This window comes from Trachurus japonicus, chromosome 13, assembly GCF_045865225.1.
Source record: "Trachurus japonicus isolate A0001 chromosome 13, Traja_1.0".
NCBI classification, from domain to species: domain Eukaryota; kingdom Metazoa; phylum Chordata; class Actinopteri; order Carangiformes; family Carangidae; genus Trachurus; species Trachurus japonicus.
In genome coordinates, this window is record NC_140919.1 from 2,233,779 (window position 1) to 2,377,957 (window position 144,179).

At 42.8% G+C, this 144,179-nt stretch overlaps 1 protein-coding gene and 1 pseudogene across 1 annotated transcript; both read right to left on the reverse strand.

Moving 5' to 3' along the window:
• Positions 1 to 10,497: 10,497 nt before the first annotated feature.
• On the reverse strand, positions 10,498 to 40,849 carry LOC146975246 (protein phosphatase 1D-like). The gene is made up of 7 exons (XM_085794680.1): positions 40,774 to 40,849; positions 25,027 to 25,539; positions 21,316 to 21,544; positions 17,974 to 18,098; positions 12,984 to 13,165; positions 11,770 to 11,994; positions 10,498 to 10,923 (listed from the first exon to the last, which is right to left on the reverse strand). The coding sequence occupies exons 1-7, from the start codon at positions 40,847 to 40,849 to the stop codon at positions 10,516 to 10,518; spliced, it is 1,758 nt and encodes a 585-aa protein (XP_085650806.1). The 3' UTR covers positions 10,498 to 10,515.
• A 7,670-nt stretch (positions 40,850 to 48,519) lies between these two features.
• On the reverse strand, positions 48,520 to 76,082 carry LOC146975247 (uncharacterized; annotated as a pseudogene).
• Positions 76,083 to 144,179: the final 68,097 nt, after the last annotated feature.

Consider the following 144,179-nt stretch of genomic DNA (forward strand, 5'->3'; position numbering starts at 1 on the left):
CGCTCATTATCTACTCACCCTCATGTTGACTAAGGGCTGGAAGAAGTTTCAGATTCCTCCGTGGCTTCTCTGAGTTACAGGGGGTCTCGGCATAGCAGTGCATGTCCATATAACGGTTGCAAAGGGACACCGGAGCTCTTCGTAAAAAAACACACACAAAAAAACATCCAAATACCTCCATGATGCTCGTATGTAATGTCCGTCTTGTGCTGAAGCCCCAAATTGTGTAATTGTCCCGAAAAAAATTAAATAAGTCTATATTTTAAGCTTGTTTGTAGCGGAAGCTTCTTGAAGCTCCTCTTCCTGGTCCGTCCAAATCTCGCGTGATTTGCGCCGGCGTCAGTATGCGTCAGTGCGGTTACTGCGAATCACGCGAGATTTGGACGGACCAGGAAGAGGAGCTTCGAGAAGCTTCCGCTACAAACAAGCTTAAAATATAGACTTATTTAATTTTTTTCGGGACAATTACGCAATTTGGGGCTTCAGCACAAGACAGACATTACATACGAGCATGGAAACTTCTTCCAGCCCTTAGTCCACATGAGGGTGAGTAGATAATGAGCGAAATATCATTCTAGGGTGAACTATCCCTTTAAAGCAGAAGTAAGCGATCCGGTCGTTTTCGCTAATGCTGCGTTCCAGGCAGGCTTTTGAAACCGTAAATTACAGCTTCAAGTCACGACTTACGACTTTGTAGCGTTCCAGGCAACCCACTCGTGTTTCTCCGACCTGTTTTACCTGTGAAAGTCACTATAACGGCCACTCGTAACTTCTGACCCGTGAACTCGTACCAGATTGAACTGGTACGACTTCACGGTCGGAAAAACACGAGTTACGGGTTGCCTTGAACGCACCATAACTTCTTGTCAGCCGATGGAGTTAGCAGCCCCCACCCTCGTCATGGATCTATTGGTCCTCGTCCCTACGTCACCACATTCAGGCGCATCCCTTGGCTGCACACACAGCCCTGCATGCCGTTCTCTCTCCTCATTGGATAAAAACTGTAGGATACGATAAATGTTTTCTCCTGGGCTCAGAGCAGAGCAGAGTGACTGACAGACCCGTGTTTCAGACCAAACACTCTATAGAAGTGATTGCTGTCGGAAGATAGAACTATTTAAGACTTATGTTAACACAAAAATATCGCTTACTTCTGCTTTAACCTGGCCACACTCAAGACCAAATACATCTGCATGCAATGCTGTGTGCCAGTGTGCCCTGGATGCTTTGCCACCTTTCATAAAACCTAGGTTTGATGAACTGAGCATATTATTGAGGTGAGGAAGACGTGTTTGGAGATGAAGAGACAAATATTTCAGTTCTTGTTGCCGAAAACACATTAATTCTAGTATAATGGCATGGTAATACCAGTCCTGCATCCTTAAACAACTATGGTAACTAATAATAATGTTCTTCTTGTTGGGGATGTTTTGAAACAAAGAATTGGCTTAGGTGTAAGCTTCAGAGTTGTGAGAGTCGTTTGTTCTCTTATTCAGGCCTATACACAATAGGCCTATTTATGTGTAAAAATATGTAAAAATGTTTTGCAAAGCATACAATTAAATTATAGTTAATGAATTAACCATAAATCACAATTTTGATTAATCTTTACATTAAATTCATAGTTTTATGTGAGTGCAGGCGCATGTAGTCCACTGGAGTGGACATGTCTGTAACTCTCTGAAAAAAATCATGTTTGAAAAGTTTTTTTTTTTTTTCATGCCCTAAGAAGGATAAAAATCTTGACTGAGGCTAACATAATTCATGCATCAGAGGGATAATAATCTGACATAAAACCTGAAAAACTTTTATTCCATAAATGTGCAGCTGATATGCGATGCAGAGTGTGTGTTGCTACATGTTTCTACACGCTCGGTGGACGTACACTTCATCCAGTCGGCACCGGTTTGGATGGAGCTGTGACAGACGGCTGGTGCTTCTGTAACAATACAACCTGCCTATACAACTTCATGTGTTGGTACAACCATGCTCCTCTACAGCTGAGGCTGTGAAGAGCCTCCTCCTCTTGTGGCTGCTGTAGCTCTGGAGTTGTGTGTATTTTTTTTTCCATGTTATGGAACTATTCTGACTTTACTTATTAAATAGTTATTTTTTTTAATATATTTTTTCCTTTATTTGATAGTACACAGTAGGGCTGTCAATGAATGGCAGAAATGAGGTTAGAATATTAAAGCAGATATCAGTGGCACGGCCGTTTCGGCTAATGCTGTGTTCAAGGCAGGCTTTTGAAACCGTAAGTTACAGCTTCAAGTCACAACTACGACTTGGTAGCGTTCCAGGTAACCCGTAGCTCGTGTTTTTACCGTCCTGTTGTCTGTGAAAGTTCCCTATAACGGCCACTCGTAACTTCCGACCCGTGAACTCGTACCAGATCGAACTGGTATGACTTCACAGGAAGGAAAAACACAAAGTACGAGTTTCCTTGAACGCACCATGAGTTAGCAGCCCCCGCCCTTGTCAGGCATCAATTGGTCCTCGTGCTACGTCACCACATTCACGCGCATCCCTTGGCTGCACACACAGCCCTTCATGCCGTTCTCTCCCCTCATTGGATAACACTTGTATCCCACAAGGAAAATTTTCTCCTCGGGTTACAGCAGAGCAGAGTGACGGAGAGACTCGTGTTTAGGCTGAAATACTTCATGTAAGTGATTGCTGACGGAAAATAGGACTATTTAGGACTTATATTAACAAAAACATTCCACTGATATCTGCTTTAAGATATTCGAATAAAATTCGAATTTCTATTTTTTCATATTTTCTCCAAAAATCAATACAAAGAGATGGACTTTTATAGGTCGCCTGTATTTATTATTATCAGCGCATGTCAAACACGTTTTGAACAGCTTACATTACACAAAACAAACGGCTACACAATGCAAATCAGCAACGACATATTAATAGGCCTACGTGAAAAAAGACCGCGTTTTACTCGGCCTTTATCAATTCATGTCAAACAAGTTTTGTGATGACGTGAGCAAACAGCTCGCTCAGGAAACGGGATAAGAGCCGGCATGTTTTATTCCCACATCCCAGTAATGATCCTGATAACGCGGATCAAGTTCAGTCGTGATGAAGCAGAGGATCATCATCATCATCAGGTCTCAGTGAACGGCACGATTTTTTTTTAACGTGCGATTAACGCTGAGAAGCTGCTTCTCTCCAGACGTGACCACACAGACAGGTGTGTGTGTGTGTGTGTGTGTGTGTGTGTGTGAGTTACTACGGTTACCGCGGCGCTCCCGTCCCCCGGATATTTCTGCAGCTGGATTGACATGATCCGGTCTGAGACATGAGACTCGCATTTGTAGGAGGAAGTTGTAGTTGCTGTTGTTGTGGTTGTGGTGCGCGTGAAGATAATTTAAAAATAAATTATTAATATTTGAACATCATATTTTCATATTTGAATTTCATTTTAATCACTATAATTCTAATATACATTTGAATTTCAAATATTCATTGACAGTCCTAGTACACAGTAGAGACAGACAGGAAAGGGGGAGGCAGAGAGAGGGGGAATGACATGCAGGAAACGACTGCCCGACGCGGGATTCGAACCGGGGCCGATGCTTACGATCAAATCTGAGTTTCCCGCACCGTTCATGAATCTGGAGTAGAGTTTCAGTAGCGTGAGTTTGTGCAAATCTACACAGATTTACTAACGTTTCAGGAATGAGACCCACTCTTCTTCTTTCCTGGTGCATTGTGGGATATCTGGGCTGGTCAGCTCCACCTGTTGTGTCTTCATCTTCTTTGCTGTGACGTGTGTTTGTGCAGCTTGAGAGTCAGAGAGTGAAAGTGTGTGTCTCACACTGCAGTGACATCACATGGAGAAAAGACATGATGAAGTGTTTCCTCCTGGTCTCCTCCTGCTCTGTATCATCACTAGATAAAGACTCCAGCTCCTTCTTCTCTGTGCTCAGTGTTCATCCAGACATACCAGCCTCCATGTGAACACAGTGATAAAACAGTGTGTGTGTGAGAGCCATGTAATGTCCATGTGTGCATGCTGACAGAGAAGGTGCTGCTCTGACCCCCCTCCTCCTTTCAGGGTGCAGCCTGCTGGAGTCCCATGGTTGACACCAGGTCTGAGGAAGTGTAAGTCTGTTTTTACTTTGATTCATGGAAACAAAGCAGCACATTCAACCATCTTCACACTGTCACATCACTGACCTCATGAGTCTTCATCAAACTGTCAATAACTGATCACATGATCAATAACTGCAGCTGTGTCTTGTTCTCTCCATCAGATTCCTGTCCACTCACAATCGACACAAACACAGTGAACACAAAGATCAAACTGTCTGACAACAACAGGAAGGCAACATGGGTGAAGGAGGAGGATCAGTCATATCCTGATCATCCAGACAGATTTGACCGGTGGCGTCAGCTGCTGTGTTCAACTGGTCTGACTGGTCGCTGCTACTGGGAGGTCGAGTGGAGAGGAACCGTTTATATATCAGTGAGTTACAGAGGAATCAGAAGGAAAGGAGACAGTAGAGACTGTTTGTTTGGACTGAACGATCAGTCCTGGAGTCTGAGCTGCTATGATGATGGTGGTTACTGGGTCAGGCACAATAACAGACTGACACATATCACCTCCTCCTCCTCCTCCTCCTCCTCCTCCTCCTCCTCCTCCTCCTCCTCTGTCTCTAACAGAGTAGCAGTGTATGTGGACTGTCCTGCTGGCTCTCTGTCCTTCTACAGAGTCTCCTCTGACTCACTGATCCACCTCTACACCTTCAACACCACCTTCACTCAACCTCTCTATCCTGGGTTTAGACTGGACTGGTCCAGTTCTGGTTCCTGGTTGAGTCTGTGTTGAGTGCATCAGAGTCTCCTCCTGTCACAGAAACCTTCTCACTGTTGAACAGACAGTTCAGTCTCTACATGTCTGTCTCTGTCTCTGTCTCTCACTCACGTTTTCACATTCATGGATTAGATCAGTTGATTTTTTAAACTCTTCTCAGTGATTCTTGTAAACTTCTTCCTCTTCCTTTAAAGATGGAAGCGTCGATTATGGATTATGGAAACAAACATACTATAAGAGACTTTAATTTATCCCACTTGTGGGAAATGTACTTGTTACGGCAGCAATAAACAACAAGCAAGAGTAAAGAGAATATAAATACTATGTTTACTCTTGTGGGCTACTAAAAATCATTGTATTGTATGTATTGACCTCTATTTGCTTAGAAGTGTAAAACAGTCCACTTCTGTCTTATCTTGCTTAGAGGAAACCTCAGGACACAGTAACGGAATAAAAATGTAAAGATAACACAACACTTATTGATTCAATAGTGTACGTATATTATTAAAAAAAGAGCATATCAATAAAAAACCTCTCATGTAACTTGTGGGTCTTTTTCTTGTGTATACTTTACAGTTTTTCCATACGTTTTTCTTTATTATATGCTATAGCGTGCTGTGTCCTCTATGTCTTTGCAATCATCAATAAAGCTGACTTTAATAACATAGCCTATAGATTAGAGCATTACAACACTACATACACCTAAAACTGAGGTAAAAACAAGAACAAGATGAAAAATACAAATATATTTAAGAAGTACAGAACAATGAGATGCTGAAGAATCCCTGAGGTTTTATGTGACGTCCTCAGTTTATGCCATTAAGAGTGTATAGTTAATCAATTCAAAACAAAACAAACAGGCATTAAAAACCAGAAACTATATTCTTTAGTTGAACTTTAACTTTAATCCAGAGAACTTTTTATTTAAATATGTTTATTTCCAGGTAAGTGTTTTTCACATTTGCACTGTACACATGCACTTGCCTGCTGTTAGTACAGCCATCTGAACCAGGTCTGACATTATTCAACAGACTCAACATGAATATCCTCAACAACAGTATAGAAAAACTAATCATACAGGGATTCCAGAAAAGTAAAGTAAGAGACTGGATTTGCAGAGAGAACACGTCACACATGAGCATCGTCGTTGCTCCAACACTGTCAATCAGTCAAGTACAACATTGTTTTGTGTGTGTTTTTTTTTTTAACCAATTTGTATAATGCTACAAATTCCTATTAGAAATTGCACTTGGCTCAATGAAAATACATCATCGTGTAACAAGGTTTTACAAAGATTAAGACGTGTTGTAATCGGTGTCATGGTCATTATTCTCCTGGTGTGACTCACACACGTGTCCATCATGTAACAAATACACATCAGAGGTAAAAGAGGGCACTGCCACGTCCTGGAAAAACAAAAACTACTCAGACTAATAATATTAATAATAATAATAATAATAATAAGGATTCCCTTCTTTTTTGTCTAAAAATAAAAAACGAATAATCCTGAAACTCTCTGGGTTGTTTGTTTTCCACTCTGATCATCATCTCATCCAATTCTGACAAAATCATTTTCAAACATTTCCCCCTTAATAGTGCAAAAATCTTCTCTTACAAAGTCCATGCAGAGTGTTGTTTCCTCACAAATGAGCCTTGTGCATCCATCAGTAACTACACGGCTGCAGCTGCAGCGTGGAGGGAGGGGGGGGGGGGGGCAATGGCTTGTTTTAAGGAGAATGATCCAGAAACCTCTCAGCCAATCAGAACCCACCGCTGGTTGTCAGAATAACAATAAAGTTCTGCAGGATAGACACAGTCGGCAAGCACGGACACGTCACTTCCGGTTAGGGCCGCGGGGGAAAACAAACCGTGTCCCCCATACACACTCATGCAAAAACGCGGCATTTTAAACCTTTGTCAAAGGCTTTTTCGCCGTCCTGTCTTAGTTTTAATCACATGTATATGCTGCTCGTGATGAGTTTCTAGAGCTATATTTTAAAAATATAGCTCTAGAAACTCATCACGAGCTTTAGAAACTCATCACGATCTGGGTCGATTGTTGTCCGTACATTTAAAAATATTAGGTATTTCACAGTCAGTCATATTTGTCTTCCCCCACGGCTCTGACGCTCTCTTAGTCGCCGCCGGCCGGCTCTAGACACTCGTAGACACTGCCTGAGTTATTGTGTATTATTTTGCACCGCAAATAAATTCAAAAACCACAACCTGAACTTTTATATCGGAACTTCGCTCATCTTCTCCAAACGTGTAACGCTCTGACCGGAAGTGAAGGTTGCCGACCCTGCTGACTCGGTGTAGGCTATGGCTGTGAAAACTTTATATTTTAAGATGTACGGACAGCAATCGACCCAGATCCTGATGAGTTTTCTAATATATAGCTCTTTGTCAGCATATACATGTGATTAAAACTAAGACAGGACGGCAAACAAGCGTTTGACAAAGGTTTAAAATGCCGCCTTTTTGCATGAGTGTGTATGGGGAAAACGGTTTGTTTTCCCCCACGGCCCTAACCGGAAGTGACGTTTCCTTGCTTGCCGACTGTGTCTATTGAGCGGTGGTGGTGAGGCCGTCCTGTCTGGTCGGGACCAACACGTGTGTGATGGAGCGTTTCCTCTTATTGCCGTTGTGTACATGTGTGGTCGACAGACAGACCTGCAGTGTTCATAAGACGGACGTAACACCATCATAACCATGATTTATACAACAAGTAGCTCCGACCAAGCAATCTGATTGGTCAATAAGACATTTAGAACGTGCTCAAATCAGCATTACAGCACGGCTGACTCATCACTGAAAATATTACTTCGCCATGTCATGTTGTTTACACATCTCCATGGCAACATGGATTTTTTTCCCCTTTTATTTTAAAAAACGTCATTTATTACTCGTGAAAATAAATCACAAACTACATTGACCTCCTGTAGGTTGTTCCTGACAGCTGCCAAAATCACATTTATAGAACAATTATGTTATTTTATTTTTTGTTAATGTATTGTAAACTTCCCCGTTACAGCCGAGAGGATTGTCTCCCTCCCATGTGTGTAACGTTACAAAGTCGGAGAGACACGAGTTGTGATCGCGGTGAATATGTTTTTTTAAAATATGGCCTGGAGCTGAATATTTCATTAGATAAAACGGAGGTGATTACCTGTATGTTTCTCTCTCTCCCTCTCTCTCTTGCTTGCGCCTTTTGGTCTTTTAAATAATCTGGAGTAATCGTTTGTCTTTCTCTATCAGCTGTGTCGGCGACACGGCGCTATAACTTAATTTACATGCAGAGTTTGCGGTTGTAGAAGCTACATCTGTGAAAGGAAAAAAAACGGCATCTTTGTTATAACTTGTGCGAGTTTGTGCGGTGTTGATTTAGTTCTGGAAAGTCCTAGACCGCGTTAAAACATGAACGTCAGCTCAGAGTTCACTCATCTGGGACTAGAAAATCATTTCTGTTGCTAGGTCGTTACTAAGGTTCGGACTATTTGCTGTAGAGGTGAACTAGGTTCCATTACACATAGGAGTCTACTGACGTGACTGATTGTGTTTCAGTTATTAGTCAGACCCCATTTGTTTCCATGGAAACGGGAAGCACACTCGCAAAAAACTTTAAATTTTGAGAGAAAAACGTCCATCAACATGAATATTTATTTAATTATACGCTTTATTTTGTTGGTAATTGTTGTATAATCGCAATATTACCCAAGAGGGTGTGCTTTAACGTCATTTGAGCACTTCGGTGATGCTTGCGCCTCGGTCCTGACTGCATTACCGTCGTGCTCAAATGACGTTGCTTAAGTCATAAACATCAATGAATACTTCAGTGTTTCCTCCAGGATTTTTTTTTAAAAGAATGACGGCGAGGGTGGTCTGATCGGACGTGGAAGCGCAGAGAAGCGGGGGCATTTTCATTTCGGCATCCAATCCTCCGCGGCCGCCTCGCGCTGTGCAGCGATCGTTTCGGCGTTTGGTCTGTTTTGTGCACGAGCCGCGAGCGATCGTGTCAGTCTTGGCAGGAAGTCACCACAAAGAAACACGAGAGAATCCAGTCAATTTTCAAAATAAAACACCGGGAATGACAAACACGTGAGGCCAATGTGTGTACGTTTGTAGCCTATTTGTGTTTGTTAATCGAAACAGAGCGCGAGAGATGAACACACACACACACACAGAGCTGAGGGGCGAAGCGCTTGTCCCCCGGCCGCCACAGAGTCGTTCATTAATGGTAAACGCTGGATGCACTGGTTGATAAGTTTCGTTTTTAATGACGAGGAAATAAAGAACTCAGCTGTGATTGAAAAGCATGAGTCGAAAGTTGTAACTGGGGGGTGCAAAGTACCTAATGGTAACTGGTTGTGGAAACCCTGCTTTACATTGTTTTAACATAAAAAAAATAAAAAAAATCATCATTCTGAAGGTGTGGCGGCTTTTATTTTGCGCCACGATCAATTACATGTAGAGGAAACCCTGCTTCTGTCAGCTGTCGTTTAGTGTCGTTCTGTAAGTTGTGTCACTTTTGATGCAAAGTTGACTTTGTTTGAGATGTTTTTGTTCTGACAACTTGACACATTTTTTGGCAATTAGTTATGTCGTCTTTATGTCAAGTTCTCATAACAAGGACATCTCACACAATGTCAACTTGGCATTAAAAGTGACATAACTTACTGAATGACACTAAACGACAGCTGTCATCAGTATTCATTGATGTTTATGACAGGTGTCATGTCGTGGTTATGACGGTGTTATGTCAGTCTTATCAACACGTATTCAAGTAAAGTGTTACAAAAAAAACAAAAAAGAATCATAAACATGAACTGTGAAACAAGCGGACGTTCAGTAAACGCAACGTTCAGACAGAAACACACAGATGTAAGATGATGAACGCAGGAGTGGAGTTTTCCCTTCAGATGCTTTGTGCAGTTCAAACTTTTAAAAACCAACGTCCTTGATTGGAAACGTGACGGGGGCAGATGTGATCTGTCAGACAGAGGGAACAGAAACATGCTACCCACACTTATTACATATATGTATCTATAAATATACACAGTATAGTAGCTTACTGGTTTGTGACTGTAGCAGCACCTTCATATTCAAGACAAATCTCCAGTGATTAAATATGATGAGAATAACAATAATAATAAAAATACAGAAATATGCTTAAACACAGGGTGTGCACACAACGGTATCTGGGAAGAGTGAGGAGATGAAAGCTGTGGTGGAGCTCATCTAAAAGACTTGAATTATTACACAGTAAAATAATATATAAAAAATATATATTTTAGTTTTAAGTGAACAGGTTGACTTACTTCTCAACACGCAGCTATAAAATGCATAATATTTACGCCAGCATCATCATCATCATTATGTACTTCTTTACAACTGTTAACCAGAAAGAGGCGGAGTTGGTCGGTCTTCAGAAAATGAACACTCTTCCAAAACAAACAAACAGAAGTTTTTTTTTTTAAGTTGAACAAACTTTACTGGTGCTGACGAACGTAGACGAGTCTCTCCGGTGGCTCCAGTTGTGAGGAGAACTGCAAACATACGGAGCAGGAATCGGGAACGCCACTGGAGATGAGGATGAGAGTGGGAGGCAGCAGGCGGATCTGTGTGTGTGTGTGTGTGTGTGTGTGTGTGTGTGTAGTTGTGTGTAGTGTGTGTGTGTGTGTGTCTCAGTACACACACACTGTGGTCTTGTTGTGCTGCTGCAGAATGGGCGACACGTTGCTGGACTCCTTCTGTTTCTTCTCTGCGTTGTGTTGGACCAGCGGCGGCCTGTCGGCAGTCCTGCGCCGGGCTTTCTTCGCCGAATGGCCCGATGGCGATGACGACGACGGTGACGGTGACGATGGCGACGATGATGGTGACGATGGTGATGATGATCCATCAATAGTTCTTTTGCCTGCGGGCGTCCGGCTGCCGGCTGTCCTGTCAGACGGACTGGGACTCAGCGGAGTCGGAGCGAACGGGTCGGACCGGCTCATGTGGTACAGGCTGCTGCTCCCTGATAGGCCGTCCCGCCGCTCCAGAGTGGGGAGGAGCTCGCACACGGACGACGGGGAATCTTCCTCTGGAGGCCGCTGCAGGAGGACACACGGTGATTAACTTCACTTATAACACACATATACACACAATTCACCTTTTAAGTTTTACAGTGAAGGAAACCACAACCCGGTCTGGGTCGGTTTCGTCTGAGAACTGGAGTGAGCTGCTCAGAGCTACGCTACGGAGGCTCATTATGGGATTTCTTGGTTTCCCTCATCAAACTCATCAAATACACAATCCAACAACTCCACAACGCTCTGGTGGACAAATTGTGAGCTGCACATTCACCACGCTATGAGATAATAACACAACGTTACCACACAGAGTTGTTTTAGAGGGAAATACAGAGACTGTTGATGAAAAACTGCGGTTTTGATGCTCTCATGCACTTTGTAATATAAAGCACGTTTAACTGCTGTTACAGCACTTTATTGTACCTCCTTGTCTCTGTGTTTTGTTTTTATCTGTGGAGTTTTCGTTTTGTTGTTTGTTTTATCTCTGTCCTCTGGTCTTCTGTGTTTGGTGTCTTTGCAATGAAGTCTTTTGTGTGACCTTCCAGGGGACAGTGGATGAAAAGAAGCAACAACTAACTCCGGTGCATTTATATCCACGCTGATGTTATTAATGTGCAATGTCCTTTTTAAATAAACAAACAAATAATAAAATCAGTTTGACATGATTAAGGTTTCGGGAATGAAAAATCAATAGTAAAGCGAGTGCAAGAGAATGTGGGACCTTTGCCTCTAGTTTTCTTCTCCACCTCCCACCAGCTCAACGTTCACGTTTCAAGAACAGACGGGTTGGAAACATAGACACTGAAGAGTAATCCTAAGAAAAGAGAGGAGGAGTCAGTGAGTGCATCCTCGTCTCCGTGGCCTCACCTGAAGCAGAGGAGTGTCGGCGCGGGACAGCGAGGTGGGGGGGCACTGGGACACCTTGGCCAGGTCCAGCAGCACCTCCTCGTGGTGCAGCGTGTCCTGAGGCGTCCCGGGCTCCTGCAGCGCGATGACGATGGCGCTGGTGTTGTCGGCGCGCAGCATCCTCTGGCGCCAGCGCAGCAGAGCGTGGCTGACCAGCTGCCGGGCGCTCGACACGCCGCACGGCGCCTGAAATGGGCATTTGAAGAAATCTTTTTGATCGATCAACGGGAAAATTAACGATCAATTATCTATTAATCGTTAATATTAATTGTCATATTCATAATTAAAAACAAAATGTGTGCGGCTATGGCGTGTGCCAGTAATCCAGGGCAGTCCCCGTTAAGGAAGAAGGTCAGACAACAACGTACACGGATGTCTGTGTGCTTGTGCTTCACCTGTAGGAACAGTGCCGGTGCCGGCATTTACAGTAAAAAAATCGTTGCACTGCCTGGCTCGACTGCAGCTGAGCTGTCAGAGCAGCTCTGCTGTCCCTCTCTCTTCAGCTTTGTGTTTGGCTGCACTTGTACGAAAGAAATCGCAAGCACTTTCAAAATGTGAAAGCGTGTGTTTTATTGTTTTTTCTGTTGCCAACACACGGCGGAGCGGCGCTCTGATCACAGGAGCACAGAAAAGAGAAACAAACTATGCAGGATATTTACCTGAAGTTTCATTTTAACCGTCGTTAAACAGCGTTGGACTAATTGTGATGTTAGATAAATGACATGTAGCTTGTAACTTACAGAGAGAGTGGAGGCTCCTTCCACACTGCTGCTGGAAACCAAACCTGGTGATCAGAGCGGGCGGAGCCGCGGGGTCACAGCTCTCGTCTCTGTTGCACCGAGTCCGCGACACAAGCGCCCCGTCGTATTTAATGAATTATTTCACTCTTAAACCGTTTAATAATAATAATAATAATAATAGGCCTGTATAATAATAATTATATAGAGTTTATTGGTTGTTATGAAAAAATAAAACCAGGGTTTATTTCTCCATGACAACTTCTGCCCTCTACATGATCCCTTATAATAAATCGATAAAAAATTTCCGTGATCGATAAAATTCTTAACGATCAATAATCAATCATCGAGTAATCATGCCCATCCCTACACAGGGCTGTTACCACACTGGTGGCCAGAGTCAGTCCACAGCCGGAGACTGAAACGAGTGGCGCTCACCATCAGCTCATCGTTGTTCTGACACATGGAGATGGCCTCCTGGGGCGGCACCATGTTCCACAGGCCGTCGCTGCCCAGGATGATGTAGCGGTGCTTCCTGGGGTCAAGGGTCACCACGCTGGTGTCCGGCTCCGGGGAAACCACAAACTCTCCGCTGTAGAAGTCGTAGCTCCACAGGTCACCTGGTGCAGAGAAGAGAAAACACTTTCAATTTACTTAAAGAATCATAGGGCAGGAATGGATCGAATGGATCAATGGAATGGAGACATGAAGAGGGTAACCGCGGCAGAGCGATTGATACAGTAACAGAGTGGCGACACTCCCTGTTCAATCGCTCTGAACCATGGTGGATCCAAATTACTGTTACTGCCAGCAAACGACCCAGCACAACTGAAATTTTAAAAATGAAATCATGAATATGTCCGGTGTTTATTGGTTTTCATGGGACCGCGGACTCTGACAGATGCGGTCCGACACCCGGACCCGGCGCGTTAATTCTCAGTACCGGCCTGTAGGAGCCCATACAGATCCATGCATAGGAGCTCAGAGGAACAGACAAGCAGCCCCCTGCTGCAGCACAGTTAAGAGGTAAGTGTGTGTGTGTATGTGTGTGTGTGTGTGTCTGTGAGAGAGAGAGAGAGAGAGAGAGAGAGACAACCGACAGTAAAATACCCCCCCCCTCCCTCCTTGAGAGCAGATAGGAAAGATTGTAAAGAGTAAAGTAAACAGTGAAGAGTCTGTGCGCGCTCCCGTGCCGGTGGCTTCGCTGGTTGCTGTAGTTACGCGCAGCGGCCGTCGCGTCACTGGCCGTTCTCATTAATCCTGCCCTATGATCCTTTAAAAATAAAATTCAGTCCAAACACAAACAACATTTTCCTTCTCTGGTCAAAATAATAACTTGCTTCAGAGTTTTATTGTTTTATATTTACTGTTGGGACGTCACAGAGATTCCCATGATGATTAAGGTGAGACACTACAGGGGAATAGGGTAAAAATTTAAACCAAGAGATTTCACCATGAAACTTCCCAAGTTTATCCCTTTAACAAACATCTCCTGATGCACTGGGAGGCATCATCAGTGTTGTTTCCTGGGGTCATAGGGTGTTTCGGGTCTTGCAACAGACACCCTCACCCAGGCGACCCAGCCGGGGGTGATCAGGCCCCGACTTGCGTCCCAGTAGCAGCCCACGGATCAGCCCTCTTAATCCAAAGCCAACTTGTGGCTATCTCTGCGGCTTCACTAGCCGATTGAATGGCCCTCTTCTTGGCTGCCCCTGTAACGCCCAGTCGACCAATGATTTTGCAGAGTGAGCGTCCTGCAAAGCCTCTGCAGCCAACTTCTACGGGCTCGTAGAATGTCCTCCAACCGCACGCCTCCACCAGTTCCTGGTACTTCTCGCGTTTCCTCTCATTCGGCTTCCTCGATCCGCTCTTCCCAGGGCTCGGTTAGTTCCAGCATGATCAGGTGTTTTGAAGCCTCAGATGTTATTATCATGTCTGGTCGGAGGGACGTTGGTGTGATGTGCTGGGGGAACCTCAGCTGTTTTCCCAGGTCAACCTGCAGCTGCAAATTGGGGGCTGTGTGGAGGAGGCCTGTTGTTGTCTGTGGTTGTGCCCGAGGTCTCTCTCCAGCCTTCACGAAGGGGACTGTCTTAGGAGCGTGATGGTGTCTGCTGGTACTGATGGCTCTGGCTATAGGCAAGGCAAGGCAATTTAATTTAGTTCATCTCAAAGGGCTTTACATGGCATGATAACAACATCCTCTGTATCCTCTATACTCCCAGCAACTGCTTTGAGCACCTGGTCATGACACCAGCGATAGCGACCATCAGCCAGGGCTTTTGGGCAGCTGCTGAGGAGGTGTTCTAAGGGGGCAGGAAGGTGTCTCACTCTTCCCCCAGGTGTGAAGGTTTGCTGGGCTTGGGAGAGCATCATAGACTGCCTACACCAGGAACCGGACCTAATGGAAGTCTGCCTGCATGATGTTTGACCAGGTGACTTTGCGCTGCAACGTGCTCTCCCTTGTCCACGGTCCCTGCTGCCAGAGCCCCACTGCCCTACTCATTCTCTCTTCCTCCAGGCCTGCTCGGACCTCTTCTGGGAGAAGCAGGTGTCTCTCCTTGCCCCAGGCCTTGCTGACCTGGGTCTTTGCGAAGTAGACCAAGCCAGCTTTTTCTGTTGCCAAGGCCCCCACCAAGGCCTTCTGCCTTAGGTGTGACTATGTCATCTCTACTGCCTTCTCTGCCTTCCATTTCCTTCCTGTCCTCACTTCAATCCCGGCTGATGACACCTTGAAGTCCCTAGAGTCCCTGTTCTGTAGGGCTTCTCTTGTGTGTGTCACCTTGAACTCCTCGGCGAGCCCGCTGAAGGGCAGCTGCCGGGTGTTACTTGCCCCATAGCTGGTGAGGCTGCAGGAAGGCCCAGCCACTTCCAAAGAAAGCCACTGATCTTCCTTTCAAGGGATTCCACTGTTGTTATTGGGACTGCATAGATGAGGAGAGACCACAAGACTTGGGGCAGGATGGAGTGCTGGTAGATCCAGGCTTTTAATCTACCAGGGAAGACTGATTTGTCCACCTTGGTGAGCCAAGCTCCAAGCACTTCACTCGACTTCTGGATGGCAGAAGTGTCTTTCAGGTTGGAGTCGAAGAGCTTTCCCAAGCTCTTGACTTCAGATTGTTCAGTAATGGATGGGATTGCTGTTCCTGAGATGGAAAAACTAGGTAAAGGTAGGTAAAGGTACTTTATTAGTCACATATAGCTAGTACAGTGAAATTCTTTCTCTGCATTTAACCCATCCCTGAGGAGCAAACTCAATTTGTCAATCACCTTTCCCCCTCTTCAACACCATGGACCTTGACTTGGAGGGCTTGAAACTTATCCTTGCCCATGTGATGAGTCTCTCCAGTCCTTGCAAGATCCACCTGCTCCCTGGGATTGATGTTGTCGTGATGGTGAGGTCATCCATATGTTCTTATAGGGGGCTGTCGAACACCTGACATGGACAGGGGCCCTCTGCATTCCACCTCAGCAGCTGTGACCACCATGTTCATCGCTAGGGTGAAATGGTACCGCCTGTTATTATACCTTTCCCTAGGCGATGCCAGTCTGATGTTACCGACTCTGAGCCTGAAATTGTTGTAATAATCCAGGATCAGGTCCTTGATCTTACTGGTAACACGGTGAAGGTGTAGAGCAAGCTCAACCTGTTTGTGAAGGACAGACCCATAGGCGTGGGTCAAGTCAAACCACAACACAGCGAGGTAATCTTTGCTCTCCTGTGTCTCTCTGATGAGCTGTGTGTCTACTCCAGTGGGCTCTCGGCATACCGCCCTTCTGCACAGAAGGGTTGATGTAGTAGTTGTTCTTGAGGAACTCGGTCAGTCTTCAGGAGACGATGCTGAAAATCACCCTCCCTCCCACACTTAATAGCGAGATCGTCTGAAACTGGTTGATGTTCTTCGAGTCCTCCTCCTTGGGGATCCAGACTCCCTCTGCGCATCTCCACTGGTCAGCCACTCTTCCCCTTCGCCGAATCACCTTTAAGGTCTTCCACAGGTGCCTTAGAGGCTCTGGGCAGTGCTTGTAGACGATATAGGGTATGCCACTGGGGCCTGGTGAAGATGCTGATCGGGCTGCCTTGATGACCTCTTCAACCTCCTTCAGACTTGGCTCCGTCAGCTTGAAATCTGCTGTTGGTGGGATAGGGCTGATGAAAGCTTTGTTGGGTCCCAGGTCTTGTTCCCTCTGGGGATCGATCATGGTGGTCTGAAGGAAGCGGTTCACTTCCTCTGCTGAGCACTCAAGTCGGCTACTGCACAATCCCCAAGCAGCTGTTTAGCAAAGCGGAAGGGATTGGCAATAAAGGCCGCTCGCTTCCTGGCTCTCTCTCTTCCCTGCCTCCTATGCCACTCTGCTCTGCGGAGGGTTGTCAACTTCTTCCGCAGGATGTTATGCTTCTTTGGTTGCTTCTCCTCAGTAGCTCTTTTGAACGGTTTCTTGAGAGTTCGAAGCTCCTGGCACAGTTGGTGTATCTTGGTGGCCCTGCAGTTCACACTGTAGAAGGTGGTCTTGGTGTTACCCTTCTTGATCAGGCCAAATCTTTCTGAGGCATAGCTGACGATGATGGTGGCCATTGCTTGTAGTCTGCAATCAGCTTCTCCTTTGGTGGTGGCTTGGATGATGTTGGACACATCCTCATCAAACTGCAGCCACTCGCGCCGTCTGCTGGCTGGGGGCCACTTAATCCGCTGCTGTGGAATTACTCTGCTGGGATTGGGAGGCTCTGGTGCGTGGAGGGACTGGGCTCTGTGGGGTGCCTCCTGGCCAGGCTCCTCCTGCGTCTCACCAGGTCCAGGACCTGTGCATTGTTCCTTATGCTCCCGCCCCAAACATTTCATCCTGGCCGGATGGATTCTTAGGCGACGCTGGTTTTTGCACAGCTTGCCGCAAAAACATGTGATATTCATAGTTTGTTTGCAGAGGTCGTTAACCGTAGGTCTGTATTTCTCTTTAGGGCTTTTGTAGCTTCTTGGGGTTCTTCCTCACAAAAGATACAGGCTGGGGTGCTAACCCAAAATGGCCCCTGTGCCGTCTTTCTGAGTCGTCAACTGTCTCTCCAGTAGTCTCAAAACTGTTCCTGGTTGTCACCCAGAGTCTCTCTATCTCTATTCTCTATCTATCTATCTATCTAAAGATTTGTACTGTAAAATTCCATAAATTGTTATTGTCAGTCGTACTTTTACAATTTGTTGCTGATGCAGAGGAAATTACAATTTTTGGAGACTTCATTATTGAGAGCTTAACAATGATACCTCACATGACATGGGTCAGACTAACTTTTGGTGAATTTAGGAGAAATCTACAGATGAAAAAAGACAAAATTGAGTAAATTAAAAACCTTAATGTGTTATTTCTACCATTTCTTTCCACTATTCTGAAAGAAGACGTGACAAGGAAGCGAGAAATGGAATAACAATGTTTTTCTTACCGAGCGCTCGAGCGACAGCCAAGAACGGTATCTGGTCGATGACGGTGCTGCGGCGGACCGGCCCGTTGTGACTGAGCCGCGGCCTCTTCCAGACGACCCGGTTCACTCCAGACTTCTTGATCACACTGTTTCAGACACAAGGACAGAAAACGTTTACACAGTTTTAGACCTGATGGGCGGGTGATGCAACAATGAATGACAACACAATCTTCACTTTTACTGGGCAAACTGGGCTGAAACTAATAAAGTAATGACACATTGACTGTCATAAATTATTAATCTGTTAAAAACAAAACCGTTCAAACTATTAGTTGAATCAAGGTGATGTCATTCCTGCATTTTCTGGTCGGTGCAACTGAACCCATGATATTATGATACTATAACTAATTTCACCGATACACAGAAAGACAAAAAACATTCCTCCACTTTGAATTGATTTCATGACAGTTACCGGAGCTCTAAGTGGAAATTTACATATTAAACCATCTGATATGTTGAAGAAATGTGCGTGTTTATCTCACTCGTCCTGAGAAACACTTTTGGTTCTCTTAACATGTTCCCACATGTTTAAAGTTAATCACAAATCCATCATGGTATAAAACTGATAGTAAGTGATTCTATGACTGTACTTTGGTTTATTATGATTTTAAATCGAAACTTCTCCACCGCTGACATCCTGAAAAACAAGACGACACTAAACACACCAGTTCAATACCTTGTTATGCAGTAAATCTGAATCAATCAGTGTGATAACCAACTTACTGCACAGCTGTAAAACCCTTTAAAACCATGGAGTTTACCCTGTCATGTGAGAATAAACCACCCAGGAGCCAATCACTCTCATCTCATCAGTGCAAATGCCTCAGACAGTAAAACAGTAGATTACCCCTCGATGCAGATAACATCTGATTTACTATTGTAAAAGAAACAGATGCTTCTCAGTTACAATCAATTCTTTGTGGTGTTAAGCTGAGTCATGAGAAATAACACACTGTTTGATAGACTGACGCTCGGGTTTGTTTTGTTCAAAGACACGTAAAAAGTTTTCATCCCTTTTCAACTTTTCCACATTTTGTCACGTTACAACAACAAACTGAAATGTGTTTTATTGGGATTTTATATGTCAGACCAACACAAAGTAGAGCATCATTTGTTAAAGGTAGGGCTGTAGCCGATATCCGAGTACTCGCTCGGCTTGGGCGGCATCCGAGTACCATTTCACCTACTGGGAAAATGTTTAGCCTACTAACGGGACAATTTAATTCCGCGGCATTCCTTCTTCTTTTTTTTTTTTTGCTCTTTTAATTGCGAGTGATTTGAGGACGGATCTGTGAGGAAACATATCCCACAAGTAGGCTTGGGCGGTATTACGGTAATACCGTATACTGCAGGTGTTTAAAAATAGCAACGGTATCAATTTCAATACCGTCATGAAAAAATACAATGCACTTATATAGGAGATAAGGATTAAATATTAAATAAAAGTAATTTAATGTCTAAAATTGATATGTCCAGTAGCACTTATGTGTGGTTGAATTTTCAGTTAGTTTAATATGTTTTAGCCTACTTTTACAACCCCCCCCCCCACACACACATCACACAGCCAGATCGCTCTGCACACAGTTTATGAACTTGATTAGTTTCAACAAGTCGGTCGGGTTTTACCGTTATGCCTGTTATTTCACCAATAAACACAGTAGATGAGGGTGAGTGACTGAGCTGTGGCAGGTGGGGTGGGGGCACAGCGGCGTGGAGCGGTGCGGGACTCTGGCTGCAGGGGACTATCATGTCTCTGCTCCGTGACACTGTGTGACTGACGGCCGGTGAGCCTGTGGGACGGGTCCGCTAATCGTTGAAAACAGCAGTGATACGTCTCCAAACCAGAAACGTCTGGAACAACATCGGAAAAAGTCGCTCTTGACAAGAAAAAAAAAAAAGGACCGGACCTGCCGTGTCTTGTAAAATAAAAAAAATAAAAAAAACTGACAGCGAGTGCGTGTTATGACTTCCTGTATCTGGCCCTTCAAAATAAAAGCCCTATAGCCTTTCATATACAGTTCGGTCATATTGATTTTGACTTAATTTTGACAAGACAGGGCTCCAATTTTTTTTGTTTTTTTCCTGCGACCAATGAGATTTTGGTCTGCTAATGTTTAGCCCTAGTATTCAGTTTCTGAATGGTGAAGACACAAGCCAATGTTTGGTAATGACACTTACGTCATCATTTTTAATTAGTCACGGTAATACCGTATACCGTGGTAAAATGTGGAGGAAGTTTGACGGTATCAAAATTTGGATACCGCCCAAGCCTACCCACAAGCCAACGTAGCGGGTTAAAAAAAAAAAATCGATATAGCCACGGACATGTAACGATATGAAATGACAGGCTTGTAAGAGTGAGAGAGACAAGCGTCCGTGTCACCATGTCAGCTCCCCTCGGTCGGTAATCGAATACTCGAGTACTACTTGGATAGTGACCCCGAACATTCGGATAGTAACATGTGCTACTCGTTGCAGCCCTAGTTTACTCAGATGTTTCCGACATCAGACAAAACAGTTTGCTTCGATGTGGCCGAGGAATCACAACATGTTTGGACAGGAACCTGCAGCTGAAAGGTTTTTCTGTTTTTCTGTTTTTTTGAGAGTTGATGTTCTGGGCAGTCAGTGACATGTGGGACAAGCTGCAAAAACACTCCCTCTCCAGTGCAGGAAGCGCTCGGCCACACCAGAGCACATCATCAACTTTAAAGGAATAGTTCACTCAAAATTGAAATTTCCCTCATTATCTCCTCCCCCTCATGTGGACTAAGGGCTGGGAGAAGTTTCAGAGTCCTCCGTGGCTTCTCTGAGTTACAGGGGGTCTCGGCGTAGCAGTGCATGTCCATATGACGGTTGCAAATGGATACCAACTGTCTTCGTAACAAAAAGACACACCAAAAAACATCCAAATACCTCCATGCTGCTCGTATGTAATGTCCCTCTTGTATTGAAGCCCCGAAATGCGAAATCGTTCCGAAAAAATAAAATAAGTCTATATTTCAAGCTTGTTTTGTAGCGGAAGCTCCTCTTCCTGGTTCGTCCAAATCTCGCAAGATAGATACGAGCAGCATGGAGGTATCTGGATGTTTTTTGGTGTGTCTTTTTGTTACCAAGACAGTTGGTATCCATTTGCAACCGTTATATGGACATGCACTGCTACACCGAGACCCCCTGTAACTCTGAAACTTCTCCCAGCCCTTAGTCCACATGAGGGGGAGGAGATAATGAGTGAAATTTCAATTTTGGGTGAACTATCCTTTTACTATTGTATTTCCATGAAGCAGCGGCGTGTTGACAGCTCACCTCCCCCCCAGGCCTTCGATCCGCTCCCTCTCTCTGGGCAGCTCCGGCTTGTGGTCCTGCGTGACCTCCACCGCTCGGATGAACGGCACCGTGTCGTCGTCCTGGATGCCCAGCACCACCGCCGAGTCCCCGACGTGGGCCACGTACATGCGGTTTCCTCGGATGACCACCACGCTGGCCGTGGTGCCCGACGTGCTGGGAAGGCCCGTGAGCGTCTTCGGCCATTCAGCTGAGGAATTAGAAAGAGGAAAATTAATTTATCTACAAAGCTGCAAACATTAAACAAAACCATCTGAGACTTATCACACTTTTATCAACAGGACTATTTAATTTAAATCCATTATAGTGGGGCGGATTAGCTGAACAATCGTTCACTTTGTGATAAAAGCATGAAATTTGGTAGATGTGTTGGTGAATATGTTTCAGACAAATCTGGATATTGGGCCACCTCAAAAGCGCCCCCTAGTGGCCGTGGCAGCCATTTGTTATGTGAATAAATGAATGATGAATAAAAACTGCCCTTTTAATAATAGCAACTATGTATTATAGTGTCATAATTATTGGAAAAATGTGTTTATTTGTCTTTGTATGATGTCTGGTTTAGGAGTTATGAAAATTGGCCTTTTTGCTATTCGTGCGGACATAAATTCAAAATGGCCACCGAAAAAACCCCCATGGGACATTAGTTGACCCGGGCAACAAGCAAATATCTTAAGTAGACATCTTAAGGGTCCTTAAAAACCATGTTTCAAAAATGTATCCACCAAATGTTGTGCTTCTGTCACAAAATAAACAATTCTTGTGATTTATTGAGCTAATCCGCCCCACAGGGGATGCACATTGTTGGGGGGCGCTACCCACACGTTTAGCCCCGTTGCTCCTTCCATGAATGCACGATCCTTACAAGCTGTACCTCGTTGTAAAGGTGACTAATCAGGCTTTCCAACAATATACAATATATCACCAGTTGGTATTATTAAAAGGGCAGTTTATATTCATCATTCATTTATTCGCATAACAAATGGCTGCCACGGCCACTAGGGGGCGCTTTTGAGGTGGCCCAATATCCAGATTTGTTTGAAACATATTCACCAACACATCCACCAAATTTCATGCTTTTATCACAAAGTGAACGATTGGTGTAAAATATTGAGCTAATCCGCCCCACTATTATTGCATCTTATTTTACTAATTTACTTTCACTTTTTGGCATTTCTGATATGTTTATATTGTGTGTTTCAAATGTTTTGTCTCGGCCATACTGTAAATGAGGTCTCTGAGTTTTTATAATATATGAATAGTTTTATTTATTTATCCTTAACATTATTGCACTATTGTTCCCATTGTGCCACCTTTGCACAAGCTCCATTACCTCACCCGGTTGTATTGATAAAGTTTCATTCTTCTGCATAATTTATTCTTAGTATATATTTTACTTTGCTCGCTTCATACAAGCTGTATATTTACTTATTCATGCTAGTGTTGTGTTACTCCAGACCGGTCCTGAGTCCACATCTTCAAGGTCTCGGACTCTGGATGTTTTCTCTAGTCCAGACCATCGAGACCACAGCTGCAGTGACGTCTTTTTACATTTATTTGGTCTTTTTGCGTTTCCATTACGTAAAAGTACCTGGTACCCGGTACTATTTTTTTAGTATCTGCTCGGCCGTGGTTCCAAAACGGGTGAAGCGGTACTAAAATGTGACGTGTAAAACATTGCGGACTGCTGATTGGTCAGAGAGTCGTCAGATCAGATATCACCACATTTCAATAAATAGCCTAAATGTTTTAAAATGAACAAGCTATGCAAGTCTGGTCGCTTTTCCGCTGTTTTGCTAAACTTTGTTCACATTAAAAATGGTTTAGATTTTTACATCAAATCATCTTTTCTTTGTAGCTGAGGAGGAATAATGTAAATATCAAGACACGTGGTTATTATGAGGATTATTATTATGGTCTCACATTGGTTTGGTCTCGGTCTTCTTGACTACAAAACTCTTTCATGCCGACCCACACTGTGCAATGTTTCTGATCAAGCAACTAGTTTCTCTCATCTATTTAAATAATTCAGTACATAACATACATATTTTATTCTTTATAGTCCTGTATTTCTCTGCTTCTACTGTTGCAAGTTAATTTCCCACAACCGGGATCAATAAAAAGTTAGATGTTTTATGTGTTTTTATTATTTATTGTGACTTCTGGGGTCAGACTCAGTCCTGTGTTCCTATCCAGGCCCAGACAGGACACGCCTCCTACACAGTCACTGTGTGTAAACAGCTGGTTGTAAAACAGCTGACTTGTCCGGACATATCCAGAGCAGACACACACACACACACACACACCCATATACACACACCTAAACACACAGCAGCTACACACACCCATATACACACACCGGCTGTCTGTGTCACATAGCAAACACAGGCTACTACACTATTCAATAGGTTTTGTGTTTATATATAAGTAACAACACACAAAGACTCCAAGAAAACAACACATACTACATTATAAACATCAACACATGGACACAGCTTCACACAAACAGACCTGTTGTCTGTGTTTACACTGTTTGAGGCGGCTGCTGCTAACGTTGTTTGCTCTGTTGCTATTGTTTCCCAACAATACCGCCGCCACAACTTTTTTTTTATTTGCATAGGAACATAGATAAGGACTGAATATATGATAAATATATGACTCTATAAAGATAAATGTCCCAATGGGGAGAATATTCTGGTAAATTCAGGCATTTTGAGTACATTTTTCATCTACTTGTGCATGTACAACCAGTAAAATTGCGTTTGTTTTGTTCTTTGCTTGTTTTTTTTTTTTTTTTTTTTTTTATCACTGGTGAGATGTGAAAAGGACGACTGGTGTCAGACCGATGTGTATGAGGATCATGAATGAAAAGGAAATGTGAATATTTGCTTTGCAAGTTTATTTAAATGCTCTGTTTGCAAACTGTTAAAGGGATAGTTCAGCCAAAATTGAAATGTCCCTCATCATCTCCTCCCCCTCATGTGGACTAAGGGCTGGGAGAAGTTTCAGAGTCCTCCGTGGCTTCTCTGAGTTACAGGGGGTCTCGGCGTAGCAGTGCATGTCCATATGACGGTTGCAAATGGATACCAACTGTCTTCGTAACAAAAAGACACACCAAAAAACATCCAAATACCTCCATGCTGCTCGTATGTAATGTCCGTCTTGTATTGAAGCCCCGACATGAGAAATTGTCCCGAAAAAAATTAAATAAGTTTATATTTCAAGCTTGTTTTGTAGCAGAAGACTTATTTAATTTTTTTCTGAACAATTTCTTATGTCGGGGCTTCAATACAAGACGGACATTACATACGAGCAGCATGGAGGTATCTGGATGTTTTTTGGTGTGTCTTTTTGTTACGAAGACAGTTGGTATCCATTGACAACCGTCATATGGACATGCACTGCTACGCCGAGACCCCCTGTAACTCAGAGAAGCCACGGAGGACTCTGAAACTTCTCCCAGCCCTTAGTCCACATGAGGGGGAGGAGATCATGAGGGACATTTCAATTTTGGGTGAACTTTTCTTTTAAGTTGGGGGTCACTGTGTTTCTAGTAAACACAGGTATCAGTCTGCAGCCCTGTGGTAGTTAGTTAGTTTGTGGAGGTTTTGCTTCCTGCTCGTGACTTTTTATATGTGAAGTGTTGGTTGTTTGGTTGGTTGAAAGACTCACGCAGCTTCTTCCACATGGCGTGGTGGCAGGCCACGAAGCCCTTCCGTATGGCGGCGCAGACCTCGCGGTCGCAGTCGGACCAGAAGCCGCGCTGCTTCTTCATGAACTCCCACAGGTAGTCCCGCGCGAACTGGGCGGCCTCGCGACCCCCGTGGCCGTCGAACACGGCGAAGAACGACACGGAGCGGCGCGAACGGCTCGGCTCCTCCGCCAACTCCTCCTCCTCCTGCTCCCGCCGCTCCTCCGTCGCCGCCGTCGTCCGGCTGTCTGGACTCTCACCGCCCGGCGAAGAAGAGGAGGAGGAAGAGGACGGTTCTTGTTCTTCCTCCACCGCTGCAGCAGCCACCGATGATGATGATGTTGATGTGTTTCCATCGGTTTCGCCCTCAGTCCGAACCGGTTCAAGCGGTTCTGGTTCGTCGCTGGTCTCCTCACACCCCGTGTTGTTTTCTCCGTCCTCAGTCCGGTGTGGAGAGTCGTCGTCGGTGGCAACAACTTCTCTGATCCTCTTTTCTACAGACAGACAGTTACAAACTTCTGAAACTCACTGAATGTAAGGGTCCATGCCTATGTTCCCACAGCCCTATGTTCCCACAGTTCTAAGATTTTTCTCAAAATTAGGCCCTACGTTCCCACGGGACTCTCTCTACCTATCTGGACTCTCTCTATCTGGCCTGTCTAGCCTCTACCGGGTCTTTTTACTAAACTTAAAGGGACAACAAGGAGTTTCTATTTGGTCATAAAAAAGTCTGATATTAATGTGGATGAATCTCCGTTACCACTTGTTAATGGTCCATTTTAGATAAATCTATGGTTTTGTCTCTATGGTTATTTTGTTATTATTAGTGGTGGTGGAAATGCTGGGCGAGCCGACCAGCGTTTCTTTACTTTCGGTTCTCTAGGACCTTCAAGGATTAAAACATGGGTGGACAACCTGGTCAACTAGCTGCTGGAAAGCTACAGGGGACAAAACCCCTTTCTTGGGTCATTTTGCTGGCGAAATGATATAAATGCAAATATTTAGGTACTACAATGGCATAAATAGTCATACAACTATAACATTTGGCAGAGAATATCTTGACACATAGGGGGAGGCAGGAAAAAAAGAAGATGTATGAGAATTCCCTGAATTCATAAGCTTCCATTTGAGTCCAAGATGCCTTTCTATCTCCAAAGCCCCACTTGCTGTGGCCAACGGTCTTCTCTATCTCTCTGTTAACATGTAGTTTTTCACAATAGGTGTTGCATTGTTTGGAGACAGCCTGTAGCTTTCCAGTAGCTAGTAGAAAGGCTATCCTGGACTCAAATGGAAGCTTATGAATTAAGGAAGTTTTCTATATACATGTTAGGCATAGATATTCTCCATAAAGTGCTGAAAAATAATAATTTTCATGAGAATTTAACAGGCGAACAGTACTTTTTTTGGTCTTTTTTGGGATGTTGAGGGTGATATCTTAAAATCGAGTTGCAACAAACCCCAGAATGTTTTTTTCCTGCCTCCCCCTATGTGTCAAGATATTCTCTGCCAAATGTTATAGTTGTATGACTATTTATGCCATTGTAGTACCTAAATATTTGCATTTACATCATTTCACCAGCAAAATGACCCCAGAAAGGGGTTTTGGCCCCTGTAGCTTTCCAGCAGCTAGTTGACCGGGTTGTCCACCCAGGTTTTAATCCTTCAAGTTCCTAGAGATCATTTCTGGTGTCAAACCTTTTACAACGCTCCGTGCCTGTTTTTTGTTTTTTTTAAACTGGGATTTTGCCCCCTGGGTATTAAGTTTATTGTATAAAAATGTGGTTTGTCTAATCCAAACCGTCTCTGAGTAACAGAGCCAAATGCCAAAAAGTGTTGCAACTGTCCCCGGTCTCCCCCTATATTGTGGATTGAATTTGTATTTTGTATTTTTAAATGATTTGTAAGAATAAAACGCACCTTCAGCCGCCTCTCCTTCTCCTTCTCCCTCTCCTTCTCCCTCTCCCTCCCCGCTCTCCTCCTCCTCCTCCTCCCCGGACCTCGGCTCGTCTTCCCCGGGCTCTGGCTCCACTACGATCTCGGTCACGTCTTCCATGTATTTCCTGCCGCCCTGGTCGGTAAACACACTCACTCGCATCAGTAATGCGTTCTCCATCGCTCCAGAAATATAAAAAATAAAAAATAAAAGTCAAAGTCACTCCCCCCCAAAATTTCTGCCCGTTGTTCGCATATAAAACGTTTAAAATCGACAGAAGAGTTCAGTTTGTCTGAGCGCCGCGTCCTGCCTTTGTTTATGTTCGAGCGTAGTAGGCATGCTCCGACGCGCTGACGTCATGGTGCGTAGTTATTCTTCTTCCGGTACGTGAGTGCGTCAAGGTTCACGCAGCGGCTCGTGCTGCCCCCTAGCGCACTGGTTCTTGCAGAGATTGGTCCCTGCCCCAAAACTTTACTTTAAATAACACAACTAAAGAAGTCTAATTTTTCAATTTCAATTTCAATTTCAAAAACTTTATTATCCACAGAGTGGAAATTCCTCTTTGGTTTCACCACAGACATGTCTCACAAAACAGAACACAATGACACAGTAAAAAAACAAACATTTCAAGGATAAAAGAAAAAAAAAATATAAAATAGCCTACGGCAGTAACTGTACTTCACACATCACACATTCAAGTAGGCCCACATAATTTCATAAAACACACCACAGTACGAACCTGCTGTGTAGGAAAACCCTCAGCAAAGGAAAAAACAGGAGGCCGCATTCTGATCTTATTTATTGCGTTGACAGCTTCTGGGACAAAGGGCCATCGGGACCAAGGGCCATCGGTAGTAACCACCGCTTCCCTGAAGGCAAAAGCTAATTTTTAAATGTCAACTGCTACATAGATTGTATCCCACTGAAGTGCTGTTAAAGCAGAAGTAAGGTGAATTTTTGTGTTAATCTAAGTCTTAAATAGTTGTATCTTCCGACAGCAATCACTTCTATAGAGTGTTTGGTCTGAAACACGGGTCTGTCAGTCCCTCTGCTCTGCTCTGAGCCCAGGAGAAAACTTTCCTTGTATCCTACAAGTTTTATCCAATGAGGAGAGAGAACGGCATAAAGGGGCAGTCCTCTCTGTGTGTGCAGCCAAGGGATGCGCCTGAATGTGGTGACGTAGGGACGAGGACCAATAGATCCATGACGAGGGCGGGGGCTGCTAACTCCATCTGCTGACAAGACGTTATGGTGCGTTCAAGGCAACCCGTAACTCGTGTTTTTCCGACCTGTGAAGTGGTACCAGTTCGATCTGGTACGAGTTCACGGGTCAGAAGTTACGAGTGGCCGTTATAGTGACTTTCACAGGTAAAACAGGTCGGAGAAACACGAGTGGGTTGCCTGGAACGCTACAAAGTCGTAAGTTGTGACTTGAAGCTGTAATTTACGGTTTCAAAAGCCTGCCTGGAACGCAGCATTAGCCAAAACCACCGGATCGCTTACTTCTGCTTTAATAATAATAATAATAATAATAATAATAATAATAATAATAATAATATTTTCTATTTTATTTAACCTTTATTCAACCAGGCGGAATCAATTAAGAACAAGTTCTTATTTACAATGATGGCCTGACTAGAGGCATACGCTTCTTGAGGGGAGGGGGCAGGAGGGCTGTAAAGGAGAAAAGATTGGTTAAAGGACAATAGCAAATATGCACAACTATGCAAACATTCAACAAAAACAAGAACATAAAAGAGTTAATAGCCAAGATTTTTTTTACAAACATTACAGGATTCTTTAGAGAGCCTAAACATTGAGAGAGGATAAAAGAACAGGGTTATCTGTAAGGATTATTTACAACACAGAAACACCAAAAGACAGAGTTAGTTTCAATAATTAGTAGCAACAGTGTGTCACAAAAAAAGTGGCCTATAGGCGAACGGCGGCAGGTATGGGCCTTCAACAAGCAGAACCGAGGAAAAGGGTTAGATAGTGGGGAAGCAGCTGCAAGAGGTGTGAGATGGCCTCTTTGATAATTAATAATAATAATACATTTTATTTGTAAAGCACTTTTAATAAAGTAATCTCAAAGTGCTACAGAAACCAGAAACAAAATAAACAAAACACTAAGAGAAAAATCAGACGCATTAAAATCAGCAGAAGACACAGGTAATAAAGTATATTAAAGAAAACAGCTGAAGGAGATTAAAGTGCAATGACAATAGTAAAAACATCTAAGAATGCCTTCCTGAAAATGTCATTTTTTATATTTTATTTAATTACTTAGTTATTATTTTTCATTTTCAAGTCAAGTTAAACAGTGACGGTGACTGTTATCATCTAACTCTACAGTTGTGTCTGTGAGAGAGTGAGAGTTAAGACACTGAAGGAGGGGACATGTCCTCGGCTTGTTCCCGGGCAGATAACCGTCTCTGGCAGTAGGCTACATCTCAGAAAGGGGCATGTTAATAATATAATAATAATACATTTTATTTATACAGCACTTTTACAGCTCTCAAAAGTGGAAATAATTACAGAGGAAATAAAATACAACAACAAAATTGCGTAAGTGCTCAGTGCAGAGAGGAAGAAAGAGAGACAAATGAAAAAATACATAGAAAGGACAAACAATGTGCAATAACTATGTGTGTTACGGCTCCTCCTGCGTTCAAAATAAGGTCAAGAAGCATCAGAGTCGTTTGTGAGGAGGAGGTCTACGACTCACTACATAACAAGCACTCGCAGAGATATTTCCAGTTTCAACGAAAATATTTGGATTTTGTTTTACATGAACAAAAATATTCTCTGGTTTGACTTGACAATGAGCAAATAAAATAAAAAAACGTAATTTAATGCTTAAATCCAACCAACATTCGAGTTTATATGGGTTGAAGTTATGTATACAAATGATAATGAGGTCAAAATACTCACTTGCCTAATAATTGTGCAGGCAGTGTATAAACACAGGGACAGGGACTGACCTTTAACCACACAAACTACATAGTGAAATTCTCTAACATACACAAGGAAAAGTGAGGTTGCCTCAGCTGCAGCACTGCGGTGTAGTATTACACTTGAAAATAACCACATACTAAATGCTAAAATACTTTACAACAAATACTAAAGAGGCTGTAGATAAGATAGGATGCAACATTACACAAAAGAACATTAAACAGCAGAAACTTAAACACTTAAACTGTATTTGTTTTCTCTCATAGTTTGATTTTCTCTCTCTTTTTATTTTATTTTTTTTAGATTTCACTATCATTAATAATAGGCTATGTCACCTTTATTCCCTTTAATTGCATACATTTTATTTGTACATACTGTTCATACAGTCTTTGCCAGAATTATGTGGAATGTTTCATACTCTTGGACAGTTTCAGAAAGCAGGTGAACAGGGAAGAAGTCCTGCCTTTATGGACCGGACTGGGCTGAAAACTCACTGGATTTACTCACTCAGGAAATCATCATGATGCTTCATGTGAGAAGTGCTACATCTAGTGGCCAGAACAGGAAATAACAAACACAAATAAATATCAGAACAAGTGAAGATAGGTCTGTATTTTATAGTCGAAGCAATCAATTATATATATCAATATTATCGTGTAAATGAATCAATAGATTTGCGTTAACAACAGTCAACTCAGACTCAGTGTCCTTGTGTTTAATGAAGGAAGGATATTCATTTTTAAGAAACAAAAGAGTCAAAACTGTTTCTGACTACTTTTTTTTTTGGTTTGTTACAATTGTATTATTATTAATTACCTTAATATTGATTACAGGTTTTCATCGGCGAACCAGAATCCTCCACAGACCAGAACCACACACACAACCAGCAAGACTTCAACAATTAAAACGTCAAATTGTGCAGCTTCTTCTGGACATTCAATTTTTAAAAATACTTTTTATACTTTTTTTCAAATATTCGTTGAGATCCGATCACATGTTTGCACTGGTAGAAGAAGAGAAAACTGTAGCGTCATCCTCACTCCACAACGTCTCCACAGCTTCTGACGCTGACCCTCATTCCTACATTTCCTCTCTTTGTCCATTCCTTCTGCTCATTCAGCGTGGCTTCAGCTACGGCTTTCAGCATTCACACGCATTTTCTTTATGGAAATGCTCTTTCTAGTCATTCTCACATCTTCCGGCATTTTTTGCAGTCCAACTAGTCCTGTATACTTTCTGCTACTTCAACAATTAAAACATCAAATTGTGCAGCTTCTTCTGGACATTCAATTTTTTAAATACTTTTTATACTTTTTTTTCAAATATTCGTTGAGATCCGATCACATGTTTGCACTGGTAGAAGAAGAGAAAACTGTAGCGTCGTCCTCACTCCATCCTTTGTCAATTCTTTGTTAATTCTTTGTCAATTCCTTCTGCTCATTCAGCCTGGCTTCAGCTATGGCTTTCAGCATTCACACGCATTTTCTTTATGGAAATGCTCTTTCTAGGAATTCTCACATCTTCCGGCATTTTTTGCAGTCCAACTAGTCCTGTGTACTTTCTGCTACTTCAACAATTAAAACATCAAACTGTGCAGCTTCTTTTGTACATTCATATCTTTAATACTCTTTATACATTTTTAAAAAAATATTAAACTTTTTCAGATTTTTTTGTCCCATAGAAAATGCATTGGAACAGTCCTCAAAGTGTCACACCTGTCATGTTCATGCACATGACTTCACTTTATTCTCATAAAAGCTAAAATTATGGTCCCGATGATGTTGTAATGATGCTATAATGTAAAGCCCTTTGAGACAAACTGTTTGTGAAAATAGGCTATACAAATAAAATCACCTTGCCTACTGACTTTGGGCTTGTAAAGTGATGTTCATAGATAAATCTGATGTCAATAAACATGTTTAATGAGAAGAAATTCAACCTTGAGCCACAGCCGGTAAGAGACAGACGGTCATGTGTACTCCAACAGCAGAGAAGAAACAATATAAGATATATGCAGAGATGGACAGAGTACTCGACCCCAGTACTTGAGTAAGAGTACAAATACTACTGGTCAAAATGTACTCTGTTACAAGTAAAAGTAGCTCAGTCGACATGTTACTCCAGTAAGAGTAAAAAAGTACTTGCTTTTAAATTTACTTTAAGTAAAAATAAGAGTAAGTGAGTAAATTTCCTATTTTTCACATCAATGAATGACTATACTTTTTTCTAAATGAATTTAAGGAGCTTTTAACTCTTGTTTCTGAGAATGAACTCTTTGTTCAATAGTATTTTAGAAAAAGAAAAAAAAGAGCAGACTTGAAAGTAACCAGTACTTTTCAGCCTTCCTAGAAATTAACTCGAGTAAAAGTAAAAATATTTGTCTTGGAAATGTATTCAAGTAAGAGTAATAAGTACCAAAGAAATCTAATACTCCAGTAAAGTACAAATCCTCCGGATATGTACTTAAGTACAGTACTCAAGTAAATTTACTCCGTTACTGTCCACCACTGGATATATATGTAGCCTATATAAGATTATTTCTTTATGTTTCATTAATTACAATGAAATAACAGTATGTAACATAATACATGTTGTTGCATGTTATACATTTAAAGCAGAAGTAAGTGATATATTTGTGTTAATATAAGTCTTAAATAGTTGTATCTTCCGACAGCAATCACTTCTATAGAGTGTTTGGTCTGAAACACGGGTCTGTCAGTCACTCTGCTCTGCTCTGCTCTGAGCCCAGGAGAAAACATTTATCGTATCCTACAGTTTTTATCCAATGAGGAGAGAGAACGGCATAAAGGGGCAGTCCTCTCTGTGTGTGCAGCCAAGGGATGCGCCTGAATGTGGTGACGTAGGGACGAGGACCAATAGATCCATGACGAGGGCGGGGGCTGCTAACTCCGTCGGCTGACAAGAAGTTATGGTGCGTTCAAGGCAACTCGTAACTGGTGTTTTTCCGACCTGTGAAGTCGTACCAGTTCGATCTGGTACGAGTTCACGGGTCAGAAGTTACGAGTGGCCGTTATAGTGACTTTCACAGGTAAAACAGGTCGGAGAAACACGAGTGTGTTGCCTGGAACGCTACAAAGTCGTAAGTCGTGACTTGAAGCTGTAATTTACGGTTTCAATAGCCTGCCTGGAACGCAGCATTAGCCAAAACCACCGGATCGCTTACTTCTGCTTTAACTCATTAAATATATATTATTTAGTCTATTAATTGCTTATTACAAAAGAAAAGAACAAGCCACCATGGTCCTGTACGTGTTGGACCGTGTAAATCTAATTCTCACATGGTCGTCGACGTCGAGTCAGAATCTCTGTGAGGTTCAGCGTCGCCTCCTGTTTGACATCACTGACCAACACAAACACTCATCATAACACACACACACATGTTCACACAAGCAGACACACAAGCAGACACACACACACTCACTCACACACAGAGGAAACCATTCAACATGAGTTGTTGTGATGTAATTACTTTTCATTTGATGTGAAAAATTATTCAGAGTCAATGAGATGGAAAGTGTTGTGCCGTCTATCACAGGAACTGGCATTGTTTACTTCCCTGCAGCACATCATTTGCTCTATCTCACAGTCACAATTATTCTCTCTGTCTTACTGTCATACACATTCCACTACAGTGTATCACACGCCTCATTTAACCCCACGCCGCTGTGCGCATGTGCATCTCTGTGTGTGTGTGTTTGTTTGTTTTTGCCTGTTTGCTTTTAAAGATGAATCTGTTAAAAGATTAAAAGAAAGAAAAAATCTCCTTCACTTTGTTTCACCTTGAATTATCGTGTGTGTGTGTGTTTCTTATCTGGATAGAAGGAAACCTCATGTTAACGCATGTTTACTGACACTGATGTGAATGTGTCATTGTGTGTGTTTGTTCACTATAGTTGAAGCAGAGACAGAAACATGTTCGGTGACTTTTTAATGGAGGATGGGTTTAATGTTTTATGTTTTAGTTGCAGTTAAAGACAATACCTACTTCTTTTTGTTCTTCATGACTGTTGTGTTGACTCAGGTCTGTACATTATAATGGCTGTAGAGCTGGTTTACACAAACTGGAAGATATGTTATTATATGTTTCGATACGATGCGATATGATACGATACTTTACGATGCATTACCAAACTTTACAATATATGTTACAATGCGTTACTTTACAATACGATATGATAGACCCACTTTACGATGCATTACGATACTTTATGACAGGGGTTCTCCACTAGTCTCACTTTGGGCTCCACATTGTCCCATGGTCATTAAGTCGCGACCCACTTTTATAGAATTCAAACCAAGATTTATATTTTTTTAAAGCCTTTAAAAACTCATTTAGCTCTTTATTGAGCAAAGTGCATTTCAGAGCACACGAATGAAACTGAGGAGTTACCATGACAACTGCATGTACGGAAGTGAATAAAAAAATATCAAACTGCACAAAATGGAGACCAACAAAACGATATATTTGACTTCTAATGCATCTCTGCATTCAGAGCATGTTCACTAAAGTGAATAAATATCAAATTGCATAATAATTTTTGATTATTCATTTATTGATCTATTTTTGATTCTTGATTTTTAATTTTTGATTTATTTATTTTATTTTTTACACGCTGGAAGGCCAAACGGGAGACAAAGGTCATGTTTTGCTTCCACTGACATTGTAAATACAAACTAGCACCTGTGCATATGTATGAATGTGGATGAGTCTGTATTGTTGAGTTTGTATTGATGTGCTGTTGTGGATGAGCTTGTATTATTATTATTATTGTTCTTGGTGGACTGCCGAACAGAATTGCCCTCTGGGATTAATAAAGTTGATCAAATCAAATCAGATCAAATCAAAATAAAGACCCAGAAAACAAAACCAGATTCACTGCATCAGGCCACATTAATAAGAAACTGATATCTTTGCATAATCTTTTGCAGAAAGTGAGGAGGAGCATTACAACTGCATGTGTTCACGTGACGCGTGGCTTTCAATATAAGTTATTTTTCAAAATAAAAGACATGTCCAACATCAGATGTGCATTAAATATTATTTACTTTTTTGACCAGCTGTCTGCGACCCATCCAGAACGGGTCTAGACCCACTTTTGGGTCCCGACCCACCAGTTGAGAACCACTGCTTTATGATACAATATGATATGGTTACAATGTGATAATATAGGATGTGTTACAATACTTCACGATATGATACAATACAATATGATACGATGCAATACCAAACAGAAGTGTCTGTGGGTGCGATGTGTGTGGGTCAGGACACAAATAGCTACATGAAAACAGCAGTGCATGCTGGGACAATCAATCAGTCATCAATCAGTTCCTTTATCTGTGTTTTAGAATTAAATTTTACAACTTCTGTTTGTTTTTTTCTTTTTCTTTTTTTTTGTTTTTTTTACTACATTAGAGAGAACTGGTATTTATTATCCTGAATAAGAATCAAAGACCAGGGTGGAATTATGTTATGTTACGTTACAGTTACTCCAACGGCAGAGAATAAATAATATAAGATACATATAAAATATTATGTCCATATGTCTCATTATTACAAAACCCCTCTAGCATCTCCTCAATTATTAACCATTCTTTCATTGATACTAATTAATAAATAATTTATAAACACAGCTATAAATCTATTATATAATGTATATAATGTATTTAATGATTGTAATGATATGAAATGTGTTAATACATGTAACTGTAATATAAGTACAAATAAACCAGTAATAACTACCTGAATGAATGAATCATTAATTACCTTAAGAGTTAATTATTGTTAAACTATGAAAACACTCATTGATCATTTGTTTATGAACCATTGACGTCTTATAAAGAACTGGTTTTATAATACTTGATGTATAATGATGAATCATCATTTATTAAATAAAAATACAATATCATTATTCAAACGTATAAGTAGTATAAGTAAGATTAATAAACTTGTTTAAATACAAAATCATGAAACACATTAGATAAGCTTATTAATCCAGAGTTAAACATTTAAAATGAATTAATGTTAAGTAGTTATTATAAAGTGTTGTGGTAACACTTTATAATAATAGACTCTATTAAGCATTAAATACTGAATTCATCATTTATAACACATGAATACTACTCATTAGTACGTAGTTTATAATCAGTTAAACATGTTTTACTCATCATTGATAAGCACGAACTGTATTTATAAACTGCATACTAATGAGTATTCATGCGTTATAAATGAAGAATTCAGTATTTATTAATGCTTAACTAATGATTAATAGTGTGTACTTATTATAAAGTGTTACCAGTGTTTTAGATATATATATATATACAGTTATACATGTAGTAATCGTCTGTATGTGGTTGTAACACACAGGACGAGGAACCTCATTGGCTCTGGATGGGATCAATTGTCCAATAGATTTAAAGTCTACTGTATTGTGTGTGTATATGAGTGTGTATATGATAAATAGATATATATCGATATATCATATACAGTATAGACATATACAGCAATGTCTCTGTCATGGCGCTGCAGTTGCGTCCCTCGTCCATGTGGTGGCAGTGTGACTCCAGCTCTGGATCCTCCTCTCCATCCTCCCTCTTTGTTCTCCTGCCAATTTCTCCTCTTCTCCATCTCCCTCTCTCCCTCTCCCTCCCTCTCTCCCTCTCTCTTTTTGCTTCTCCCACTTAGAACATCTTTGAGAGGAGAGAAAAAGAGAAGAAGGAAAAAAAAAATGTATCCCCGGGTTAAAATAAATAGCCTTTCACAGTTAATTTAATTGACTATTTTGTACAAAATCGAGGTAATTCCGCCTCGGCTGCAACAGCAAACAAGAATAGCATTGCCTTGGCAATCAGTTACCACGCAAACACAAGAGAAAGGCTTTAATCTGCTTCTATCACAGAGGAGCCATGGCTGAAGTTTGTTCAGACACTGTGAGGCACCTGTTTTCTTAATTGTTGTAACATCTCTGCAGCAGAAAAAGAAGAAGAGAAAGAAGAAAAAAACTCTCTCAGTGGAGCGACGGAGGGAGAGATGTGAAATGTTTTACCTTCAACAAGAGGAGACAGACTCACAAATACAATGAAACACACTCAGATCTGCTTATTGCATAGGGAGACACTACAGGTGAATAGGGTAAAAATTTTAACTAGCAGATTTCACCATGAAACTTCCCAAATTTATCACTCACATTAAGACACATATTTTTTGTATTACAAGTTTTGTCAAATTTTATGTTTAAATATGTAAATGAGGCAATATCTGATGAAATATGCACTCATTTGCATACATTTCCAGAACCAAAATATGAAAAATGGATAAAGCCACTTTCAAAATTCTTGTTTTATTTTGTTGACATATTAGAGTCAGAAGTTTTTACAGAGGAGGATTTTGGATATCTCTTTTTACTACTCTGTAAATGAGAAAATACTGTCACCAGCCCTAAAAACATCTAATGTCTCCATGTTTTTAGTAATAAAATGTTGTATAAATGAGGCTGTGAATGATATATCAACAATCCTCTCTGTAAAAACCTTCAGAATATAGAAAGGGGTCAAAGTGGAAGGTTTGGTGTCTGGAAGTGCTGCTGAAGTGGAGATTTCTAGAGAGGAGTCTGAGTCTGGAAAACTCTTTCTGAGGAAACGGCCTTTAAAGACTTGGACTGTAAAACTACAGAGATTGTTATTGTCAATCGTACTTTTACGATTGGTTGCGGATACGGAGGAAATGAAAATTTTTGGAGCCACATCATTGTTCAGGAGAGAGAGAGCTTTACAATGACACCTGACATGACATGGGTCAGACAACAGAATCAGAATCAGAAAACCTTTATTGTCCCCTGCACATAGCAGTGGAACCATTTCTTAAACGTGTGCATACGTGCGCATGAAAGAAACATGAAAACACAGTTTAGCAGAACATAAAACAAATAACAAAGATACAGAATGACACAAGTAAAAACTGGCACAGCACAGTACGTCACAGTAGTATGTTAACTCTTGGTGAATTTAGGAGAAATCTACTGACGAAAGACACAAAATGAAGTAAAATAAAAACCTTGATGTGGATTTTCTACTATTTCTTTAGATTTTTCTGAAAGAATACATGTTAAGGAAGAAAAATAGCCCAAAATCTCAAAATTGAACAGTGCATGAAAAAACAGTGTACAGTAGTGTCTCGCCTTGGTTTTAATGACGTCTGCTCATCAGTTTTTATGTGGTTTTTGGAGCAACTATGTCAGAATAATAGCTTAAAGTGTAATTATTGTTAATTTCTTGTGTTGTGTGTTGTGTGTGGTGTGAAAGTGTGTGTGTTTGTGTGTGTGTGTGTCATCATGTCAGAGCTTCAGAGTCGAGGTCAGTGTCCAGAAAAAGAAGAAGGAGAAGAGGAAGAAGGAGAAGGAGTGTTGCTGCTGCTGCTGCTGCTCTTCCTCCTCTGTCTAACTTCTTAATCATCCTCCTCTCCTGCTGCTGGCTGGATGCAGCACCACGTGTGTATACGTGTGTGTGTATGTGTGTGTGTGTCCCTCAGTGTGTGCCTGTGAAACACAGAGCCTGTCGGTCCGAGGTGTTGCTGTTGTCGCCTGTCCTCCGGCCTCCAGCGGAGCGTCAGGCTGCCCCCCGCCGGCCGGCCCAGGTCACCCCACGCTGACCTGTTTAATTGTCTGCCTGTCCCAGCGCCCACCGGTGAGCCGGTGTGTGTTCCCGCTGCGCCGGGGAGGACAAGGGCGACAACACACACACACACACACACACACACACACACACACACACACACACACACACACACACACACACGAGGGGCATGAGCATTAAAAACATGAACAAAACAGCCACACAGAGTCTCTGTTAGATACCATCAGGCACATGTTGTAGTAAGTGTGTGTCCCATTAAAAAACACGCTCATATCAAGGAGCTTCTCTCAAGTCCGTCTGTTGTTTTGGAGTGTGCATGTGTGTGCATGTGTGTGTGTGTGTGTGTGTGTGTGTGTGCGGAAACAAGTGCAAACATCCCACCCACAGATTTAGTAACTGCAGCTTCACACCAGCAGCTAGAGGAAGAGCCCGGAGAGCAGAGAGGAGCTGCTGCTGCTGCTGCTGCTGCTGCTCCTCTGTCTGTTCTCTGTCCACATTTACAGCTGCATCACGCAGATTGTGCTGGATTTTTAAAATATCAGATGATGAAGGAGGAGGAGGAGGAAGAGGAGGAATCTGCAAAATCCTGCACAGTTTTGTTTCTCTTTTTTTGGTTCTTGTACCGTTGAAGACTGTTAGCATGAGCTGAACAGTGAAGGATGTGGAGACACGGTCGGCTTCAGGGGTTTGTCTTCAGAGAAAGACAGGAAGTCTGTTCAAACTAGCATAATGTGTTCACAATAGGAAACATTTGCACAGATTTGGCAACAACTACTGTAGGCCTTCATGATGAATACACACACACACACATATATGTAATATAATCAACATTTAGTCAAACTGGCCCATTGCCATAATCCCTATAGTCATAGCAGTAGGTTCGTTACCTTTAATTGTCGGTGCAAGCTGTTTTTAGAACGGCGGAGCAGAGCCGTGAGCTGCTCAGAGCTACACTACGGAGGCTCATTATGGGATTTCTTGGTTTCCCTCATCAAACTCATCAAATACACAATCCAACAACTCCACAACGCTCTGGTGGACAAGTTGTGAGCTGCACATTCACCACGCTATGAGATAATAACTATTTGTATATGTGCAACATCATAACAACAAAGTTGTTTTAGTTGGAGTGAGACTCTGGAGCCGTTAGCGACTAAATATTTATTGCTAACGTGTCCGAATGCTGAGTTTTTTTTGTGTGTGTGTATTTTCTATAAATGTAAAACTGAACAGGAAGCAAACCAATGTTAAATTCTCAGTGAGGTCATGTGATCTGATCAAGGTGCACGTGTGTTTAAAGTTGTTCCCTACAGATTGTCGCTCTTGGTTTTCTTCAGATTCCTTGTGGCTCCGTCTCATGATGTGTTCAAGTTCACCTGTGGTCAGGTAAATACAGACTCTTCTGGTTTTTTTGTGTTTTTTTGTGATATCGAAAATCAATATTTTTCCTACAACCAGATGGTTTTAGAGGTTTATCTCTGCAGCAAGGCAAGGCATCTTTATTTATATAGAGCATTTCAAACCAAGGCAACTCAATGTGCTTTACGTAAAGACAAAACATTAAAAAAAAAAAAAAAGAGAAGCATAAAACAGAATAAAAACAAACCCTAAAAACAGAGTTAAAAGCAAGAGCAAATAAAAGTAAAATAAAAGAAAATAGATAAAGTTTAAAGTTGTTAAAAAGAGCTCAGCTATAAGCACGTGAAAAGAGAAATGTTTTTAACCTGGATGCTGACAGTGACCTCCCCCTGCTTTATTATATTCTTGTCTGTGAAACACTGTGTAATAACCTCATTTCTTTTAGTTTTATTCTCTCCCTTATTGTACACACAGATATATGTATATATTATGTTTATATATTTATTGAAGCACTTTGTATTCTAATATTTATCTGTGTTTTTATGGAGCCATGCTCGCAGTTTCATTCTGCTGCTTCTGTGGTGGTTTTGTAGAACAAATTAATCTTGGATCTTGAATCGTTCTTCTTTCCTCTTTGCTGCTGCCTCCACATCAGTCGTTGTATAATTTACCTCCTGAGCGTCTCGAGGTCGTGAACACATGAGTGAACATCACAACATCACGACATCACAACATCACAACATCACGACATCACGACCTGTTGTTGCTTCTTGGATGCTGAAACTGACCCGACCCGACTTCTACCTGAGACCTCCGGGAACCTCACACTCACCTGAGGGCCGCAGCTGACGGAGCTCGTTAGACGTCTGTTTCTCCTCTAATGAAGCACCTCCAACCTGGCAACCCATGCAGCCTCAGCCCCGGCTCCAGTTAAAGGGATAGTTCAACATTTTGGCAAATAATCCCTATAGTCATAGCAGTAGGTTCGTTACCTTTAATTGTCGGTGCAAGCTGTTTTTAGAACGGCGGAGCAGAGCCGTGAGCTGCTCAGAGCTACGCTACGGAGGCTCATTATGGGATTTCTTGGTTTCCCTCATCAAACTCATCAAATACACAATCCAACAACTCCACAACGCTCTGGTGGACAAGTTGTGACCTGCACATTCACCACACTATGAGATAATAACACAACGTTACCAGACAGAGTTGTTTTAGAGGGAAATTCATGTAAAACCACTGATGCACGTTGCCTTCAGGGACAGTTTTTCATCAACAGTCTCTGTATTTCCCTCTAAAACAACTCTGTGTGGTAACGTTGTGTTATTATCTCATAGTGTGGTGAATGTGCAGCTCACAACTTGTCCACCAGAGCGTTGTGGAGTTGTTGGATTGTGTATTTGATGAGTTTGATGATGAGGGAAACCAAGAAATCCCATAATGAGCCTCCGTAGCGTAGCTCTGAGCAGCTCACGGCTCTGCTCCACCGTTCTAAAAACAGCTTGCACCGACAATTAAAGGTAACAAACCTACTGCTATGACTATAGGGATTATGGCAATGGGACAATTTGCCAAAATGTTGAACTATCCCTTTAATCTGCAGGATAATGTTTCTGAGAAATGAGGCGCCAGATATTTTTGAAAGGACTCAGAGAGGAAGATCTGAAGTTGCATCTGTTTGATGCTACTTCTATATACTTCTATCTATATTTATCTTTCTTCTTTAGCAGGATCAAGTCTGTGTTTGTCAGATTTATCTGGACAGATCGATCGGATCGCAGGGCGCCAGGTTTGTGGCCTTTGCATTTGCAGTCTGAACCAGATCCAGATCAAACACAAACTCTTCTCAGCTGTAAAACACAGTTAAAACAATTATTTATCATCCCATTTGTTTCTCATCTCGTGGTTACGTTGTTAGACTTCCTTATCCATGAAAAGGTTGGTTTTAAACATATGATTTCAGTTTTACACTGCAAAAACTCAAATATCTTACCAAGAATATTTGTCTTATTTCTAGTCAAAACAAATCTAATTCTACTTAAAATAAGACTCATCACATTAAAAAGCAGCTTGTTTTTAGACACTTTTTACTTCTTTCAAGCAGATTTTCACTTGAAATAAGTAGAAAAATCTGATAGTGGAGCAAGTTTTTCTTCCTTATTACGAGCACAAAAAACTTTTCTACTTATTTCAAGTGAAAATTTGTTTGAAACAAGTGAAAATGATCTAAAAACAAGTTCATTTTTAGGTGATGAGTCTTATTTTAAGTGGAAAGAGATTAGTTTTGACTAGAAATGAGACATTTTGACAAGAAATAAGACAAATATTCTTGGAAAGATGTTGAGTTTTTGCAGTGTAACTCGTTATTGTTCTTATCGTTATAACCAAGTGAAAATCGACCCCAACGACACAAATGTTGTAATAATAACCAGATCATTTGTGAACATTTTGTGAAAAATTTTTTGTTTTATTTTGTTTACAGTAAATAGAGGCCCCTTATACACTTTTATACATTACAAACCTAAAAAAAAACAACGAGACCACAAGAGGAAGGTTAATGCTACACAACGAACAACAACAACAACAACAACGGAGTCGGCAGCAAAGCAGGAGGAGAAATATAGAGCAGATTAATATGAAATCTATACTGGCTCTATGTGGCGCGGAGCGGGAGAAGTGCAGCCGAGTCTCAGTGTGTGTGAAGTGAGAGCTGAGAGGGATTTCATAGTGTGCTCTCAGTCGCGGATCAGAGATGCTCAGCCACCCCAGGGCAACACGGGGCATCGGGATAAACTACAGGCCAAGGGAGGGAGGCTGACATGTTCCTTAACTGTGTGTGTGTGTATGTGTGTAGTGTGGAGATCATGGGTGTGTGGGGGCTATTAGTGGGAGGTGTGTGACTTGGGGGTTGGTAGTGGTTGGTTGCGGTAGGATGGATACTGAGGGATGTGTGTGTGTGTGTGTGTTCTTGTACTCACTACGTTGTGAGGACCGGAAAGAGTTTTTCCACCAACAAAGTGAGGACCTTTTTGCGAAGTTTATTGTTTATTATATCAATTGTATCAAATATACAGTTGAAAACACAAAACATAAACATTATAAAAATTAAAAACAAAAAAACAAGTGCTTAACCTAACAAAACAAAAACAGAGTTAAGTGTTTACGTTTCTTAACTGTGCTTCATTCATTCTTCGTTATATTAATTGTTCACATACTAATCCTGTTACCCACATTTCTACGTATCATACTGTATATATGTATACATCATTACACGTCACACATCATACTTGTATACATTCATTCTACAGAAGCAGAAGTCAGGAAGTGAGGACATTCTGGCCGGTTCTCACTTTTACCAAGACTTTAGGTCATAATTAGGTTAAGAGCTAATGGTTAAGTTTAGGCATTTGTTTTGGATGGTTAAGGTTATAGGGTAAAGGGTTAGGGAATACATTATATCAATGACATGTCCTCACAAAGATAGATTTACAAGGATGTGTGTGTGTGTGTGTATGTGTATATGTGTGTGTAGGTGTGTGTGTTTGCACTCCCATGCCAGCCCCCAGGCCGGCCCCATAGTAATTACACACTCCAGTGGCTGGACTGGGAGGGAAATTGAAGGCCTGGGCTGGAGGCCCCAGCTGCCTCGCTCTCCCTCCCCATCAGCCTGCTGCTGATTGAGCTCGCACAACACACACACACTAACACACTAACACACACACTAACACATGCACACACACACACACACACAGACACACACTCACATATATGTGTGTGCATACATACACACACATACACACTCTGAGATAGCCACAGCCACACATGCAAAAAAAAAAAATCCAGTCTATTTCACTTTTGCATACACCAGCACTGTCTCACTCTCACTCTCACACACTCACTTACACACATGCACACACACACACACACACACACACACACACATATATATACACATGCACACACACACATATACACACACACACACTACAATCCTCAGAGGAAATTCTGCTTTGTGTTGCGGTAATGAGATTCTCACACACCCGGCCTTATTTACCAGCCCAGGCCAATAAAGGGTGGGACAGAGTGAACCAGAGAGTGAGAGCTCAGTGTGTGTGTGTACAGTGTGTGTTTAGTGTGTGTGTGAGTTTGGAGGTGGTGGCATGAGCTCATTCAGCCTCTCTTCTCTTCCTGATGATGACATCCTCAGATCAGATCCCTCCTCCTCCTCCTCCTCCTCCTCCTCCTCCTCCTCCTCCTCCATCACTCTGAGGAGGTTCAGGTGGCGCCGTACAAAACAAACAAAAAACAAAAAGTGGATGTGATGGTCGACGACATCCTGGAAATCTAAAAAAAACAAAAAAAACAAAAAAAACCAAACCCCAAACCAGCCTCGTGCCTCTCAGTGATTCTCACTGCAGCGTGTTTTGCTTTGGAAGCCGCGTCCGTCTCCATCATGTGTCGCTGCTGAACGGAGCCTGGCCGCCACCCAAACTCTGTCACTCCTGATCAGGATAGTTAGGTACGGAGGAGGGGGGGGGGGGGGGGGGGGGGGGGGGGGGGTCAGGTTGGTCTGTTTCACAGCCAAATTGGCATTTGTTCCTCATCAGTCTCTTTCCTTGTCCGTCACAGCCGTGATGCTGCTGCTGCTGCTGCTGCTGCTGCTCATATCACAGTCAGAGACATCGAGGCCGCAGATCTGGAGTCAGTGACAGACAAAGGAGTTTGGAGTTTGTTTCTGTGCAGTTAAAGGGATAGTTCAACATTTTGGCAAACTGGCCCGTTGCCATAACCCCTATAGTCATAGCAGTAGGTTCGTTACCTTTACTTGTCGGTGCAAGCTGTTTTTAGAACGGGCGGAGCAGAGCCGTGAGCTGCTCAGAGCTACGCTACGGAGGCTCATTATGGGATTTCTTGGTTTCCCTCATCATCAAACTCATCAAATACACAATCCAACAACTCCAAAACGCTTTTGTGGACAAGTTGTGAGCTGCACATTCACCACGCTATGAGATAATAACACAACGTTACCACACAGAGTTGTTTCAGAGGGAAATACAGAGACTGTTGATGAAAAACTGTCCCTGAAGGCAACGTGCATCAGCAGTTTTGCATGAATTTCCCTCTAAAACAACTCTGTGTGGTAACGTTGTGTTATTATCGGGCGCATGACGTCTGTCCGACTACCCATTTCTCCGACCATACATTTCTTTATTTTTGCGTCATCAGTCCGACCTCCCACTTCTCCGACTTAAGTAGCCCTAACCCTTAACCTTACCCTAAACCTAACCTTAACACTGTAGAGTAGGTAGTTGGAGAAATGAGCCGTCTGACTTTTGGGCAGTCGGACTGATGTATGCTCCCCATTATTATCTCATAGCGTGGTGAATGTGCAGCTCACAACTTCACAACTTGCCCACGACAGCGTTTTGGAGTTGTTGAATTGTGAGATTAAAATGTAAACAACAACTTTCTGTTTGTATTCTTGCAGAACGGATGTTTTGTATCATAAAATATTGCAGTTTTCAATCTCTATTATTATTTTTCTTTCTCCATGTCATGAGCTCCAGTTGATGATTTTACAATCAGGAGTTTATCCATTGTGTTTTATTTTGAAAATTACCGGATGCTGTGTGCAGCGTTTAACTTCCTGTTTGGAGTGATCTAATCTATGTGGATTGATGCGTGATGGCTGCATGATATTCTTAATTTGCATGATTAGTATTGCAGTAATCAAAAAGTAATCAGGTACATGACTTTAATTGTGTGATACTCAGAGTAAGTTACTGATGTGGAGTGTTTGACAGCTGAAGAGGAGGCGGTGGAGCCCAAAGCTGGAGCTAAAACAGAGGGAGGAACGGACGCTGCAGCTAACTCCTCTGTTTCAGCATTTTGTTTTTCTTAGTTTAGTTTAGTTTATTAGTTTAATAAGGGACAATGTGCAATTACATTAATCATTTAAAGGAAAAAATGAAAAGATGGTTGCACCAGATTTAGCTCCCAGCTAATTTCCATCTGTAGTCCCTATACTACACATAACATAAAAGTAGTAAAATACACAGAATACAATCTATTATACAAAGATGAGGCATAAACAGATACAGATTGACAATGGACAACATTAAGACAAAGGGACATTATGTAACTTCTCCTGTTATCTATTCAAGAAAATCGATTATTTGGTTCTTCAGTCTGTTTTTCAGCGGCTGCCGTCCGTCTGCCGTCTGCCCAATTTCACATGAATGCAGCATGAAAAATACGATTGAGTTGCTTGCGATCTACAACCGCAACGCTAGATGGGAGGAATTCCTACACAAAGTCCCTTTAATGAATACATGCAGATTTATTATTATTATTTATTAATCTTTATTGCAGACACAACAAGCGGTCCATATCAACAACAACAGACATGTTAAAAACAGATTTAAGAAGGAGAGAGAGAAAAAAGACATACGCAAAGACAGAGAATCAACTCTCCACATAATTCATAAGCAGCAGGCTATCCCACCAGTGTTTTCTAAGCCTGGAGGAATACCTATAGCAGCTCCTATCAGGGCTGGTCAAAGCCCCAATAATGCTGTTCCCCGAGTCATCCAGGCGGCACATAAAACCATACATTAAATTTCTTAGAAGTGCTTCACAATTGGGTACATTTAAATTAACAAAGAGTTGGCTCGCACTGTGCCACCTGGGCACCTGAAGCAACAACCTCAGTCCATCATTGTAGGCCACTATGAGCCGCCGCATACTGCTTTTCTTATAGCTACACCAGAGGTGAGCTGTATACGTTGGTGTACAGAAAGATCTAAACAGGGAACATTTAACATCAACTGAGCACATACTAAACCTACGAAGGAGCATATTAGCTTGAGCATATTGCTTTGAACACTGCCTATAAATATATCTATCATCATGCCAATCATCAGTAAGAACATGCCCAAGATACTTTGTCTCCTGACATGTCATGAGCGGTTTATCATCTAGGAAGAACTGAGGAAACACTAATTTCTTGTCCTCTTTGCTCCTGACTATCATGACATTACTTTTCTTGTCATTAAATTTAATGTCATAAGCATTCCCATTCCATTTAATCGTGTGTAAAAACATTTCAACATGTTTCGAACAATCCACATTGTGACCTACATGTTCATGGTGAATGTCCCTTTAAGGCCTCTCACTCTACTGTCTGTCAGTCAATAAAACAGCTTCGTATCGATTTTTTTTTACTGTAGCCTATCGGTTTTAAAAACCTGTGAGATTTTCACAAGAGAGGAAAAAAAATTAAATTAATAAATAAATAAAAGGAGAGAAAGTGTGGACATGTTGTTGCTGCCTGGAGCCGGTCACTTCTACACAGTCACTTCATCCTCCTCCTCCTCTACCTCTTCTCCTTCTTCTCCTGACTCTTTACATGCAGCCGGGGGGGCGAGGAGGAGGAGGAGGAGGAGGGGTGTGTGTGGTGTGGACAAGGCAGATTGTGTGTGTGTGTGTGTGTGTGTGTGTGTGTGAGGCCGTAGTGTTAGTGGAGGAGGAGAGGGAGGCTGCATGTCTCTTTGAGGATTCGGCCCGCTCGCCTCGCCTCGTCTCGCCTGCCTGGCTCTTTGAAGCTGCTCGATGACCGCACAGGGCAGCAGCACCGCGGGGGGGGGGGGGGGGGGGCAGGGGGGTGTTACTGCTGCTGGAGGAGGAGGAGGAGGAAGAGGGGGTGGAGGGGGGTGTGGAAGCCTGTCATTTGTATACAGCTGTTTCTTTCATCTTGTCCGGCTCCCCTCCTCCTCCACCTCTCTCTCCTCTTCTATTCCTCCATCGCTGCTGCTCATTCGCTCCGAGAGACCCCTTCAAGCTCTTTAAAGGGATAACCTACGCCAACATTTTTTTTTCTTTCCGTGTCTTGCCTCACTCCCGAGTCCATGACCAGCAGATAGACACCATCCTTTCCACTGTGCGTGCGGTAACAAGGGAGATAAAGCCGTATCGCCTGTAATTAGCTTAGCTCAAACACTGGAAGTGTATAGGTAGTGTTAGCCTGCCTCCACCTAAAGTCGCTAATTAGCTTAGTTCAAACGCTGGAAGCACTGGAAGCAACTCTAAACGGAAACCGGCGGGCCGATCTTCGTCTCAGAGTTGACAAAACTCTCCGGTAAGGCATCTTGAGCGGTCAAATGCCGCTAACGGGACGAGATCGGTCAAAACGGAGGGTTCAAGCTAAGACGCTTTATTTTGGTTCAAGCTAGCTACATCGAGGGTAGGTTAGCTTCCTATTTCAAAGTAAAAGCACAAATTCTATCCTCATGGTTTTCTGTACGTAAAGGGCAACGGGTGTTTTATTTTGTGAAAGTAACCGGAGGTGTGTTGGTCACAACGGCTAACTTGAGTAGCGCCAAATTCGTCTGAACAAAATTGTAAACAGCTGGTATTTAGACAAATCAAGGCTAACACTACTACTACTTACTGCAGGCACAGTCTAAAGGATGGTGTCTATCTGCTGGTCGTGGACTCAGGAGTGAGGCAAGACATGAAAAAAAAAGTTGGCGTATCCCTTTAAAAGAGAAGTTGTGTTGCAGCAGCAGCAGTAGCCGGGGCGTCAGGCATCAGGCCTGCAGCCAGGCGAGCCGGTGACGGTGCCGGAGCTGCAGGTTGCAGGAAGGTGGAAGTAAAAGGCACCAACACAACGACTGCCGTTAGGATCAAACAGAAGAGTTGGTGTGAAGTTGGTTCTGTTCCTCCCGTCTCATCCTGATTTCCTTACGGAGTCGCACTGTGGGACTCAGGAGCATCCGATGCATCTGATTTAGCTGCTCTGCTCTGTGGCCTCGGCCCGCTGCGGTCCGTCCAGAGGAGCTGCTTTACAGTTATTCATTTCACACTGAGGCAGGGCCGGCCCAAGCCTCCATGGGGCCCTAAGCAAAGTCTTTATTTTGTTGCCCTCTATGCCAATAATACTATTTCATTTTTTACTCTGTCATTATGAATCATCATATCCTGGCAGGTTTTTACCCATCTATGGTTTTTATTCTGAAATGGCACCAAATTTAACTAAAAGTAGCTACAGCCTGGGGTTGATTTACATTTAATCTTCAAATTGATACAGTACTTGGACACTGAATGTCACCTAGGTCGACTAAAAGTAACAAAATAAACCAACAGACAATGCATTTACTGTAAACACAACATCTGCTTTTTAACATTTTTACAGAAAATTGCAACAACAATTTGAAATGCAACAATAATTAAAGTTTTTTGTAATTACGCAATGTTTAGGATCGTCAAAAGTTACGCTTATGCCTTGGGCCGGCTCTGCACTGAGGCATTTTGTCTCCAGTTCACATGCAGCTCTCAGATCAGCTCCTGTTTGATCCCCACCTCCTACACCATGTCTCTATACGATGGAGAGGACGTCCTGCTCACACCAGCTGAACTGACACCACTGAAACCTGAAGATGATACGGCACCACATGTCTGCCTCTATTTTAACGCTTTTTTCGAGTCAAGTCAGCTTTTTTTTTTTTTTGAGCGTGAAAAATGTTGACCAAAGTGCTTTACAATTATGTGCAAAAACAAGAACAACAATGACAATAAAATAACAATAGAACAATTTAAAACAGTGGTTATAGCCTAATAAGATAAAGTCGGGGGACTATGGAGTATTGGTATAAGCTACTGTGCCGAATAAAATGCTAAGGAAAAGAGATGGGGCGTGTTTTGAAGATATTAATGGAGGGTGAAGAACGAACTGAAAGAGAAGTGATGACCTTCATGGGTCGGACTCAAACCAAAGGACCAGGTTCATATGGTACGAAATCTACCAGACGAGCCACGTACTGAGCGTTCCCTGTACAATTCTTTTTCTTTTTCGGTCTCAAATATGTTTTCCCTAAAACATGACATTGTTTCAAGAAATGTCTGCGTAAACATGAATCCTCTGAAAACGACTCTAAATGCTGTTCCATACACCAGGCCAACGAAGGAGTATAAGGGCCAGCCCCAAAAAAAAAAAAAAAAGCCAGGCAAAAAGCTATTTCTTTTTGTACGAATGTGGCCACCTCCTCCTGGTTTGTGTGGTTTATCCTCCTGAACAAACCAAGTTTCCGACACAGTCTCTTCATTAAGCAATATATCACTCCAGTCCGTGGTATATGCTCATTATACCACGGCTAAGGGGCGTTGTTCCTCCTTAGAGTGGTAGAATGAGCATAGACCACGGACTGGAGTGATATATTGCTTTTATAAAACGGTTACCAATAATGACAATATGAAAGAGGGATACGCAATCAATTTCATGTAGTTTTATTCAACCAGAAATACATATTATCCAATAAAATAGCCTCACTGTGAAAAAAATAGTCCCAGCTGTCCAGACGTTAGCTCCAAGTAGCTCTGCATCTGGTCTTTTCCTCTGTCACTGCTCAGTCCCCTCTACCATTGTTAACCCTCTGGAGGTCAAAGTTCACCTTCAACATGTCAATTACACTACTTTAACATCCTAAAAACATCAGCTGTCTTTGGCTACGGACTGCAACAGTCCGTTGTCATGGATACATGACAACAACTTCCATTCATACCAGTCATACGTGCCTGAGGCGGAGTGATAGCTTACGCTGTGATAAGGCTTTAGAATAGTAGCCGTGGTATATGCTCATTATACCACGGTTTACAACCAATCAGATCGCCGGATTTCACCTTTCCGTTTTATAAATGTCCTTATACTTATGACCACACCGTGTTCATGAGCCCGAGAGAGAATATCCTTATTACTGAAGCCGATTCTGCTGTAGCCTACAGCTTAATCAAGGCGTCTGTAGAGGCAGCCATGGCCACCGACTGTAGATATTTTCTCAAGGCCTTTATGTGCCGCTGTCAAGCAAAAGAAATCAATGAAATTTCATGATTAAACTTTAAACTTTCTCTGTGACATTCACCGTCATCGTCTGCACTGACTCTTCACTTCTAACTTCCACATAATGGTTCATTGACTTGAATCGCCGCCACCACCTACTTAAAAAAATCCTATAGCAGCCAACACCTGAGTTTGTAAACGCATCATACAGCAGCTGTTTGATAATATATACATATATATATATACATATAGAGGATGTTCATTTAAATTTAGATTTTAATCGTAGTTTTTTTAGCTCTAAATAGGACGTGAACTGAAAATGTAACACTTTTTTGGGGGGATTATGAATATATGATTTATTAGAAATAATATCCCTTACTTATTATTAGAGGTAGGATAGGATTGATAGTATAAAATCTGTCTGTATTTTTGCTCTATATCGTCCTTAAACATCTCTATCTCTTTTTTCTTTCTTCTTTTTTAACTTTCAGTCCACAAACAGTATCCAGTACAATAGATTATTGATCGTATTGATTTTATATCTATAAGTAAAAGCAGATGAAGTGGCTCCTGTTGCAGGTAACTGAGACGTCTTTGTTCCGATCACGTCTGTTGTTGTTGTCTTTTGTTTTTGTTGAACATTTTATCATCCCAAAACACTGGTCGACTGCTCTGTTCTCACTGTGACACACACACACACACACACACACACACACCACACATATGCCTTGATGTGTTGCTTACACCAATTAGCAGCAATTAACACTCGCCCATTGAGCACCTGCGTTTGGAGCTCTGGCATCTGGGCGCCATCATCATCATCATCAGAAGTACGTTGGTGTTTTATCAGGAGAGGTGATGGAGCTCAGGAGCCGGGGGGGGGGGGGGGTCTGTGAACGTCTCATCCTCAGCTGGTGTGTGTGTTTTCTCGGTAACACTTTATTTGACGCCTATCTATCTCTATAACACATTATAACCAGACTTCTAATGAGGTATAATGCAGTTATAGTCTATTGTCTCTAAACTCAACAATCATGTGGAAGTGGCATCAGCTGTGTGACCATGTGAACACTCACTCTTTAAAAATGGCGTCCTCCAGTATTTTGTATGACCTGAGGAAACAATAGGAGCCCTTTGCAGTTTGTGAGCTTTTCTTCATTTTTTTCAATAATGCAGTTATAACACTGTATAACTATAGTTATAAACACTCATAAATGATCATAATGCTTTATAACAATAATCATAACACACTATAAAGCATTTTATCATGACTTATAAGGTCAGGTATTATAATACGTTATAGTTGTTAGTAACTCACTGACAATGACCACATCGATAATACATTTTTAATATAGTTATAATGTGTTATAATTGACTTATAAACGTGTATAACTATCATTATAAACACTCATTAATTATCATAAGGCTTTATAACAATAAGCATAACACATTATAGAGCATTTATAATATAATGGCTTATAAGGTCTTAGTATTATAATAGAGTTATAATGCTCTATGATGTGTTATGCTTATTGTTATAAAGCCTAATGGTAATGTATGAGTGTTTATAATGATGGTTATACACGTTTATATCGATGTGGTCATAGTCAGCGAGTTACTAACAACTATAACGTATTATAATACCTGACCTTATAAGTCATGATAAAATGCTTTATAGTGTGTTATGATTATTGTTATAAAGCATTATGATCATTTATGAGTGTTTATAACTATATTATACAGTGCTATAACTGCATTATAACTCATTATAAGTCTGGTTATAATGTGTTATAGAGATAGGCATCAGGTAAAGTGTTACCGTTTTCTCTTATTCTGAAGGACTGAGCTGGACTTTGAATGCAAATCATTGAACAAAAGCTGTGTGGTTACTTAAAGGCCACGCAGACAGACAGACAGACAGACAGACAGACAGACAGACAGACAGACAGACAGACAGACAGACAGACAGACAGACAGACAGACAGACAGACATCTCTCCCCTCTGTCTCTCTCCTCCAGTGCAGCCATGTTGTAGTAAATGATTGTTTAGCATTAAGTTTCCTGAGCTGAGAGAGACGGCTCTGCACAAACAGAGCCGAGTGGTTGTTATTTCAGCGGTGACGCCCGGCGCCGTATCGATCGGCTGTCACCCAGCATGCAAAGCAGCCGTCTGAAGGAGACACTAGAGAGACGAGCACCGAGCGGAGAGCAGCTCATAGAGAGATGGAGAGAGGGAGAGATGGAGGGAGGTGGAGAGGTGGAGAGGTGGAGAGTGTGGTGGAGAATACTGACGGGTGGAGAGACGGAGTTCAGCTGCTCTGGATGAGATCTGACCCACAAACCCTGGAAAATAAACACACACGACTAGTGTTTGTTGACAAAGACAACGAAGCTCATCGACATCCTCCTTCTTCTCCTTCTTCCTCTTCTTCTTCCTCTTCTCTTCCTCCGTCAGCGTCTTCTTTGGTCTTTTCTTCACTGACAACAGTGAGTGAGCTGTAAGTTCTCATAGCGAGGCCACAGCTGTCGACGTAGAATGAGACGTGTTCAGGTGAAACCACAGGTACAGAGAGAGAGAACAGCAGCAGGCCAGCAGGGGGCGCCGGAGACACGCAGCCTGTCACAGCCAATCAGAAGACAGCTTGATATTGAAACTGTCACTTTAAGGTAAAATGGTGACAAAGTGACCCTTTAAAATTACATGTTCTTGAATCGTCCCAAATTTTTTTACGTATTTCACATCTGAAATTTAAGTCCAGAAAAGACGGATCATTTAAAATATCTTCTCTGCTGGTCTGAGGTCAGTGCATCATGAAGGCAGGTGATGGTGTGTTACGGTTTCATAGTTTCTGCTCCAAGACAAAGAAGAACAGACGCTGACATTTTAAATCTACAGTCCAGATTCTGAAGTTTAACCTTCAGCTGTTTTACCTTTAGCATGTTTTACCTCCATCATGTTTAACCTTCAGATGTTTTACTTTCAGCTGTTTTACCTTTAGCATGTTTTACCTCCATCATGTTTTACCTTCAGCTGTTTTACCTTTAGCATGTTTTACCTCCATCATGTTTTACCTTCAGATGTTTTACTTTCAGCTGTTTTACCTCCATCATGTTTTACCTTCAGATGTTTTACTTTCAGCTGTTTTACCTTTAGCATGTTTTACCTCCATCATGTTTTACTTTCAGCTGTTTTACCTTTAGCATGTTTTACCTCCATCATGTTTTACTTTCAGCTGTTTTACCTTCAGATGTTTTACCTTTAGCATGTTTTACCTCCATCATGTTTTACCTTCAGATGTTTTACTTTCAGCTGTTTTACCTTTAGCATGTTTTACCTCCATCATGTTTTACCTTCAGCTGTTTTACCTCCATCATGTTTTACCTTCAGCTGTTTTACCTTTAGCATGTTTTACCTCCATCATGTTTTACCTTCAGATGTTTTACTTTCAGCTGTTTTACCTTTAGCATGTTTTACCTCCATCATGTTTTACTTTCAGCTGTTTTACCTTTAGCATGTTTTACCTCCATCATGTTTTACCTTCATCATGTTTAACCTTCAGCTGTTTTACCTCCATCATGTTTACCTTTAGCATGTTTTACCTCCATCATGTTTAACCTTCAGATGTTTTACTTTCAGCTGTTTTACCTTTAGCATGTTTTACCTCCATCATGTTTTACCTTCAGCTGTTTTACCTTTAGCATGTTTTACCTCCATCATGTTTAACCTTCAGCTGTTTTACCTTTAGCATGTTTTACCTCCATCATGTTTTACCTTCAGATGTTTTACTTTCAGCTGTTTTACCTTTAGCATGTTTTACCTCCATCATGTTTTACTTTCAGCTGTTTTACCTTCAGATGTTTTACCTTTAGCATGTTTTACCTCCATCATGTTTTACCTTCAGATGTTTTACTTTCAGCTGTTTTACCTTTAGCATGTTTTACCTCCATCATGTTTTACCTTCAGCTGTTTTACCTCCATCATGTTTTACCTTCAGCTGTTTTACCTTCAGCTGTTTTACCTTTAGCATGTTTTACCTCCATCATGTTTTACCTTTAGCATGTTTTACCTCCATCATGTTTTACCTTCAGATGTTTTACTTTCAGCTGTTTTACCTTTAGCATGTTTTACCTCCATCATGTTTTACCTTTAGCATGTTTTACCTCCATCATGTTTTACCTTCAGATGTTTTACTTTCAGCTGTTTTACCTTTAGCATGTTTTACCTCCATCATGTTTTACTTTCAGCTGTTTTACCTTTAGCATGTTTTACCTCCATCATGTTTTACCTTCATCATGTTTAACCTTCAGCTGTTTTACCTCCATCATGTTTAACTTTCAGCTGTTTTACCTCCATCATGTTTAACCTTCAGCTGTTTTACCTCCATCATGTTTAACTTTCAGCTGTTTTACCTCCATCATGTTTAACCTTCAGCTGTTTTACCTCCATCATGTTTAACCTTCAGATGTTTTACTTTCAGCTGTTTTACCTCCATCATGTTTAACCTTCAGCTGTTTTACCTCCATCATGTTTAACCTTCAGCTGTTTTACCTTCATCATGTTTAAGCTTCAGATGTTTTACCTCCATCATGTTTAAGCTTCAGATGTTTTACCTTCATATTTTACTTTCAGCGTGTTTTACTTTGTTTTGTTTTTTACCTTCAGCGTGTTTTGCCTTCAGTATGTTTTATCAACATAATTTTTTACCTTCAGCATGTTTTACCAGAATGTTTTACTTTCAGCGTGTTTTACCTTTAACCTTCATGTTTTACGTTCAGCATGTTTTACTTTATGTTTTGTTTTTTTAACCTTTAGCACTTTTACTTTCTGTTTTTTTCACTCTAGCATGTTTTACCCTTATGTTTTACCTTTACCTTCAGCGAGTTCTACCTTCATGTTTTACCCTTAGCGTGTTTTACCCAAGTGTGTTTTTCTTTCAGTGTGTTTTTCTTTTAGCGTGTTTTACCTTTAGCGTATTGCACCTTTAGCATGTTTTAGTTTCAGCGTATTTTACCCGAAGTGTGTTTTACTTTCGGTGTGTTATACTTTCAGCATGTTTTATCTTTATGTTTTACATTCAGAATGTTTTAACCTAATGTTTTACCTTCAGCCTGTTTTACCTTCAGCATGTTTTATCTTTATGTTTTACATTCAGAATGTTTTAACCTAATGTTTTACCTTCAGCCTGTTTTACCTTCAGCATGTTTTATCTTTATGTTTTACCTACAGTTTGAAAGATATTGCATAGTTGTATCATTACTACACTATGTGATATTTTTCCGTTATTATTTTAATTGTAATAAAAATCCTAATCCTGCTCCTTGTGACTGAGGAGTGTGAGATCTGTGCAGGAGCAGGTTCTGTTCTGTTCTGTTCGGTCTGAGAAATGAATATGAATGTTACTATAACTTCAATCGCTTCTCCAAAGAGGGGGAACAAGCTGCAGGGAAGTGATTAAACATGAGCTCGGCTGGAAAATAAAAAGCAGGTGTACATCACAGAGATAAATAAATAACCAGACGTAAAGACATGAATAAAATAAAAAAGATAATGAAGTAGTAATATATTATTTCAGATCATTCAAAGTAACTGGAATCATCAAAGGAGACGGACGACGCAGGTTTTTTTCCTTCCTTTTTAAAAAGAAACTCACTATCGTTTTATCGCTGCCTTTTTCTCACGAGCTGAAATGTAATAAAATGGGCCGTTGTGTTATTCAATTAAGCGTCACTGTTTCACTGGGCTGTAATTGACTCGTACACGTGGATCCACACAGATAATACGGCCGTGCTTCACTTAATAACTTCAGTTTCCTGCTGAAGTACAAAGACCGATCTGGTTTTTTGTTCTGTGACTTCTTTCAGAGAAACTGAAACTGAATTTTTTCTTCCTGTCTGTGTAGCCTATTTACGGGCTAATTTACAAGTCCTTTACCCACATCCTGACATCCTTCAGAAAAACTCCGAGGCTGAAGCTCATCACCGGAGCGAGAGGAGGAAGAAGAAGGAGAACACCATGCAGGAAGGTGTTAAATTACGACAACGAAACCCGGCTGGGACCGTCTTTCACACCTTGTCCCATCACACTAACAAACCACTGAAAGATATACAAATGTGCCGAATCTGGCTCCATTTGTGCCAATCACTGCCACGCAATTATAAACACTGGCAGCGGGTGTCGGGACAACAAAGGGAAACACAGACGGTCTGATCTGATGATCTGTGAGTCTCATTACCTACAACTGAAAGTGGTCTTTTTTTTTCTCTTTTCTTTTTCATCAAGTTCCTTTTGGAAACGTGTTCCTGTTCGTCTGCTGTGCTCTTCTCCTGCTTTAATGTGCTGTGTCTCTATTTGCTGTATGCCTACATATGTGTTTCTACATGCTATTTTAGTGCAGTATTATTTTTTAGGGATTTAGCACAGTCATTTGTATGCAGTATGTACCATATATAATAAGATAAGAATGACTAGATTAGATTAGAATGACCTTATTAATCCCCTAAAGGGAAATTCATTTGTCTGGCAGCTCGTCTACCGTCTGCAGAAGAACTGAAAATCCTGACGAAGGATTTTTTTTATGTCTATTGTGCTGAATATTTAGAGCAGTTTTCTTAATATTTGGTTTCTTTTTTTCTTTTTTTTTCGGGGTTTCGGAAAGCGAAGTGTTTTCACACTACATTTCCCATGAGCCTCCACGCGCACGGTGAGATTCTTGGACGAAAGCGAAAACATTTGCCAAGAAAGTTTTCATCCATCAAGAATGAAAGTCTGAGGTTGGAAGACGATCAGATACCGTCGTAGTTCCGACCATAAACGGAGATTCGGCGGTTGGGAAACCAAAACCAGGAAATGCTGGACGAGTCGACAACTAAATAATAATAATATTAAAATAACTATAAAGACAAAACGATATATTTATCTAAAATGGGCCCATTAACAAGTGGTAATGTAGATTCATCCACATTAATATGAGACTCTTTTATAACCAAAAGCAAACTTCTCAGGGTCTCTTTAAGTATTTGTTTTGGGGGGGGGCTGTAGACAGCTATAGAGAGACAGGAAATAGGGGAATGGCATATAGCAAAGGCCCACTGGTGGAATCAAACTGGTGTTTTACCGTAACAAATCACATTTCACCACCACGATCTCATCCAGCCAATCACACACTTTAAAATCTGTTCTCCTTCTTTTCCTGTTGTTCACGTAGCTTCACCTCCTCCTCCTGAAAACATCTGATAAAGACTCACATCTCTCACTCATCCTGCACCTGGAGAGAAAAGTGTATTTGCTGCTTCTGATGTTTCTCAAAGTGAAACATTCACAGTTAAATGTATAAACTCTGGAGACTGAACTATAAAATATGATGAAAACAATAGTTAACAGTCAGTTCTAAATTTGTATTGTTCAAAGAAAAAAAGGAAAAAAATCCAGAGTGCTCAGACGGTTCAAAACATGTGACGAAGGTGCTCTTTGGTGGGAACATTGGTCAAAAAAGGAAAATCCAAGGCACTCTTCTTCAATAATAAAAAGCCTTTATTTATACAATGGCTATATGGAATAAAACATGTGAGTGGGTTACAGCCCAGCACAGTAGGTTCGTTACCTTTAATTGTCGGTGCAAGCTGTTTTTAGAACGGCGGAGCAGAGCCGTGAGCTGCTCAGAGCTACGCTACGGAGGCTCATTATGGGATTTCTTGGTTTCCCTCATCATCAAACTCAGCAAATACACAATCCAACAACTCCACAACGCTCTGGTGGACAAGTTGTGAGCTGCACATTCACCATGCTATGAGATAATAACACAACGTTACCACACAGAGTTGTTTTAGAGGGAAATTCATGCAAAACCACTGATGCACGTTGCCTTCAGGGACAGTTTTTCAGCAAGCAGTCTCTGTATTTCCCTCAAAAACGGCTGCGTTTCGTAACGTTCCATTATTATCTCATAGCGTGGTGAATGTGCAGCTCACAACTTGTCCACCAGAGCGTTGTGGAGTTGTTGGATTGTGTATTTGATGAGTTTGATGAGGGAAACCAAGAAATCCCATAATTAGCCTCCGTAGTGTAGCTCCGCCGTTCTAAAAATAGCTTGCACCGACAATTAAAGGTAACGAACCTACTGCTATGACTATAGGGATTATGGCAATGGGCCAATTTGCCAAAATGTTGAACTATCCCTTTAAACCTGGAAAATGTCATGGTTGAACAATTGGTGGTGCCATCTACTGGTCCTGTTCCCTCTTCTCCCTTGTTCCCATGATGCTCTTACCTCTCCAGGTGATTCCAGTCATCCTGTCTAAGGAGCATCAGCATGCTGAGGGTCACACCCTGAAGAAGGCTTCTGCCCAAACGCTGTGCTGGGCTGTAACCCACTCACATGTTTTATTCCATATAGCCATTGTATAAATAAAGGCTTTTTATTATTGAAGAAGAGTGCCTTGGATTTTCCTTTTCTGAATTTGTATTGATCAGAATTAAACTTAAAGCAGAAGTAAGCGATCCGGTCGTTTTGGCTAATGCTGCGTTCCAGGCAGGCTTTTGAAACCGTAAATTACAGCTTCAAGTCACGACTTAGGACTTTGTAGCGTTCCAGGCAACCCACTCGTGTTTCTCCGACCTGTTTTACCTGTGAAAGTCACTATAACGGCCACTCGTAACTTCTGACCCGTGAACTCGTACCAGATCGAACTGGTACCACTTCACGGGTCAGAAAAACAGGAGTTACGAGTTGCCTTGAACGCACCATAACAGTCCTCATCCTTACGTCGCCAGATTCACGGCGTCCCTTGGCTGCACACACAGCCCTGCATGCCGTTCTCTCTCCTCATTGGATAAAGGTTGTAGGATACAAGGAAAGTTTTCTCCTGGGCTCAGAGCAGAGCAGAGTGACTGACAGACCCGTGTTTCAGACCAAACAGTGGCGCCGCCAGCCGGAATCCTGTACGCACTGTGCGTACAATTTTTTTCATAGGTGGAAAAAAAAAGAAGCAATTTTGTTTATTTTGAGCGGGTGTGATAAAGACGCTTGTTGTTTGTAACAGACTGAACGTGCTGAGTTCATTGATTGTTAAACCAATCAGTGGAAGCCTAACGTAAAAGCCAGTGATTGTCGTTTACATCATGTCATCTGTCTCTTTTTGATTTCTGGCGCCTATTACACTACCGCTATGTGATGATTACGCCCGGTCCAGTATAGAAATGTCAAAAAGACAGTTGAGCCTTTTCCAGGCATTTAAAAAAAAAAAGAGAGATCCAAACCCACGATCACAAACACGCAGCAGAGCAGCGATAATGAAGGTCTCTCCTCTCTAGCTCCAAACTCACTCGTCTGCACCGCGATTATGGACTCATAAGTGCCGATTCCAGGTTGAGCACCCACTGGGGGAGCCTCGGCCCATCAGCTGTGTGTCTGTGGGTATGTGTAACCCGTATGTGTGTAGCCTGTGTGTGTTAATCTCTCACGCGCTCTGTTAAGATGAATCAACACAAACCGCTGCAGAGCGCGAGCCTGGCACAGAGGTGTGCGCTCTGGCGCATCTGGCACAGTCGGTTAACGGCACCGAAAGGAAACTGGCTCCGCTCCGCGGCTATTTCGCGTCCGACGTCTATGTTAAGCACATGTTGTTATTGATATTGTAGCGTCCGACCCGACGTAACTACAACAACATAACACAAACTTATCTGACAGCTCTCTCACTTTTTCCTCTGCTCCTCCTCACTCACCTACACACACTGTCTTCCTCACACTCACCCCGGCCCCTCAGCTTCTCATCCAACCATACGCTACCTGCCCGTACACATTCACAGTCAGTCAGGAATCACACAACTTAAACATCACAACAACATTACTGCGGGGTCGCAACAATATTTTCAGTTGTGCAGTATATTATGACAAGTCCCATTGCTACGTGGCATGATGGGCACAGCGACCCTCCCTCCCCTCCCCCGAAAAAAAAATTGTTGCAGCCTATTTGCCGTTTCTGTGCGTACATTGAAATTGAATCCTGGCGGCGCCACTGAGACCAAACACTCTATAGAAGTGATTGATGTCGGAAGATACAACTATTTAAGACTTAGATTAACACACTTTAAAAGAAGAAAAGCGTTCTCAGCCCAGGATCGGGTCACTTCTGGTGATCACATGACTGATCACATGGTCTGAGAGGGAGCAGCGGCCAATCAGAGACATCAGCCAAAAATACAGTTCCACTAGAAAGAACAGAAATTATGGTTTTTCAAGAACTTCACTCTTTAAATCTGCAGCAACACATAATAAAAGAGACAAACAACAAACTGTCTGAGGTGTAAAAATCCACCAGTCATCATGTCAGTGTCTGATCGGTGGATAAATACAGTTGCAACAACAGGAAACTGCAGTGAAAGCATTGATCTGCTGTTACAGTGTCCGTTCCCTCAACATCTACATATGAACTCCACCAGGGCTGGGTGGGTGTGTGTGTGTGTGTGGGGGTGGGGGGCACTAAGTTGTGTGTACTCTGCTGTAAGAGCCCCCCACTGAGCCATAATCTGATCAGTGTTGTGAAAACAATTCTGATAATGCCGTGGAATTAGAGCGACGAGCTCCCCCGCCGACTCTTACAGTCTAAACCGACGGCACGCGGCCCGAGCTAATGACTCGGCTTACGACTCAGATCGGCGGCGAAAAAAGAGCTTGAATAGTACTTAAGGGAGTCTTTAATACTGAAGGCACCGCCAGCTAATTAGCTGCAGTGAAATACTGTAGCGTGTACAGTGGCTTTATGGGAGCGGAGCTGCAACACGGAGCAGCTGCAGGTGAGTTACGGATCAATCTGCTGCACTGACACTGGTCTGGTTTACTGTCCAGCTTTAGTCCTGTAAACACACCTTAACTGTTCATTTATCTGTTGATCTGTTGACACATTTATGTCAGAAAGTTGTTTTTTTTCATCATAATCGATGTATTTTCTATTTTCTTCCTGTAAAACCATTACAGACATTCAATGACTCATCCTGCACTCGAGGGCGGGACTAACTTTTGTGTCACATTAAAATAATTGACTGGTTTTATGTCTGTCCACTGAAATATAAATCCTCAGAGCTGCTTCAGGACGTTTTAAATGTGTAAAATCTTCATTAGAGATTAAACATCTCTGGACAACAGGACCGGGCTCAGGCCAAGGTCTGAGGTCCGGACCCGAGTGGAGTCTGTGTTTTTATTTTTTTCTCCTTCCCATCACTCATCCACTGTTTCAGCTATTAACCCTTCTCTGGTGTTCGGGTCACCACTGACCCGTTTTCAGGTTTTAAATGCATAAAAGTACCACATAAATTTGTTTATAGCATCAAGGCTTTTTGACTTTGTCAGGAACCTCAATTTAAACAAAATAAAACTTTTTTTTCACAAAATTCTAAAATGCTCTGGTTAAAATTATGACATTTGTGGTGTTTGTGGGTCAACTTTGACCCAGTTATAATGATAAGAACAATAATTAGAGTTAAAACTGAAATCATAAGTGCAAATGGATAAGGAGCCTAACAACATAACCAAGAGATGAGGAACTAATGGGATGATAAATAATAGTTTTAGTGTTTTACAGCTGATTGAAGACTCGGGTCAAAACCGATCCTAGCACCATAGATGGAGCAGAAAGCTACAAGAGGAAGGTTACATTGAAGCCAAAGGTCATACTGACAAAAAAGGTCCAGGGGCCCACACCAAAAAATATTAAAACCAAAATTTTCATGGATAAGGAGTCTAACAATGTAACCAAGAGATGGAAAGCAAATTGGATGAAAAAAAAAAGTTTTTTGTTTATTTTACAGCTGATTTAAAACACGGGTCAAAACTGACCCTAACACCATAGATGGCAGTAGAAAGCAGGAACACAAGACGGAAGTTAAAATACCATAATTTTCAGACTATAGAGCACCTGTATAAGCCACACCAGCTAATTTTTAAAAGAAAATACATATATAGTCCGCACTTGAATATAAGCCGCAGGTTTTCATGTTGTAACATGAGATATTTACACAGAAAGACAGTAGGGAACTGTGCAAGTCCGCTCGCTTTTCCTCTGTTTTGGTTCCGCTCCTCTCCTCCATGTGCATCTGTTTAAAACGAAGCCGGCGAAAAATCAATAAATGTAGCGGTGGATAATGTTACATAACATATACGATGTTACGACGTGTGTTTGTGTGGTCTTAACCGTCATGAACAAAAGATTATGGGTTACGGAGCGCGTTTGTGTCGCAGAGACGAGAGCTGGGACAATTCTTTTTATTGTTTTTTAAATGGTTTTATTTCAGTTTCAAGTTTTTAATCTAAGTTAAATTAGAAAAATGTTTGAAACATTTATTTTTGTTAAATAAATCAAAGTTTTTATTTTTCAAAGTGACGACCAAGTGTCCAGAGGCCGACAGTGACTTGACCACGTTTGATCAGTTTATCTTCAAAACAACGTCCGAGTTTCCTACAATATAAAACACTTTGAACACATTGTTGTGTTAGTTCATTGTCACCGCAACAGTAAGAATATATTTTAGACAAACTGAAGCTGCTGCAGTAAAACAAGCCGACACTACGATGATAAATGATAATAAAAAAACACTCACACGTTTTTTCATGATTTATTGTAATCACTGGATGTCCTATGGATGATATCAGCAACACCTTGATGATGTTTCTGGTGGATTAGATCCAAACTTCCACCAAATATGAAAACCTTTATTCAAGTTCACTTTTATTTCTATAGCACAATTAAAACGACCTGTAACAGTCGTCCAAAGTGCTTCACAGAGACAAAAACAAAAAGAACACATGTACAAGAAACAAGAAAACATGCATATCATCACACAAATGCATGTGCTACATGCACATACGAACACACGAACATATAATATGAACATATATTATTGACTAAATGGTGATGATGGAGGTGAGAAGTGAAAGGTCTCTGACCTCTCATGATTTTATAGAGGCTCTAATCTCTTTTCATCTTTTAAATAATTCATATTTGACTTTATTTGTGTGATTGTTCTGAACCTGGAGCTTCTGTTCGTCCTTCACATGTGGGAACGACAAACAGATTTATTATAAACACAAGATATCTCTGCTGAATTACAACACCGTCTTCTATATTATTATTATTATTAGAATAAATGCATTGGCCTCCTGCAAATGTAAATAAACACCTGCTGGAAGCATTTCCATAAATACTTCACTTCATTTATTTTCCCCGTGAACTCTTCCACAACATCAAATATTCATTGTTGCACATAATGAAGGTCTTTACGGTGGAGACGCCGGACGCCGTCCCTCTGTCATTTTGTTATTAAAACTGGAGTCTCCTCTTGTTTTTTAAAGCTCGACTCCGGCGTCTGATTTCCATCGTGGACTCGTCTGCAATCACAGCAGCGTGAGCGAACCGCCACGTCGCCACGACGACGACGACTCGCACAAGATTGTCTGCGTTTAGGAGTTAATGGCGCTAAATCACAGCGTTGGCTCGCCGCCTCAATCACTCTCTCTCTCTCTCTCTCCGTCTCTGAAAGTGTGAATGAATAAAACATCGTCTCTTCTTTTCTTCCAGGATGAAAGTGATGAGAGGTCACGGTCTTAAAGGTGTGAAAGGTCAGCGCCGGACCCTCGGCCCTCGGCCCTCGGCCCGCTCCCATTGGCCGGATCCTCGGCTCCTTGTAAAGCAATCACACGTGCGCTGATCGATACGGACGGACGGCCGGTCGCCGACGGCGCTGGGTGTCATGGCGACAATTACAGGTTTGGAGATTGTGCAGAGTCGTTGTTGGCTGGCGTCGTTCTGCAGACGCCTCAGACTGGGATGATGTGGTGCAGCCGCAAATAACGACAGCTACACTGTAATTTTCATTACTGAAGAGCCCGACACACACACACACACACACACACACACACACACACACACACACACACACACTGGTCTGATCTGGGACCAGCCTCAGTGTGGTGGGGGGTTCGGGTCAATAAGAGGCTGCGTGATGACATCGTGTTTCACCATCAGGACACTTACACTAAATCACTGTGCACCGACAACACACACACACACACACACACACACACCTACACACACACACACACACACACACACACACATCAATACACATCAGATACAACAGAGTGAAATAAACGGCAGCACAGACACATGAGATGGATCGATATCCAGGTGTGAGTGAGGAAACAGCTGATACACTGGATTTGTTTTTCTTTTTTTCTATAATAATCTCTTTATTTTCTTTTTCTTTTCACGTTTCACAAGTTGAAGAACTCGATTGAAGAAAAGACGAAGCTCATTCAAGTGCAGCTCAGGTTTCCTGTTGAAGCAGGATGAGCGTCCGAGCTAGTTGTCGTACTAATTCATCATATTTCCTTTGTTTATATAGAAGATTTAAAAATAAGAGTTCACAAATATAAAGGTAAAACATAGAAGAACAACAGAAGGTTCATATGAATCTATAGGGTCACAGGGAGCTGTAAGAGGTAGAGAACAAATAAAGGAAGTAGAAATAATAAAAAAAGAGAAATAATCACTAAAGCAAAAACACATTATATTAAAATAGGCTAATTAAAACAAAACAAAAGGTAAAAGCCAAACGAATCAGATCAGAGCAGCTGAATAAGACAAATAGAAACAATATACCAGATAAAAACATTTGTAAACAGATGGAAACAGCGGCGAATACAATAAAGATATAATGAGGACAAATGAACGGCATAAAAACAATAAAAAGGAAATAAAGACGATATAAAGAAATGGAAGAAGTCAAGGAACTAAAACAATCAGAGGAGGTGTAAGAGATGATGAGATGAAGAAATACATGAAACTAATAAAATAGAACAACGACACAACAAACTCCAACTCAGATTTGAACTCGAAATTTTCAACCTTCGAGTATAAAAATCACAGAAAACTAAAAACACCAAAAGGTTGAATGGTCATAGTTCCTCTTTACCCTCTTTGACCATATTTGGATCAGCTGGGAGTCAGGGGGCGGAGCCACAGAGGAGGCGTCCATCTTTGTTTACTGTGTATGAACTATATTATTTATACTGAGGAGTGGTAAAATGATTCATGTTCTCCTGTTTGAACCAGAAACGTCTTCTGTATGATCTTAAAGGGACATTGTGTATGAATTCCTCCCATCCAGCGTTGTGGTTGTAGATCACAAGCAACTCAGTCGTATTTTTCATGCTGCATTCACGTGAAATTGGGCAGACGGCAGATGGACGACAGCCGCTGCACGTAACGGCATAAACAAGCAAACAAGTTTATTTGTTTATTATACAGATCCCCATTAGCTGCAGCAAAGCCACAGCTCTTCTTCTTCCTGGGGTCCAACAGTATCAAATATACAGTTGAAAACACAAAACATAAACATTATGAAAATTAAAAACAAAAAAACAAGTGAGCGATATGCTTAACCTAACAAAACAAAAACAGAATAAGTGTTTACATTTCTTAACTGTGCTTCATTCTTTCTTTGTTACCGTCTTTCTCTGGACTTCTGTGACTAAAATGACATCTGGTTTGTTAGCGACGGCCGTCTGCCCGACTGCAGGTGAATGCAGCATCAGTGTAACGCTCCATTCCTCCTCACTGCGTTACCGCGGTGACTTTTCACAGACGCCACCTCCACCTGAGCCGACAGCTCCGTCTGGTGTCTCCGCTGAGTTTCCGCGGTTACCTACCGCCACGCTGCCACAGAACGTAAAAACATCGATCGATGTTCCTGAATAGATAACAGTAAAAGTTACACATTGTCCGTCTAAGTTTAAGAAAATTGCGTTATAGTTTTAGTCTTTTCAGTATCTGATATTCACTGTATTGAAGATTCAAAAGTTCTTGTCTGACAGTAAACGTACTTAAGGATTAGAAGTAAAAGTAAAAAAAAGAAAATGAGCCGTTAGATGAACTTTATTAGCTCGATGGAGTTCATTATGTCAACAGAAGTTAACAGCTGGGTTTTCTTATGGATAAGACGAGAGGTTGTCGGTGTGACACCAACAACCTCTCGTCTTCGCAGATGAACTTTATTGTTACTTCTCAATATTAATAACGATATTCAAGGTTCCCACACATTATTACATTAAATTCAGAGACTTTTCCAGGCACAACTCCCTTAAATTCAAGGACCAAACTCAGCAAATTTACAGAATTGATGTCGGTGTAAGAGGAAAACGTTCTGATCCAAAGTATAAAAACACTTCTTTGTGTTTAACGTTGTGTCTGTTGTCTGTTCCTGAGGCTGTAACTGATGTTTCCATGGCAACGTCAGTCATCGATGACTCCTCTGTTTCCATGTCGGCCTTCCTCCTCTTCCTGGTTTGTTGACATCACATGACCAGCGTCAGTACAAAGCTCTGATTCAAGTGTTTTAAAAAGTGAAAGTTGGAAGAAATATAAATGAAATGTGTTAAGATTTAAATATTTCACTATAAAAATAGAGTTTGACCTTTGTTACACTGATGTCAACACGCTGTCCACGTCTGTGACGAGGTCCTGGTGCATGACGATGACACACTCAGCTTCCTCCCGGGACAGAAAGAGACGAAGACGAGGAGGAAGGAGGAGGAAGGAGGGGGGAGAAGAGGGATTCAGGGGCCGTGAGCAGTTTCCAAAGATCACAGCATTTGAATAATGTGAGTTGAAGGCACCTTTTCTTAGTGAGCTGAAGAGATTAAAAATTGCAAAAAAAAAAAACTGTGTAAACGTCTGTAAGAAGCTGAAGCTCGGCGATAAAACATGATGCGTTTCCTCTGAGGTTGAGAAGAAGGCGGCGCTGTGCCGTGCGAGAGGAAACACGCGGTTGCCGGGGCCGACGACATGCTCTCTACAGGATGTTCTGGGCCGGGTTATACCTTCACTTTGACTGCTACCCTCTTTCTGCGCCGCTGGTAAGCCTTCAATTAAATGACGGCTACCTTTTTCAAGTCTCTAATCCTCTTACAGTTTGGAACCCTAGCCTTTGCCTTTGCCTTTGCCTTTGCCATGCAGAAAAAAAAACACACGCGTGCACGCCGTGAGCAAGTTGTCGTACACCGCCTCACGCTCCTCCTGCCTTGTGTGGTTCCTTCTTAAGTCGACAAAGAGGCCGTTCTCGTCACAAACTGAGCCTGAAGTCGTCATGAAGGGAAAAGAAAAACACACAGAAACATGACAAGTCCTGAGCTCCTTTGTACCAGATTAACAACATTTACATAACTGAGAGATGAATCCAGATTGGGGGAAGCCAGTGAGTGATACAGATGTGTGCAGATGTTTAGTGGTGCAAAAAGATGCATATTTACATCAGAGAGAGAGAGAGAGAGACAGAAGACGAACGGACACGTCAACTTTATTTAAATAAGAGTGTTTTACAAAATGCAAATGAGCTGTAGGAGCCGATACGCGAGGTGTTGGTTGATTTCATCAGAGGTTTTCCAGATGGAGACGCCACACGTGCACGAAGCAGCTCAGAGCATGTGCAGAGTAAATACGTTGTGTATATGTAGGCTACACACACACACACACACACACAGACACACACACACATCTATGAGTAGAGTGAGTGTTTTCCAGCGGTGCACACACACAGAGCAACAAAGTGCTGAAGAAGCCGTTTCAGAGACGAAGACGACGGCTGCTGCAGCTCCGTTGAAATCAAAATGCTTTTAGGGAGGAAGAGGAGGAAAAGGAGGAGGAGGAAGAGGAGGAAAAGGAGGAGGAAGAGGAAGGTATTAAAGGAGTAACTCTTTAAAAACATGAAGACGTCTTGTGTAATCTGGAGCTTTCAAAATTCCAGCTGCTCAACAAAACTTCCATTATCCATTATTAACATTATGACGTTTCCATTTAAACACTCACACACACAAAAAACATGATGGGATAAAATTGTAGCTGCAGTTGTTATAAGAAAAATAAATATTGTAAAGTGAATAATAATAATAATAATAATAATAATAAATGTAGAAGTAGTTTTTACACCTGTGTGTTTCTCTATTTTCTCTTTTATTTTAACAAACACACAAAGAAATGAGCGATAATGAAACTACAACTGAACGACACAGTCACTAGCCATGTTTCCATCCAAAGTGATTCGAATTACTGGGAAATGCGCATCAAAAGAAATTCGAATCATGTGTGTTTCCATCTACGGACTTTGCACCCCCCCCCCCCGGTCTGATTTGAACACATTAGCGCGATTTAGCGCATATGTTTATTACCGTCATAACGCGACCCGTGTGTGTGGGAGAGAGAGAGAGAGTTGCGCCGCCCCAGACTTTATTAATGATGGTTGATAAGTTTGGTTTTTACTGAGGAGGAACTATGAAGAACTGTGCAGTAATCACATATGAAGGTGTGTGGGGGCTTTTATTTTGCCGTGGCGATGCCACAATTAATTAATTGTTGTGTGACAGCGGAAACCCTGATGTTGTCTTGTGAGTGAACTGCAAACACGGGAGCAGACGGGGTGAAAGTGGCTACGTCACACTTGATTCGCATACAGCTGTTTCCATCCCATTCGAATCAACCAAAACCCGGCCATAGCAGCGTATTTCATTTTGTGCGAATCAGGGAATTTTAATGCGAATCACGGCGTTTCCATCATCATTTTCCGATGCGATACATCTCGATGCGCATCTAAACAGCTGATGGAAACGCACCTACAGTCTTTGGGTCAAATGTTTAACTTTTGTTAAGTTTGATTTGACTGGAGTGAAACTCATCAGTCCACATGTGGTGATGTTTGTGTGTTTGTTTGTTTGTTTGTGTGGAAACCAATGTTTGAATATAAAAAACTCATTTATTTGTAAAGGACAGCGCATATTAATGAACTTCAGTGTAAACACGCCTGACTGTTAATTTGCCTCCGTTGTCCCTCGGCAGGCAACTGTTATTAAAACAGTAGAAACAGTGTAAAGTGTTTATGAGCAAAATGACCATGTGTCAGATCATCTTGTCACCATGGTTACACAGCTCCCCCATAATATGAAGACACAGACGTCGGAGAGGACAGACTGAACTGAAACTACGACCATATATTATACTTAGATATGAGAAGACTAGCTGCTGCCCAATGGCACGGCGTCGCCACGCGGACGCCATCTTGGCTCAGTCGCTCCCTCAGAGCGTTAAACCCTCTGGTTCATGTTCTACTGAAACAACCACAACTTCATCAGTTTCTGACCGATGTTCAAACGGTTTGGTTTGTTATGAACGACAGAACGACAGTTATGTTACTGCATACTAAGAAATCAGCAATAATCATAATCATATGAAAGTAACATTATGCAAAGTAACAGCTACATATGGACAACATTTCACAGAGTTATGAATAGTTTTTTAGTGCAAATGACCGGATCACCAGTGATGGGACTAGCGGCGCTACTTTTATCAGTAACAGAAATCAAAAAAGTTTCTGTTTCCCTGTTATAACTCTGTTACCATTACTAAATAATAATAATACACCTGTTTAAGTGTAGTACGTTATATACACATTGTTTTTCAGACCAGCAACTGGTCGGAAAAAAGCCGTTTATCTGGAACTGACTCACTAATTCTGAGTGAGCTGGTTAGTTCCAGATAAACGGGGCCGAGTCCAAGTAAATTGACATATTTGAGCATTTTAGTAACATACATAATAGTTACTTTTCATGGAAATGTGTGTTTATAATGTAGTAACTCAGTTTCAAAGTATTTGGGGAAAGTAACAAGTAACTATAACTTATCACTTTTTGAAAGTAACGTGGCCAACGCTGTGGATCAGCCGCCTACTGCGACCGACTGCGTCTTAGTTCCCATCACTGTTCTCGTTCCTACGTGTCTGATGATTCTTCGTCTTCTTCAGTTTGGTTCATTAACGTGGACGTGTTGGTTTGTGTTGTTTGAACCTGACGATCCCAGAGCAGCTCAGAACAATCTGTCCAACACAAAACAACATTTGGTTTGAAAATGGGGAGGAAATTGGGAGGACACCATCTCTTTTGGCAAACTGCAAAAAATAAAGGAAATGTATTTCCTGGGGGTAATTTTTTTTTTTTTTTTCTCACCCAAAGTGCTTAAATTGCTCTGAGCAGGAAGAGAGGAGGAGGAATCTTGGGTAATTTTAAGGAAGAAGGAGGAGGAGGAGGAGGAGGAAACTAAAAAGCTCCTCCAAACTTTTTAGTTTCAGCCTGAGCAGCAGTTTCTTTTTCTTTCTGACGTTTATGAAAACTCTGTGTTTACTGTGAAACATGGAGAAATTAAAACACATTTCAGTTGAAGCTGTTGAAGCTCAGACGTCTGTAAGGAGGAGGAGGGGGGGGGGGGGGGTTGTTCCTGCTATAATCAGCCAACGCTGAGTATTGATTGGCCGGTGTCGGGCGGACACAGCCAGAGTCACGGGCAATTAACAGTCTCCATGCCACAGCAGCAACTTCTCTGTCCTCCCCCCCTCCTCCCCCTCTCCTCCCCCCCTTTCTATCTCCCTCAGACCGTCAGACAATTAAAATCTATTGTAAACGGTTTATTGACACGGTAAATATGAATATGAATCTGCATCTGCGCGGCGGCGACGTGCAGGCTGCATGCACATCACAAATACACAATGCAGAGGATTGTTTGGATGCAGAAAATGTAATCAGCTCTAAACAAGCGCACTGTAAACACACGACCACCACGACTGTGTGTGTGTGTGTGTGTGTGGGGGGGGGGGGGGGGGGGGGGGGGGGGTGCACATTAACAATGAAATGCACTCATGAAAACATAATGCATGTGTGTGTGTGTGTGTGTGTGTTGCTGTCTACTCATGAACACACTCAGCTCTCTGCTGCAGAGGAAGGACCCAGAGAATCGGCCATGTGGATAAAAATATAATAATAATAATAATAATATATTTTATTTATAAGCGCTTTTCCAAAAGCTCAAAGACACTTTACATACAATAAATGCAGTTAAGAACACAAGACATTCAAAAGCAGCAAAGACAGTATAAAACATAGAAAACAATATAAAACACACACAGAAATTATGTATTAAAAGCTGATTTAAAAAGGTGTGTTTTTAACATGGTCTTGAATGTTGGGAGGTGAGTGCAGGTGCGGATGGGTTTGGGGAGTGAGTTCCAGAGGGAGGGGGCAGTGATGGAGAAGGCTCTGTCCCCCCAGGTTCAGTGCTTGGTCCGTGTGGGTAGTGACAGGATGTTTCCTTCGGATGAGCGGAGGTCGCGGGAGGGGGTGTGGTGATGGAGCAGGTCTGTGAGGTAGGGGGGGGGCAGGTTATTAAGTGCTTTGTATGTGAGGAGGATGATTTTGAACTGTATGCGGTGAGTGATGGGCAGCCAGTGCAGGTCACGGAGGACGGGGGTGATGTGATCTCTGGAGCGGGTGTGGGTGAGCAGGCGTGCAGCTGAGTTCTGGATGTATTGCAGTTTATTGAGGAGTTTGGATGGTGAACCATAGAGGATGCTGTTGCAGTAGTCCAGTCTGGATGTGATGAATGCATGGATGAGGGTTTCTGCAGCAGAGAAGGTGAGTGAGGGGCGGAGACGGGCGATGTTCTTGAGGTGGAAGAAGGCGGTCTTGGTGATGTGGTTGATGTGGAGGTCAAACCTTAGCTTACTGTCGAAGATGTAAGCTAAAATATGTGATTTAAAAAAAATATGTGATTTAAAAAATAACTGAAACACAAGAAAGTTTTATTTCACAAACAAGTTGGTGGAGCTTATAATTATAAACAGTTACTGTATGAATATATAGAAGAAGGTGAGTGCAGCCTAATGCTCAGAGTCTTTTACCTAGAAATGCAAACGTCTTTTAACATAAGATAAAATAAGATAAGATGAAATAAGATGAGATAAGATGGTAGAGAGTTAGCTATTGTTGTTGTTAGCAGCGTTAGTTTGTGCATTAAAGGGACAACGAGGAGTTTTGGAAAGTGTTTTCACACTACATTTCCCATGACCCTCAGTGCGCAAGACGGCGCAAGGACGAAAGCGAAAACATTTGTCAAGAATGTTTTCATTGATCAAGAATGAAAGTCGGAGGTTCGAAGACGATCAGATACCGTCGTCGTTCCAACCATAAACGATGCCAACTAGCGTTCTGGCGGCGCCCGGGTTGCGTCCGGGAAATCAAAACTAGGAAACGCTGGGCGAGTCGACTACTAAATAATAATAACAAAATAACGATAAAGACAAAACGATATATTTATCTAAATGGAGCCATTAACAAGTGGTAACGTAGATTCATCCACATTAATATGAGACTCTTTTATAACCGAATACAAACTCCTTGTTGTCCCTTTAAAGCAACACAACAACATGTCTGCAGGTAGAAATGGCACAATATTGTTGCTACGACTAATTTAAAGACACAAAAACAATATGCATTCAGGTGACATCTGTATATTGTTGCTGTTGCCTGCATGTGAGATGTTTAGGTGACATCTGTAGGCCTACATTGAAGTGTCTACCAAGTCTCAGCATCAACTGAAGCTTAGACAGACCAGGCTAAAGGCTAATGCTAAGCTAACAGTCCATGTGAATCATGTGATATTGACGTTCTAATAAACCAAACAAACTCAGCTTCTTGTCCAACCCACTAACAGGAAGCTGTCTAACAACTTCTAAAGTCAAGAAGAAGAAAAACTAAAGGCCCCAGACCGGTCCCTCGCTTTATCGCGTCCCTACAGAAACACTTCCTGTTGTGTTGTGAGGTTTTGTCAAAAAGCACATTTGTGTTTTCTTTTTGAAGCTGCAGTGCATTAAAGCTACATTGTGTAGGAATTCCTCCATCTAGCGTTACGTTGTATATCCCAAGCAACTCAATTGTATTTTTCATGCTGCATTCACCTGAAATTGGGCAGACGGCAGACGGACGACAGCCGCTGCACGTAACGGCATAAACAAGCCTCTATGTAAACAAGTGGTCCGTCAGCACCAGGCAAAACAATACACGTGACAATATGTTGTCATGGCGATGTGGCATTGTTTTACCGGCTTTCTCTACACTTCTGTGACTAAAATGACATCTGGTTTGTTAGTGACGGCCGTCTGCCCGACTGCAGGTGAATGCAGCATCAGTGTAACGCTCCATTCCTCCTCACTGCGTTACCGCTTTGTTTTAATCTCATGTGTTTACGTTGCCTTTAGATTGACATTTTTAAAGTTCATCTGTCTCTCTGTGGCTCCGCCCCCTTCACCTTCTGACCTGAGAGCAGAAAAACACTTGGTTAACACACTCATACACACACACAGACACACACCAGTGAGTGGTGTCAGGTTGACGGGTTGGAAACAGGAGCGTGGTTATAGGAATGCTAATGAAAATAAGGTTTGTGTAATGACCAATCAAAGCAGAAGAGGAAAAAAGAAAACCCATTATCTGTCAATATGAGCGGAGCCTCCGAAGGAACAGCGAGTCGGAGCTGGAACACGGTGATTTACTGTCCAATTTTCAACGGCCCCTGTATCCGTTTCAATCAAATCTCCAATATTAACACCAGGCAATAATTTCTTCTGCTTTATTACAAATGTAACCCTCCTATTCGATAAATCAGCTGCCAGCAGCGCCGTGAATCACAGTGGAAATCAGGCAGTCGCAGTCAAAACCAAACTATTATTTCAGCTTTTTATGTTCTTTTGTGCTCAGAGAGACGGAGACGGAGACGCTCGAGTGTTTTTTAAACTTCAAGAGTCAAACTTCTGCTCTAAGACATTTAGAAACTTTTTGTCTTCACAGGTAAAAAAACAAAACAAACTGACCTGATGTGTTTGACGGCTTTTAAAATGTGAAGTATGAAATTATCCTTAAATCTGAGTTTTTTCGTCAATAAACATCAGAAACAGAACAGAGCTTAGTTTTGGAGGGAAAACCTACATTTTCTTTTAAATTTTGTGTTAACACATTTGATTATGACGCAAATAATTGTTATTTCTAGGCTATTTCTAGACATTATGATAATGCATTGCTATTTCTTGGCTATTTCTAGATGTTATGATGCAATTAATTGTTATTTCTGGACTATTTCTATACATTATAATGGAATAAATTGCTATTTCTTGGCTATTTCTACACATTATGATGCAATTAATTGTTGTTTCTAGGCCATTTCTAGACATTATGATGGAATTAATTGTTATTTCTAGGCTATTTCTACACATTATAATGCATTTCTAGACTATTAATACACATTATGACGCAATTAATTGTTATTTCTAGGCTATTTCTACACATAATGATATTTAATTGCTATTTTTTGGCTATTTCTACACATGACACAATTAATTGTTATTTCTAGACTATTTCTACACATTATGACACAATTAATTGTTATTTCTAGACATTATGATGCAATTAATTGTTATTTCTAGGCTATTTATTGACATTATGACACAATAAATGGACAGAGCAAGCAGAGTGTGACTCACTGTAGTGACAGATGAGACCAGGAAAAAGCACAAATACTGTAAATTGGAATAAAACGGCCCAAAATTTAATGAATAGTGATGATGATGATGGTGATGATTGTTAATTACTTTAGGAAACATCCAAGTTGTTTTCAAGCTCTGAAAACAACAAAGACAACAGGAATCAAATCTCCTCAGTGTGTGTGTGTGTGCGCGTGTGTGTGTGTTTGCACAGTCGAGTGACTTAATGTGTTTGTTAATTGTCTCGAACCTGTAACTGTGAGTTTTACTGATTCTGCATCGTTCAACGTTCACTTTGCTTTTAATTCATCAATAGACGAAGAAGAAGAAGAGTTTTACTCATTAGTGAACGTGTGTGTATGTGTGTGTGTGTGTGTGTGTGTGTGTGTGTGTGTGAAGTTAAACAGCTGAATTGACTTCGTTAGATCTAATGAGTTTTAAGATGTAATGATGCGTTTGAGTGTTCGCTGGTAAAAAAAACAAAAAACGTTTGCAAACAGGAAGTTGGACGAATGTCAGGAGGTTTAACTTTCATCATCATCATCATCATCATCATCATCATCATCTTCACCTGTATGGAAATATATTATCACATATAAGTTTGTAACATACATGAAAAACCCAATGGAAAAATGTTGTTTATGTGCATCTATGTAAGGGATAATGTATAGTTCTATTATATAGTTCGGAGGTTGTTATGGAGAAATAAAGTGTTAAATGTTACTTCAGGTGTAACTTCATCTGCTTACACTAAAGTCTGAAATAAAAAATATATATAATATAAACATTAACCCTTTAATCATGGATCTTATGGGTTTTAGTTTGTGCTGAACTGAGTGCACCACTGATCTGAGAACAGTTAGAATCAGCATCATGAACAACGATGCGTTCACTTACCGGTAAAGTGCATTTGAGCGTTTGACGGAGCGACTGAACAAAGAACAGAACTGAAGAAAATGATTCTCATCAGTGAAGTGAGTCATTATCTGAACCAGGATCAGTGATCGGCCGCTGCTCCAGACCGATCAGCTCTCTGATGAAGAGTATTGATCTGCTAAAGACGCCTGTGGAAAAAAACAAAAAACAACTGAAAAACAAGAAAAGTTCAGGTGTCGCAAGAAACTGAAAAAAGTGTTATTTTACAGGGAGGAAAAGTTGGTGAGTGAAGGAAGCTTTGATGGCTGATGGAAAGAGATACGACAGGGTGATAACTGATGGAAGAAGAAGAAGAAGGAGGAGGAGGAGGATTAAACTAATCATCAGTGAGTAGGTGAAACAGAAGAGCAGCTCAGGCTGAAGGTCAAACAAAACAATCTGATATTAGTTCTGCAGCAAAGTTATGCTGCGCCGCGTCTACCGCGTCTATCTGCCGCCGGACTCCACGGTAGAATTTGAAAAGGAAACGATGACAATGTCTAGCTAGTTCCCCTCTCGTTCACACACACTAACACACGAGACTACTTAACGTTAATAAAGAACACAGTAGCGAGCAAAAAAAAAAAAAAAAAACGGCAGAGGAATACGTGGTTTGGACACATGCCGCCCGAGTTGTATTGACTTTAAATGTAAACTCGCCGCAACGAGCTGGGCGGCGCAATCTTGGTGTGAACACAGCATTAGAGACTAGAACCAGAACCAGAACCAAGACCAGGATCAGGATCAGGATCAGATTCATTGTCACTTCCAGATTTGATCCGACTCTGCAGGAGAGAGACGTGACTCGAGGTTTATTTCTATAGAGCTAAATTGCAGACACACGTCCATATAATACATCACACAGTGTAAATAGTTAAAAAGAAAGAAAAATACAAAGATTATTGTCACCGACCGACCGCTGAGAACTGAAGGGAAGAGAAAAGTAAAGTCATGAAATAAATGAATGAACACCACAACTCACGTCCTGCAGCTTTCTTTCTTTTAACTTTATAGACATTAGCTTTGTGTGTGTGTGTGTTCATGCATCTTTACACAATAAAAGCCCCAAATCACTCCTTGTATGTGTTTATGTTTGTCTCTGAATGTCAAAATTTACTTCATAAATTTTAAAAACAAGGAAAAAAGAATGAGTCAAAAAGTAGATCAAGTTTTACCAAGATTCAACGATTCATTAAAAAAAAAAAAAAAACACTTTATTATTTATTTGTGTGTTATTCTGAAAAATCTGACACATTACATTATGAAAAACATTTTTTTTTTTCAAAATTGTTTTTCCTATATTATTAATTTTTTTTTGGTCAAATCTAAAACAATTACAGGAAGAAAATGTAAATATAAAGACATAAAGTTGGTTGGTTTCTCTTTTCAACGTTTTTTTCCATCCATCCATCGTCCGCCGCATTATCCGGAATCGGGTGCAGCAGTCGGAGCAGGGATCCCCAGACTTCCCTCTCCCCGGACACTTTTCCCAGACCCGAGTTTTTGCTTCCGTGACCGCCCGGGCTGCTGTCCGCTTGGCCTGCTGGTACCCGTCAGCTGCCTCGGGGGTCCCCCGAGCTAGCCAGGCTCGGTAGGACTCCTTCTTCAGCTTGACGGCATCCCTTACTTCTGGTGTCCACCACCGGGTTCGGGGATTGCCACCGCGACAGGCGCCGGAGACCTTACGGCCGCAGCTCCGGACGGCCGCGTCAACAATGGAAGTGGAGAACATGGTCCATTCAGACTCAATGTCTCCGGCCTCCCTCGGAATCCGGTCAAAGCTCTCCTGGAGGTGGGAGTTGAAGACCTCCCTGACAGGGGATTCTGCCAGACGTTCCCAGCAGACCCTCACGATACGCTTGGGTCTTCCAGGTCTGACCAGCTTCCTCCCCTGCCAGCGGATCCAACTCACCACCAGGTGGTGATCAGTTGACAGCTCAGCCCCTCTCTTCACCCGAGTGTCCAAGACATACGGCCGGAGGTCAGATGACACGACTACAAAGTCGATCATTGACCTCCGGCCTAGGGTGTCCTGGTGCCACGTGCACTGATGGACACCCTTATGCCTGAACATGGTGTTCGTTCTGGACAAACTGTGGCTAGCACAGAAGTCCAATAACAAAACACCGCTCGGGTTCAGATCGGGGAGGCCGTTCCTCCCAATCACACCTCTCCAGGTAACACTGTCGCTGCCTAGTGAGCGTTGAAGTCCCCCAACAGAACGATGGAGTCCCCGGTTGGGGCACTTTCCCCTCCCAGGGCCTCCAGGAAGGCCGGTACCCTGCACTGCTGTTCGGCCCGTAGGCCGAGACAACAGTGAGAGACCTATCCCCGACCCGAAGGCGCAGGGAAGCGACCCTCTCGTTAAGTGGGGAGAACTCCAACACATGGCGGCTGAGCTGGGGAGCTATGAGCAAGCCCACACCAGCTCGCCGCCTCTCACCGTGGGCAACTCCAGAGTGGAAGAGAGTCCAACCTCTCTCAAGGAGTTGGTTCCAGAGCCCAGGCTGTGTGGAGGTGAGTGTGACTATCTCTAGCCGATACCGCTCAACCTCCCGCACGAGCTCAGGCTCTTTCCCCCCAGCGAGGTGACATTCCATGTCCCTAAAGCCAGAGTCGTTGTCCGGGGATTGGGTCGCCGGGGCCCCCACCCACGGCTGCCACCCAAATCACACGGCACCGGCCCCTTCTGAACCCTCCCGCGGGTGGTGGGCCTACTGGAGGGCGGGCCCACGTCGCTCGTTCGGGCTGCGCCCGACCCGGCCACCAGACGCTCGCCTGCGAGCCCCGACCCCAGGCCTGGCTCCAGGGTGGGGCCCCGGTAACGCCAGTCCGGGCGACGTACACTTCCTTGATGTTTTCTTTTTCATAGGGGCTTTTTTTAAATATGCAAATGCAAAAAAAAAAAATGAACACTGTGAGATTTGTTAATATAAACTTTATAATATTTATATATATACAAACAGATTCTTATAGACTTATGAACTTGTCCATGTAACATGCACGGGGCTTTTGCAGCAGCTCCAGTAAAACTCTGCTGACTGAGAAGCCGTAGAGACGCGTGGACATTAAACCGTCGTCCATCACGTCTTCAGGGACAGATGACATAATCAGGACTTGTCCTCAGCTCGTCCGGCGTCCTGATCAACAGTTGTATCGCTGCGTCGTCGTCGTCTCGATAACGGTTACTGATGGCTGGCGCTCCGACGCTGCCTATCTCATTACAGTAATGAACTTTATAATTACCTCCACCCCCTCGGAGAAGAATGGAGGCCATTAAGGCTTTTATATCATTTACTTAGCCCAGGACACTAACCAGCAGCCATTTTCCATCTCAATAAACTCCCACATCCTTCAAGCGCCTGACAACACTCCTTCTTTTTACTTCTACTACTTCTACTTCTCTGTCCTCGGAGTGACAGAAAAGTTTCCACGCCAAACAGAAACACAAAGAGTTTCAAGGTGAAGAAGGTGTCTCCATAGGAACCTTCAGCAGCGTGTTTCCACCAGGACTTAGTTTACTGAACACAGGAAGCTGCTGCAACCCGTCGGCCATCAAACCACGTCCTTGTTGGGTGTTTTCCTCAACACACAATCACTTCCTGGATATTTGGTTTGTTCAGCATTGCTCTATTGTGGTCGCCCTGTAATTAGGACGTTAATAACGTGATAATGTCCAGAAATAGGTCATGTTTTTCATGGAGGATAAAGATTACATATGCTTTTCATGCTTTGAATTTTTTGGGAAAGGCCAGAATTTTTCTCCACCAAGTCCTTGAAATTGACCGATATTTCTGGGCTTTTTCTACGCAATTAACTGTTATTTCTAGACTATTTCTACACATTATGATGCAATAAATTGTTGTTTCTAGGCTATTTCTAGACATTTTACGCAATTAATTGTTATTTCTTGGCTATTTCTAGACATTATGATGTAATCAATTGCTATTTCTAGACTATTTCTACACATTATGATAATTAATTGTTATTTCTTGGCTATTTCTAGACATTATGACACAATTAATCGTTATTTCTAGACAATTTCTAGACAATATTATGCATTAATTGTTATTTCTTGACTATTTTTAGGCAAGGCAAGGCAAGGCAATTTTATTTGTATAGCCCGCTTTTACCAACAGTTTGTCTCAAGGGGCTTTACATCCCATCATAACAACATCCTCTGTCCTTAGACCCTCACATCCACTGAGGAAAAACTCCATAGAAAACCCTTTTAACAGGGAAAACCAGGAGAAAGCTCAGGGTGAGCAACAGAGGAGGGATCCCTCACCCAGGACGGACAGACGAGACACAGATGTTGTTACAGACAAGACATTATGATGTCATTAATTGTTATTTATTGGCTATTTCTTAACATTATGACGTCATTAACGCCCTGTAAATCAAAGGGTTACCTTACTTTTCACTCAGTGTTGCTGTGTAAATGATTTCTATGAAACATGTAACTCATAAAAAGACTCACAAAATGTATCAAAGACTTTTTCAGTCTGTTTATTGGAGTATTGATGTGATGATATGATAATCAGCATTAACATGAGAGAAGAATGGAGAAAGACACACAGAGATCAGAGAAGCTCCAAAAGTTTCACAGGAAGTGTTTCTGGGGACACGATAAAGCGATGTGAGGAAGTGGTTGGTTGGTCCTTCTGGGCCACCGTTACCATAGAAACCAGAACGGCTGCTGCTGCTGATTATTGACGTGTTCAGTAATAAACATGTAAATGAAGCGTCAGAGTGAATGAGTGGACGCTGCTCACTGTGACGATATGACTTCATAATGACCCAGGACTCATTAAACTAACAGTCGTCGTCTTATTAAAACAAAGTCGCCACCGACGCCGCGGAGTCGCTCGTGTAAAACCTGCTCATCCAACACGCCGCTCAGAGCAAAACAAGAAAAACTGTTTGTCTGTTAAAGGGGCAACGAGGACTTTCTATTTGGTTATCCACAAGTTTCCGAACGTCATCTATGGTCAAAACTGGCTTCCGGTTTTGCCGGTTTGGTGGAATTTTACGTTTACGTTTCCATGGTTTTCAGTCGTTGTCATAGTTGCGGTAAACGCATGGATCTATTAACGCTGGCTTTTAACACGGATGTCAATCTGTGTGATATCCACTGTTAAAAGCTGCTGTGATGATCCATGCGTTTTACAGATTTACATTGGGGGAAAAAAAAAAAAAAATCCATGCATTTACCACGGCTACTGAAACCATGGAAACGTAAACATAACATTCCAAAACTGGCAAAACAGGCTACGTTTTTGACGTTCGGAAAAAGGTGGATAAAAAAGTCTGATATTAATGTGGATGAATCTCCATTACCACTTGTTAATGGTCCATTTTAGATAAATCTATGGTTTTGTCTCTATGGTTATTTTGTTATTATTAGTGGTGGTGGAAATGCTGGGCGAGCCGACCAGCGTTTCCTTACTTTCGGTTTCGTGGCGAGTCATGAGAATAACGCCGCCGAATCTCCGTTTATGGTGGGAACTACGACGGTATGTGATCGTCTTCCAACCTCTGACTTTAAAGACCCACTCCCGTGAAAATCGTGTTTTCTGAGCTTTTCACATGTTCCTGTGGCATTTTTCTTGTGTTAGAGCGCATATCAGCAGAGAAGGAAGTGCAAAATTGCATTTCAGAGTTTTTCTGCCTTCAAACTGCTGTGAACCAATGGCAGACGCGAACTGGCAGTTTCAGGAAGACTGGAGTTGAGGGTGTCACAGCTCCAGGGGAGGGCACTAGTGCTACAAGCTCCCGCCCCGCTCTGCATCTGGCTCAGAGGTGAAAGCCTTCACAGCTCGGTGTAGCTGTCAAGGTATAACAGGTATAGCTCACCTGGTAGAGCAGCTTGAACCATGAGCAAGGACTATGCACCAGTCTGGGATCGAATCCCAGTGTGGAGTTTTACGCTAAACGCGCTGAATCTGTAATTGTACAATGTCCAGCTGTCAGCAAGCGGGGGGTGGGGTGCGAGGAGGTGGCTGGGCGGGTGCAGAGCAGCGCAGTCTCCGCCCACACCCCAGAGGTACATTGCTAATGTGCATGGCTAATGAGCTGGTTTTAAAATGCCCGAAAAGGGTCGCGGGAGTGGGACTTTAAGGGTGTATTCACACCTGCAGTGTTAGTGCGCACTAAATCTGGTGCGCACTAAATTTGGTCCAGTTTGGGTTGGTGTGAAAGCACATCGCACTCTAATGCGCACCAAAACTAGTGCGGCCTGAGGAGGTGGTCTCGGTTCGGCTCCAGCCGAACTCTGGTGCGCACTAGTTTAGGTGTGAAAGCAACCGCACTCTGGTGCGAGCCAACTGCCAGGCGAACTCAACACGTTTGAGCTAAAAGGGCTCCCGTAGTCGCTGACAACGGGTTAACGCAGCGGGGAGACCGCCCGGTGCTCCGGTGCTGCGGAGCTCTGTCCCCACAAACGAAGCAGCAGCAGCGGGGCAGCCGGTCGGTGCGTGTCCGCTGAGTCGCTCAGACACCGACAGGTCGGCGGCTCCGTCCCTTGTGTCCGCGGAGCAGCTGGTTACCGTGGTTACCGAGCAGCAGAGGTCTACCCGTGTTTAACATTTAACCGGGAACTAACGGGACCGAGCTGGGTGAACGCAACCGGAAACCAGCCGGAAGTACCAAACAGAGTTATACATGCAAACAATATAGAAATAAATGACAGAGCTACTAACAACCGGCTCTACTTGAGTCTCCATCATGAAAGTTTTATCAATCAGCGCTTCCAGATTTCAACCGGTAGTCATGGAGACGTGACGTTCTCCAAGTTTGGTCCCGAGTGACAAAAAGCAGGTGTGAAAGCAACCGCACTAACTGAAAAATGAAACAATGTATCATTTTAACATTTGGTGCGCACCAGGGTGCCACTAAACAGGTGTGAATACACCCTAATTCTTGATGAATGAAAACATGAGTCTGTCTTGCGCCGGTCAAAGAATTTCACGTTGTCCCTTTAATCTTTATTCTGTTTCTCCGCTGACGGACTAAAACGTGGGCGGCCATGTTTGTGTTTGTTTGTGTCGTCGTTAGGTTGAGACGGTGATGATGATGATGATGATGATGATGATGATGATGATGTCACCTCTGAGCTCGTGTGTCGTTTCCATGACGCTGTGACCTCTGACCTCGGCCTCCGACAGAACGAGCTGAAGAAGAAGAGCAGCAGCTCTGTGGCTGGAGAAACACTCCTCTTCCTCCTCTTCTTCCTCTTCCTCCTCCTCTTCATCCTCCTTCCTCCTTCCTCCTCCTTCCCATGTTCCTCTTCCTCCTCCTCCTTTTCTTCCTCCTCTTCCTCTTCATCCTCCTCCTCTTCTTCATTCTCTTCGTCCTCCTTCCCATGTTCCTCTTCCTCCTCCTCTTCATCCTGTTCCTCTTCCTCTTCCTTCCTCTTCTTCCTCTTCCTCCTCTTCATCCTCGTCTTCCTCTTCCTCCTCCTCTTCATCCTCTTCCTCTTCCTTCCTCCTCTTCCTCCTCCTCCTCTTCATCCTCTTCCTCTTCCTCCTCCTCCTTCCTCTTCTTCCTCCTCCTCATCCTCTTCTTCTTCATCCTCCTCCTTTTCTTCATCCTGTTCCTCTTCATCTTCTTCCTTCTCCTTCCTCTTCCTCCTCTTCCTCTTCATCCTCCTCCTCTTCTTCATTCTCTTCCTCCTCCTTCCCATGTTCCTCTTCCTCCTCCTTCCTCTTCTTCCTCCTCCTCATCCTCTTCTTCTTCATCCTCCTCCCTCTTCCTCCTCCTCCTCTTCATCCTCTCTACTCTTCTTCCTTCTCTTCCTCTTCTTCCTCCCTCCTCTTCTTCATTCTCTTCCTCCTCCTTCCCCTTCTTCCTCCGCATCCTCTTCCTCCTCCTCCTCTTCATCCTCTCTACTCTTGTTCCTCCTCTTCCTCTTCATCCTCCTCCTCTTCTTCATTCTCTTCCTCCTCCTTCCTCTTCTTCCTCTCTCCTCTTCTTCCTCCCTCCACCTCCTCCTCTTCCTCTTCCTCCTCCCTCCACCTCCTCCTCCTCTTCCTCCTGCTCCTTCCTCTTCCTCTTCTTCATCCTCCTCCTCTTCTTCCTCCCTCATCTTCTTCCTTCCCCTCCCCATGTTCCTCTTCCTCTTTTTCCTCCTGTTCCTGTTCCTCCTCCTCCTCCTCCTCTTCCTCCTCCTTCCCATTCCTCTTCCTCTTCCTCCTCCCTCCACCTCCTCCTCCTCCTCCTCTTCCTCCTCTTCCTCCTCCCTCCACCTCCTCCTCCTCCCTCCTCCTCCTCCTCCTCCTCTTCCTCCTCCCTCCACCTCCTCCTCCTCCTCCTCCTCCTCCTCTTCCTCCTCCCTCCACCTCCTCCTCCTCCTCCTCTTCCTCCTCCCTCCACCTCCACCTCCTCCTCCTCCTCCTCTTCCTCCTCCTCCTCCCTCCACCTCCTTCTCTTCCTCCTCCTCCTCCCTCCACCTCCTCCTCCTCCTCCTCCTCCTCTTCCTCCTCCCTCCACCTCCTCCTCCTCCTCCTCTTCCTCCTCCTTCCCATTCCTCTTCCTCTTCCTCCTCCTCCTCCTCCTCCTCCTCCTCTTCCTCCTCCCTCCACCTCCTCCTCCTCCTCTTCCTCCTCCTTCCCATTCCTCCTCCTCCTCCTCCTCCTCCTCTTCCTCCACCTCCACCTCCACCTCCTCTTCCTCCTCCCTCCACCTCCTCCTCCTCTTCCTCCACCTCATCCTCCTCCCTCCTCTTCCTCCTCCTCCTCTTCCTCCTCCTCCTCCTCTTCCTCCTCCCTCCACCTCCTCCTCCTCTTCCTCCTCCTCCTCTTCCTCCTCCTCCTCCTCCTCCTCTTCCTCCTCTTCCTCCTCCTCTTCCTCCTCCACCTCCTCCTCTTCCTCCTCCCTCCTCCTCCTCTTCCTCCTCCTCCTCCTCTTCCTCCTCCCTCCACCTCCTCCACCTCCCTCCACCTCCTCCTCCTCCTCTTCCTCCTCCCTCCACCTCCTCCTCCTCCCTCCACCTCCTCCTCCTCTTCCTCTTCCTCCTCCTCCTCTTCCACCTCCTCCTCTTCCTCCTCCTCCTCCTCCTCCTCCTCCTCCTCCTCCTCCTCCTCCTCCTCTTCCTCCTCCTCTTCCTCCTCCATTCATAAACTCATTGTGTGTGTTCAGGGTTAATTAACACTTATATTGTGGAGTCGCTGCTCGTGTCGTAACAGGGAAACATTTTGGCTCACGATGCCGGACAAAGAGTTTACCTCCGAGGTGTGTGTGTGTGTGTGTGTAGGTGTGTGTGTGTGTGTGTGTGTGTGTGTGTGTGTGTGTCTCTGTGTGTGTGTGTGTGTGTGTGTGTGTGTGTGTGTGTGTGTGTGTGTGTGTGTGTGTCCACTGCACTACATTGTATGCTATCATGCTGAAACATATGGACAGACAGGTCCTTTGTCAGCGCTGTGAGGGCACGTTGGACATGGTTTGATATAGAGGGGCAAACAAACACAAAGAGACCGTCCTCTTCTCACACTGCCAATCTGTCACTCTGTCAAGGCAGCGCGCGCACGTGTGTGTCTGTGTGTGTGTGTTTATGTGTGTGTCTGCTTCAGTCAGTGACCATGCAGCAGAAATGCAGATCTTGGCAAAAAGCAAAAAAAAAGGAAAGAAAGTATAATAGAGAGATTCATTTCCTTTGCAGAGATAATCTGTAATTTACTGTATTAACACTCTGCAGTGTGTGTGTGTGTGTGTAGGTGTGTGTGTGCTTCAGAAACTCATCAGAGTGTGTGTGTGTGTGTGTTGTGAACAATGATTTTCACGTCTAACTCCTTTGTCTGGTCTGTCAGTCGTGTCTCACCTGCATGTTCATGTTCACACCGATGGAGACGGAGAGACGGAGCAGCAGCTGCAGTACCGCAGCTCCACCTACAGGGGTCCTTCTTTTTCTTCACAAGTCCTCACTGACGCTGTGGCAGCAATCACCAAGTGTGTGTGAGTCTGTGAGTGTGACTGTGTGTGTGTGTGTTGGAGACACAAAAAGCACCTGTGAAACATAAAAAAAAAGAATTTAAATATTATATTATGATAGAAAAATGCCGTTAATTGCAAAAAACAAAACGTCTTTTTGCAGCGACGTTAAACAAACCCGAGACATGACGAAGAAACATCAACATCATAGTTTTCTTGTAATCATCTTATTTTGAGAAGAAGAAAAAGAAATAGAATGAACAACGATTTCCAGATGTCACCTAAACATCTCATACGCACACTATCGATATACGTTCAGATTTCCAGATGTCACCTAAACGCCTCACGTGCAGACAACTGGTAGATGTTACAATTTACAAATACTATCACCCTAAACGTCTCATATGCAAGAAAAGTCAGTGTGGACACTTCGATTTCCAGATGTCACCTAAACGCCTCACACGCAGACAATTGGTAGATGTTACAATTTACAGATGTCACCTAAACGCCTCACAAGGCAAGGCATCTTTATTTATGTAGCACATTTCATACCAAGGCAACTCAATGTGCTTTACATAAAGACAAAACATTAAAAAAAGAACAGCATAAAAAGAAAAACACAGAGTTAAAAACAAGGGCAAAGAATAAAAAAAAAAGTAGAATAAAAGAAAATTGATAAAGTTTAAAGTTATTAAAAATAGCTCAGCTATAATGAAAAGAGAAATGTTTTTAACCTGGATTTAAAAGTGATTACAGTTGGGGCTGATTTCAGTTCTGCTGGTAGTTTGTTCCAGTTGTGTGTTACAGTTTACAGATGTCACCTAAACGCCTCACATTGCAGACAGTTAGTTGGTAAATGTTACAATTTACAGATGTAACTTAAACGCCTCACATTGCAGACAACTGGTAAATGTTACAATTTCCAGATGTCACCTAAACGCCTCACATTGCAGACAGTTAGTTGGTAAATGTTACAATTTACAGATGTAACTTAAACGCCTCACATTGCAGACAACTGGTAAATGTTACAATTTCCAGATGTCCCCTGAACGCCTCATCGTGTGTTAGACACAATGATTAACACGTGTGTCCTGTCCTGTCCCATATCATTAATGCCACAATTTACAGATGTCACTTAAACGCCTCCTTCAGCAGCGCACAATGGACAGACACTATCTGCCCCTCACACTGACTGGGGGGCGTTCGGGGGCAGCAGTGACCTGCGGGGGCTTTATGGGGGGGTTAGGGTAAGTGCTCCCTGGGGGGGCGTTTGTCTCTGTTTATCTTATATTTCAGTCTTTGCTTCATTTTGTTGAGTTTTTTTCTTTCTCCATCGACACATTTTTAGGTTTCAGAGACAAAAACTGTGAAAAACTGTGAAGTGTAGTTCAATGAACCTGGTTTAATGTAAATGAATGAAAGTGCAACTGTGACGGACTGTCCTTTAAATGCAGAGATACAAGCTGCAGAAGCTCGTTTAGACTCAGATGATGATGATCTGGTTGACTGACAGATATTTTATAAGAAACACATGAAGTTTTTGACAGGTTTCTAGACTATTTCTGTTGCTATTTCTACACATTATAACGCAATAAAGTGCTATTTATAGACTATTTCTAGACATTATGATGCAATCTTTTTTTATTTCTACGTTAATTCTAGACATTATGATGTAATTAATTGCTATTTCTTGGCTATTTCTACACATTATAACGCAATTAAGTGCTATTTATAGACATTATTATGCATTAATTGTTATTTCTTGGCTATTTCTTGACATTATGACGTAATCAATTGCTATTTCTTGGCTATTTCTACACATTATAACACAATTAAGTGCTATTTCTAGGCTATTTCTAGACATTATGATGCAATACATTTTTATTTCTAGAGTTTTCTAGACATTATTATGCATTAATTGTTATTTCTTGGCTATTTCTACACATTATAAAACAATTAATTGCTATTTCTTGGCTATTTCTTGACATTATGATGCAGAGATACAAGCTGCAGAGGCTGCATTTAGAGTCAGATGATGATGATGATGATGATCTGGTTGACTGACAGATATTTTATAAGAAACACATGAAGTTTATGTATTTTGTAGTTATAATCTCCAGATTCATTTTTTTATACTTCATATTTCATAAAACAGCAACTCTCATGTTGTCGTGTGTATTTCTGTATGAAACATAGCATCATAGGACAAAAAGTAAAGAGTTCTGTGCAGATGAAACATGCTGTCAACTGTTTATTGCTTTATTTCTATTGTTTATGTGACATATATATGTAGATATATACATTTATATTTATATAATTCTGCCTGTAACTCTTCTTTCAACACTGGTTTTGTTAATAAAGTTGTAACTTCTGGTTAGTTGAACCGTTGTTGTTGTTGTTGTTGCTGTTGGAGTGTAAACTCACTCTGCTCTGCAGTGGGTTTAAACGCCACATAAACAATGCTGTATTACCAGCGTGTGTGTGTGTGTGTGTGTATTTGAGTGTGTGTGTTAGAGTGTGTGTGTGTGTGTGTGTGGGACCAATCTCCTGCACCTTTTGTTCAAATCTACCCACTGAAGCAAAGGGTCGTCTCATTTCCTTGGAAATTACCAGTTTGTGCGCTCACACGGTGTTTGACAGTCTGAGTGTATCAGTGAAATGTGGAGGGAGACGTGAGCCGGGTGCTGATGACGGACGCTGCTGCTGGTCAGTGTCACACACACACACACACACACACATACACACACACACACACACACACACACACACCTGGTGGGTCATATTTACTCTAATGTCTTGTGTGTGGCCCAGAGGGGAGCAGTGCGGGTGTTTTATGGCCGTCATTAAGTCCGGTCCTGCTAAGCCTTCGTGGGCGTCGGCCTCAACTCCTCTTAATGAATCTGAGCGTTCAGAGTAAATAAGGAGTCAGAGTTAAACAGTTAAACACCTCACACACAGTTTCCACTTCCTGAGGAGAAAGTTTCAGAGTCGACGACACGAGGATCAGTGAAGGTCGATGGTTTTAAACCTGGACACAGACGCCGTTTACACCTGACATTAAAGGGATAGTATCATTTTTTTTAAAGTGGGGTTGTATGATCTACAAATAGCCCCTAAGTACTTTAATTGCAGTAGAAGACTCTCTGCACTCCTCCCGTTAGCAACGCCAGCCCATAATAGCCCTGCCCAGAGATTTACAACTTACATTGTTGTGAATGGACCCAAAGAAACGGCCTATTTTCACGGCCTAAAAGAGGTTTTACCTGAAAGAAAAAACACAGTTCCATTGTTCACTATAGACTAGGGATGTGGAGATTCACCGATTCATATCGGTGGTCCGATATAAACGTTTGCGATGCGACTGCGACTGCGACTGACGACAATTTTAGGACCCCAGGAAGACTAGCCTGGCGTTCGTTCGTCGGCTAATGGGGATCGTCAATAAACATAAACATAAACATAGACTGCACCGGTGGATTCAGGGTGCATCGGATAAAATTCATGGTTGAATTTGCGATGCATCTCTTCTAGCCTTCTGCTGCTGCACAGAGCTTCACCTGAGCTCTGTCACCGACTGGAGAGAAAACAGACTCTCCACCCAGAAATGTCCCATGCACAACAAAACATCTGTGACTTGTCTCTTTTATGTTGTGTTGTGAAGCACTTTGTAAACTTGTGCTATATAAATAAAGTTATTATTATTAAAACATAGCAAAAGACCAAAATGCACACACAGGACTAGAAGCCCATAGATGATAAAGCTGGATTTCATTTGTATAAATGTAGCATTTATTTTTGAGCAAAAACCTATACCTTTCAAATATGAGTTGTTTGCCCCATAAAAATTTACCAAATATAGGCTACATCCCTCACATTGATACAGAGAGTAAAGCAGAATAGTGGTATTGAGGTAAGAAACCTGATGTGGGCTAAGAAACTCTCGTATCACAGCTGTATCGAACTGGATACATCTTCGAACCAAATCTCTTTGTAATTAAGTCGTATCGTTATCAAATCATTCTTGAATCGCATCGTATCGTGAACAGGAGTGAATCGTATCGCATCGTATTGACAGGAGCTTCAGCGAATCGTTAATGTATCGTATCGGTGGCAGCGTATCGAGGTGCGTATTGAATCGGCCTCAGTGGTGGAGATATACAACCCTACTATAGTTCTTTTCAGAGAGTATAAACAAAGACAGGTGTGGCTCATTAGAAAACGCTCTGGTACACTAAATGGAATGGAGCCTTAATTAGTATCCTTGGTAACACCTGTATTTGTTTATACTCTCTGAAAAGGTCTATAATATAATTTTTTCCAGCCCTTCAAACTGCAGGAAAAACAGTTTTTATTTGGACCTAACCAACTCACGTATCCCTCCGCCCAGGGTTAGCGCCCGCCGATCAGCAGGTGGTTAGACTGTATGTAGATACTTTTCAACATATTCAACAACATACATCTAACGACATAGAGATAGATCAAAACATATAACCAGCATGTGCACTAGTGCTACATATCTCTACACTTTTATTACACGCACCATGAATTCATATCATAACTCAAATAGATGAATAAATAATTAAGTAACTCACTCTATAGCAACCCAAAAAAACAAAGTCAAAAGAAAAAAAAAAATCTCTTAAATCTTCATCCCACGTTTTGGTTATTGCCAAAACTTCTTTTCTTCTTTTTATCTCTGCACTATTTGTCTTGTTTTTTGGCAGTAGCCTGTCGCTGTTAGCAAATAATGAAGTTTGATGAACAGTATATAAAATACCTCAGATTAAACTGTCCTTGACTCTTAAATATGAAGCTTTCCCAATAGTAATACAACATATTGTGTCTTTCTTGAAAACCCCGAAAAATATGAATGGTGGATAATGTAAATGTAAATGTAAATGTAAATGTACTTTATTTATACAGCCCTTTACAACAATCCTTTCGGAGTACCAAAGTGCTTTACATAGTGTAATAATAAAAAGAAAGAAGCAGAAATAAAACAATTTGAAAACAATAAAATGACAAAACAAGACACACATGGTCACATAACCAAAGTGAAAGAACATCTGGACAAACCAGAATTAATACGTAATGTCTTCCTCCTCATCCAATCATTATCATCTGTGATTCTCCATTCTCCACTAGAGCCGGTGTTATCCAAAAGAAATACGCACTCGGCCAGACGGCTGGACGACGTATTTCCACCGGCGTAGTTGTACCTATACGGATACAGGACGGTTTGGGACTCAATAAGATGAGGGTGGTCCTCTATCTATCTCTGTCTGATTGTAATCTGATCTCTGAAAACCCTGACCCTTAAAGCCCGGTGGAAACGGGGTGAAGAGTTTCATACGTCACCGACCTGAGGAACCAATCACTGAGCAGGAAGTGGAACGAGGTCTCTGAGCTCCGTCAGTCCACTTCCTGTCTCACTGCTGCAGTTCGGTTCAGTGTTGACGAGCAGTGGCGTGCACAGACTTTTTGAAGGGCAGGGGCGATTTGGAAAAAAAAGGGCACATATAGCGCATCCTCACCACTGAAGAGGGCACTTTAGCACACGTTTTGGCTCCTAGAGGGCCCTTTAGCACACGTTTTGGCCCCCATGAGGTCACTTTAGCACACGTTTTGGCTCCTAGAGGGCACTTTAGCACACGTTTTGGCCCCCATGAGGTCACTTTAGCATGCATTTTGGCTTCCAAGAGGGCACTTTAGCACACGTTTTGGCCCCCATGAGGTCACTTTAGCACACGTTTTGGCTCCTAGAGGGCACTTTAGCACACGTTTTGGCCCCCATGAGGTCACTTTAGCATGCATTTTGGCTTCCAAGAGGGCACTTTAGCACACGTTTTGGCCCCCATGAGGTCACTTTAGCACACGTTTTGGCTCCTAGAGGGCACTTTAGCACACGTTTTGGCTCCTAGAGGGCACTTTAGCACACGTTTTGGCCCCCATGAGGTCACTTTAGCATGCATTTTGGCTTCCAAGAGGGCACTTTAGCACACGTTTTCGCCCCCATGAGGTCACTTTAGCACGCGTTTTGGCTTCCAAGAGGGCACTTTAAGGCGTGTTTTGGCTCCCGGGGGCACTTTAGGGGGGGCGACTGCCCCCCTTGCCCCCCCCAAGTGCACGCCACTGTTGACGAGGCTTCACAACCTGAAGAGACTTAAAGAGACGTTACAAACAGCGTCATGAAGAATCAAACCCATGATCTTCAGCTTGAGATTTCCTGCCTCGGTTTTTTGTTGGATTCTTGTTTTGTTAGTCCCTGTTGTGTTGTCCTGTGTGGTCTATTCTGTGTCTTGTCTTAGTGTCATGTTCTCTATGTAGTTATTTCCTGTATTATTTTGTAGTTCTGTGTCCTGTTTTCCTGTGTGTCATGGTCTGTGTCTTTCGCTGTTATGTTCCTAGTTCCTGTTTTATTTTGAAGTCCATGTGTTACTCCTGTCTTCCTGTTAAGTTTCCCGCCTGTTTGATTACCTAATGTGTTTCACCTGCATTGATTGCACCACTTGTGTATTTAGCCTCAGTAGCTGGGTTTCCATCCAAGTCGTATCGAATTTAAAAGCGGATTTTGTGAAAATGCGCAAAAAGCAAATGCGAATTTATGACCGTTTCCATTCATTCTTGTTTTGCGATTATTGGGAGAGGAGGAGGAGTGGTGCACCGTGAGATTACGTCATAAGAGAGCGTGAATGTATCCAACAGTTGACACTCAGCTGACACTCAACATCATGGACAATTTACGTACTTTCCAGACTATAGACGCACCTGTATAATCCGCACCAGCTACATGTTAAAAGAAAATACATATATAGGCCGCACTGGAATATAAGCTGCAGGTTTTCATGTTGTAACATGAGATATTTACACAGAAAGACAGTCGGGAACTGTGACAGTCCGCTCGCTTTTCAGCTGTTTTGGTTATGCTCCTCTCCTCCATGTGCATCTGTTTACATACGAAGCCGGTGAAAAATCAATAAGTTACATAACGATGTTACGGTGTGTGTTTGTGTAGTCTTAACCGTCATAAACAAAACATTACGGGTTACGGAGCGCGTTTGTGTCGCGGGGTGCAGAGACGAGAGCTGGGACACCGGGGCGTCGCTGGGTGAAGTCCAGCAGCTTCACCCACAAACTCTGCCTCAATTCACATAATCTGTTTCCATCACAAAAACTTGCATTTCCTTTAATCGATATGCTGACAAATCCCCCCCCCCTCCAAGCGTATAAACTTTTATGCGCATTTACTGCCTTTATTCGAATTTCTGACGTTTCCATTCAAGTATTTATTCGCAATTTTTGAAAATGCGAATAAAAAAAGGTGGATGGAAACGCAACTAGTGTCTCCCTTTGTCTTTGTCCGATCGTCTGCGTCTATGGCCTGTGTTCTTGTGCCCCATATCCCTGTGTTTCCCCGTGCTTGTGAGTAACAATAAATCCCTTTTTGTCACCGAACCGCTGTCTGCATTTGGGTCCTTCTCCACACGTCCTGACACAGCTTCACAGTCACTTCCCACAACCTGCTCATTAATATTTAATAACTAATAATAAGCTTCAACTTTTATATTAATAACATTTTATTTGTCCTGAGATTTGGAGAGCAGCAACCAGAGGTGTTGATATTTGATCAGACTCCTCCGACTAATTAAATGTTTCCTGGTGTCTTAGTGAAGATGATGAGACCTGCTGATGTTTTACTTCATCACTTCATTGGAGAATAAAGTCTTCGCTGCTGCAGTGAAGTGAAGTTTCCTGATGCTGATTTATGTGCGCCGTCTTTTAAAGGGATAGTTCAACATTTTGACAAACTGGCCCATTGCCATAATCCCTATAGTCATAGCAGTAGGTTCGTTACCTTTAATTGTCGGTGCAAGCTGTTTTTAGAACGGTGGAGCAGAGCCGTGAGCTGCTCAGAGCTACGCTACGGAGGCTCATTATGGGATTTCTCAGTTGGTTTCCCTCATCAAACTCATCAAATACACAATCCAACAACTCCACAACGCTCTGGTGGACAAGTTGTGAGCTGCACATTCACCACGCTATGAGATAATAACACAACGTTACCACACAGAGTTGTTTTAGAGGGAAATTCATGCAAAACCACTGATGCGCGTTGCCTTCAGGGACAGTTTTTCATCAAGCAGTCTCTGTATTTCCCTCTAATATTGTCTATTTGTGTTGGTTTGTGCACATTTATCGTGTTTATTTTGCAGTGTGATATCCATGTGCATGCCCTGCAGCTGTTTGTCGATGCAAACTGATTTTTTGAGGTATGCAACATGAGATTGTTTTAGTTTGACGTTTGTATCTTGTTGCTTTTTTTCCTTTCTTCTTTTTGCTTTAGTTTCAAGTCCTGACAGGAACATGCAGCTCCACCCTGAACTGGACAGGTAAGAAGAGAGTACACTGCAAAAACTCAACATCTTTCCAAGAATATTTGTCTTATTTCTTGTCAAAATGTCTAATTTCTAGTCAAAACTAATCTCTTTCAACTTAAAATAAGACTCACCACCTAAAAATGAACTTGTTTTTAGATCATTTTCACTTGTTTCAAACACATTTTCACTTGAAATAAGTAGAAAAATCTGCCAGTGAAAGTACGGTTTTTTTGTGCTTGTAATAAGAAAGAAAAACTTGCTCCACTATCAGATTTTTCTACTTATTTCAAGTGAAAATCTGCTTGAAAGAAGTAAAACGTGTATAAAACAAGCTACTTTTTTATGTGATGAGTCTTATTTTAAGTAGAATTAGATTTGTTTTGACTAGAAATAAGACAAATATTCTTGGTAAGATTTTGAGTTTTTGCAGTGTAGAGGGTTTGGGCCTCGGTGTTTGTACTGTTTATATGACATCACTGGTTTTAATGTTGTTTTGCATCAGAATAGAAAGTCAAAAGCTGATGAATCTTTACATCCAGACCTGTTGGTTTAGACTCTGGACCGGGAATCCTCCCTCCGCTGGTCTTCTCTTCTCTTCTCTTCTCTTCCCTCTCTGGGTTGAAGAAGTCAACATGTTGTGGCCCTGGATCCAGAGGAAAGGGATGGAGGATGGAGGATGGAGGATGGATGGAGAGAGTGTGGAATGGAGGGAGAGATAGAGGTGGAGGAGCGGCGGCGGCGGCATAAAGCACATAGCTGCAGGAGAGGCTTATGCTTTAGACGGCCATGTCAGAATGCAACGCACTCTCTCTGCTGCCGCCTTTATCTCCCTCATGCCTCTTTCTCTGCTGCTCACCTATCTCTGCCCTCCTCCTCCTCCTCTCCTCCTCCTCCTCCTCTTCTTCCCTTCTCTGCATGCTGGTCCTCCTCTCTATCTCCCCTCCTCACCCCCCCACCACTACCTCCACTCCCCCCCAACTCTCTTTGTTTTCTGCCTTTCTCCTTCAGTGTCTTATTTTCACGCCGGCACAGGCCTGTGAAGAAAGACAGCATCGCCACAGAGCAGAGCACACACTGCTACTGCTCTCTCTCTCACACACACACACACACACATATAGACGCACATAGACGCACACACACACACACACACACACACACACACACACAGACACACAAAACACCTCAGCATGGAAATTGAAATAATGATAATGTATCCCTCAGTCTGCATCAAAGTATTGCCACTTCAAAAAAATGCCGGCAGCCATGAAATGCAAACGTGAAGCAGATGGATTGAGAAGGAGGAAGAGTGTGTGTGTCTGTGTGTGTGTCTGTGTGTGTGTGTGTGTCTTTTTCCCTTTACCGTCCTTTACTTTGTACATAGGCTGCAGCTTTAAGGCAGTGTGTGTGTGTGTCTGTGTGTGTGTGTGTGTGTGTTGTCAGTCAGGGATGATAGTGATGTGTTTGCAGGGACAAGCCTCTATCTGTGTTTGTCACTGTGTGTGTGTCTGTGTGTGTGTGTGTATGAGGTGAGAGTTGCCTATTGGAGCTTTTGACAGCCTGTTTTCCAGTGTGTGTGTGTGTGTTGTGGTCAAGAGTGTGTGTGTTGTCAGTCTGTCAGTGAGAGAGGTGTCGCCCATCAAACAGCCGTCACAGTCACTCAGACACCGTTCACCACCTCACATCAACAATCTATATTAATATAAATATAATATAAATATAAATATAATATGAATATGAATATAAAATATAAATATAAATATAAATATAAATACCTATGGTGTTTATTTAACCTTCACACACAACAACAACATGATGTAACAGACCCAGTGTTTAGTGAAACGTTGTGTTTTGACCTTCAGGGCCACCGTAGCTGCTCCAGTCAGTTCAACACTCAGAGGAAACTGAAGCTGATTGGTCGGTCGGTGGTCGACACCCGACTGAGAGACAACGTGTTGGTTTGTTTGTTGGTTTGTTACAGACGTCGTCAAAGGGGGCGGAGCTTCACACACTGATCAATATTCATCGATTGTGATTTTAAAAAACAAAACATTGTAGAAAAGTTCTAGTTTTTAGGTTTTTAATCATGAATAATAATATTTTCTATTTCTATGAGTTTTTGTTATGAAGTGAAAATGAGGATTGAAGCAACAACTGGAAACGACCACATGGAAGGTGGAACTGGACTGAGCATCATCATCATCATCATCATCATCATCGTCGTCTTCGTCATCATTAGAGCACTGGAAAAGACAGTAACGACGCGCATTGGTTTAATGGCAGCGCCTCCTGGTGGAGGAATGTGGGTTTTGCAAAAGCGCCCAAGAACTGACATCTCTGCATTGTTGGTGAATGAGCAGTGTGGTGTTTTCAATAATTTAAGGACATTTATAGATCACCCACGTTAATAGCATCATTGAGGACCCTTTACAGATCAACATTAACACATAGGCCAGTAAAAAAACAACAAAAAAAACAGTTATCTACATTAATGTTTCAATCTTCATTTTGTAATAAACAAATTATAAGTGTAATTTGATATGACCAAGACACCTAAAAACAAAAAAACACGGCCGATTTCATCAATTTACCAGCAAGTGGGCAACACACATACATTGGAGTGAATGGGTTTTCTGGGCGCTTTTGCAATACCCACATCCTGCCACTAGGGGCGCATGAGGCTTACCACGGGAGTCAATGGAGGTGTCGTTACTCCATGGACTCGTCATCGCCCCTGACGACCCCTCATCCTGGGACCCCTCTGTCGTATTAAGTATCCAATCATGTTGATAAGTTTTGTGCAATGGTATGGAAATGTTTGTATTGTTTGTTAAGTGGATGTATGTGTTTCTGGGTGGCAAAGCAGTTTCCCCTTGGGGATCAATAAAGTTTTCTAATCTAATCTAATCTTTGCAGAGCGTCTCCACAGTAACGGAGCTCCGGTGCTGGACCTCCAGTCTCTGTCTGAGGCCCGAGAGGCGTTCAGGGAACGTCTGTAAATCACAGCTTCTTATTGTTGGTCTGCATGTGCACAAACACAGTGTGTGTCTGTGTGTGTTTGTGTGTCTGTGTGTGTGTGTGTGTGTTTGTGTGTTTGTGTGTTTGCAGGGACTTGGTTCAATATAATGGATTCAATTTGTTGCTGCTAATAAGTAGCGTTGAAGTGTCGCGGCGGCACCGGCCTCCCCTCCCTCTCCTCACACACTCACACACACACACACACTCCAGTGTTTTTGTGTGTGTGAGTGTGTGTGTGAGTGTGTGTGTGAGTGTGTGTGAGTGTGGGTCACCCGGCTCCATATGGTGGTTTACGTAATTAGTGTCTAATCGACTTGATGTTTTGACTGCAGTTGTTTCACAGTTCACTAGCTGTTTGGGTTAGCGGCGCTGCTAGCTAGTTTTACCCCCCGCGGGGGCAGGTGAGTCGGCCGGCAGGGAGCCATCTGCACCTGGACACACACACACACACACACACACACACACACACACACACACACACACACACACACACAGCCCTCTGTCTTTCATCAGCCGCTCATCTGATAACAACACGAGAGCAAAACACTTGGTTTCTGAGAGGATGTTTGGCTGTCGCTTCAATTCAATCTAGTTACAGTTCAGTTTAAAAATCTATATATAAAGATACATACTTGATTATTATATTGATAATTTCTTTCTATAAATAACTAAACAAGTTGTTGATCAGTGATATGTGTTTGTTTTTATAAATGTCTTTAACATTATAAATATAAACACACTCAGGTGAAATAAACTGTGACTCAACTCAGTGTTTTTCAACCTTGGGGTCGGGGCCCTAGGCAAGGCAAGGCAAGTTTATTTGTGTAGCACATTTCCACAACAAGACAACTCAAGGTGCTTTACATATTAGCAAAATAAGAACATGAAAAGCAAACATTATTTAAAAACAGACAAGACGAAGAATTAAAACAGGTATAAAAAAGGCGGCCCCTACGTGGGGTACTGAACCACTAAAAGTGATGCTAAATTACAGCTAGCTAGAGCAGGCTGCATGACTGGTTTCAGAACTGGTCCAAACTGGTCCTCATGAGTCCCACACCCGTCCTGAGCTACAACACCTGTGACCCTGTGCATTCAGATAACAGTAATAAGGAGAAGGCTTCGTGTCACAGAGCTAAAGCCTCAGACAGGAAGCTACGGTGCAGATGAAACTAACTGGGTTTCCATCCAATGAGGGGAGGGCCTGCGCTGGCCTGCATCGGACTGCGCTGCCCACCAAACTTGCAAAATGGACCTGGACACGCCCCGTTGGCGTGGCGAAGCTGCGCTGCGCTTAGACTGCGCTCAGCCTAGGAAACTAGGGCCCGAGATATTTACACAGAAAGACAGTAGGGAACTGGGAACCTCGTTTTCCATTTGTCCAGCAGAAACTTCACCCACAAACTCTGGCTCAATTTGCAAAACCTGTTTCCATAACAAAAAGTTGCATTTTCCCTTTTATCGATACGCTGACAAATCCACCCCACCCCTCCTCCAAGTGTAAAAACTTTTTTGCTAATTTACTGTCTTTTTTCGTATTTCTGGTGTTTCCATCCAAGTAATTTTTGAAAATGCGAATAAGAAAAGGTGGATGGAAACGCAACAAGTCTTTCATCATCTTCCTGGATCCACGACTTGAGGAACTTCCTGGATTTGGGAAACTACAAAATAAAAGCGCACTCCTCGCTGGATTTGGGAAACTACAAAATAAAAGTGTACCCCTTGCTGGATTTGGGAAATTACAAAATAAAAGCACACCCCTGGCTGGATTTGGGAAACTACAAAATAAAAGCACACCCCTGGCTGGATTTGGGAAACTACAAAATAAAAGCGCACCCCTTGCTGGATTTGGGAAACTACAAAATAAATGCGCACCCCTTGCTGGATTAGAAAACTAGTAACTACAAAATAAAAGCGCACCCCTGACTGGATTTGGGAAACTACAAAATAAAAGCGCACCCCTGACTGCATTTGGGAAACTACAAAATAAAAGCGCACCCCTTGCTGGATTTGGGAAACTACAAAATAAATGCGCACCCCTTGCTGGATTAGAAAACTAGTAACTACAAAATAAAAGCGCACCCCTGACTGGATTTGGGAAACTACAAAATAAAAGCGCACCCCTGACTGCATTTGGGAAACTACAAAATAAAAGCGCACTCCTCGCTGGATTTGGGAAACTACAAAATAAAAGCGCACTCCTTGCTGGATTTGGGAAACTACAAAATAAAAGCGCACCCCTGGCTGGATTTGGGAAACTACAAAATAAAAGCGCACCCCTTGCTGGATTGGGAAACTAGTAACTACAAAATAATAGTGCACCCCTTGCTGGATTTGGGAAACTGCCGACAAAATAAAAGCGCACCCCTTGCTGTTTGTCATTTTATTTACAGTAGATGTAGATGTTGTGTACATGTTTCTGCTGCTTCACTTTTCCCATGTTGTGTTTCATCAGCAGCAGCAGCGGTGCAGCAGCCCAGTACGTAAATCCTGATGTGAGTGTGTGTGTGTGTTTCTGTGTTTCTGTGTGTGTGTGTTTCTGTGTGTGTGTTTCTGTGTGTGTGTGTGCACTAGGAGATGGACCGGTCCTGATAGTGTCGTAAGTGCTGTACAGTTAAACAATAGTGTGCGGTGAGGAAGCGGCCGAGCCGAGGTGTCATATATTACAAGAGAGAGGCAGCCTCCAAACAAATTATGGCCGTGTCTTTGTGTTGTTCTTAGCCCTCCATCTCTCCCTCTCTCTCTCCTTCTCTCTCCCCCTCTTTCCCAGTGTTATATATTTTCACACCTCGCTGAGTCCATTGCACACACACGCACACACACACACACTGACTGTCTCCTCCTCCTCCTCCTCCTCCTCTCTGTCGTTCCTTCTCTCCCTCTTCCTCCTCTACTGCATTTTCCTTCTTATTTCTCTTTCTCATTTCATATCACCCTCCTTCCCCTCCCTCCTCCTCCCTCCTCCTCCTCTCCTCCCTCCCTCCCTCTCTCTTGGGTCATGTTGCAGCAGCTCCAGCAGAAATAATAGGAGCAAAGGCGTGAGGTTGTTATTTGCATAGAAATAGCATGACGCCCCAGGCAGCTTCAGGAGAAGGACACAGAGATCATTTGTCTCAAAATTTTAATGAAAACTTTTGCTGAGACAGAGATTTCTTTCCCGCCCTACACCCCCCCTCTCCTCCCTTATCCTCCCCCCTCCTCCTCCACACACACACACATTTTCCTCTCCTTTCCCAATTTCCATTCTCCCTCTGTACCTTCCTCACCGTCCTCTCCTCCTCCTCCTCCTCCTCCTCCTCCTCTCCTGTGTTTCTGCAGCAGCACAGTGTGATGTGAAATTAGATGACACATCAGTATTGAGCCGCTGAGCAGCAGCAGCACGTCGCTCTTATAGCCGCCGCTTTGTCAAACAATGCAGGATGTTCGCAGCGCCGGAGACGTGGAGACGGTGCTGAGGAGGAGGAGGAGGAAGAGGAAGAGGAGGAGGAAGAGGAAGAAGAGGAGGAAGAGGAGGAAGAAGAGGAGGCTGGTGGACGTTTCAAGCTGCTAAAGCGACTGATGAAGTGGCTGAAACACACCAAAACTTGATTGAACTGTAAACACACATTATATTCACAATGTAAATTAATACAGTAGATTTCACAAATATTTTAATAGTAAATAAACGTAATTTCTTGAATGGAAAATGAAATTATATTTCATTATAATTATATATTGAATGTATTAATGTGTCATCATAAACTTGTCATCATGAATCCGTTCACTATGAATCAGTCAAACTGTAATTTAGTTATAAACATCGACTCATAAAACAAGTTTCACTTCACTTTCAAGTCAAACATCTGTAACCCTCCAGCTGTTGTGGTCAAGGAAGGAAGGACGAAGGGAAGGAAGGAAGGAAGGAAGGATGAAGGAAGGAAGGAAGGAAGGAAGGAAGGAAGGAAGGAAGGAAGGAAGGAAGGAAGGAAGGGCAAAGGGAATGGGAGGAAAGAAAGAAGGGAAAAATGAAGGAAAGATAGATGGAGGGAGGGAACAGATTGGGTCAAAAAGGAAGGAAGAAGTAAGGCCAAAGGGAAAGAAGGAGGGAAGGAAGGAAGGAAGGAAGGAAGGACGGAAAAGGGAAGGGAAAAAGGAAGGAAAGAAAGATGGAGGGAGGGAGGGAGGGAACAGATTAGGTCAAGGAAGAAAGCAGAAGGATGGACGATGGGAAAGAAGGAAGGAAGGACAAAGGGAAGGAAGGAGGGAAGGACGGAAAAGGGAAGGGAAAAAGGAAGGAAGGAAAGAAAGATGGAGGGAGGGAGGGAACAGATTAGGTCAAGGAAGAAAGCAGAAGGATGGACGATGGGAAAGAAGGAAGGAAGGAAAGAAGCCAGGAAGGAAGGAAGGAAAGAAGGAAGGGAAAAAGGATTGTGGAAAGAAGGAAGGGAGAAAGGAAGGAAAGAGGGAAGGATGGAGGAAAGGAACAGATTAGGTCAGTTTGACCCAGAAGGACGACAGGAGGGTTAAATCACTTTATTTATATATTTATATGGTAAATCCACTGCTTTTATAAAACAGTTTTATTCTGAGTTAAATCAGTTTATGTTGTTGTTTTATTATTATACATAATATTATTGCTCAGTTATTCTAAAGTTTATAATCACACCACATATTTCTGCTGGAGACTAATTAGCGACGTCTGATTAACTAATTTCAGGGTTTCACAATAATAAATATAACAACAGAAACACACAAATAATGAGTAATAATGTAGATTATAATGGAAAATATTGACTTGTCATCTTCAAATTATGGAACCGATGTAAACAAACATCTAACAACAACAACAACAACGATGACGACTGGGATCTGAATACGTTTCAGTTTTCACAAAATACAAAATGAATCAAAGGGTTTTTAATTTTCATTTCAACATAAAACCCTGCGGATCAATAAACAGATCGATACTCTGTGTTTGTTCATGTTGTTGCTGTTTGACTGGCTGCTGTTTTCAATATTTACTTATATATATATAGGCTATTTATTATATTTACTTATTTCAGATGCTGACGACACTTTGTTGATGTCGTACTTGTACAAAACAACGATAAAGTTGAATCTAATGTGAATAAATCATCTTCTGTCCTCAGCTGATTCAGATTCAGACTGTAAGAAAAGTTCAGTTCATTAAAAAACTGTTGTTTTTACTTTCATTAAATCACCTGAGAACAACAACAAGAGGCTGCAGCGTCACCACACACGTCAGCTAGCCCATAATAACCCATAATAACCCATAATAACCCATAATAACCCTGATCACCGGACGTCTCCTAGAAACCAGACTCCGTTAAGAAAATCTTTATTTTTATCTCCCAACGTCACTCGTTGCTACAAAACAAAAGATTTTTACTGCACATGAAAGATAGATTGATATATAACTATATACTGTATATATACAACTCTGGTCAAGTTAACAAATATATATTATATATTTTTTATAAATGATTTAAAAGTTGCAGTTTGGGAATTTTAAGTCTTATGGTGCGTTCATAACAACTCGGAGGTCGGGATTCCCAACTTGGAAATTTCCGACTTCCGACATCATTGCGTTCACCAGTAACTCGGGAGAAAAAAAACATGGATACCTGAAGGAAGTTTGTCGTATTGTGGCTCAGAGCTGAATACGAAAAATAAATGCAGCAGTAAATTATGTTTATTTTGGAGGAGAGGAGACGCTGCAGATGAGTGCACATATAATGTTACAGCCTTCATAACAGTTAAACGTTATTTCCGTCACAAACGAGGACCGCAATTTCACACCGTACAACAATCACAGCTTAATATAAACGTATTTCATATCGGCTACTGCAATAATACACAAAACTATGCATTAAAACCTCAACAAATAACTTCAAATGTCTAAATTCTAACCATTTAAGACGAGGGCCGCCATGTTTTGATGTTGTCGTGACGTCAAGTCGGAAAGTCGGGGCTCTGATATGATACCCGAGTTCCCGACCTGTAATTTCCGAGTTCGACGCCGTTCAATTCATTTTTTTACAACTCGGAACTCGTTTTTTTCCGACTTCCGAGTTGTCTTGAACGCAGCATTAATACCGACAAAGGTTTGTTGTTGTTTGAACTTCCGTCAGCTGCGGTTTAACTCGACCAATGGAATTACTTCTTCCCGCAAATGCAAAATAAGTATATTCTACATTAAATGTATCTTTATTAGAATAATATACAGTATACCATATTTCCCCCAGCGTTGTTCACACCAACAAATAAAGGCCCCAAACAAACAGTAGGCCCCATGTTGAGGCTCAGTCCTCGGTGCAGGCGGCCCCGGTTCGAGTCCCGCGTCGGACGGCCCTTTCCTGCGTGTCGTTCCCCCCATAGATATATATAAGAACTAGATGACTCACCCGCAGCTGTTTCCCAATGACAAAGCGTAGCCAGTACGGCGGCCATCTTGGTAAGATCAACTCTCTCCCTCAGAGCATTAAGCCTCTGCTGCATGTTCTGCTATAATGACCATAACTTGCTCAGTTTTTGTCCGATTTCAAAACGGTTTGATTTTTATGAACGTTTATGCAGTTATGATGCAGCATATTTAGAATCACAGATAATTTTAATAATGTATTTTTTTTTTGTAAAAGTAACATTATAGTGACATTATGCAAATAGTTAAAGTAATAGCTACATACTGATTTATTTTTCACAGAGTTATGAATCGTTTTTTTAGTGCAGATGACTGGATCACCATCTACTGCACTGTAACTGCAGCCAGAGTCAGAGCAAGTTGCCCGTCCTCATATGGCCGACTGTGAGCTACGCCTGCGTGTAGTCCGATCCACCCCCTTGGTTCCCCCCCTCTCTGCCTCCCCATTTCCTGTCTCTCTCTCGACTGCACTATCAATTAAAGGCAATAAAAGCCCCAAAAATATACTTAAAAAAAAAAAAACATACAGTAGGCCGGGTCAAATAAATAAAAAATAAAATAAAATCCATCGCCTGGGACAAACTGGACCAGGAGATGATCAGAAAGTCTTTCAAAGTTTGTGGACGAAGTGCTACGGTACAGTATGGCGTGCACAACGGAGGCGGAAACGATGAAGATGAGCAACTGAACGATGAGCTTGGTCGCGGAGGGAATCAGATATAAAAACCTCTCTGAGGCAGCTGTGTACATGAAGGAAGGAAAAGGAAATACAATATTTTATTGAATTTGAATATTTGAATATTTTACAGTAAGTCAGTAGCAGTTAGTATTCCTGTTAGCATTAAAGGGATATTTCAACATTTTGGCAAATTTGCCTATTGCCATAATCCCTTTATACCTTTTAAAGCAGAACTATGCAGGATTTGGGCTGTAATTATTGTGGCTCAGAGTCACTGTGATGGTTGAGTGACCTGTTATGAAGTGAATGGGGTCTAGGCCAATGCGCTCACCCCCCCCACTGGCTGAAAACCGCACTTGCAAGATCAGTCGTCCGTCTCGGTGTTACAAATCTCGTCAATGGATAGAAGTATCGCGAGAAACTGCCTTACGGCAGTACGAGATAAGAACGCATATGACGTCATGCATGTCATGAATCGTGATTGGTTTGAGTTCGGAAAGTCGGAGGAAACCATGGAAACATGAAATGTTTACTGATGAAGTTCAGCTTGTGGCTAACGGGGAGCTAATGCTAACACAGATACACACACCATGGGTCTTTTATAAGATAATGTAATACATCATGACACACACACACACACCTTCGCGTTTTGGAACCTTTATTCCTGTGTGTGTATGTCTGTGTCTTTGTGCCTGTGTGTGGCTGTATTAGCGTTAGCTCCGTGTTAGCGTTAGCTCCGTGTTAGCATAGCGTTAGCTCGGTGTTAGCGTTAGCTCCGTGTTAGCGTTAGCTCCGTGTTAGCATTAGCGCCGTGTTAGCGTTAGCTCGGTGTTAGCAGGGCTTAGCAAACAGCAGTAAACACAAGCACGTGTAGGGGGGGTGGAGGAGGTGGCGGCGGCGAGGTTTTACGACAGTGACATGTGCCTCCCAGAACTGTGGGGGAGCTCCGGAGAGGGAAAAAAAGAGAAACCAACGAAGGAGCGAGCTATTTCCGGCCGACTTGCAAAGTTCTGCTTTAATTGTTGATGCAAGTTGTTTTTAGATCAGCGGGGCGGAGACGTGAGCTCTGCACGACGTGCGGTATTTCCTGCCTTTCCCCTCATCAAACTCATCAAATACACAATCCAACAACTCCACAACGCTCTGGTGGACAAGTTGTGAGCTGCACATTCACCACGCTATGAGATAATAACACAACGTTACCACACAGAGTTGTTGTAGAGGGAAATACAGAGACTGTTTACTTCATGTGTCGTAATGTTATATAATTATACGTGATTATTATTTTATCATTTTGGAGTTGTTGGATTGTGTATTTGATGAGTTTGATGAGGGACACGCAGAAATACCGTGCAGAGCTCACGTCTCTGCTCCGCCGATCTAAAAACAACTTGCACCGACACTTAAAGGTAATGAACCTACTGCTGTGACTGTAGCGATTATGGTGAGAGGATAATTTACCAAAAATGTTGAACTGTCCCTTTAAGAGCGGTTGTTGACCTGTGAGGGTTTAAACTCGACCAATGAAATCTCTTCTTCTCCCTCCAAATAATAAATAATAAACTGTGAAACCTCGACCTCGCCCCCCGCCGCGCCCGTGAAGGATGCCCCCCCCCCCCGTCGCACAGCTGCCACCGTGTTGTCGTGGCGACCCCCAGACAGCGAAGGCCAGCAGGCCGTCCCACTGACACCTCCTCTAACACCTCCCTCCTTCCTCCTCCTCCTCCTCCTCCTCCTCCTCCTCCTGACCGACACCTCACCGGGGCGCCGCGCCGCGGGACGCTTCACGCCACAGCGGGGGGTCGGTGGTGGCCATGGTGATGATGATGATGATGGTGATGGTGGTGGTGATGGTGAGTGCACCTGGGAGGAGGAGGAGGAGGAGGAGAGGGGGAGGAGGGAGAAAGAGGAGCATCCATTTCATTAACAAACACATCACAGTCATCTTGATCTGGTTATCTGATCGTATTATACAGCCGCTCCACTCAGCCCAGAGCAAACTGGGGGAGAGGAGGAGGAGAGGAGAGAAGAGGAGAGGAGAGGAGAGAAGAGGAGAGGAGAGGAGAGAAGAGAAGAGAAGAGGAGAGGAGAGGAGAGAAGAGGACAGGAGAGAAGAGGAGAGGAGAGGAGAGGAGAGAAGAGAAGAGAAGAGGAGAGGAGAGGAGAGAAGAGGACAGGAGAGAAGAGGAGAGGAGAGGAGAGGAGAGAAGAGAAGAGAAGAGGAGAGGAGAGGAGAGAAGAGGACAGGAGAGAAGAGAAGAGAAGAGGAGAGGAGAGAAGAGAAGAGAAGAGAAGAGGAGAGGAGAGGAGAGAAGAGGACAGGAGAGAAGAGGAGAGGAGAGGAGAGGAGAGAAGAGAAGAGAAGAGGAGAGGAGAGGAGAGAAGAGGACAGGAGAGAAGAGAAGAGAAGAGGAGAGGAGAGAAGAGAAGAGAAGAGAAGAGGAGAGGAGAGGAGAGGAGAGAAGAGAAGAGGAGAGAAGAGAAGAGAAGAGAAGAGAAGAGACCTCCCAGTACGAGGGAAGTCTGCAGTAATCCTTGTAAACAGGAGCCTGGAATATTAATCCAGTTTCTGACAAGTGTGTGTGTGTGTGTGTGTGTGTGTGTGTGTGTGTGTGTGTGTGTGTGTGTACCTGTACAGCTACACATGTGAGGACCCGTTGGAGTTTTAAAGCATCAGAGTGAGGACGTTTTGGCCGGTTCTCACTTTCTCAGACCGAGGGTTAAGACTTTATAGGTTAGGATTAGGGTGCACATATTCACCATTAACTAGGTGCTCATCAATATGCATATAAGTAGCTTACTAGCTCCTTATTAGTAATTATTAAGCACGTATTAATACCTTATTCTACGGCTATTACACCATGAATTAAGATTTTTCCCTGATATTAACTCCTAATTGTGGCTTATTCATTGTAAATGAATGCATTGTTGTTTCTGAATAATGATGTGAATAACCAGTGGGTCAATGGGGCCTTGTACATGGGACCATGAATGAAATAAATCAAAATGAAATGAAATAATTAGGTTTAAGTTAGGCTGAGAGTAATGGTTAAGTTTAGGCATTTGTTTTGGATGGTTAAAGGACAATTCCAGGCGAATTCAACTGGGGGCTGTATGTTCCTATCATTTTAGGTCTAAAAGGAGTGGATGTAAATTCCGCTGTTTAGGCTGTTTCCAGCCCTCAAAGCCGCAATTTTTTTCCACAGACAGCGTCAGATGGAGACTCAAACATGCACCGAGAAGTTTATTTACTTCAAGCAAGCCGACATGTTTGTAAAACTAGATCTAATTCAAAGTCTCCCGGAGTCTCGCGCGAGCCCGAAGTTGCCGTGCTGGTGTGTTCAGGAGCAGTCGGAGCTACCGTTTGTGTCATAAACACAGGAATATCAACTCTTTACTTGCTTCAAGTGTACATTTTTTTCCACAGACAGCGTCAGGTGGCTACTCAAAGATGCGCCGAGAAGTTTTTTTTTACTTTAAGCAAGTAAAGAGTTGATATTCCTGTGTTTATGACACAAACGGTAGCTTTTCCCACTGCACCTGAACACACCGCGCACGGCAACTGGGTCTCGCGCGAGACTCCGGGAGACTTTGAATTAGATCGACTTTTACAAACATGTCGGCTTGCTTGAAGTAAATAAACTTCAGGGTGCATGTTTGAGTCTCCATCTGACGCTGTCTGTGGCTTTGAGGGATGGAAACAGCCTAAACAGTGGAACTTACATCCACTCCCATTCATTGCTGCCGTGGCGACGCGGGGACAGACACAACTACCGCAAAACAGGAGCAATTAAACTGAAAATCTTCAGATTCCTTCTTTTAGAACTAAAATGATAGGAACATACAGCCCCAAGGTGAATTCACCTGGAATTGTCCTTTAAGGTTTAGGGGTAAGGAGCTAAAGGGAATACATTATGTCAATGAGTGTCCTCACAAAGATAGCGTTACAAACATGTGTGTGTGTGTGTGTGTATGTGTGTGTTAGTGTGTGTGTGTGTATATGTGTGTGTGTTAGTGTGTGTGTGTGTATATGTGTGTGTTAGTGTGTGTGTGTCTGGGTCTCATACGTCGACCAATCCAAGGTGACCGTGTTGGCCGCCGCCTCGGGGCCCCCGGGGCGCCACTGACAGCTTCTGGTGCGAGTCAGAGATTTGTAGCCCCTCCCCCTCCCCCTCCCCCCTCCAGTAACTACCCATAACCCACCAGGGCCATAAACTACCCCCCCCCCGCCAGCCCCCCCCCCCCGCCTCGCTCCAGGAGTGATGGCTAAAGAGGTTAAAACAAAAGAGGTGAGAGATGAGATGGATGTGTGAGGCAGAGAGGGAGGCAGACCTGACCTTGGAGGTCAAAGGTCGAGGGTTGAAGCTGGGGAGAAGCAGAATGAGTTCAGCCGCCTCGACAGAAGACACACACACACACACACACACACACACACACACACACGTCACTCATACTCACCTGAGAGCTCCTCTAAACGCTGCTGTTCCTGTTCATCCTCATTTGTTACTATGGCAACAAACACATCAACACATACACAGGAAACAGACACAAACAAACAAACATGGCCGCCTGGTTTTACTCTGCAGTTTCCTTCAGTGTGAAGTCACCTGCACTCAGGTGTGTGTGTATGTGTGTGTGTGTGTGTGTGTGTGTGTGTGTGTGTGTTTAACTACACTTGTGGGGTCCGACAGGTTTGTGAGGACCTGAAAACCGTTACGGTTTAGTTGGATTTAGATTCTCCTGCTGCGTTCGAGACAACAAGTCAGAGTCAAGTTCCTATACGTCAAAGCGTTGGAGACTCACCACGACCAGAACAACCAAAACCATGTTGGACCAGGACAAAGTTCTTCACGTGAGGCATGAAACCATCACAAAGGCACAAAAACTATTTTAAAAAGAACGTTTTAATGTATTTTGGCATTTAAAAGCATTTTAAGTGAGTGATTAAGTGTGTTACAGTTGCAGTTGTTGTTGTTGTTGTTGTGTGACGTCACACGATTCTCAGAGAAGTTTATTTTCTCTGACTTCGCCCAGTGGGAACTCCGACATGAGGTGGCGGTGGACGATGGTAAAAGTTAAAATATTTTAACTGATATTTTAAGATATTTGTGGATATGATGCAAAAGTTTATGACAAAAAATCATTTAATTAACTCACTTTTTTTAATAAAAATAAACCAGCTAATACACATTTGATTGAATATGACACCTGAGCAAAACCAAAACAAACAGTTTGAGTTGTAACTTTCTGAGCTTCTGTTGTTCTTTGTGCGTTTTGCCGCCACATGTGTGAACGACCACACAAACATGCTTCCTCCCTGTGTAAGTGTGTGTGAATGATTTAAAACATTTTTAATTTCATTTTATTTAAATATTGAGGAAACGATCACAACTTCTGAGATGAGATAGGATACAGAGACATAAACTAATACCAGTCTGTAACAGAATCATAAAATCAGACTGAAGACGAAGCTGTTTATGTGGATTAAATCTCAGTTTTCCATCTGTGAAATGAGCTCTAGTCAGTTTTTTTGGAGGAAGATAAATTGTAGATCTGCAGAAATAAAATAAGAATCTGTGTTCTGATGCTAAAGTTGTGGAAAATGTACTTTTACTGAAGTTTGACGAAAAATTATCTGATAATTTCTCGTCAAAACTAAATATATTTGTGGATATGATGCAAAAGTTTATGACAAAAAATCATTTAATTAAGTCACTTTTTTTATAAAAATAAACCAGCTAATACACATTTGATTGAATATGACACCTGAGCAAAACCAAAACAGTTTGAGTTGTAACTTTCTGAGCTTCTGTTGTTCTTTGTGTGTTTTGCCGCCACATGTGTGAACGACCACACAAACATGCTTCCTCCCTGTGTGTGTGTGTGTGTGTGTGTGTGGTGTGAGGGTGTCAGCACTCTGGGTCTGCCCTGCCACGGTGGTGTGGGGGTGTGTGGGGGGGCAGAGGGCCGTGCCAGGGAACAGATGGTGGTGTCGGGGCAGGGGGGCGGCGGGGCAGCGAGGACTCTGCCCGTCCCGTGGCCTTGGCGAGGTGAGAACAAGCAAAATCCTGATGCAGGCTTTTTCTCCTGCTCTGGAACAAACGCCGCGTTGTTGTTCTTCTGCTAAAGGAAAAAAATAAAAAGAAAAAAAGTTGCACCCGCAGCACAAAAACACAAAAGCACCGGAGGAGGAGGAGGAGGAGGAGGAGGAGGAGGAGGAGGAGGAGGAGGATGGACCGTTATATGGACAAATTTCAATTTTGGGTGAACTATCCCTTTAAAGCCCCAGTATGTAACTTATTTGGCTTTTTATGATCAAAAATCAAATCTGTCTTTCATAAATCCGTATTTGACTGAAGGTGAATCACAGCCGCATACAAAGTAAAGCTTTCTGGTTCCTTAGAATGAGTTGTTACAAGTCGTTACAAATACATAAGTGGGCGACGCACCGAACCGAGGCGGCCATGTTGCATCCTGACCGTAGGTAACCACGGAAACGGCTTGTTAAAACTGTCACCACTGTGTAGTGTGAGGAAGGACGGAGGCACCGGTGTTGCATTCAGGTGCAGTCAGGCAGACGGCCGTCGGCAAACCAACAGGATGTCATTTTACTCCACCAGAGAAAGACGGTAAAACAATACCACATCACCATGACAACATGTTGTCAGGCCTGTATTGTTTTGCCTCGTGCTGGCGGACCACTGGTTTACTTAGACGCTTGTCTGTTGTCTTGTCTGTAACAACATCTCTGTCCCGTCTGTCCGTCCTGGGTGATGATCCCTCCTCTGTTGCTCACCCTGAGCTTTCTCCTGGTTTTCCCTGTTAAAAGGGTTTTCCATGGAGTTTTTCCTCAGTCGAAGGACAGAGGATGTTGTTATGATGGGATGTAAAGCCCTTTGAGACAAACTGTTTGTAAAAACGGGCTATACAAATAAAATTGCCTTGCCTTGCCTTGCCTTGTTTATCCTGTTACATGCAGCGTCTGTTGTCTGTCTGACGTCTGCCCCATTTCACCTGAATGCAACATCAAGAATACGTTCAGATATGCAACCGCACCGCTAGATGGGGGGAATTCCTACGTACTATACCTTTAACACAGGGTGACACAGCTTGTTGTTACATACTACATACATTCTACATACATGTTACATACATGTTCCATAACAGGTCAGTGTTTCAACATTAGAAGCAGAAGTTGGAGGTGACGACATGTTGTTAAAGGGACATTGTGTAGGAATTCCTCCCATCTAGCGTTGCGGTTGTAGATCGCAAGCAACTCAGTCGTATTTTTCATGCTGCATTCACCAGAAATTGGGCAGACGGCAGACAGACGACAGCCAAAACAATACACATGACAATATGTTGTCATGGCGATGTGGTATTGTTTACCTGACCCACGTTTTACCGGCTTTCTCTCGTCTTCTGTGACTTAAAATGACATCTGGTTTGTTACCGACGGCCGTCTGACTTTCATGAATAGAGAACAGGAGAAGTTACACAATGTGCCTTTGAGCTCATTGCAGAACGGACTCTGACACAATAAACCAGTGGTTCACCAAGTGCTGACACGATGCCACAGGATTTATTATATCATTTTTCAATCATTATGTGGTTTTAATAAGATTTCACCACATTATAGACTTGAGACACTTCCTGCCTAAGGATGGAGGCTTGTTGTGGACGTCGCTGTCTGAGTTAGTGTGTGTGAAGCCTCAGAGGCGTCTGAGTCATTTGAGAGCTTTAACTTTTACCTTTTTATTGTAAATCACTGAATTTTACCTTTAAAACTGTTCCTTGCCTACAAAAAAACAAACGAGTGCATCTGTTTCTCCGTCCAGTTCAGCTCTTTATAATGTTTGTTGGTGATGATAAAAATTGATAAAATGAGGACGACGACGGTGGTGAATTAAGAATAAAATACAAAGGTTTTTTTTATTTTATTTCATGTCATGTTTTTATTGTCTGTGTTGCACCAGTTTGAATCCTTCCTTCCTCTGATTCTACTCTGACAAGTCTCTTTCTCTTAACTAACAGCTTCAGTATCAGACTGTCGGTCTTTGTCTGAACTTCTTTTGCAGCTTAAACAGCTGGAAAATCAAATAAAACACGTTTCATCTTCCTGATATGAGTTTCTATGTCTCATCCAGTCTCAAAATGAGAAGCATACAGATGTTGCAACCGAGCTGTTGCCTCCTGAGTCAGACCAGCAGACTTTATTATGTATACAATAAGTATAGATACTATTTGTAACCTATTTTAAACATGTCATATATTCACCAACCAGCTGCAGTCGTCTTCACCTCGCCGCCTACAGACCGGCTGTGGCTCGTCCGTCCTCTCTGAACACAACAGACGGCAGCGACAGCACACGACACAGTTTGTCACGGCGCCTGTCGATAGTCAGGAGGGATGGTACATCACCTTAGGACCCCCCCGCCCCCGGGGGGCCTTAATATACACAGGCCATCCTGGACATCCATAGACGGCATCAATGAACCACAACACACACACACACACACTGAGGCCTCCCTCCCTCTCTCTCTGGCTGTCACACACACTGATGAAATGTTCTTTAATACCCAATCGACAGTATTGACATCCCCCTGGGTAGCAGCCCCCCCCCCCCCCTAGAGGGGCGTAAAGTATTGATTTTGTGGGACTGTGGGACTGTGGGTCCGTGGTCCCCCGGCGACACGTCCCTCAGTCCCGTTGCTATTATGGGAAGATTAGGAGGCGATTACGGCTCCGAGGCCACACGGACCTGACACTGGGAGCAGCAGCGGCAGCAGCGGCGTCGCCCTCAGACTGAACTTCAGCCGCCGTCAGAGGATTCAGATCAACTCCTGGATTCACACACAAACAACAACCAGTCACATCGTCTATAATCAGACAGGATGGAGATTTAATGTGACCTCAGAGAAGCTTCTGTCTCCCGTCGTCATGGCGCTGCAGACTGGTCCAAGGTGGCGACTGGTCACTTTAGTTAAATAAAATCTTATTTAAAGCAGCTCAGCAGATGTTTGAGGTGATGAGATCAAAGATAAACCCAGTATGAATATGTGAAGAGTTTAGCTTTAACATGGATGGAGCAGAAAGAGAAGTTTGGCTAATTATCACAATGTCATTGTTCACAATGTCATTGTTGTTGATATGACGCATTTACTCGATTTGTTTTTCAGGACTTTGCAGTTCTAGAAATTGGATGTGATGAGTGTAATATTAAAAAAAGAAAAAAAATAGATTTTTCCTTTCTTCAATGGATCCATCCCTTTCATTTTTACAAAAGGTTCAGTCTCTACCTGAAATAAAACACCTGTTGGGAACTATTTCCACCGGCGGATTAATATACATTTTACATGGTTAAGATTATAGAAAGATCAAGGCTAGAAAAAAAACATGACCTGCTAATGGGTTAAAAACAAGAAACAACCCCGACTCCATCAACACTGACTCTGTTGCTAGGTAACAACGTCACCTGACTTTGTGCTCCTTATAATTAATAATGAAAGGTAACGTTGGGTAATTAGTAATAAGCTGCACTGATGTGTTTAAGCGCCAAAGGAACAAGAGAGATATCAGCTCACAGAACATGTGAGCAAACACGTCAGGTTAACTGACTTTATGGTCACGTGTTGCGTTCAAATTCAACTATGAAGTCAAACTTTTTCAGTTTCCAATCAGTTTCATAACCTCAAAATCCAAGATGGCTGCTCTGCTCATCAACAGAAGAACCGTCCGTTCATATAAGTAAAATACCAAAACCATAACGCCTTGTTCTCAATTTTATAACAATAACAACAACCAAACAACGACAAGAAGCTGCTGACTGTTAGACTGGAACATGATGAACAGCTCCGACATCCGAAACCGTCCTCAGCCTTCAGAAACAAGCCAATCACCCATCAGTATTCACACCTGGGAGGATGATGTCACCAGGAGGAGCTGGTCTACAAGTTTCTAAAGATGGTTGTGCTGATTAGAAAGTCTGTTTTCTGCAGACTCTGGACTATTGATCCTCTGGCGGTATCAAACTCTTTGCAGAGTCTCAGAGAAGCTGCAGCTCCGTCCATCCGCCGGTCGGTCCGTCGGTCTTCGTCCCTCGTCCCTCTGACCTCCTGAACGTCCAGACGTGGAGCTTCGTGGAGATTCACTGCGGCTCAGCTGAAACAGCGATTATTGGCACAGTGCTCTGGGCTCTGCACCCTGCCCTGTGGAGCGGGGATGACCTCTGCGGGACGGGGGGCCTCTGTGATTGATTAGCTGGCCTGGGAGGACCGCCGCCCCCCCCGCCGTCCGGGGCATATGGAGCCGCGTGTCCTATATGGACAGCTGTGTCTGCACAACACTCGTCCCCTCGGCGGTGTGTGAGCTGCTGTCTGAGAGTCCAGCCTCGTTGTCTCTGCAGCGTCCTCTCAGCAGCTCGTCCTCCCTCTGCTCTGCAGCTCTGCAGCTCTGCAGCTCTGCTCCCTGTTGAGCTGCTGCACCGCTGTGACCCACCAACTCAAGGCAGGACTTTCAACATGGCTGACTGGGTTCATTAGAAACACACAGGAAAATCTGCAAGCTGCCAAATAATCGAAGGTGCAGAAAATATAAACTTTTATAAACAGATCATAAATAAATTAAAAATAAATACATTTCTTACTCTGGTTTCAATACACAATAAAGAAACTATTTTCCGACCTCGGTGGAAGAACTCGATGGTTTACACAGAGACCGAAACCTGATGCAGATCCAGCAGCTATGTTCAAACTGCACGCAAAAGTGGCCCAGACTGCATTTTTTTTGATGTAGCGTGAACAAAACACAAATCTTGCCCAACTGAGGTGGATTTGACGCGACTTTTCCATCACTTTATATCTACATTTGTCACAATCTATCTCACCACTCCCGGCTTCATCTCTGCATCCAAACCATCGCGAAACACCAAAATACAACGTTTGACTTGTTTATTCTCTTCATTTGTTATTATCTTCGTCTGTATCACAACACAAACCAAACTGGTCATCCTGTACTGAACACCACAGCAGAAATGTGTGCACTGTTTGAACCCCAGCGTTCAGAGCTAAGACAAACCTTGGTCCACTTCCTGATTGACCTGATTTGATCTTTGAGCCCTGTTTTCCTCATCGTTAGACCTTATGGTCAACAGCCTTTTAAAAACAGATTTTGTTGCTACGTATCTAAAAAGAAGTCTTCATGCACCTGCAGCGCAAAGTCAAGTCAAGATCTTCCAGTAGATCACCACCAACCGGTCGGTGCCACCTGCCTCAAATGTTTTGTTCCAGTCATGAAACCAGTGGAAATTTAACCTTTAACCAACTGTTTCAATGTCCTAAACATTAACTAACTAGTTCCCATGGTTTCTTTCAGTGGCGTGCACAGACTTTTTGAAGGGCAGGGGCGAAAAGGAAAAAAAAGGGCACATATAGCACATCCTCGCCACTGAAGAGGACACTTTAGCCCGCATATTGGCTCCTAGAGGGCACTTTAGCACACATTTTGGCTTCCAAGAGGGCACTTTAGCATGCATTTTTCAACAATTGCCCCCCCCACCCCCCCACCCCCCCCCCCCCCCCCCCGTGCACGCCACTGGTTTTCACATAATTTCATTGTACTGATGTATAATGACAATAAAGGCTTTCAATTTCAATTTCAATTTCTTTGTCATATGTTGTTGACAGTGGACGTTAAAAACATCACTGAACAAGATGCAGCATCATCCAGTATCAACGTGCTCCTCCACCATCAACCGTCCACCAGAGCCATCTCCACTGCTTTATTGAAAGTATGTACAGTATATATATATATATATATATATATAGTATATCCCTACAGACATAGAGCCCTGCACCCCTCCCCCCTCCTATCAATCATGCCATCACACAAACGCTTGCACCAGCAACTTCTAAATGGACTGACTTAATATTTTAATTTAGTGTATGTGGTTTTTAAAGAGGGATGGTTGTCAGGGGGGTGGGGTGGGGGTGAAGGTGGGGCTGCTGGGGGTGGGGGTGGGGGGAGGTGAAGAGGGGCCGGAGAAAAGAAAGAAGAAAAAAAAAACATGATTTGCGGAGGTAAGTTCAAGTGGATATCTGTCTGGGGTTAAAAGTGAAAGTAATTCATTACAGGGAGATAGTGCTTGGCGATATTCCTCATCTTGACGCTCCGCGGCGTGGCAGTTGAGAGGGGTTAGGTGAAGGGGGGAGTGTGGTAGTGAGGGGGTGGGGGGGTGGAAATGGCCGGTGGCGGTGGTGGAGGGAAGGGGCAACATCCAGCGGGCCCCCATTGGAAGAGGAGGAACGGTGATGAAGGGATAAGGGCCAAATTGATGGTCATATTTTACAGTGGGTCAGTGTGGAGCGCGCTGTCCAACACTGTAATTACAAGTTTGGTTAGAGGGTGGGGGGGGGGGGGCAGGGGAGGGCGAGAGACAGCGGTCTTTGTCATGGCCGTAAATGAAGAGCCCGGCTTAATTGAGTGGTAACCTCTGAAGCTGTTGTGCTAACACTGCAGAGAGATGAGGAGATGGAGGGAGAGAGGGTAAAAAAAGAGAGAAGTGCTGATAAGGCCTTTTGTGTTTGTCAGTTTGCTGCCTTATTACCCCCCCTCATCACCCCCTATCACCCCCCCCTAACCACCACCACCACCACCACCACCACCCCACTAACACTGCTGATCTCCCACAGAGACACTGTGCTGTGAAGGCAACACAGGAACACGAGAGGACGACGGAAACACAAGAACAAACAGCGGGCGTCACCGACCCTTCAGACAGCAGCTTTTTGTCTCTGTTTTTCAGTCCAGTTTGGATATTTGATCAATATATTGATCCCAGATTTGAAAATATATCATGTATATTATCATTATTATTATTATGTCCAACATTTTGTAACTTCACAGTTCAGTTTAAAATGTCCAAATAAAACAGACGGACGGTGTGAAATCTGGTCGACGTGGCGCCAAACAGGACGAATCTTATCGACGCCGGTGATCAAACAGTGTAATTAGATTTCTGGTTGTATCTCGGCATCTATTAGACTGGTCGTTTGACTGAAGTTAGTAATACGGCTCAAAATGCTGCAGCATGATTTACATTTAAGACTAAAAACTATACTGACATGTAGACAATGAGTCATATTCTGCTGAAAATGAAAACCAGGTGTAGTGAGGGTAAACTCGACTTGCTTTGCATTAAAACATACACATACAACACTGGATATGGGCCGTAACCGTGTAGCCGTCAGGTGGTATGATGACATATTTGTTCACTTCAGCGTTCAAAAAAGTTTATTTATGAAACATGAATATGATTACATGCACAACACTGAACATTGTCCTACAATGTGGAACAAACTCTCTCCTCTATCCATGTAAAGATGTTCGGTATGTTTTGAAAATGCAAAACAATTTGAACCGAGAAGAAAATGAGACATCACATTTCTGTTGCTTCAGCGACTTTTCCAAAAGTCTGTAAAAAGAAAAGGAACCAAAAAAAATGAAAATCTACATTGAATTCTCTCCTAGCTTAGAGGCACTAACATAAACTGGATGGGAGGGGGCAATCTAAGATTAACTCTAATCAGAGTTTAGTAAAACCAGGTTTAAAATGAGTTAACCTAGGTTTAAAATTAAGACCTGGGGCCTCATTTATCATTGTGGATACACCTTTTTTTACGCCATTTTCCCCTCGTTTTGTGCGTACGCACTTTTCTCCGCCAAATCTGGGATCTATCAAGCCAAAACCTGACGGGGAAAAGTGCGGACATTTACACCCATTTTGACCCTGGCGTACGCCTTTTTTGAGGAACAGGAGGAATTGGCGACACCGTTGCTGAGTCAGAGAACTGCAGTGTGAGAGGGAGAGAGGAGCGGAGTAGCCTACATTTAGAAGAGCACAGTAGGATTTTATGAAGTAATTGTGGTAGTGGTGATGCTGGCAATCCAACCCGCTCTATAATAACACTAGGCTCTATGTTAATTGATAAACAGAGCGGATTGTGGATTTTGCTTCTTTGATTAGGCTGTGTGACGTCCAACAAGGATCAAACCATCCAAGTTTAAAAACACATCGGCAGCAGCGCCACTGATCTGCAGCTACTGAGTCTGTTATTAATCTGTCACCTGAGTTAACGAGGTGCACGTGTGTTTGGAGCTGACGAGAGAAGAGAATAAAGAGCGAGACAACGCGGCCCTGAGGAGGAACTGTGAAGGACTCAGCTGTAGCCTAATGGAAAATGACCTAAACCGAGTCCAGTAGAGCTGTAACTGTGTAGTGGAAAGGCGTGCAAAGTAATAGTAACTATCGTCCTGCTTCCTGCATTGTTTTAACATCTAGATAAAAAGAAAAAAAAAAAAAGATTTTCTGGGATAAAGGGGCAGATTACATAAGATTCTTCTTCTTTCTGCTCCCTTTTGTTGAGATTTGGGAGGTTTTTGTTTTTATTGTAGCTTATTAAAATGCAAGATCATTTTCTGACTGATCTATTGCCCGTGTATCTGCTTTCGGAGAAGCGGAGAAGTTCCGCTTCTTTCCCCCGCCCTCCGCCCGTTGTCTCCGTTGTCACTTTGTTGTCACAAAAGTTGCTGCTCCACAGAGAGCACATGGCTAATTAAATATGCACGTGCTGACCATATATAGTTGTATATAGGCGTTCCGGGGGCGGAGTAAGAGGTGTGTTCACGTGTGCACCATTCTTGAGTCCTGTGTGATCTATTGCGGAGAGTTGTGCGTACGCACAGTTTGATTGATCTGAAAAAGGTGTAAATATTTCGGGTGTACGCCATTTTCGTCTTTTCGCCGTACGCAAATATTTAGTAGCAGTTTTACACCCTCTTTGATAAATGAGGCCCCTGCTCTGTTTAACCAGGTTTAGTAAAGCCCCTAAACTGTTTTGCAGCTTCTTCTCTGGAACAAAACTCTCAGCTTTCTTTGATTTTGGGCGCAAAAGTGAAAACTCCTCAACGATTAATGTTTTGGTTCAACAAAATCAATTTTAATCTTGTTTAAAGTTAATCTATTTTCATTCTTAACAAATCTAATTAAACAGAATTTGGATTTTAAACCAGGATTTAATCTGGCTTATCCAGAGGAGCTCACATTTTACTCAAGTCTCAGTTTTCTTTGAGGAACTTGATTTTGGTGGCAAACGCAGCCGTTGTAAAAGTTAAAACTCCTCAATTGAAGGTTTAAAGTTAACCAGAGATCACAGGTTCATTCATTCATTCATATCTTTATTGCAGACTCTGCAGATTTGATGGAGGGTACAATACAAGACAAAAAGATGTTTGGGTTCAACAGAATTAAATTTAATCTTGGTTTCAAGTAAAAACTGAGTTTAAAGAAACGTTTAAATTCAATCAAAGTAGTTCAATGAAACAGAATTTGTATTTAAACCAGGATTTAATCTGGTTTAAGAGCGATGCAGCCTTCAGCTTCAGGTAAAATGAGCATCGATCCGTCTGTGGCGGATGAAACCAACGCTGGTTAACGACGTCTCATCACGAGGCCGAGGCTCGTCTCCTCCGTCGACCTCAGTTTGGAAAGTTATTTCTTGTCAGTGTGACTCTTTCACTCATTACCTCCTCATCTTCCTCCTCCTCCTCCTCCTCCTCCTATCTTCTCCATTTCTTCCTCCGTCTTCTCTCCCTCCTCTCCCTATCTGTGTCTCTTTTCAATTCTCCTCTGCTCTAATTTTCCCTCCTCATCCCGGCTCCTGTGTGTGCGATTGTGGCGTCTCATCACAATTTTTGGCAGACATTTCTTTTTTTCTTTCTTTCGTCTTTTTTCTTCCCTCATCTTCCGTCTTATTTTTGGCTTCACACCCACAACCACCACCGTTACCATCTCCTTTTCCTCTTTTCTCCTCCGTTTCACTCTTTTTCCCCCCCTCTTCTCTTCTCTCCTCCGCCCTGCAATCGTTCTGCTCGTCATTTAGGACGACTTGTTTCTTTCAATGTTCTGGGGTAATGGTGGAATATAGCGAGGCCCGTCGCCATCGTTGTCGCCATCGTCGTCGCCGCCGCTGCAGAGAAAGAGAGAACAATTTGTTCCCTTTGCAGTGAGCGAGGACGCTTGTGATCAAGGGTGTGATCTGCAAACGCACACTCCTGCACACACACACACACACACACACACACACGTATACACAATAACACGTACACACCGAGCGATGATGATGATGATGATGATGAGGCCATTTCCTGCCTCATCTTCAGATCCTCATCTAACCGCTAATGAAAAACACGACAATTACCCACAACTCTTTGCACCCCGGTCTTCAGCGGCTGTAATCTCAGAGCTGATATGAAGTCGGCTCCTCCACTGCCCCTTCTTTCTCTCTCTCTTCCTCCCTCTCTCTTTCTCTCTCTGTGTCTCCTGTACGTCCCTCTGTCTCCTGTCCATTTAGAGACGATGATGTGACGGTTGTAAGGACGTGATTGGAACTGGAGATACGATGCAGCATTACTTACATGGGCCGGTGGGGGCCTGACAACGGCTGTGTAGAGGGTAATGAACAGTGGATTAAGGATGAGTAATGAAGCAACCAGGATTATCATTCGGTGCCACGGGACGGAGCATCATCAAGCCTTCATTTTGTCCGTGTATATGTGTGTGTATATGTGTAAATGTGTGTGTGTGTGTGAGTGCTTCATTTGTAAACCTAAACCCAGCCCAACATCAGATTTAATTAGAACCACGTACTGCTCTTAAAGTGGAGAGTTCAACATTTTGTCAAACTGGCCCATTGCCATAATAATCCCTATAGTCATCATAGCAGTAGGTTCGTTACCTTTAATTGTTGGTGCAAGGGTTAGGGTTAGGGTTGTTTTAGAGGGAAATACAGAGACTGTTGATGAAAAACTGTCCCTGAAGGCAACGCGCATCAGTGGTTTTGCATGAATTTCCCTCTACAACAACTCTGTGTGGTAACGTTGTGTTATTATCTCATAGCGTGGTGAATGTGCAGCTCACAACTTGTCCACCAGAGCGTTGTGGAGTTGTTGGATTGTGTATTTGATGAGTTTGATGAGGGAAACCAAGAAATCCCATAATGAGCCTCCGTAGCGTAGCTCTGAGCAGCTCACGGCTCTGCTCCGCCGTTCTAAAAATAGCTTGCACCGACAATTAAAGGCAACGAACCTACTGCTATGATGACTATAGGGATTATGGTGATGGACCAGTTTGCCAAAATGTTGAACTATCCCTTTAAAGAAGAAGCAGAAGAAAGAGGTGATCGTCTTCAAACTAAAGGTGGTTGAAGTGAAACCCTGATAAACGTTCAACCTCTGCATGTTAATGAGCGGCGGCGTACAGTGCTCCTGCGTGGCGGCCGTGATTGCATGCATGCATATTTGATGAGGCGGTGTTGTGCGGCGTTGTGCGGCGCGGTCGGTCACCATGACAGTGCATCATCGTCTCCTGACACTTTTCTACCTCTCTGCACCAGGTGACAGCGAGGAGTCAGTTACGATGGCATTTTAATTAATTTTGTTTGTCCTGTTCGCTGATAGTCACGGACCGCTGGGTATCCATGTTCCTGCTGCTGGGACTGATGCACGGGAGGGAGATACGTGTGTGTGTGTGTGTGTGTGTGTGTGTGTGTGGGAGACAGCACAGGCTAGTCTGAACCAGCTTTAGTTCTTTGACTCTTTAGTTCAGTTGTTCAGACTCAGCATTTGTTCTTAAAGGGACATTTCTGCACAGTTTTTAATGTTGAAGCAAAACTGAAACTGAAATGTTCTCACACGTCTTCAGATTCAGAAATGAAGTTTCAGTTCATTTCGGACACTTTAAAAGAAATAAAACATAATACAGAAATGGATAGACATAACAAATACAATTTTGCAAAGACAACATATGAACAACAAAAAAAATAAATAAATAAAAAAATTGAAAATAAAGATAATTTGATTTTTTTGTTTGTTTGTTTTTTTCATATCCGAAAAGGAGAGGGAAGAAGTAAAACTTATTTTCTCCCACCCCTTTTTCATAAATTATCCATCAAGTTATCTAGTCATTATAGTTATACAATAAGTTAATTTATGAGTTATTTAACTGGATTTATTCTAATATATTATTATATTTATATACATATAGATTTATTCTAACATATGATTACTAATCTTTATCTCTCTATATAGTCATACACATATAAAAACATATACAAACACATACAAACACATTCATACATACAAAGGCAAACTGAAAGTAACACGAACAGAGCAACAAATAAGCTAAGTCAGTAGAAAAACTCACCTGACTGACGGGTGTAAAAGTCGTTCTAGAGCGAGGTTCTAGAGCGGAAACACTCCGGCCTCTTTTTCTTGTTCGTTTTTCAAAAAAAGTTTTCTTTAAACACGTCACCGTTTCCAGAAATATCTGCGTCCACACGGATCCACAAAAACACGACTCTAAACGCAGCAGTACGTCCACCAGGCCTGTGTGTGGCGCTGTAATGCTTTTGAGATTTCCCACTATGGACCCCGTTAAAAAAAGATAATACCACTGTTTCCAGCTGGACGAAATGGTGAAACGATAAAACTTTTGCAGATTCACTGAAAAACTTCTCATGTTTAATTAAAGAGGATTGTGATCAGACTGCAATGACTGGTGTAAATTCATAATTTGACAATGAAATCCTTAACCATACAGAAAAATGATTAGTTCTGGGAAACATGGAAGAAGCAGGATGTTTTCACACCAGGATGTGTAAGCAAATCCACATATTTGCTGAGGTTGCTTACTCATTAGTCGGGGGAAGTGGAGAGCTTGTCGTTCTGATGTCGATCTGACTCACACACCTTCAGATATTCACAGAACATTTTGAGAATCAAGAGGATTTGATCAGTTTTACGAAGCTGTTCTCATAATCCTATACAACGAAGATGTTGGGCCACTTTCAGACCTCAAACGAACCACTCCAGAGTTGGTTTGGAAACACACCAAGCTCACACCTGAGTTCGATTGCTATATGCACAAGGCAGGTGAGAAAATGTCTTAAAGGGATACGCCAACATTTTATTTTTTCGTGTCTTGCCTCACTCCCGAGTCCATGACCAGCAGATAGACACCATCCTTTCGACTGTGCGTGCAGTAACAAGGGGATAGAGCCGTATCGCCCATAATTAGCTTAGCTCAAACACTGGAAGTGTATGGGTAGTGTTAGCCTGCCTCCACCTAAAGTCGCTAATTAGCTTAGCTCAAACACTGGAAGTGTATGGGTAGTGTTAGCCTGCCTCCTACCCGAGCCGAAATCAGCAGTCAGAAGCTGATTTCATTTTAGCTCTAAACTCTGTAAATATATCACTTTATCCACATTTCAAACGTACAGAAAACCATGACGGTAGAATTTGTGCTTTTACTTTGAAATAGGAAGCTAACCTACCCTCGATGTAGCTAGCTTGAACCAAAATAAACCAGGTTTATATCTAGGCCACTACGTAATTATCCATATCAATATAGGACATATATATATATATATATATATATATATAGGCTACTACATACATAAAAATTTATAAAACATATCTAAAAAGTACTTTGCTTGGCTTGAACCCTCCGTTTTGACCGATCTCGTCCCGTTAGCGGCATTTGACCGCTCAAGATGCCTTACCGGAGAGTTTTGTCAGCTCTGAGACCAAGATCGGCCCGCCGGTTTCCGTTTAGAGTTGCTGAAGAGTTTCTCTGATGACTTTAGGTGGAGGCAGGCTAACACTACCCATACACTTCCAGTGTTTGAGCTAAGCTAATTAGCGACTTTAGGTGGAGGCAGGCTAACACTACCCATACACTTCCAGTGTTTGAGCTAAGCTAATTACGGGCGATACGGCTCTATCTCCCTTGTTACTGCACGTACAGTGGAAAGGATGGTGTCTATCTGCTGGTCATGGACTCGGGAGTGAGGCAAGACATGAAAAAAAAAATGTTGGCGTATCCCTGTAATGTTCACTAACTTCATCATGGACTAAACTGTGGCTCATGTTTCAGTAACGTGTGAATGATAATAAAACGTTGTCGTTGCTCCAGTGAGTTACACATGGTTTTAGTGTGTTGATGTGAAAATAGGATTTTAACAGTGAAGTCCAGAGTAGATGATCCAGATGTTCATGTTTGAGTTACTCTGGGGTTAAAATGAAACATCTTTGTGTTTATTATGAGTTCACTGAATGAAATAAAGGATTTATTAATTAATAAAAAAATCTACCAGAAGTGTTGATGATATAAAAAGTGTTAATAAACAGTCGAGTGTGTAAACAGGCTCCTAAAGATGTTGTTATTGATGATTATAACGATGTTATTCTGAGTTCTCCAGGATTAATTAACAGCGTGTGAACAGCTGTCACAGGACGTGTTACAGTTGATGAATGGATTTATTAAAAAAAGAAAGAAAAAAGAGAAAGGCAGTCGTCCTTCAGCCCGGCGGTGTGCAGAGACAGGTCCAGGCGAGCGCAGCCTCATGCTTTAGCGCCACTTTGATTATTCATAGAAAATGCAGACGAGGGACCGAGGGAGTGAAACGTGGCTGCAGCGCAAAGAGACGGGAAAGAAAGAAAGAGAAAGAGAAGGAGGTGGAGAAGGAGGAGGAGGAGGAGGTGTAAATAAATAAACAAACAAACAAATAAATAATAAACAATCACAGCACCCCTCGCTGCACACACGGCGAGGAACCAATCGGCTCCCGGGCTCGACGCACGAGAAACTGTGTGTAATGAGAAGGAAAAGATTAGAGGGAGGCTCTCGCTCCAACATAAAGTGGTGTTAGAGGGAGAGAAGAGGGGGGGGGGGGCCCAAGCAACCGTCTACCTTTGCCTTTATGTTAGGGCTAAAGGGATAGTTCAACATTTTGGCAAACTGGCCCATTGCCATAATCCCTATAGTCATAGCAGTAGGTTTGTTACCTTTAATTGTCGGTGCAAGCTGTTTTTAGAACGGCGGAGCAGAGCCGTGAGCTGCTCAGAGCTACGCTACGGAGGCTCATTATGGGATTTCTTGGTTTCCCTCATCAAACTCATAAATAAATACACAATCCAACAACTCCAAAACGCTCTGGTGGACAAGTTGTGACCTGCACATTCACCACGCTATGAGATAATAATGTAACATTACAACACATGAAGCAAATATTCAGAACTACTTTGTGCTTTTGAAATCCCTCCGCCCAGCAGCCGTGTCTGGAATGTAGTTCCGGCTGCATTTCCCTCTAAAACAACTCTGTGTGGTAACGTTGTGTTATTATCTCATAGCGTGGTGAATGTGCAGCTCACAACTTGTCCACCAGAGCGTTGTGGAGTTGTTGGATTGTGTATTTGATGAGGGAAACCAAGAAATCCCATAATGAGCCTCCGTAGCGTAGCTCTGAGCAGCTCATGGCTCTGCTCCGCCGTTCTAAAAACAGCTTGCACCGACAATTAAAGGTAATGAAGCTACTGCTATGACTATAGGGATTACCGTGATAGGAGAATTAGCCAAAATGTTGAACTATCCCTTTAAGATAGAGGACGTAGAGTTACGCAGGCTTTGGGAATTGCACGTTAGTTACAAAACAAACACAGACAGAAAAAAACCACTGTGCGGATTTAAAATTGCAGATGCGTCGTGATGCTTTCGTCTTTGTTTGTTTCAGAAAAGCTGAACCAGGTTTAGTTTTTATCAGGATATGATGTCATCAGACAACCGACCAATCAAACACCAGCTACAGTTTCTCTATCTACCTCGTTATCAAATGGTGAAATGATGTTACAATGATAATTTACTTCATAATGATGATCAGAACCTGCAGCAGAGTCCAATACACAGTACACACATGCATGTTTATATACATACGTGTGTGTGTGTGTGTGTGTGTGTGTACAAACATCTAAATGAGTGTGTGTTTGTTTGTGTTGCTCTCACAGCCCCACTGAGAAATCCTTGTAGCTACGCAGTCGGAATAATAACAGCTTCAGCAGCTAATGACGATAATGGCTCCCACCATTATGGCACCGGGAGAAAAAAAGAAAAAGGAAAAGAAGAAAAGGAAAAACAATGAGGAGGAGGAGTGTGGGTATCACTGGACGACAAAAACGTTGCATACACTGCAAAAACTCAAAATCTCACCAAGAATATTTGTCTTATTTTTAGTCAAAATGTAATTTCTAGTTAAAACAAATCTCATTATACTTAAAATAAGACTCATCATATTAAAAGCAGCTTGTTTTTAGACACTTTTTACTTCTTTCAAGCAGATTTTCAATTGAAATAAGTAGAAAAATCTGATAGTGGAGCAAGTTTTTCTTTCTCATTACAAGCATAAAAAACTTGCTTTCACTGGCAGATTTTTCTACTTATTTCAATTGAAATGACCTAAAAACAAGTTCATTTTTAGGTGATGAGTCTTATTTTTAAGTGAAAAGAGTTTAGTTTTGACTAGAAATGAGACATTTGTGACCAGAAATAAGACAAATATTCTTGGAAATATTTTTTGTGTGATGTTTTTGCAGTGTAATTTTGCTTCTTCTATGTTTGTTTTTCACTTTCTAACACTTGTCCTCCTTCTTCTTATCTTTTGTTCCATCATCCCACATCGTACACCTCCTGCCTTCCTCCCCCACCCCCCTCCTCCTCCTCCTCCTCCTCCTCCTCCTCCTCCTCTCTTTCTGGCTAATTTAAAATTTGTCAGGCGCTTGCGTCTTCTGGATGGCTGGCCTTTGATATTCTGTGAGCTCCATTTGGCACAAACAAGCCGGCGGCCGCGGTGCATCCTGCTGACTGCTGCACTAGTGGCCGGCCCCCGCCATTTATCTTAGCCCCGGCCACCCAATGCTTACTCATTACAGGAGCCTCGGCACCAGCTTAACCCCCCCCCACTCCCACCCTACCACCTCCTCCTCCTCCTCCTCCTCCTCCTCTCTGCCAAATGTGTGCATGCAAACATACTTAAAAAACAGCCGGAATTGTATGTGTGCGCGCATAAACACAAGCAAATGCAGATCAGCAAACAAATTCATCCCCCACGGACACACACGGGGCCGGAGCATGCTGATGCAGGGACACGTGCTGCGTTGCATGTGTATATGTGTGTGTGTGCACGCTTAAACACACACACATGCTTGGATCATTGCTCATATTGTGGTGGCCCCCCTGCAGAGGTAAATGCCTACATTACAGCGTACAGTATGAGCCCGTCTCTGTGTGTGTTATAGTCGAGGTTAAATGCTCCGTCTCTCCTCCCCATCGGCTCTAAGTGCTCTCTCTCTCTCCACAAGTGTTTCTATACATGTTAAAGAGTCTCCGTGTGTGTGTGTGTGTGTGTGTGTTTCCTGTGCCTTCTCGTGTGTTTGCTGAATTGACCATTGTGTGTGCGTGTTAATGCCGATGACCCGACGTGTCGATCAGCGTGGCCTGCACAGATCAATCAGCTCTGATGAGGATGAGGACGTTCTCCTCCTCTCTCAGCTCAGAGCTTCTTCACGTCACATCGCTGCTGTCAGATGTGACCAGAGATGGACAGAGTACTCCACCCCAGTACTGGAGTAAGAGTACAAATACTACTGGTCAAAATCTCCTCCGTTACAAGTAAAAGTAGCTCAGTCGACATGTTAGCCTACTCCAGTAAGAGTAAAAAAGTACTTGCTTTTAAAGGTACTTAAAGAGGAACTAAACCCCTAAACCACTTTTTTCTGCTGAAAACAAATGTATTTGGGTATAAGGTAGTGTTGACGGTTGATTCTGGTCCAACTTTTGACATTTTAGTCAAAATATTTCAATTTGGTGTATTTTGTAGTAAAAATGTAGAGTGACTGCCCTCTATGGGTTGAAACACGGCTATTACAATCTAATGTTTCTATTGGCTGAGATGGAGGCAGATGACGCTTTGGAGGCAGCTTTCGTCACCGTCCACCAGCTCCCCGACCAATCAGCACCGGCTGCTGCCTGCCGCTAATGGTTGCTAGGCGCTCTAGCTGCTCTGCTGTGGCTAACGGTTGCTAGGCGCTCTTGCTGCTCTGCTGCGGCTAACGGCTGCTAACAGCTGCCTGAACGGGAATCGTTAGTGCGGCCGGCGCTAACGAGCCGTTAACGAGCTAACGAGCCGTTAACGAGCCGGCGGATCAGCTGTAGATGCTGTGTCACGGCTCTGGCGTCCTCTCCTAGTAGTGTCCGCCCTACTAGTGCTGTTAGAGTAGCTCGTTAGTAGCTCGTTAGCGCTAGCAGAAGTGTCGATGTGTGTTTATTACTTTTTTTTCTCTTTTGTGTGATTTCGCGGGTGTGAATGCGGCGCAGGGGGGAGGGGGGATCGGAGAGTACTCCTGGAGTCCCGCCCATAATCAAGGCATTTTTTGAATTTCAAGTTTAGAGCACGTCATCCAAAACTGAGGGGTTTAGTTGCTCTTTAAGTATCCAAATGTACATGCTTTTAAATTTACTTTAAGTAAAAGTAAGAGTAAGAGTAAATGTCTTATTCTTCACATCAATGAATGACTCTAATTGTTTGTAAATGAATGTAAGGAGCTTTTAACTCTTGTTAGTGAGAATGAACTCTTTGAAAGCAGCTGCACTGATGTGCTGCTTTTAGGGGTATGTACGTGTAATACATACACGACAACAATAGGTGGCGATGTAAGGTAAAATGGGAAAACTGTTTTAACCAATCAAAATAGAAGCTCCGCTGACGCCGGGTCCGGGCACATCGCTGCTGTCTCCTTGAGAAAGTTGCAGTTGTTGGGGTCGCTAGCAAGAGGGGCGGTCTCCTTCGTTGCTGGTCCAGGCGCCTCCATTGTTGAATTAGGTTGAGGAACTGGATATGACGACCGAATACAGCTGACAGCCAATAAACAACAACAACTCTGTCACGCCCATTTTCAGCTAGCAAGCTAACGTTACCTCTAGCTAACAACCTCTAGCCTATATCCACCACTTTATTTCCCCATGATCGATTGCGTCACACCACAACAGAAGTCGGTTTTAGTAGCATTCTAGCGAGCAGCTAACTGGTAGCGTTAGCGGCTAAGTGGTAGCGTTAGCCACCAAATGTGGGGGCTCCGGGCTGCCAAAACCATTGTGACTAAATCTGATGTTTGTTAAGTCTAGAAAACGAATTATTGAACAAACATTACTATTTCTGTGTGCACGTTTTTGTAATTAGTCATGGTTATCGTAGCCGTTAGCTTAGCTGCTGCTGACAGCTAACAGCTAACGGTTAGCCCAGCTAATCTAAAATGTTTGTTCAACAATTAGTTTTATAGACTTCATAAACATCAGAGTAGTCACAACGGTGATATAGTGACGTGAAAATGTGACATAAAGCTAAAACCTCGTCCGTATTGTTCTCATTAAAATTACGTGATGATTATAAATAAAGTCATCACGGCCGATGTCTCTCAACCAGTCTATGCTATCAACAATAAGTTACAGTAACGGTGGAATGGAGTGTCATGGCGACACCCAGCGGCATTCTCCGTAAAGTGGTGGATAGATGTGCATAGAGGAACTGAGCGCGTAAGCAATGGAAATAATCGCGGTTGTCACATCCACATGCAACCACTGAAACCCAACCTGGCTGAAAACTTTACCTTGGACCCCGGTTTCAAAAGACCACGGTTTGACCATGTTACAAAAGCACGGTTGCTTATAGAAGGAAACAGTAAACCGGGAACACATGTTCACGGTTGCAAGAATACTCGGGCTGGTGTGGACAAGGCCGCAGTGAAGATTTGGAGCTGATGCGTTTAAAAGCTGTGACTGTGATTCATCAGATCACCGTCACCATGAGCATTTGTCGCTTTCAGCACAACAGGAGATTCTCATTGTCTTTTGGTTGCCATGGAAACACAGTGACGGGAATTCTCTTTCAAAATAAAATTATCCACCTTTTTCCGAACATCAAAATCGTAGCCTGTTTTGCCGGTTTTGCTCTTCCGGTGGAATTTTATGTTTACGTTTCCATGGTTTCGGTAGTCGCGGTAAATGCATGGATTTATTATTTTTTTTTCCCAATGAAAATCTGTAAAACGCATGGATCATCACACTAGAAGCTTTTAACAGTGGATATCACACAAATGGACATCCGTGTTAAAAGCCAGCGTTAATAGATCCATGCGTTTACCACAACTATGACAACGGCTGAAAACCATGGAAACGTAAACGTACAATTCCACCAAACCGGCAAAACCGGCTTCCGGGTTTGACCATAGATGACGTTCGGAAAAAGGTGTATAGAGACAAAAAGAAAGAAAGAAACAGCTGTAAAAGTGGAGTGTAGTTCACAGTGTTGGTGCAGCGAGCTAAATGAATGTGTGTTGACACATGCTAGACATCCATCTAACATTACAACCCTCACCTCAAATCAAATCCATTGTCGGCAAGTATTGATCTGCCTCAACTTGTTTCTGCCACATGTAGATGTCACACACCCACACACACACAGACCCACACACACACACACACACACACCTCCATGGCGTCTCCTCCTCCCTGCATTGTGCTTCCTCTCAGGAAGAGCGGCCAATTTCTACAGCAGTGAAGCTTTAAGTGGAGCAGAAAATAGACATTGACCTGTCTGTTAATATCGGCTTAATCGCAGCTCCGCTCTCTGTCTGCAGCCGCCACGGACACACTGAGTTAGACAGCAGCGTGTGTGTGTGTGTGTGTGTGTGTGTGTGTGGAAATAAACGCTAGCTCGTTCATATAACCAACAAAATCAAACCAAGATCTTTAAATGTGTAAATGTTGTTGTTTTATGTTTATTATGTTTGTAATAAAGCTATTTTTTTTTTTTCGAAAATACAACAGAACACAAATTGGTTGTTATTTTGATTTTGATTGTGACATTATTCTAGTCTTTATGTTTGAATATTGCTGTTTAATAGTCACAGTAGTACATCAGTAGGCTACGGATGTGTATTGCACACTGCAAAAACTCAACATCTTTCCAAGAATATTTGTCTTATTTCTTGTCAAAATGTCTCATTTCTAGTCAAAACTAATCTCTTTTCACTTAAAATAAGACTCATCACCTAAAAATCAACTTGTTTTTAGATCATTTTCACTTGTTTCAAACTAATTTTCACTTGTAATAAGTAGAAAAATCTGCCAGTGAGTAAGTTTTTTGTGCTTGTAATAAGAAAGAAAAACTTGCTCCACTGTCAGATTTTTCTACTTATTTCAAGTGAAAATCTGCTTGAAAGAAGTAAAAAGTGTCTAAAAACAAGCTACTTTTTAATGAGTCGTATTTTAAGTATAATGACGTTATATTGTTGTTGTTGTTGCCGTAACCATGACAACAAAGCCCCCCCGCTCGTCTTAAGGTGGGAACAAACCACATACAGTGACATCACCGTGGTCGCCGTCGGTTAACAGTTGTGTAACCACGGTGACGGTCTGGTGGTAGCTTACAGTTGCTGTGCATTGTTTGTTGTTGTTGCTGCTACCATGACAACCGAGGGACCAAGGAGACAGTTGCTATGGCAAATTGTAGGCTAATTGTTTTTCCTTTTTTGATTGGAGTTGGTAGCTACCTGTCTGTTCCTGTCGGTTGTTTTTATCCTCCAGTCGACACTGAGGATTTAACATCATCGCTACTGATGAGAAGTGTGTGTGTGTGTGTGTGTGTGTGTGTGGACCCGAGGGCAGAGAGACAAACAGCGATGATGAAGATCCTGAAACGACCGGTGTCCATCACCGTGTTATTTCCTCCCTCATGAAGCCGAGATCATTAAAGACGACGACGACGGAGCGATTAACAAAAAAAGTCATCACTTCCTCATTTCCTTCAAAACCTGAAGACAGAAATCATTTCCTGGATCAGGCAGGTGTGTGTGTGTGTGTGTGTGTGTGTGTGTGTGTGTGTGTGTGTGTGTGTGATTAGGGAGGCTGGGATCATCAGTGTGTGCACAGCTTGATCCATTCCCAGCTCGACATCAACAGGTGAGCTGTCAGTCCAGACTGAACTGTACATAAATCCAACCTGCAGCCATGATTCACATTACAAAAAACAAGAGCTACAGTTTACAAATCATCAATAACACTGGACATCCTCAACCTGCTGCACCCAGAACAATCACAGAGCCACCACTGCAATAATTATGAAAGAATATAGTCATGTTATATGTCAAATTCAACAGCAGAAGCTGGCCCACAGCCTGTAACAAACATGTTTATATGACTCAAACAAACAACTAAACATCAAACTTCATGAAGCAGCTCTGTGTGGACCCAGTCGCCACATTTCTGGCTCGTATACGACTGTACATTATGTAATAACTTTTCAACTGATGAAGCCTCTTGGATGAGAGGTGAAACGTCTTCCTAGACAAATAACTAAGTCCAGTTGCTTTCGATTTAACCTCCTTTGAAATACTATGACCTGGGCAAATGAGAATATGCACCGGATTATGTAATAACGCAGAAATCCTTAAGGGGGCGATATAAGTTACGTACTAGGCAAGGCAAGGCAATTTTATTTGTATAGCCCATTTTTTTACCAACAGTTTGTCTCAAAGGGCTTTACATCCCATAATAACAACATCCTCTGTCCTTAGACCCTCACATCCACTGAGGAAAAACTCCATGGAAAACCCTTTTAACTGGGAAAACCAGGAGAAACCTCAGGGTGAGCAACAGAGGAGGGATCATCACCCAGGACGGACAGACGGGCAATAGCTTTAAATGAAAACGTTTCTATTTAAAGGGACAACAAGGAGTTTTGGAAAAGCGAAGTTTTTCCACACTACATTTATGAGCCTCCGCACCGTGAAATTCTTTGACCGGCGCAAGACAGACTCATGTTTTCATTCATCAAGAATTAAAGTCAGAGGTTGGAAGACGATCACATACCGTCGTAGTTCCCACCATAAACGGAGATTCATACGGCGGCGTTATTCTCATGACTCGCCACGAAACCGAAAGTAAAGAAACGCTGGTCGGCTCGCCCAGCATTTCCACCACCACTAATAATAACAAAATAACCATAGAGACAAAACCATAGATTTATCTAAAATGGACCATTAACAAGTGGTAACGTAGATTCATCCACATTAATATCAGACTTTTTTATAACCAAATAGAAACTCCTCGCTGTGCCTTTAAATGAACATAAGACAAAATATTTCTTCCTGCAAAGCAGCAGGAAGTGAACGCACACATCACATCTCCCCGCCAAAGTAAGAGCATGTGTGTGTGTGTGTGTGTGTCCGTATCGTATGTCCTGGATCATTTGATCTGGACTTTTCCCTCCAACCTCCATCAGAGACACTTTCCTACTGTCTATAAAACTGATGCATGTGGCAGCAGCATCACGCACAACCACCACCGCTCCCCCCCGCTCCCCTGCTCCCCCGACATTCAGACAGGACCGCTGCGTACACACAGGTGCACATGCAGGAGAGTTCACGCTCAACACACACACACACACAGACACACACTCCCTCAGCCCCTCCCACCAGAGAAGTGAAGCCTTTTAATTATCTGCTGATTACCTGTTAGATCACCTTAGCTAATGGAGAGCAGCTCCCCGGGGAGCCATCCAATCTAACTCTCATCACACACAATGGGCTGCTCTTCACTGGAGAGACTCGCCTCTGTGTGTGTGTGTCTGTGTGTGTCTGTGTGTGTGTCTGTGTGTGTGTGTGTGGGAGACAGGTGTGTAGAGGATGTATGTGTGTGTGTATGAGACAGAGAGAGTCCCTTTGAGGCAGATGCTGAGATTAGTACTGAAAATAGCCGTCTATTTATTCTTTCATACACTAAATTACCATCTCACACACACACAGATGCGCACACACACACACAGACACACACTGTAGGGCACTTGTGTAATCAGATTTCGGTGGCAGGCCTCCATTTTCATCAGCTGCAGCTTCAGATCTTCAGATTATTGAACTTCGACGCAGCTCAGGAAAAAAACCTGGATTCAACTCTAAACTGCTCGTCTCCTTTTCTCTCCTCATTCGCTCCGTGTTCAGTGTTTCTACCTTTCTCTTCTCTGACTCTGTTTTATTAAATAATCCTGTTTTATAGAACAGTTGCAATAAAGTCCATGACGTCATGGCGAAGGTGTTTAGTTCAGACTGCAAGAGATGATGATGCTGAATGTACAAATCAAATCTCGGTCTTGTTTTTGCTCCGTTTTAGTCTCCACCTCCAGCCTGGTCCTCACCCTGTCTCTTACACTGTCATGTGTCGCTGCTGCTGCACGCTGTGAACAACCATTGCTGCGTTCAAAACAACTCAGAAGTCGGAAAGAAGTGAGCTCCGAGTTGTCAAAAATGAACTGAACGGTGTGGAACTTGGAAAATTACAGGTCGGAAACTCGGGTATTATTTCAGAGCTCCGAATTTCCGACTTGACGTCACAACAACATCAAAGCAAGACGGCCCTCGTCTTAAACGATTAGAATTATTAAAAAAATTAAGTTTTTTGTTGAGGTTTTAATGCATATTTTTTGTGTTGTGTGCAGTATATGAAATACGTTTATATTAAACTGTGATTGTTGTATTGTGTGAAATTGTGGTTCCTCGTATGTAACAGAAATAACGTTACATGTGCACTCATCTGCGGCGTCTCCTCTTCATTTGCCTCCAAAATAAACATAATCCATGTTTTTTTCTCCTCCGAGTTCCTGCAGCGTGAACGCAATGATGTCGGAAGTCTGAAATTTCCGAGTTGTTTTGAACGCAGCATATGACCATCCCATTATCGCAGCTGCAAGTTTTGCGACAAATTTAAGAAAACACGGGACGAAAACTTCCTAAATGATGCTCTTGCTCCGGCTTTAGTTCTTGGATGTAGGGTAGCGTTTCCACAACAGAACGAAGGGCTTCGCAAACATCCATCTCCTCCACCGCCGCCATCGCTGAACTACAACTTCCAACTTGAGCGCACAACCTCAACGTCATTGTTCTCAGCCACTCCCCTCTGTCAGCTGATTGGTCGGTAGATTCTCTGCAGGAGAGAAGCCACGACAGCGTTTAAATCCCAGACGGAGAACTGACGCACTGCAAAAACTCAAAATCTTACCAAGAATATTTGTCTTATTTCTAGTCAAAAAAAATCTCATTCTACTTAAAATAAGACTCACCACATAAAAGCAGCTTGTTTTTAGACACTTTTTACTTCTTTCAAGCAGATTTTCACTTGGAATAAGTAGAAAAATCTGATAGTGGAGCAAGTTTTTCTTTCTTATTACAAGCACAAAAAACCTGCTTTGACTGGCAGATTTTTCTACTTAAAGGATCATAGGGCAGGATTAATGAGAACGGCCAGTGACGCGACGGCCGCTGCGCGTAACTACAGCAACCAGGGAAGCCACCGGCACGGGAGCGCGCACAGACTCTTCACTGTTTACTTTACTCTTTACAGTCTTTCCTATCTGGGGAGGGAGGGGGGGTATTTTACTGTAGGTTCTCGCTCTCACAGACAGACAGACAGACAGACAGACAGACAGACAGACACACACACACACACACACACACACACACACACACACACACACACACACACACCTTCACTGTGCTGCAGCAGGAGGCTGCTTGTCTGTTCCTCTGAGCTCCTCTGCATGGATCTGTATGGGCTCCTACTCCTACAGGCCGGTACCGAGAATTAACGCGCCGGGTCCGGGTGTCGGGCTGCATCTGTCAGGGTCCGCGTTCCATGAAAAACCAATAAACAGCGGACATATTCATGATTTCATAAAAAAAAAAAAACGGACGCGTCGCGGACACGCCGGCCAGGACGTGAAAAGTGGACGTGTCCGGGCAAAAGAGGACGTTTGTCCACCTGCCTGATAACGTTGTTAAAGTTATAACGTCGGCTTTTAACCGCTAGCTGCGGCTAACGGCTAATAATAAGACAGTAGTGATGAGGGAGAGGGTGTGTAAGTTAGTGACCTGCTGCTGCTGTGAGCGTGTGTGAAGGGAGGGGGAGAGAGAGTGGCGGCGGGGGGGGGGGGGAAGGGGGGGGGGTTAACAGGGCTTTCAGTTGTGCTGGGTCGTTTGCTGGCAGTAACAGTAGGCCTAATTTGGATCCACCGTGGTTCAGAGCGATTGATATAACAGGGAGTGTCGCCACTCTGTTACTATATCAATGGCTCTGCCGCGGTTGCCCTCTTCATGTCTCCATTCCATTGATCCATTCGAAAGCAGTCGTGGACGCGCTGACGTCAGGTCCGCCGGCCAGCGCGCGAAATTCACCCCCTGAATTGCAGCGCATTTTGCAGCACAGACCCCGTTCAGGGCAATCGAGAGATACGCGGGTGGGCTCGTTCTTTTTGGTTTTGAACGCTTCCTCACCCATTATTATTTAAAAAACGTAAAACGCATGGGTATTTTCCGGTATTTTCTCACAAATCCTGCCCTATGATCCTTTAACTCGAAGGAAAATTTGTTTGAAACAAGTGAAAATGATCTAAAAACAAGTTAATTTTTAAGTGATGAGTTAAATTTTAAGTGGAAAGAGATTAGTTTTGACTAGAAATGAGACATTTTGACAACTTAAGACACATATTCTTGGAAAGATTTTGAGTTTTTGCAGTGAGGGAAATGGAAACAGAGCCAGACTATAGTCTCCACCTGCTTGTTGGAACATACATTGTGGACAGATGGTTGTTTTCAGTGTAAACGGATGCAACCTGCAGCTGGACACAACCGGAGAAGAAAACGGAGCTGCAGAGTCGGGCTGTCAGTGAACGTCACACGACAAAAATATAGACTAACATAGCAGTTTGAAATCTCACAGTAAAAACACACATTCATCAAACCATCAGCTCTTAAGGCGATCGATCTGTCAATAACTTTTCAATAAATACGTCTGAATAAAACAGGTCGAAGCTGCGACAGACTGGTTTGGTGTTTCAGCCTGTTATACAGTACACACTAAAAACAGTTAAGTTAAAAAATAACCCAATTTTAACCCAACTGCTGGTTCAAATAAGGACAAACCCCTTTTTTGGGTTATTTTAACCCAACGGGTTGGGTTAATCTTTTTGACCCAACTTTTGGGTTGAATATTCAACCCAAGAGTTGGGTTATGCTAACTACAATGTTGGGTTATTTTTAACCTAACTATTGGGTCGTGTATAAAGCACTTGCTCGACCCAATAGTTGGGTTAAAAATAGCCCAATGTTGTAGTGCGTGGACAGCATTTTTCAAATGAACCGGCCGGTTAAGTCACAGAACTACCCAACCCAAGCCAACACATGGGTTACTCACTGAAAAATAACCCAATTACTTGCACAACCCAGGAATTGGGTTAAATTCATAGCCCTATAACCCTGAAAATGGGTTGCACTCTGGAAAAACAACCCAAAAATTTAACTCAACTCCAATAACTCAGAAATTGGGTTACAGAGATAACCCAACATTTTTTAGTGTGTACAGCTACATATAGCTACAACAACAAGAAGAAGAAAAAAGTCAAAAGCAAAATTCCTTCAAAAAAAAAAAAAATATGAAAAACTGAGTCTGAGGTTTTTGGCTGGATTTAGGAGAGGTGATGCTGTTGTCATGGAAACAATAAAAACCCTGTGGCACAACAAAACATCCCAAACCGTGAGTCCATGACTCTGATGTTTCCCAGACTCATCCGTCCACCACACACACACACACACACACACACACACACACACACACACACACACCAACACCACTTTGTTGCCGAGCGGCTTCAAAGTCAAAGTCGACTTCATTGTCGACGTCGCTTCATGTTCCAGGACTCAGAGAGAAGCGGGATTTCCTTTTCTCTCTGAGTGACAGCGAACGCAACAAACACACAGAAACAAACTGGACACATGAAGAGTTTCAGCTTCTGCTCAACGTTGTTTAGATGTTTTATTGTTATTTAATTTATCTCTAACATTTCTGATCAGCTGAGTTATAATATTATAGTTTATTGATGATCTTTAATCCTGCTGCTGTGATTCATGTCTGACACTGTGACTGTGGAGGTTTTTACCTTTTTATTCTCAACTAGTGGAGCAAATGAACTCACATGACCTGAGAGGATGAAAACTACACGGTATTAACAGAAATATAACATAAAGAAACAACGTTCAAATATAAAAATAAAGAGAGAAAACAGAACACGTGAGGGTTTAAACATATTTAACCCTCCTGTTGTCCTCCTGGGTCAAGGAAGGAAGGAAGGAAGGACGAAGGGAAAGACGGAAGGAAGGAAGGATAAAGGGAAAGATGGGAGGAAAGAGGAAGGGGAAAGGAAAGAAAGAAAGAAGGAGGGAGGGGGCAGATTGGGTCAATTGGGTCAAAAAGGAAGGAAGAAGGGAAAGAAGGAAGGGAGGGGAAGAGGATTGTGGAAAGAAGGAAGGGAAAAGGAAAGGAAGGGAAAGATAGAAGGAGGGAGGGAACAGATTTGTTCAAGGGAGGAAGAAAAAGTAAGGAAGAAGGGAACGAAGGGAGGAAAGAAGGAAGGGAAAAAGGATGGAAATAAAGATGGAAGGAGGGAACAGTCAATTGGATCAAAAGAGGAAGGAAGAAGAAATGAGGACAAAGGGAATGAAGGAAAGAAGGAAAGGAAAAAAGGATTGTGGAAAGAAGGAAGGGAAAGAAGGAAGGAAGGATAAAGGGAAAGATGGGAGGAAAGAGGAAGGTGAAAAGGAAGGAAAGATAGAAGGAGGGAGGGAACAGGTTGGGTCAATTGGGTCAAAAAGGAAGAAAAAGGAAGGCAAAAAGGAAGGAAAGAAAGATGGAGGGAGGGAACAGATCAGGTCAATTGGATCAAAAGAGGAAGGGAGAAGAAATGAGGACAAAGGGAAGGAAGGAAAGAAGGAAAGGAAAAGGGATTGTGGAAAGAAGGAAGGGAGAAAGGAAGAAAAGAAGGAAGGATGGAGGATGGGAACAGATTGGGTCAGTTTGACCCAGAAGGACGACAGGAGGGTTGTTGTTGTACCTCGTTCCACCACTAGAGGACACATAATGAGGCTGGGTCTCGACTAAACATGAAAATCACTTTTGACATGAGTTTCAAAATTTTGTAGCCCCTTCCGTCCTCATCCCTCCCTCCATCTTTCTTTCCTTCCTTTTTCCCTTCCTTCCCTTCGTCCTTACTTCTTCCTTCCTTTTTGACCCAATTGACCAAACCTGTTCCCTCCCTCCTTCTATCTTTCCTTCCTTTTCCCCTTCCTCTTTCATCCCATCTTTCCCTTTATCCTTCATTCCTTCTTTCCCTTCCTCCATCCTTCCTTCTTTTCTTCCTTTCTCCCTTCCTTCTTTCCACAATCCCCTTTCCTTTCCTTCTTTCCTTCATTCCCTTTGTCCTCATTTCTTCTTCCTTCCTCTTTTGATCCAATTGACCTGATCTGTTCCCTCCCTCCATCTTTCTTCCCTTCCCTTTTCCCTTCCTTCCTTCTTTCCCTTCATCCTTACTTCTTCCTTCCTTTTTGACCCAACCTGTTCCCTCCCTCCTTCTATCTTTCCTTCCTTTTCCCCTTCCTCTTTCATCCCACCTTTCCCTTTATCCTTCATTCCTTCCTTCTTTCCCTTCCTTTATCCTTCCTTCTTTTCTTCTTCCTTCCTCTTTTGATCCAATTGACCTGATCTGTTCCCTCCTTCCATCTTTCTTTCCATTCCATTTCCCTCCCTTTTTTCCCTTATTCCTTCCTTTTTCTTCCTCCCTTGAATGAATCTGTTCCCTCCCTCCATCTTTCTTTCCTTCCTTTTTCCCTTCCTTCCCTTCGTCCTTACTTCTTCCTTCCTTTTTGATCCAATTGACCCAACCTGTTCCCTCCCTCCTTCTATCTTTCCTTCCTTTTCACCTTCCTCTTTCATCCCATCTTTCCCTTTATCCTTCCTTCCTTCCTTCCTTCCTTCCTTCTTTCCCTTCCTCCATCCTACCTTCTTTTCTTCCTTTCTCCCTTCCTTCTTTCCACAATCCCTTTTCCTTTCCTTCTTTCCCTTCCTTTTTCTTCCTCCCTTGAACAAATCTGTTCCCTCCCTCCATCTTTCTTTCCTTCCTTCTTGACCCAACCTGTTCCCTCCATCTTTCTTTCTTTCCTTCCTTTTTCCCTTCCTTCCTTCCTTCCCTTCGTCCTTACTTCTTCCTTCCTTTTTGACCTAATTGACCAAACCTGTTCCCTCCCTCCTTCTATCTTTCCTACCTTTTCACCTTCCTCCTTCCTTTTCATCCCATCTTTCCCTTTATCCTTCATTCCTTCTTTCCCTTCCTCCATCCTTCCTTCTTTTCTTCCTTTCTCCCTTCCTTCTTTCCACAATCCCCTTTCCTTTCCTTCTTTCCTTCATTCCCTTTGTCCTCATTTCTTCTTCCTTCCTCTTTTGATCCAATTGACCTAATCTGTTCCCTCCCTCCATCTTTCTTCCCTTCCCTTTTCCCTTCCTTCCTTCTTTCCCTTCATCCTTACTTCTTCCTTCCTTTTTGACCCAACCTGTTCCCTCCCTCCTTCTATCTTTCCTTCCTTTTCCCCTTCCTCTTTCATCCCACCTTTCCCTTTATCCTTCATTCCTTCCTTCTTTCCCTTCCTTTATCCTTCCTTCTTTTCTTCTTCCTTCCTCTTTTGATCCAATTGACCTGATCTGTTCCCTCCTTCCATCTTTCTTTCCATTCCATTTCCCTCCCTTTTTTCCCTTATTCCTTCCTTTTTCTTCCTCCCTTGAATGAATCTGTTCCCTCCCTCCATCTTTCTTTCCTTCCCTTTTCCCTTCCTTCCCTTCGTCCTTACTTCTTCCTTCCTTTTTGACCCAATTGACCAAACCTGTTCCCTCCCTCCTTCTATCTTTCCTTCCTTTTCCCCTTCCTCTTTCATCCCATCTTTCCCTTTATCCTTCCTTCCTTCCTTCCTTCTTTCCCTTCCTCCATCCTACCTTCTTTTCTTCCTTTCTCCCTTCCTTCTTTCCACAATCCCTTTTCCTTTCCTTCTTTCCCTTCCTTTTTCTTCCTCCCTTGAACAAATCTGTTCCCTCCCTCCATCTTTCTTTCCTTCCTTCTTGACCCAACCTGTTCCCTCCATCTTTCTTTCTTTCCTTCCTTTTTCCCTTCCTTCCTTCCTTCCCTTCGTCCTTACTTCTTCCTTCCTTTTTGACCTAATTGACCAAACCTGTTCCCTCCCTCCTTCTATCTTTCCTACCTTTTCACCTTCCTCCTTCCTTTTCATCCCATCTTTCCCTTTATCCTTCATTCCTTCTTTCCCTTCCTCCATCCTTCCTTCTTTTCTTCCTTTCTCCCTTCCTTCTTTCCACAATCCCCTTTCCTTTCCTTCTTTCCTTCATTCCCTTTGTCCTCATTTCTTCTTCCTTCCTCTTTTGATCCAATTGACCTAATCTGTTCCCTCCCTCCATCTTTCTTCCCTTCCCTTTTCCCTTCCTTCCTTCTTTCCCTTCATCCTTATTTCTTCCTTCCTTTTTGACCCAACCTGTTCCCTCCCTCCTTCTATCTTTCCTTCCTTTCCCCCTTCCTCTTTCATCCCACCTTTCCCTTTATCCTTCATTCCTTCCTTCTTTCCCTTCCTTTATCCTTCCTTCTTTTCTTCTTCCTTCCTCTTTTGATCCAATTGACCTGATCTGTTCCCTCCTTCCATCTTTCTTTCCATTCCATTTCCCTCCCTTTTTTCCCTTATTCCTTCCTTTTTCTTCCTCCCTTGAATGAATCTGTTCCCTCCCTCCATCTTTCTTTCCTTCCTTTTTCCCTTCCTTCCCTTCGTCCTTACTTCTTCCTTCCTTTTTGATCCAATTGACCCAACCTGTTCCCTCCCTCCTTCTATCTTTCCTTCCTTTTCACCTTCCTCTTTCATCCCATCTTTCCCTTTATCCTTCCTTCCTTCCTTCCTTCCTTCCTTCTTTCCCTTCCTCCATCCTACCTTCTTTTCTTCCTTTCTCCCTTTCTTCTTTCCACAATCCCTTTTCCTTTCCTTCTTTCCCTTCCTTTTTCTTCCTCCCTTGAACAAATCTGTTCCCTCTCTCCATCTTTCTTTCCTTCCTTCTTGACCCAACCTGTTCCCTCCATCTTTCTTTCTTTCTTTCCTTCCTTTTTCCCTTCCTTCCTTCCTTCCCTTTGTCCTTACTTCTTCCTTCCTTTTTGACCCAATTGACCAAACCTTCCCTCCCTCCTTCTATCTTTCCTTCCTTTTCACCTTCCTCCTTCCTTTTCATCCCATCTTTCCTTTTATCCTTCCTTCCTTCCTTCCTTCTTTCCCTTCCTCCATCCTACCTTCTTTTCTTCCTTTCTCCCTTCCTTCTTTCCACAATCAACAAAAACCAGCCCCCAGTGACCTTCCATCTGACCGTGGGGGGGGAGGGAGTTGGGAATGTCCATATAGGTTACACAGTAGCTATCACCCCCGTAACCCCCGACAACACACCCCATCCTCCCTCCTCCTCTTCCCACCCTCCATCTTTCTTTCCTTCCCTTTCCCCTTCCCTCCTTCTTTCCCTTCATCCTTACTTCTTCCTTCCTTTTTGACCCAACCTGTTCCCTCCCTCCTTCTATCTTTCCTTCCTTTCCCCTTCCTCTTTCCTCCCACCTTTCCCTTTATCCTTTCTTCCTTCCTTCTTTCCTCCCTTCTTCCCCTTCTTCCTTCCTTTTTCTTCCTCCCTTGAACAAATCTGTTCTCTCCCTCCATTTTTCTTCCCTTCCCTTTTCCCTTCTTTCCTTCCTTCCTTCCTTCCTTCCTTCCCTTCGCCCTTACTTTTTCCTTCCTTTTTGACCCAACCTGTTCCCTCCATCCTTCTATCTTTCCTTCCTTTCCCCCTACCTCCTTCATCCTTTCATTCCACCTTTCCCTATATCCTTCTTTCCCTTCCTCCATCCTATCTTCTTTTCTTCCTTTCTCCCTTCCTTCTTTCCACAATCAACAAAAACCAGCCCCCAGTGACCTTTCATTTGACCCTGGGGGGGAAGTTGGGAAAATCCAGTGTTCCTATTGGCCACCACACAGACACCACTTCCTGTTTCAGGCCCAGTGAGTCAGATGCACGTCGTCTGGCTCCGGGGGCTATAGGTTACACAGTAGCTATCACCCCCGTAACCCCCGACAACACACCCCATCCTCCCTCCTCCTCTTCCCTCCCTCCATCTTTCTTTCCTTCCCTTTCCCCTTCACTCCTTCTTTCCCTTCATCCTTACTTCTTCCTTCCTTTTGGACCCGACCTGTTCCCTCCCTCCTTCTATCTTTCCTTCCTTTCCCCTTCCTCTTTCCTCCCACCTTTCCCTTTATCCTTTCTTCCTTCCTTCTTTCCTCCCTTCTTCCTTCCTTTTTCTTCCTCCCTTGAACAAATCTGTTCTCTCCCTCCATTTTCCTTCCCTTTTCCCTTCTTTCCTTCCTTCCTTCCTTCCTTCCTTCCTTCCCTTCGTCCTTCCTTTTTCCTTCCTTTTTGACCCACCCTGTTCCCTCCATCCTTCTATCTTTCCTTCCTTTCCCCCTACCTCCTTCATCCTTTCATTCCACCTTTCCCTATATCCTTCTTTCCCTTCCTCCATCCTATCTCCTTTTCTTCCTTTCTCCCTTCCTTCTTTCCACAATCAACAAAAACCAGCCCCCAGTGACCTTTCATTTGACCCTGGGGGGGAAGTTGGGAAAATCCAGTGTTCCTATTGGCCACCACACAGACACCACTTCCTGTTTCAGGCCCAGTGAGTTGGACTGAAGCAGCGAGGAGGAGGAGGAGGAGGAGCGTGTACGTCTGGCTCCGGGGGCTATAGGTTACACAGTAGCTATCACCCCCGTAACCCCCGACAA

Bases quoted from the DNA above. Each gene is read 5' to 3' on its own strand.
- LOC146975246 (XM_085794680.1), bottom strand. From the start codon at position 40,849: ATGGGTTGCCAGGTTGGAGGTGCTTCATTAGAGGAGAAACAGACGTCT. The intron at 25,540-40,773 runs GTGAGTGTGAGG...GTCTGTCTGTAG, and splicing joins CCGTCAGCTGCGGCCCTCAG to AAAAGAGGATCAGAGAAGTT. The intron at 18,099-21,315 runs GTGAGCTGTCAA...TGTCTGAAACAG, and splicing joins ATCGAAGGCCTGGGGGGGAG to TGTGATCAAGAAGTCTGGAG.